The sequence below is a fragment of the Indicator indicator genome, chromosome 5 (assembly GCF_027791375.1).
Source record: "Indicator indicator isolate 239-I01 chromosome 5, UM_Iind_1.1, whole genome shotgun sequence".
NCBI classification, from domain to species: Eukaryota; Metazoa; Chordata; class Aves; order Piciformes; family Indicatoridae; genus Indicator; species Indicator indicator.
This window is the reverse complement of record NC_072014.1, coordinates 21112999-21244937: the sequence shown is the minus strand read 5'-3', so window position 1 is coordinate 21244937 and position 131939 is coordinate 21112999. Positions and strand designations below refer to the sequence as shown.

Here is a 131939-nt window from a genome sequence, read left to right as displayed (position 1 = left end):
AGAAAGTAAACTGGAACTTTGGAATGGGTAAAAAGAGTAAGATCAAGCTCTTGTGGTAAAAAGCTTTGCTATTTAACCTGTGGATATAAAACTTATAAACTTTATAAAACTTATTTCTTGTAATGCAGGTCTTCTAGGGATGCTTAACTTTGCACACTTTACAAGGTTCATCTCAGTGCTTGTTAAGCACATTTAAATCTGCACATAATCAGGACTAGGATATTTTTGATGAATCAAGATTCTACTTGACTGAAAAAAACGTTTTCCTGTTAAAAAAAGAAAAGAGTGTAATGAGACCAGGGCTAAAGGTGTTTTGAATAGCATTATGTATGTTTCAGCACTTTGGTGCTTGTCAGGAAAGAAATGGTGGAGAGACGGTGAGAGAAGCCCTTGTAGTCATGCGACAATACACTGTGGAATCAGTACCATGGAATATCAGGTGCCTGACCGCAAAGCATTTGAAGTTGGCATAGCAAAAAGTCTGTGAATATTCTTATCAGAGTCAGTTAGAACTGGGTTTCCTTGTTCAGCCACTTTTGTATTAAGCACAGTCTTTTACATTAAAAATGTTTCCTTGAAACAGAAATAAATGAGAGATTGGAGGCTTTATTTTGTGAGTAAAGTAAACGTATTTCGTAAGAATTATTTTGTAAAGGTGTACAAGAGGAGCTCAATCCTTGCTGTTGATTGCATGAATCAACCCCTCCCATTCTTGGAAATGAAAGACCATCTCCTAATGAAATGATAGAATGAGATTCTAAGTCTGAGGTAGGAAAAAACACTGAAATTCTTGTATTCTCTAAAACGAGCTTGTGTATAATGCAGCAACATCAAACAAATTCAATGTATCTAATATAGAATCACCTTGAACATTAAATAGTTGAAATCTAAAATCTATATGAATGCCATATCTTCAAGGAAATGTAGAAAATGTTTGTTTGTGGTTTTTTTCCTAACTGGACTCGAGTGAAACAATTTTTTGAAACAATAATTACAAAATGCAAGTCTTTGCCAGTGTAAATACAGTAAAGCTTTTAGCACATGTGTCTTTATATATCTATGCATGATACATACTTGATAGATATCATGTACAACGTGGAGAAGGTGATTAAAAATTAGCCTGCCATTCTATTATGGGAGTTACAATTTTTTTTAAATAACTTTTTATGCTTTATCCATAGAACTTTATAGAATTTTAACAGTATGTAACAAAATTGAGTTTGATTGCTTTAGGGTAGCATGAGCACCCTTTGAGTAGGATGAGTTCTCTTAAGAACATTTTTCTTTCCAAGCTAAAGAATTTTATGTAGCAAACTAAGCATTCTTAAATTAACAGGATACTAATTTAGTTCATATGAGAACAGTTGGTTTGAGGCAGAAATTACTGTGTGAAAATTTTTGGCCTTTTTTTTTTTTATATGGCAAGGTGTGTGCCATGACAATGTGAGCAAAACCGCCTAAGATCATGCAGGTGGTAAGAAACAGAGAAAACCTAAGTGTAATGTTTCAAGAAAGTGTAGAAAACGTTACTACGAGCAAACCCAACAAATGTAAGTACAATTACTTTAAGTTAGATTTACAGAAGCCTTCTGTCTGTGACCACAATGTAAGCTGATTTGAAGCTGTATCTGCTTGGTGTGGCATCAACAAGAGTCTGGATAATGCAGGTGTATAAACCAAGCATATTTGCCTTCAGAAAAATAAAAGCTTGAGTGCTAACTTAAACTAGGAATGTTAAAGTGTCTCTAAAAATCAAAGTGAGAAAGGCATAAGATATTTCTCATTCAAGTCTTACATTGATCAGCACTTTTTGTCTTCTAAAGATCACATGTATTATAAATTATATTCACCATTCAAAGTCTTGTCTCACCAACCAGGGCTTTCCACAGGCCCCAGCAAAAAAGGCCATTAATCTCAATTAAGATGCTTCCTTTACTTTCAGGAAGGCTTCCTGTGGGGTGAGACTGACATTTGTGCTTGTGGGCATAGGGCCAGATTGTACATGAAGTACTATTTCCCTTACTGACTGCCTCTTTTGGCTGGTTCACTCTTCTGCCAGGCACAGCACAGGCAATCATTAAACACACTGGCATAGACCCTGATTATCTGAAGGAGTATGGTTATGTGGCACAGTGGGGTGAAATCTCCATGTCCTGGTTTTGACATTGGTGAACCAAAGAATCATAGTTGTTTTGATTACAGCAAGATTTCCTATTTGTGGAAAAAATGTAATTTACTAATATATCGTAACTATGTCTTAATAACTCACCACTTGAATTTGCCAGTAGTGCAGCTGCAATTCACTTCTCTTGGTCACACTTTTAAGAAGTGTATTACTTGTACCTGATTACGTTATGTTTCAGTGCTATTATATTTCTTTATACTGATTGCATCATCATGGCTCCTCAATTATTTTACATATTTTTCAAGACAAGGGTTGGGTTTTTTCCCTACAGAGGAACCAGGTTCAGTTTCCCTGCTTCAAAATACTCCTTACTGGTGAGTAGTTTTTGTTGGTGAAATATAATTGTTCTGTAAGTAAAAATTAATTACTAGCATTATCTTACAGTATAATGTAATGCATATCCTCTTGTCTTGCTAAGTATATAAGACCTATCTTTTTGCAAGGTATAAGTCACAGATTGCTAACTTGTGACCTGGCTCCTGAGAAGTGAGAATTGTAATTGCTGTCAGACAGCTCCCTCTGCTTTCTTAAGTGAGTACACACAGACTGGTTGCAGCATTAGAGCTAGTGTTGCAGTTGAAAGAAACCCCAATAAAACTTCTTCCTTTTGAATGCATCAGTTAAAAAAAGCTACTAGACCAGTAACTGCTACAATTTTCCTTTCCTAAAAGTTTAATTTTAGGTTGGTGGTTTTTTCTTTTGTTTTTCCCTTCTCCCAGAAATTCTGTGTCTGTAATGTAAATAATTATGCTCAGCTGTTGTTGAATGACTTCGAAACCCATGTTGATTTTCTCTATATAATTCTGCTAAGTGTACAATTGCTGGTGTACTGGAAGTGGTCCAGAGGTGAAATGGAGGTTCTCAGGGGAATTTGAAGACTTTTTCCTTTACTCTGTAGCTCAGTCCAGGACTGTTTCCATTAAGCAAAGTGGTCAAAAGAAGGAACTGAAATCACTAGATTACACCACAGAGACTTGTTTAGATACTCAGAAAAATATACATGACTTGAATTTACAACACAAATGCCTCTTCTCATCTTTTAGCAAAACAAATTAATTAAAAGAGCTTCAACAAATAGCCCTTACTTGGGACTATGTCCTCAGTTTGGGGTTTAGGTAGTGAACTACTAATTGATCTATCTTTCCACCTAGATAATGTCTACGTGAGTATAATGTATATACAAGTCTACACCTCTAGGCTTGCAACAAGAAGTTATTCTTCACTTACAAGAAAAGCTTTTCTGCTAGGCTACCTAACCAGTCTTTTACACCTCTCTTTGAATGGAAGAGTAGATTGAGAGCTTGTCCTAACACAAGAACACGAAACCAATTTGAACGCCTTGACTTTGGTGTGATTCTCAGGTACAAACGAAAGGGACAAGAGAGACAAAATGATTGGTGATGCTATACAAAAGAAGAGTCACACAGGGCCAATTTCAAAACAGTAAAATTGCCCAGCAGGCAAAAAAGTGAATATGAAGGCAATTCTGGCTGAATAATTTACAAAGTGGTAAAACATCAGAAGAAGCCAAGGTATAAGTTAACAGAATCAACACTGTGCCATTCACTGCATATAGTTTGAAATAGGTATCATCTTGCAGTATGTTGTTTTGTAGGAACACATTTGACATTGAAATGTATGTGACTGCCTACCCTCCCCTCAGTGCTTATTTATGTAACTTTCAATGCATGGGATTTTTCTATCATTAATATTTTTTCATGCACAGGCACCTGAAGAATCACATTGTGTGATTTTGTGAAGTACTCTTTATCATCTACATCACTCAACAAAGGGGGCAGAGACGTTGTGTAGAAAGGTAAAATATTCTTCTATCCACTTTGTTTACTTATATTTAGCTATCTTTAATCTGATTAATTTTCCAATAGCGTGAATGTCTGTTAAATTATGTGCTGATTTCCTAGGCTAAATAATGCATTTCATTACTAAAATAATTTGAAATGGCAAAGGGCTGAGCAAAATGGTGGAAAATATACTGTATAGAAAACTGTTGCAATGACTTGCAGAAGCAAGTAATATGAGCCAGCAGATTATTCTAACTCTACATGCTTTGAGTCTGCTCTCTGAAATGCAGATTCAACAGTCTGGGCAGCTGTTCAGTGGTTGCAACAAGGAATACCAAGGATATAGAAAAATGGAAACTTGTTTCCCTATTACACTATGAAATCAGGCTTTTATGGGCAGCTGTGATTGGATGATGGAGGTCTGGTATGTTCTTGTCCACTAAAATGAAATCACACTCACATTTCCACTTTTTTTTTTTAACCAATTACTGTTTGAAAACCTTTTATGTAGCAAGTTATGCAGAATCTTCTCATGGAAGACTCTGTGTGTGCATAGGTCTCTGTGTCAGACTCAATATCTTGATCGCTTATTCTCTAAGAAGCAAAGAAAACAATGTAAAATAATAGACCTAAATCGTATACATATAAAAATACATAAAATGTTAGAAACGTTTTAGTCATTGTTTGGTTTTGCTGTGGATTTTTTCTGTGCACTACACAGTACAAGTAAGTTTTAAACTACTTTAAAATCTAAGATGTTTCTCACATAATTCATAGTTATCCATGCTCTATAAGCCACATCATTGTAACTAACAGTACGAGTTGCTATTATTTGTAGGTATCTGGACTCAGTAGCACTTTAGAAGATACAGATATTGAATTGCTTTTAGCTGTTTCAGTAATGGTTACAACTGTTTTACAATTGACTGTAATTCCTGGGATTTAGTGGGATTGCTATCTAAAAAAACCACCACCAGCAGCAGCAGAACAGGAAACCATCATTAAATTACATTCCTAATTTATGCAGTTAGGTTGTTGGCTCTCTAACATATTAAGACCTAACAGAATAAATAAGGAGTTAGTTTAGAACTTAACATAAAAGCAAACAAACAAAAACCAACAAACAGTGACTTCATCCTTGGGGAATTCTATTGAGATTTAACGAAAATTCTGAGAAAAGGAGAGTAGTCAGTTATACCAGGAAGGGTGCAAGGATAAAGATAACGTAAAACTGAAATGAGTTAGGAAAACTGTAGAAATGTTACATTGTATATTTTAACAGGCAAAAATGACTTACAGAAAGTGGGATTTGTAATAGAAATAGATCCACTGCCTTTGGTATTTTAATATGAAAAAAATTACATCTCTAAAGTTTGTGTAAAGCCCCCAGTCAGCAGATTCTGTGTTTCCCACTGGGCTTTCAGTAGTCATTGAAGAGAAGCAGTAGGTGGAGAAAAGGCAATTGGAGGGAAGGGTAGGGGAAGAAAATAGTGCACATAGGTGTCCCATTGAGGACAGAGCTTACACTGAGACCTGGATCTGAGAATTGCTCCTAGGTAGGTCTGTGGCTGTGAGCATGTGACTCCTTCAGCTCCTGCTGGACTTGGACCTTAGCCTGCAATTTCTGACTCTTGCAGTACTCTTTGTTGTTTTTTTTCTAAGCCGTTCTGTGGCTTCCATTGAAACCAGTGGGTAAACTGCCTTTCCCCTGATCATTTCCTGGACACAGCAATTTCCTCTGTGCTTGTGTTTATTAGATTTTTTTTTTTTTATGGCAACTGCATCTTTTCTTCTTTGTGCTGACTTAAGCTGGAAAAAATCCCAAATGATCGTCTGTGCTCAATTTTCTTCAGCCATTTAACTCTTTCTATACTTGATGTTGCTTTGCCGCATCTTTCTTAGCAACTTCTCAGCCCAAATCCCTGTTCCAGCAGTGCCTGGGCTTAGGACAACATCCAAACTTGTGATGGAATTTAAAACCCATATGCATCATTCCATAGCTCACTGGGTCTGACACCATATCAAGAGAAGACACTCGAAGAAATATGGTATTTGTCTTCATGAAAACAGATAAAACAGCTTCCAGAAACATCTTTGGAAGTCTTTTGTTCATCAGTTCTCCCTAACACATAGCAAAACACTACACCTACAAGCAGGAAAAAAGGAGCCCTCTAATGGTTAAGATTCAATCAGTGTTAAGAACACCACACTCTTCGCAGTGTGCTAGACCACAAAAGTTAGTCCCTGCTGTCAAAGAGGTACTCTGGTCCTTGCAGCACTTGAACTCCTCAGCTCCAACACTGATCTGTCCAGAACAGTAAGAGGAGAGTTGGTGACCACAGGAATGAGGATGACTCCAGAAGCTGGTTGGGTCTTTCCAGCTAGTATATTACAGTAAATCACCAGTCCTGCTGATTGCAGTGATGTTTGATATATCAATCTCAAAATAAACCAAACATATTCCAGCACATCCCATGGGGATCCAGGTGGGCCCACCAGTTCTAAACGTCGCACTTTCTGGGAAAAGCATTCAAGCAGGTGGCATTAGGGAGGACCATTCTTGTCAACAGCATGGAAAAGTGTCAATGTTCTGTGTCATTTGGCTTTTGGTATGGTGATTTCAAAGGACAAACTGCTCATTTGGTTTTAAGCTCAACACACGAGTGACATTCTCTGCTGCTGCCTCTGGGACACTGCAGAAAGTAGAGCTCTGTCTGCCTGCACTAAAATGGGAAACCAAGTGAAATGGATATAGATGCCTAACTAAGGACAGGGCATTTTGGCTTGAGCTATTCCTTAGTTTGGTTTAACACACCTAGGTAGCTCTGGAGGTAACTTCTGATAAGTTTTCTTTTTCTACAGATGAATTTTGCTAACTGACCCAGGAAGTCCTGTAACATTTCCTCTTTAGAAATGCTGCAAAAAGCACTCAGATAGCAAGTAAAGGAGGGATCAACCTCAGCTTTAGCCTTGATACTTGTGAGAGGACACAAATTCAAATTTTGGGGGAGAAAGGTAGTGTACTGCATCAGGATGATACTTCTTTGAGGCTAGGCTCATAAGATCTCATTATGTTCCAAGCTTTCTCTTTCTTCTTAACCATTTTTTATTGTTTTTCGGGGGGGGGAGGTTGTTGGTGGTGGTGTTTTGTTTTGTTTTGTTTGTTTGTTATTGTTGTTGGTTCCCTCCAGTGATAACTCATTAGAGGAAAAGTCCTCTGGCTTTAACAAACTCTACCTACAGCACAATGTTGTCAAGTAGCATTCTTACCAGGATTTTAAGGTGATTATTTGAGGACTGCCATAATAGAGGATTGCCAGTCCCAACACACACATGTTGTGTTATGTTATGTTTGTTTGATTGTATTAAAACTTCCAAATCTAATCTCAGAATAAATAAAGTATATTCACAAGGTCCCAGCAGAGACATCCTGCTGTCTCAGTGATCTCATAAATAACAGCAAAAGCCTAGATACTATTTTTGCTCAAAAATTATATTTCTTTGTGGAAGATAAAACAATCGTTCTTGAGGCTTGAAGGAAAAGAAGTTATCAGCTATTGAAGCAGAAGAAAATAAATCATGGAAGACTTCTCAGGGCAAGAAGAGATAAAGGAGAGGGAGTTGAATGGCGTTTTGGGTTTTTTTTGTTTGTTTGTTTTGTTTTGTTTTGTTTTCCTGAAGAAGTAGGGATTAAAAATATCTTAAGAAATACACAGTTGTGGACTATTTCATAGAACATGTCAGGGATGCAAACAACTCAAAATCTAACAAAGACTAAAAAGATCCATTCCTGAGGCTAAAGCAGACTGCTTTCTCTGAACTAGCAATGTATGGTTTCAAGCATGGCTGGAAAGAGGCTAATGGTGTTTAGTTTGTAGCTGTCCAGAAGATGGAGAAATATGCCCTTCTGTGACTAATGAATGCATGTAGGAGAGCTGTCAGAGAGCTGGAGCTCTGTGAGCAGAGAAGAGGAATATTGTGAACAGCAAATGTAGCCTGTGGGGTCAGATCATCCTTGCCTCAGAGTCTGAGTGCAGTATTTGTCCTGTTTATCTCAAGTTCTCCATGATAACATTTGTTTTATTCCTTCTAGACCTTTGTATTTCATCTTCTTTGAAAAAAACACTAGGTAAAGCAAAATGTAGTAAAAAATCTTAATTTATGATAAAAAAAATATTGAAGTTCTCTATAGAACTAGAGCTGAAATAGGTACATAACACTCTACAAAGTACAGGACATCCAAGACACTGCAGAAGTGATTCTATAAACAAAAACTTTTCTCTTGTTTGATTTCTTATGCTGAATAAAACAGGTTTTAGCATGCCCTTAGTAAATAAAAAGAATTGCAGCAGCAAATCCCTGACTATAATCCAAGTCTCTTACTGTAAGCAATTTCTAAAACTCTGGATTTTAGGCTAACCACTTTGGCCAAAAATAATGGACAATGCATGTAAATATCATGTCATGAAGTGGTTAGAAATTACTTAATTCATCCTCCATTATGAACCCTTCTTCTGCAGCATCCCTAGCTACAGTACTCCCAAAGCCAGCTGCTATCTACAGCTGAACAGTAGCAGACCTATTAAGCCCCTTAAATACTTGCATTCTAATTCCTAAATTGGGTTGGCCAGAACCTCAGCCTTCTATAATTAAGATCCTATCAATTTTTCTATTATGAACCCTGTTTTCAGCCCAACAGAATTTAAAGAGGCTTCTTTTCTTTTTTAATGGTGAAGCAAACCAATTGTCTGTGATTTCATGTACATTGTGTTATTTTCTAGTTAATAGTCAAGTGAATCTCTGAAACATTCTGACATTTGTCATTAATTCTGTGCCCTCTCTTAACCATTCACTAATGCATCTTCTATTGTGAATACATGTACTTAAAGGTTACTCTCCTCTATTATGCCTGCTTTTAAGTCTTATGCTCTGTAAAAATGCTTAAGACTATCCTTTAGGCCAGAAAACAGGGTCTGATGGCTACACAAAATGGGAAAACAAGCCAGAGTAAAGATTGCAAGTTTAAAGTAATAACTTCTGGAAGCAGAGGAGCGAGGACGTTTACTTCACTAAACCTATTCCTGTGTTAATTTTCAAAGCTTTATAGGAGCAGTTGTCTGTTTGGGAGCTTCATCTACAGTCCTAGAGTCTCAAGTGAAAGCACTATGGCTATAGGGAGCAAGTAACTATTTTACAAAAAGCCACTCTGCCAGAAACGTGGCTCCAATGCCTTTAAGTGTCACACTTGTGCTGCTTACAGATTCATGTGAAAACCAGTTACCAGTGTCTAAGTCCAACAGAGCTACTGGGTCTTCAGCTTTGGGAAGACAGGCACAGTTATCCCATGTTATAGCCATGTTAATCACTTGTGTATGTTAAAGTAATGAAAACTTTGGTTAATTTCCTGTGTTCTCTAACAGCACCTCTGCAAATTAGCTTTGCTGAGTTTCTGGTTTCTGAAACAAAAGCCTTGATTCTGGTCTCAACTTACTCGGGGAAGAGGACTGTACATTACCTTCACATTCCCTTTCTCTGATCTGTTGATGGCATCTGCAGTTCTCCTGCCAATTACAGCAGCCAGAGGAACCGCTTTTGATAATAACCAGAGCATGACAATATTGACTGCATCTCTAATACGTGCCCATGCTGGGAGCTCTAAGGGAAAAGCAGAGAGCAATTCTGTCAGCTAGCTGAGTGTTCCCTTTACAGAGATGCAGCATGCTAGGTCTGATTCTGCTAGTGTTGTGGTCTTTCTCTCCAACTGACACAAGGAAGTTGCTTCATTTTGCCATATTCCGAAGTAAGAATTTTCTGCTGAAGGCTTATTAGCTCCAGCTCTGTCTCTGCTAGATACAAGCCACTACTAATGATCTCTGAAACTGCTTTCCCTCGCTTGTACATTAACGTAAATCAGTGATAATGCAATGAAAATGGATGGATTTTTATAGCAGTAAAAGATGTCAAGCAGTCACAACTAGGCTTTCTGAGTTTGGCATGGTCTTTTTTGCCTTGTGGATCATAAGGGGAGAACCAGCCCTGCAACATTCTCACTGGGCAGACTGTGCCTGAGAGCAACACGTCCAGCTAGTTCCTTCCTCCCATGCATTTCATTCCCTTTTCAGCTGCGCTGCAACTAATGGCCATAAAAGTGTTGCAAAAGCCCCACATAATTCTTGTATTTAATTAACTTTTAGAGCATCAGACCATATTACTGAGGATCACTAACGCTTGGCTTCCATTCAAAGTGCTTCACTGCTAACTTCTCTTTACATTTCAGACATGGTCTGGTCTTTTCACAGCTGTTCACAGCAGCAGGTAAAGAACATGTCCATTCTCATACCTCCCACATTTGTACACACACTGACTATCACTACCTTATTTTTTTATCTTTTTTTTTTTTAGATAATTTTGGTTCCAAAACACCTACTGCCTTAAACTGGGACTGTGGAGAGGTCGAGTACTGCAGCCTAATGGATGAGTGTGAGGCTTCTGTGTGTTAGCTGATGTTTACCAGCTATTTGTGCAAGCTAGAGCTATTTTTTTTTTTTTTGTAGAGCTGAAGGATCTTTTTTTTTTAAGATAATTTTGGTTCCAGAACACCTACTGCCTTAAACTGGGACTGTGGAGAAGTCGAGTACTGCAGCCTAATGGATGGATGGGAGGCTTCTGTGTGTTAGCTGATGTTTACTAGCTATTTGTGCAATCTAGAGCTACTTTTTTTTTTTTTTTTTTTTTTTGTAGAGGTGAAGGATCTGTGCTTTATGCCTTCTATTAATGTGAAGTTCTAAGGGTTGAGGGTGCATAGCTAGGTGGAGGCCTTCCAAACAGCTGTAGTTTGTTCCCTGCATGCTTGCAAAGGAGTTAAAATATTGCTAACAGAGGACTTGTTCTTAGACATACATCAGACTCTCTATGTCTCCTTCCAACCCCAGTCCTGGTCTCCTGGGACTGGACTCAACAAGCAGATGTTCTGACCTGCAGTTCCTCATCTTAGGCAATACATTAAAAGCAGGAATGACTGAGGTCATACATTGATTAGGGTATGAAAGATGTTACAATCAAGAACTATCTTATGACCCACCCTCTTCTCAATTGCTGGACACTGCTCTCTATTTCTGCCTATCTCCTTCAGTGTTTGCTTACTGGGACAATCTCTTATATTACTCTATCCATGGGAGATGTAGGCCTTCCCATAACTCTGGCAGTATTCTCTTAATTTAATTGTAAAGGCACCCATTAATTACAATTATTATATTTACCGATTCTTAATAATGCCTCAGAAGCTCTTGTTCTGGTGTATTTTTCTGTATTTGAGCTTAAGGCCATATCTGCAATAAATCATCATTTTCTGCCTGTCTTAGCCTCTAAATGACTTGGGTCAAACAGGCTGATTTGCACACTGTATTCCATTAGCTCCCTTCCTGCTTACATGTGCTTGGGTTGTTCTGTCCATCTTTGTTCCTGTTTGCCCAGCACCAACCATACAGAAGGGTTTAAGCAGGAGGGAAAAAGCAGCTGCTTTTCTTCAGCCATTGCATATCCTGCTCTGTGGAGGGATGCTGGTCCCTGCTGAAAGTGTTTGCAGCACGCTTTCTGCAAAGGGCTGCATGGCTGTTTCATCTGTTGCAAACTGAATTTTAGCCAAGAGCCACAGCTGACATTTTCAAGAAGGCCACTTCCCCATCCATCTCACTCAGACAATTGTATGCAGTCACCAAACCAATAATTTTCCATTTGCACCTGTGCCTTGTGCTTCATTATTTTATTAAAATACTAGAAGGACCCTGGTTTATTTATTAAATTCATTATTATTCTTATCAAATGATGGTGTGTTGTTATCCAGGAAGACACTCTTGCTATCTCACAACTAATTATGCCAATTAAGTTTTCATGATTTACCACAAAGCACAGCTCGTTAACTTTAATTACTTTTGTGATACAGCTGCTGAGACACATAGAGAAAGGAATAGGTAAGTTATGTTTGATACTTAATTTCTGCAAATGGACTTCATTGTCGTTAGGTCCTAAGTGATGCTTTCAGGCAATCTTGTTCCCTGTTTCCAGGTAAGTCGTGTGTCTTTTTCACTTAAGAAGGTTCTAAATGTTTCTTTTCCTTTACAGTCTAGTCTTTTGCCATAGAACATTGGACCAAGTTCAAATATATTTCTTCAGATATATCTGGTGGTTTAGTTCTGCCCTGAATAGGAATCAATGGACATTTGTAGAGAACATCTTTCTTCACTGAGGTGAAAACAGCCCAGAATGGCTGGTGGCATCTTGATGAAAAGCTGAGATGCAAGGTAAGGCAAGTGTTCCTAAGAAAAAGCATCTCAAAGTCTTTCAGCAAATGCATGTAGTTTCTGTCTCCAGCGAGAAGGTGTTGCTCTCAGCAAAGGAGGGGGTGGCATCACTGAGTCAGTCATTCAGGAGAACAGCTGGCTAGCATCTGCATCGTGGACATGGAAAACCTACAAACAATCCACAAAACTGACAGCACTTATCTAGTAGCATAGAGAGAGGTGTCATACACAAGCCACTCTTCTAGAAGAGAGAAAACACAAACCCTGTAGGAGAATTTGGATAAAAGAGTGGTGAACCACAGCTGCTGTCCCTGAATCACACTGTCATACTTCTGTCTGTCATGGACCTCTAATAGCAAGAAAGAAATTAATATGGCTGGGATTTTCCTCCTGAATCTAAATGGCATGTGAATGGAAGCATAAGATTTGCTTAAGTTAGTATAATTTTTAGCCTTGCTCATGTGACTTTTACTTTGTCCACTTACTGGATACTGTATTAAGAGTACAGAAATTTTTCCAAGATATAGGTTATTATTCACTTTGCCTTCTTACTTTGTATTATTATCTGTGGTTATTCTACAGTTGACTTTTTCTTGCAATGGTGAACAGAGACCCTGCATAGGGATGTAAGCATGCCTGAACTGGCCATGCCTGACTGGCCTCCCTGAAGAAACACTGGCTGGCTGCTCCCGTGGAAACATTTGGGCAGGCTGAGGTGGCCAAGGATGGGAGGGGTGTTGGTCCATCTCTACATGCTACACTGGGGTAAATCTGAAGCACAGTGCAGAGAGGCTTTTACTACTAACCAGTAAAAAGCTATGATGATACAGAGGCTAATTAATCCAAAAGAAGTGAGGTGTACTAACCTGAGGTTCCTTTCTGTTCTAAATTGAAAATCTTTAAAATTGTGTTCCGGTTACTTTTTAAATGCTCTTTCTGCATTACTGAAAATGACCAGTGGAGGCAGGTCTCTTTAAAGAGGTCACTTCTCTCTAGAGAGCTGTAGTACCAGACCAGGAGGCACTAGTTTGAATGGGCAAGCCGTGCAAAAATCTTCATCTAGGGACTTCCAAACCCAAGAGTCACCCCCAGCGAGGCAGAGATTATTCAGACCTTGGGTTCATCCCACGTCTTCCCGCTACGCTGCGGCAATCAAATTAGCTCAAACTGGATTTTAAGGCCAGACACGTGGTGCTTCTTCCCAGGTCGGCGCTCGTCCGCACAGAGTAGCCGCAGAGCAGATCTCTGTCACAACACCGCGCATCTGCAATGGGAATCTGTCCAAGGGGATGCTGGCCCTGATTCAGGCTGATTCAAAACCATGCTCTGGGGCAGCGTGGCTCTCCCGGGCTGCTCTGTACCAACGCTTCCACGGGGATCCAGGGTGCCATGTGCTCCCGGCCCATCCCGAGGCTTCTCTCCCTGTGCTCCAAGCGCGAGCTCGGCGCTGTCCCGCAGACCCACCAGCATCCAGAGCTCGCTGGGGCCGCAGGTTCGCCTGTAATTCCACAGAGAGCTGCACACTAGAGAGGGCAGCAGAAGGTATGACGTGCCCCAGCTTGCCTTGTCTGTGTTCTGTGCACCCATTTACTATACGTTAATTACGTAGCATTAAGATACATTAATTAACTGTGCCTGCCTGGCATAGCCTCTATTCCCGTCTCCTCAGGCAGAGGCGCTCTTGGCAGTGCCACTCTCAGCCGCCAGGGGGGGGTACTGCCCAGCAAGATGAACGGGAGAATCATGGTCTGTATCAGCCACCGTATACTGCTTTCGCCTCCCTGGGGTTGAACGGGCGAGGTTTGTCCTAGACGGCCACCATACGGCTTCTTCCGCCTCCTCGTGGCTTCTGGGGTCCCCGGCAGGGGGCGCTGCGGCGTGCCTCCCAGCATGCCCCGTGTGCGTCGTGGCCCGGCCCTCCGGAGCCGGGGCGGGCGGGGGGAGGAGGGAGAGAGTGCCACGTCCCTGGTGAGTGGGGCTTTGTGCGGGGAGTAGCGCCGCCGCCCCCAGCCATGGGCACCTCGCAGAGCATCGAGATCCCCGGTGGGGGTACCGAGGGCTACCACGTCCTGCGGGTAAGGGCGGCGGGGAGGCGGGCGTGCTCCTCGGTGGCCATTAGGTTGGCAGCGGCCCTTGGGCCCGGCGGCCTCCCTCTCGGTGGGTCCGCTTTCGAGGAGCTCCCTGAGCCGGGTGGCGTCGCGGTGTTTCCCGCTAAGCGGGGACGCGCTTGGGCAGCTGCCGGGACTCCCGCCGTGCGTGGCTGGGGCTCCGCCGCGGCTCGTGCGCCGGTGGAATCTGCGGCGGGGCCCGCGCTGCCGGCTCCCTGTGCCGGCGGCGCTGGGAAGCTGCCGCCCCGCTCTCCGCGCGGGGCTCGCTCTGTGCTGCCTTCGCCCGGGACTTACCCTCCCAGCGCGGAGCTGCCCACGGCCTGCGCTGTGACCCGGCCCGCGGCGGCAGCCCGGACGGCTCTGAGACGCCTTGTCGCCAGAAGAGGTCTGGGTGGCCCGGACTGCGCTGTCAAGTTACGCCGTCTGCGCTTCAGGTTGTGAGCGGGACAGGAGAGCGATGCTGCTTTTTGTGAAGCCTTCGAGGGCAAGGCAGCTTCTGGTCTAGGAACTGCTGTTAGCACGCTGGCTTGCACACATTCAAACTGTGGTTTAAGAACTGCAGCCCCCTAGGTGCCTGTCTTGGATAACACGTCAGGCGGTATCTTGATCTGAACTGTAGCTGCTTGACACAAAACTGGGAGGGGTGGCTGACACCAGAGGAGGCTGTGCTGCTCCAGCATGACCTGACAGGCAAGAGAGTTGGGCAGAGAGTAACCTTGCGAATCTCAACAAGGGCAGGTGTAGGGTGCTGCAGCTAGGGAGGAGTAACACCAGGTGTCAATACAAGTTGGGGGCTGCTCTGCTGGAAGACAGCTCTGTGGAAAAAGGCTTGGGAGTCCTGGTGGGTAAGAATTTCACTATGAGCCAGCAATGTGCTGTTGTGGCTAAGAAGGGTAATGGTATCCTGGAATGCATCAAGAAGGGGAAGGTTTTCCTCCTTCTCTACTGTGTCCTGGTGAGATCCGTCTATAGTACTGTGTCCAGTTCTGGGCTCCTCAGTTCAGGGAACTGCTTGAGAGGGTACAGCAAAGGGCTACAAAGATGGTTAGGGGACCGGAACATGCATCTTAGAAGAAAGGCTGAAGAATTTGTGGCTTTGTAGTCTGAAGAGAAGATTGAGGTGGGATGTTACAAATACTTAGAAATATTTAAGAGTGGGTGTCAAGAGAATGGGGCCAGTCTTTTTTTCAGTGGTGCCTAGTGACAGGACAAGAGATAATGCGCACAGGCTTGAGCAGTGGAAGTTCTGTCTAAACATAAGGAGACAATTCTTTATGTTGAGGGATGGTTGATCACTGCCCAAATAGGTAGTGAAGTCTCCATTTCTCAAGTCATTCAAAGCCTGCCTGGATGCTCTGCTGTGCAACCTGCCTGAGGTGAACCTGCTCTATTGGAGGGGTTGGACTAGATGATCTCCAGAGGTCCCTTCCAAGCCCTGTGTTCAGTGATTCTGTGTGACCCTTTGACAGTAGTTCCAGGGATCAAGGTATTCAAATAACAGACGTTACAGCTGCTAGAGATATATTAATAGTGAAGGCAATGCTGCTGTTTTTCTTATTTACATAGTTTTTGTTATCTGATGCACTGGGTGGTAGCAGTAACTTGGGAGTTACTAATAGCCTTGCCTGCACCACAGCACTTTTGCTACTATAGATGAGAGTATGAGTACCCTTACCATAGGCAATGTGCTGGGCTAGCTTTGTGTTGACATTGGACTTTCTTGGATCAACGCTGTCTAGAGCTACCCCACATTTTAAATATGTAAAAGAGCACAACACCTTGATTCATATGAATACTATTAGTTAGTACTTCCTTACTTGTTTTAGCTTGCTAGCATTGAGCTACAACTGTATGTTGAATACCATGGTGAAGAAAGAAGAAAAATCATCTTTCAAGTGTTATAAAATGCAGCTGTAGTGCTTTTAAGAAGCAAATATGTAAGTTCTGATCAAACCCAATGTTAACATTTACATACAGGCTAAAGTTGTAATGGTCTTTTTTGTTTCTCTTTTCATATTGCTAATATAGATCAGTCCGATGTTACTAATACATGACAATTCATTGGTCTTTTCCCCACCAAAAAAAAAGAATTTTTGAAGTTTGGGAAAAGTGGCAGACTTTTTAGTTCACTATAATGTGAATATCATGTGCTTTTTGCTTTTGAGGGTGTAAAATGAGTAACTACTCTCTAATTAGAATATCAGTTATGTTTAATTCATCATCATACTGTTTATTTAAAGCATATTAGTAAACTAACATGCATTTCTTTTATGAAGTATAATTCACTAATTTTTTTCTTGTAATCCTGCTTGAATCTGTCACCTTTTATTATTCATTTAGGCACTTTTTGGTTGCAGTGTTGTTGCCTTGACTTGAAGTGATGGTGTTTGATTGCCAGTCTTTGTAAATGTAGTTGGTAGGTGCACATTAAGGAAGCTGGTTTCTCAGAAGACAGCCATATTTACATTAAATGCAGAAATGGACCCACCTGTTGTCTCAGTTTCTGTTTTTGTTTCTGTTTTTCACTGCCTTGTCTTCTTGGTGATATCTTCAGATGCCATAAGAAGGAGAGATTAATTTTTTTTCTGTGGACAGGCATCTTAAATAGCATCATGATCCTAGTCTAACAGGAATCAGGCTTTTGCTTATATGTAGTGGCAGTATAGCTTTAGAGTAGAGAAAAATTCTGAAATTTCGCAGCCATAATTTGAATAATATTGAAATACATGTGGCATACAAGTGACTAGATTTTTTTTTTAGAGATTTTCCTAGCTTAATTTTCCAGTTGGAATTCTGTAGTAAGTTCATTACACTCTCTTGTTGTGTGAATGCTCTGTCTGCATGGCTTTTGGTAAAGCCGGGGCTTGAGCAATGCTACTATTTTGATTTGAGATTAGACTTTCTTTCCAAGATCAGTATTTTAATCAGAGAAATGGAAATGGTGAAAGGAAAAGAGCTGTCTTTTAGATCTAATTCAGGTAAGGTTCTATTTCTTGGATAACACCAAATTTCTGTAAATAGTATATCACAGTTGTTTTTGAGATTCCATTAGCTGATGGAAGAAATGTGAGAAAAATTTTCTAGTAAGAAATTGTGTGGGGCAGATAATGAAAAGGGTGTTAAAAGGGCATGAAACAAGGGCATGTACATGCTGCTTCCCAGCAAAACTGGTAGCAAGTTTCTTGCACTGCTTGCTTCAGATAGGATGAGGACAAAACCATTATTCATTTCTGGTGTAATTTTTGCAGTTTACTTTAATATTTTTGGCTGCTCCTGCAGGATTTTTCATTGTGAGCTTTATTGTCAGTGCACTTGTAAGAGGAAATAGGAACACTCAGGACTGAAGCATTGTTGAGGGAAAGCAATTTCAGCATATGCATACTTGACAGGAAAGGTTGCTGTGGGGTCACAGTGTTGGAGTTGAAATGTAGCTTTTTTTTTTTTTTTTAAGGAAAAGTTACAAAATCTTTTGTTGAACTAGTCTCTTCATAGGTAGACCTAATAATCAGTCATCTGTTGGAAACGATTCTGTGGAATACATTTTTATTCATTGTATATGCTTTTACTGTTAAACTTAATTTACTGGTTCATGTAGTCATAAGTCTTGGGGAAGAGTGGCTGGAAAGCTGCCGGGTAGAAAAGGACCTCAGGATGTTGTTTGACAGCTGGCTGAATATGAGGCAGCAGTGTGCTGAAGTGACCAAGAAGGCCAGCAGCATCCTGGGTGGTATCAGAAATGGTATGGCCAGCAGGACCAGACAAGTGATTGTCTGCTGTACGTGGCTCTCATGAGGCCACACCATGAGTAGCGTGTTCAATTTTAGGCCCCTCATTACAGTCCAAAGAAACTGGGGTTGTTTGGAGAAAGGGAGGCTCAGAGGAGACCTTACAGCTCTCCACAACTACCTGGAAGCTGTAGTGAGGTGGGCATCATTCTCTTCTCCTAAGAGAAGTAACAAGTGATAAGACAAGAGGAAATGGCCTTGAGTTGTGCACAGGTAGGTTTAGGTAGGTTTAGGTTGAGTATTAGGGAAAATTTCTTCCCCAAAGTGTTGTCAAGCATTGAAATGGGCTGCCCAGGGAAGTTGTTGAGTCACCATCCCTGGAGGTGTTTAAAAGACAAGGACGTAGTTTATTGTGGTGGACTTTGCAATTCTGGGTTTACAGTTAGACCTGATGATCTGAAGGTCTCTTTCAACCTAAACAATTCTTTGATTCTATGTAAGAATTTTTGTCTGTGAGAGATTTGCATGCTACTGTGTTATGGTCTGTTATCCCTAAATGATGCTAAACAGTGGTACACAAAGTTTAAATTTCTGACTTTTTACCTGAGTGCTTCAGTTCGTTGTAGTAGAGATACAAACATGTTGTCATAAAGAGGTGACTTAAAATGTGAGCCTCCCTTTAAAATTAAAAGCTGAAGTTAAATTCTCTGTGTTAAAATAAAATTTGATGTTATGTATAGGGAATTTATTACAAAAAGCTTATAAAGCTTTTTCTCTTGAAAACTGGGTGTTTCATAAAGAAATTCAATACTGTTACACTGTGTGATGTGTGAATATGTTATTAGCTGACAGAAATTAAGTAAAATAGATTCTCTTAGACCTAAGAAGAACTGCTTATACAAAATACATAATGAAATTTTACTACCAGCTACAGAGTGAGTGGAAGAACTACCAAAAAAACTTTTTACAACATTTTGTTGGTAATAAATGTTAGAAAACATTTCTTACATGGGAAAACAAAGGCTTCAGAGCTTCTGCTCTTTGAACATTGTTTATTTAGTGCTTGAAGCTAAGCATCTGAAAATTTAAGCAGACAAGTTATCTGACTTTTCAATCTGCTTCTGAATATTGGGGTTTCCATGCCTAATTCCATTTACAGTAGCAGTGCTCGCTTGAGGCTTAGATTCGTGAACATTGTGTTGCTGAGCAACCTTATAACAATATGTATAGGCATAGAATGATAGTGTTGGGAAGGGTGTTAAACAGAGAGAAACTTCATATATTTACCAAGAAAGTAAGTTTTTCTAGTAATCTAGTAATGTGGATTAAAAGTGGTGTCTTGACCCCGGAACTTTCTCCCTGTTTAATTCTTGACAGTGAATTAAAAGTGAAATAATTAGTGTGTAATCTATGGTCAGCAGCCCTACTCTCATCTCGATGAGAAACTGAAGTCCTGCAGTGTTGTATGAAGCTGAAAGTGTCATACAGCTCTTCTTGGCTTTCTGACATCCAGCATTCTTGATAGAGGCCTTATCACTCTCTCTTAACAAGCTCTGGTGGTGGCAGTCTCACAGTTTTCCCAGGTAGTCCATTCCACTGTGTTTCCTCTGCTCTTAGAAACTCACAGCATTTACTCATGGGTGTCTGTAACTTACCTGTCTGAAATAACAGCTGGCTTTGAGAAAATTAGGCTTCCCAAACTGTCATGAATGGTATCTTGCCTGCAGTGGCATCTGTTGTAAATGATACTACTTGATTGTTTCTCAGTCCTTATTTAATTACAAGGGCAAATCGCTGAATATCTGTTTGGGGCATACAGTAAAGCTGCACAAAGCCAGGTTCTCAGGATGCCTAGAGTTCATGTATGTATCCATGGAATTTTGATTTTTATCATCTTTGTGCCCTGTATTTCCTAATGTCTCTGGTTATTCTTTGTTACGGTGGTTCTTGGAAGAGAACCACACCCATAGATCTTTGAGCAGAGAGCTATGCTGTGCATTTGGTTGTATGACGGTGATGAACTGGCTTGAAAATAAGGTGGTATGACATCAAAAACTCTCTGTGACTGTTACGCAGAGCTGGGCATGTCACCTCTTTAAGGGGGAGGATTTTCATGTGAAACAAACTTGGAAATAACGTTTTGCATTTCTGAGACTGCCAGGCATAAAAATGCTTTTCCACCAGTGATGTTGGCCCCAAACAATCTAGGGAAATCGGAGACTTTTTTTGACTGAACCTGTGCGTTCCAGCATGAGGAAATGTGATGACAGAGGGATGCAGCTACAGGTTTCTGAGGTGCATGTATGATTGATGGAACTAAGAGCTTAGATACATCTTCCTGGTAGTTTTTACATGGCCACTTAAACATCTCTGCATGGTTTGTTTCTAAGATTGTGATGAATTCGAGGGAAGGTGTTTGACATCTGAATATACTTTTTGCAAACTAATCATTCAGAACTTGGAAAGTCTTGCAGGCCCTTCACTGGCTTGGGCCAGACTATAAATAATCTAATTAGAATAACCTATACATCCCAGGTGTCAGTGAGCTTGACATTGATGAGTGCTGAATGCATGTAATAGTGAAACAAAAACACCACACTGGCAAAATGTTTCTCAGTTACTCTGCTTGGAATTTATAAGCATACTTTAAGCTGCTGGGAGCAATGTGTATCCACATTGTAGCCTTGGTTGCTTTATTTGAGCTGCCATGGTTGCCAAATTGCATATATCCCTTTCTTACAGCTTGTTGGTATATTAATAAATCACTGGTTGTAAAGATGCCCTTTATGTCTCAAGAATGTCAACAGGTGATGATCATGAGATAAAAACCCATGCTCACATAGATGTGATACTTTTTCCTCTAGTAAGCGTAAGATAAAACGCAAGGTCCAACATTGGTACTTCAGTAGCAAGATACTGCTTTTCAGACGTTTTTTTCAGAATTCATTAAGCTTGTCCTTTGGCTATAATCTTCATTGGAATAAATATCTACAGTTTATCTGGAACTACACTTTGCACAAATAGAAATGTAATTCTAATCTGTGCATCAGCTTTGGCGTGTACTTGCTGAATTCTTGTTTAATTTTGTTAGGTACAAGAAAACTCACCTGGACATAGAGCTGGACTGGAGCCGTTCTTCGATTTTATCGTGTCCATCAACGGTTCAAGATTGGTAAGCGTTGCTATTTTATAACTCTGAATGTAGTCCATGTGTTGAGAATCTTACAAGGTAAACCAATGCATTTGTGTTTTTTAAATCTGTGTAACATATTTCTCATTAGTTTAAAATGAAAAAGCCTAACTGCATCAGAAATTAATTTCCTTCACCTGCAGTTAAAATTCTATCAAAACTTTATCTGGAGAATGAAGATGCAGACAGACATGCTCTTTGCAGATGTTTGCACCCACAGAAGGTGGCACTATCTACTGATCCACCAGTAGCTGCTTGTGTTAGTGTCCCCTTGGTTCTGTCTGTAATGCTGCTTGTGTGAGAACTTGCAAACTCATTTCGGTCAAAATAGGTTGTCAAAGCTGTTAGCTGGGCAGAAATCAAGAACATTTTCAAGCAGATTTGTAATGAGACAACAAGCTGTTACTTTGAAAGCCCAGATTTTTGCCAAAGTCATATTCTAGAATTGTGGAGGGACTGGAAACTCATTATGAAGTAGCTGTGGACACATATTCTGCTAATGCAAAGTATTTATAGGAACTTTGACTTTTTCTGAACTTTTGAGTTGAGTGGTGCTATAGAACTGGATGCTTGCTCTGTTAAACACTAAACCAAACTCTCTGAACGTTTGCAGAATAAAGATAATGACACTCTTAAGGATCTGTTGAAAGCAAATGTTGAAAAACCTGTAAAAATGCTGGTGTACAGCAGTAAAACACTGGAACTGAGAGAAACATCAGTGACCCCTAGCAACATGTGGGGTGGACAAGGCCTGCTGGGCGTGAGCATTCGTTTCTGCAGCTTTGATGGGGCCAATGAAAATGTATGGCATGTTTTGGTACGTGTGGACTTCAAGTATTTTTCTTACTGTTGCTTACTGTTAAACTATTAATCTTTTTACTGAAAAGTGTCTTACAAGGGGGTATACAAGCTGTGAGATCAAATTGGTATGTTTTCTCTTGGTTGATTTTTTTGTTGTTGTTTGTTTTGTTTGGAAAGGCTTTTCCATTAGAACTGTGTGTCTCTGAGTATATTATCAAATCTTGTAGTTAAATCAGTGGATTTGTACAATACTCAGGGATCCTTGTAGTGATATCAAGCAAGACTGTCAGCTAGTCAGTTTGACTAACACAGTGACTGTTTTAGTGTGCTGAAAACTTGACCATTTTGTCTGACTCAGAACTTGTGTGAAGTGTGCATCTAACTGTTCTGCTACGCAGACAGTTAAGTAGAGTTTTGTAACTTTCCGTCTTTAAACTAGGAAGTGGAACCAAATTCTCCTGCTGCATTAGCTGGACTTAGACCTCATAGTGACTATATCATTGGAGCAGATACTGTCATGAATGAGGTAAGTATATAAAAATAAGATTTTTTGATGGAAAAAAATTGTACCAGAGCAGTTTGAAACATCCCCAGTTCTATCTCCATTCAGTGGTAATGGAAATAAGCCAATGCTGAGGAAGGAGTCTTGGCATACTGCTTCTTCTTTGTGCTTAAATGTAATTTTGGAAATAAAAACTGCTCTTGAGTATCTTCATTAAGCCAGATAGAAACCTTTTTTTTATACTTCAATATTAATATTTCAATTAGCAGATTTTAAATCTGTATTGGACCTTGTTTTCTGTGTTGTGCTGGCGAAGCACATTTTAAAGTTGTCATTGCGATAAAATGGCAGCGCTGCAACAACTGCAACATGTTGCAGTTACTGGATTCCATTAGACTAAATTAAGGACTTGGAAGATGATTTTTCTAATGTCAAATGATAAAATAAGGACAATGAAGTCTTTATTCATCTTTATCCTTTTTCAGTCTGAAGATCTCTTTTCCCTTATTGAAACGCACGAAGCAAAGCCATTAAAACTTTACGTGTACAACACAGACACAGATAATTGTCGGGAAGTGGTGATCACTCCAAATTCTGCTTGGGGTGGAGAAGGCAGGTAAGGAGACAATATGCTATAGGGGGAGATGAGGCAACTTTCTCGGAGCCTAAAAGCTGCTTGCCTAGGTTTTTTACAAAGACAGGAAAAGAGTGGTTTTATATCAAGGGCATTTCAGCTATAATAAATAATGAATTTACTTGGAATTCAGATGTAGTTACTAATGGGGGTGTGTATCTAAACAGGAAATGAATTAGTGTTGAAATGCACCAAGTGCAATGGTTTCTATTTGCATGAGGCTTCAATGAGTCGTTGAGCTGTGGGATATTCTTAAAATACTGCATTGTAACCAGAACAGAGGACTTCAAATAACAACTGTGATTTGAATTCTAAGCTATATACCTGATACAGCTGCTTGGTTTAAATAACAATGAAATTTATTTTGTGCTAAATATTTATTGCTGAAAGCTACATAATTTCCTTTCAGTTGTCTCATGTTGATTATTTCTCCATAGAAAGTGAGACATTCGGAGGGGGATTGAAAAGTTGTACAGAACTTACCTTGAAACCTGCTGGCATATTGAGTCATTCATGCCTTGCTTCCTATGGAGACTGTAGTTGTAAAGTCCCTTTGCTGACTTTTAAATGTTTGTATTTTAAAAGCCTAGGGTGCGGCATTGGTTATGGATATTTGCATAGGATACCTACACGGCCCTTTGAAGAGGGAAAGAAAATTTCTCTCCCAGGACAGTTGCCTAGGGCATCTCTCAGTCCCCTCAAAGATGGCTTCACAGAGGTAAGTTGTAGTCATTTCTTTGGTTTGGCAAAAATAGATTGTGATGTTATAATGCTTTTCTACTTCTGTTGGTTCTTGTAGAAACAAACCCTAATGATGTAACTTTCTTTTTTTCCTTTCAATAAGGTTCAGCTGTCATCAATTAATCCCTCAGCCACATTACCCCCTGGCCCAGCAGGCCTTGAACAGAGTCTTTCAGGACTTTCTATTAGTTCACCCTCAACTACTGTCAGTAATGTTCCCAGTACAGGTCAGTATGGAAGCAACTGACTTCTGAAATGCATGGGGGTTTGATTTTTTTTGCATTCATAGAGGTTTCTGTCAGTTTAATAGAAGGCAGAAGCAAATAAAATTTTCTTTCTCAAACTTTGTTTAACAACTTGCCCTACTTGCTCACAAAATAATTGCAAACAGCTTCTGTCAGAAGTACAATGTGTATTATTTAGAATACTGGTTTTCTTCAGCAACGCTTTTTGCGGTTAAGTCAAATAGTAATTCTTTTGTAAGTAATTAGTTGTACTCCTTGAGGAAGGGAGCTGAAGCGTGGTATGCTTAAAATTAATGTTATTTTCCTGTATGCTTCACCAGGTGTTCCAACAGTTCCATTATTACCACCACAAGTCAGTCCGTCCCTTACCTCTTTGCCAGCAGTTAACCCAGCAACTACATTACCAGGTGAGTCGGTAAAATTTCTTAAAACATTTCTGAAACAAAAATCTTAATAAGGAGCAAGGGAAGGTAGCTGTCTTTTCCATTCCTTTTGGGGGACAGCAGGGTATTTCCTCATACAACTTACACATTTCCTATTATACAAGCATTACCATGTTAAGAACTTATTTATTCATGTAGAGTATATGCACAGCGTGTCTGTAGCACAGAGGACTGAGTTGACAGTAAAGTTTACAATCATTTGCATTTTTGGCTCCCTGCACAATAGTTGTAAGACATAGATTTCTCAGAAGGTATTAGCTTTGCTATTTGCATCACTTCTTTATTTGATACATTGTTACTTTCCATAGTTCATAAATTGTACGTTGCAAAATACTTCTCAAATAGCTTCAGTTTCCAGTTTGTCCCAGACATTCTCATTAGAGAAGAAATTCTCATTAGAGAAGAAATAGGCATGTCTTGCCTATTTCTGCGTTTCTTTCACCTATAAAACTTCCAGTTTAGGAAACTTCTAATAGTCATCCTGATTATTCTTCCTAGTATAAATAGAGGGCTAGCAATATAGAACTGTGTGTTGCGGTTATTGGGTTTTTAAAAATTATTTAGTATTTTTTAAACTGATACAACAAAAATAAGGGTCTGTCTATGAACTGACATATGTTTATTTCCTGCTAATAATATCAATTTCAGAATTGTTCACAGTGGGTAGGATGAGGATTGCCCTGTAGTTGGTGTGCTGGCACAGGACTCAACCTGTTCCAAAGCACTGAAAGAGTTGTATCTTGTTTTGTATGCTGTGAGACAAGTAGATGAAGATTTGTCTAAACATTTTAAGTAATGCAGGGAAATGTGCTCTAACACAGAAAAAAATATGTAGTAGAGCTAAGCGCATGCAGACAAGAGCAGAGAATTTTGATCTTGTACTACATAAAGAAAATGGCAAACTACTATGAAGTTCAGCTCCTGTCAATGTACTTTTCTTCCCCAGTCCCTGTCTACACCTTCCCCCCAAATCTGCAAATAGAAATTTTCTTTTCATCTTGTTCTCTAAATATATCGTTGTTTCCTTGAAAGCTACATTTCTTGCAGTTTGCATATATAAGAAGTTTAAAATTTGAGTGGATTTATGTGAAGTTCAGCATTTTTCAGACTTGGAAAAAAAGTTCAAACCAAAGTTGCTTGTAGCTGAGCTGAAAACCCTTCAAATCATATTATGTCAGCCTTTTTGGCTAATGAATTGACAGGTAAAGATGACTGGTTTTTAGTCAAAATCTGTGTACAGTGGCCTTGCTTTAAGATTTTTTTCCCCTCTATCTTATTACTTATCTATTAGTATCAACAGCTTATTTCAGAATTGGCCTTCTCTGAGCTAAACGCAAAGTAGGAGTAGAGCCCTGAGGCCAGAAACGCAGCTCTTCTAAGACAGGAAATTCAGGAGCAGAAAGATGCTCCGTAGCAAACACAATGATGGAACAGCAGGTGTTCTGTTCATCATATGCTTCTCTTCTATTTTCAGTCTTTCCCAATTTTGAAAGTTACTCTGTCTTGCCTTTTCTATATATTTTTATGTGCAACTCTAGTAAGGAACTAAGTAGAAAAGACTAATCATCGACCTTCTGATCTCTGAGATTGCTTACTCTATGTATTTCATCCTTTTCCTATGTCCTACCTTTCAAATTAGGACTGGAGGGTTTCTGATACAGCGCTGCTGTGAAATACCTACCTTTGTTAAAAGCTGAACTTGGAATGCAAACCTATTAATTCCTTGAAATAAGATTCTGCTTTCCTTAGAAAAATCTGAAAGATTTGGATTATGTATTTGCTAGTCTGATCTTCCTGTAATAGGTAGCTGTTTTCCCTCTGCAACTTAAAACCTGAAACTCAGGTGAATTTGCATTCTTATATGTAAAATTCACAATCAAGTTACAAAGCAATACAAAATAACTTCAAATAGTAATAAGATCTCAGATAAAATTAGGGGAAGAAAAAAAAAAAAGCTTTCAGCTCTAACTTTTCCACTTTTCTTTTAGGTCTGATGCCATTACCAACAGGGCTTCCCAACCTGACTGATCTGTCCAAACTTAATTTACCTGCACCTCACATTGTTCCAGAAATCATACAGCCTGGTATGTGCTTCTGTGAAGTGAAACATTGTAAAATAGTGTGTCTCTTCTTTATAATCCTTGACACTCTCATTTAGAGTCATCTGGTGGAATCCTGAAGAGGATAAATTGAGTGTTTGCTTGAGATAGGAGTTGACAGTAGTGCCCAGATGAGGTAAACAAGGAATATGTCTTTAGATGAGATAATTTTAAACCTGTGCCTGTATTTAGTCATTACATCTTATATTACCTTATTTATCACCTCAAAATAGGTTGTGCCAAGAATGAAAGTATGCAGTTTTATGTGTAGGAGAAAATATGAGGTGTTTCCTTGCATGCTAGATGAGGAGATTGAAGCATTAAAATGGAATGCCAAAGTACAAAGTAATACTAGATTTATGGCTTTGAATAAACCAAGACTGCTGAAGGTGGACATGGAGTGAACAAAAAGAAACTGGAAGCTTATATGGAATAAGGTTTTTGTTAACTTCTTGTTTCTGGCAGTTTCAGTGAATGCCAAAAAATCTAATCATCAGTATTAATTTTATTAAATAATCAGCCCTCTGGGGAGATAAAAGCGAACTTGAGTTTATTCTGAATTCATCAATTCTGAAATTGAAGTCCAAGAAGGACTTGAGGGTGCTGTTTGATGAAGTGCTTGATATGGCTGGCAATGTGTGCTGGCAGACCAAAAAGCCAGTGGTATCCTGGCCTGCATCAGAAGGGGCAGGTCAAGGGAGGTGATTCTGTTCTCCTAAGATCCAGCCTGGAGTACTGTGTCCAGTTCTGGGGTCCTCAACACAAGAAGGACATGGATCTGTTGGAGAGGGTCCAGAAGAGGGTTACAAACATGATCAGAGGTCTGGAACACCTCTCCTAGGACAGGCTGAGGGAGCTGGGTCTGTTCAGCATGGAGAAGACTCTGGGGGACCTTATAGAGGCCTTCCAGTACCTGAAGGGGGCCCATGGAAAAGCTGGAGAGGGGCTCGTTATGAGGGCATGTGGTGATAAGACAAGAGGCAATGATTTTAAACTAGAGCAGGATCTAGAGCAGGTTAGATTTAAATTGGACATTGGGAAGAAGTTCTTTTTTATGAGGGTGGTGAGGCATTGGAACAGGTTCCCAGAGAAGTTGTGGATTCCTCATTCCTGGAAGTGTATAAAACGAGGCTGGATGAGGCTTTGAGCAACTTGGTCTAAGTGGGAGGTGTCCCTGGCTGTAGCAGGGGGGTTGGAACTAGATGATCTTTAAGGTCCCTTCCATTCTATGATTCTATGCAATCTGAAAAGCATCAGGCTTGGAGCTAGCCTGCTGAGTCAGTGTTCCACATGTCATGCTTGTGCTAAGTTCCGAAAGCTTCCTCCTCTTCAAGAGCAATAGGAGATTAGAGATGGTAACAATTCCAAGCAAACAGAGCTTCTATCCAGATCTGCCTCTGGTATGCAGCACCTCACTTTCTTTCTCTTTTTTTTCTTTTTTTTTTTTTTCTCTCCTTAGGTTTGCCACCCCTTCCCTCCTTGCCACCTCTGAATCTAGTGGGAATAACACCTCTGTCAATGTCACCCAAATGTGTTCCTCTGGTTCCTTTGGCCACAGAGCCATCTACAGTGCCTGCAGATTTGCTTCCCTCCATTACTCAAGCTGGAGGTTTTTCCATCGACCCTGGCACTACTGTAAATGTAGAACAGACCTCTACACTTACCTTGGATAGCGCTACCCCAACTTCTAAGGCAACTATTGTTGACAGATCAAGTGAATCTTCTACAGTTAATGAGAAAACATCTGGAGTCACAGATATACAAGCTTCTGAATCATAACTTCAGATCACTCTTGGATTGGCTTGGTATTTATTTAGCCATGGGATACATATTCAAAGAGCAAGTTATCGTTAATTTCATACTAGTTTGTACTTAATCTTTAGGAGTCCTGTAAATAATATGGAGGTATAATAAAAATAAAAAGGGGTTTATAAAGTGTGTATGATGGGAGGAGAGGAAGAGTACTTGTATGTAACCAAAACCAAAAAAAAGTCAAGGTGGTAGATAGAATTCCACTGCCAAACTTGGAGGTGTGTGTTTTTAATATAGGCTGACAGCCTTAGCCTGCTAGGTCTGTCCTTGCTTATAATTAGCAATTTTTGCTTCTGATGGAAATGAAGCAGTTCTTGCGTGTGGCATTTACATACCATAGTTCTTGTTCTTTGCAAGTATCTTGTTACTACAGTGGGGATGAGAATGCTTATTCTGAATTGTAAATTTTAACACTGCAAAACTTCCACCTAAAGATATTTCTATTAAAGTTGCTGAGTGACCTATTAACTGACATCTTGTTATTCAGCTTGTACACAAATCTTTATTTTCAATCTCTTGAGAGATGCTCGAGCCATGTTTTGTGAGTGTTGCTGCGTCGTTTCATACTCCCACTGTAAAATGGCATTTGGAAGGGAATTACAGGAAATGTTAAATGTAGCACACAATTTGGCACTTCCTGACTACTGTAAGACAAAGTAATGGATTAACCATAGATACAGCAATAAATTCCTGGAATTTTATCCTTTGTGTGGCAAAATAGCACATTTATTTGTTTAATGCTTAAATTCTCATTTAACTGGTTTTAGCTCATCCTTCTAGCACAGACTTATGAAAGGGATCCAAGAGGGAATGCCAGACTTCATAATGGCAGGTAGGATCAGCACTACAGTTAGATCCAATGCAGCAATGAGTCATGAAGTCTGCCTCCATGTGATTCATACTTGGCTTTTTAAATTGATGTTCAGGATGAAAATTGTAGATTAACTATATATTATACACTCCTCTGAACGACTTTGTGTGCTGTACTTCAGCCGATAGTCTTTGCTCTGGGTATCAGGTACAGTTGGTGTGGAAAAGTATTCTGTACTCCTTCACTACTGGGATTTTTATGTGTTTGCTACAAGCATATGCAAACTTTGGCCATATCATCAGAAGGCTGGAGCTCAAGTCTGTCTCAACAGCTACATAATCCCTTTTGGAATTGTAGTGTGACTGATCACTGTCTGGAATAGTAGTTGCTTCTAACTGCTGATCATAATGTCTTCAGGAATTAGTTTGAGTGGAAGCCTTATCTCTAATACCTGTTCATCCTGTCTTGTCCTTATCACTTAAGTATTTATCTTTGCCTCATGACTGCACATTTCCTAGCATCTGTTATGTCAAAAGCCTGTATCAAAGAGATCCCAAATACTGCTTTTTTCCCTTTTTTTTTCACATTGAGCAGTTTCTTTTCTCAGCTACTTGTAGTGTGATATCTCTGCCTTGTTAAGTAGGAGGCTCACTGTTTTTGGAATGTATTTTTTTATTCACCTTTGTAAATCTGGTGTCACATACCTCAGAATTAAACATTGGCATGGGCTGAAGGATGTCCCCTTTTCTTTGCTCTGTACAGAGTCTATGTTAATACTGAGCCTTATAACGCCTCATAGATCTGACAGTCTTTCCTATAACTTCCTTGTACCCTTCCACAGCTAGAGTTCTTATCATTACTGTTTTCCTTTTCTAACTTAAGAACAGCAGAACTAGAATTTTTGTCACATACAGTCAACAATTGCTCTAAATCCGGTAATCAGATGCCTTGAACTGGAAGCCTGGGTAGGTTTTTTTTGTTACTACTGTATGGCACAGTGTCCTTTGGAGTAATGTCTTGAAACGAGCTGGCATGGCTCTGTGTTTTCCAAAAGCAAGCTGAAAACTTGTAGGCTTTGAGTAGTTGTCTCTAGAAGCAGACAAAATAATATGCTTTAGTCTGAAGTCATGCACTGGTGTTAGCTATTTTAGGGTGCCTTGTTGCTTTATATATAGATAGAGCAAGCAGTGGAAGTAAGGACCTCAGCAATTCTGCTAAAGATAACCAGACTTCAAATTAGGAGATGATTCAATGGTGCGGATTTTAAGCTGCAATCTCCCAGCCAAAAACTCATATAGAGTGAGAAGGCAAAAATTTACTGCTTGATCTAGAAACAAGGACCTTGAAGCTGTACTGTTGCACTCTGTCCCTGCTTTATAATTTGCTCTACTAGATTTGATGAAACAGTATCTTAATCACTTATGACAAGGAGGCATAGGACTTAAGATACACCAAGGGACTACTGTAGCCTTGCTTCCAAGAGTTCATGTATTCAGATGTTAATGATCAGTTACGAATAGGCTTACTAGCTTTATTGAAAACACTGACACATGGAGTTCTTTGACACAGCAGACATACCATGAACATCCCTAGCCTTGCATATACTTAAGAATGATTAACATGCATGTGACATGCAGTAAATTGAATAGGGTAATAGCCAGCAAAGGCTGCACCAGGGCAGTGGTGTTCATGTGTGTGTTGTGAGTGCAGGGCTGCCTACAGCTCTGCCAGAGAAACCATGAGCACACTGAGGTGCATTCTACAGCTTGAAGCTTTGCTGCTGCTCCAGGAAAGGGCTTCTTGGACTACACGGTCAGGACAGGAGTGCGGACAAAACGTTAGTGGTGAATGTTTCATAGCTTTGGTGGTGTCATACAGTGGGCTCTTTGTGGGCTCTTTGTGAGCCCTTGACAATCATTAAACGGGACTGGAGCTCCGTTCGTTGTCCGGAACTAACTGCAGCTGGCCACGAGAGGGCGTGCCATGGTTTCTTTCTGCCGAATGACAGGCTCGGGCTCAGCAGTGAGAGTGGTTGGTCCCTTCCTGCCTCGCCCCCCCCAGCAGCAGCAACTGTAGTCAAATGGATGCCAGCTGGATGTTGAACGATTTTACTTTAAGGAAACACAGATAACAGTAAAAACAACTGATCTGAAGGCAGAAATGGGCTGATCTTAAGCTGTTTCTAAATTACGGAATTTTGCTGGCAGTTAAGCCAAGCCAAGCTAACCACAGGGCAGGGTGAAAGTTTATTTTGAAGAAAGCAAATCCTTACATGCAAGGACTAGTCTGAGATACTGTAATACTGCAGGAGAGCCCTGGGTAATAGTTGCAACTTCTTGGTGATGCAAGTGCTGATTATGAAATTAAATTGAAAGGGGCAGGATAAGGATCAACGGTGTCTGATCATGGCACCCTGTCTTCCTCAATTATACACAGGCTTTGTCTGTACTGGTCAAATGTGTTCACAATCACTCCCTGCCACCAAGCTCAAATTCTTCGGTTCATCACTTGGACTTAGACACCTAGAATCTGTCTCATTTTAGATTTGAATCCTGAAACGGTAGGTAAGAATCAGACTGTATAAGTGTTTCTTCCTTTTTAAGTGTCTGTAGTTCATAACTAACTCACACTTTATAGTCCTGCTCTGTACATTCTTTATGGTAGTGCCAAAGGCTTAGGACATATCTGCACAGCCCAGCACACAGTGTCTTGCACTGTACTGCACCTTCTAGTAGTAACTTTAGCTCAGAAAGAAAAAAAAAAAAAAAAACAAAAACCAAACCAAAGCCAAGCAAGCCACAGCCCCAGTGAAAGAGAATTTAGCTCAGGTGAATCTCTGACAGTTCTTTCCTGTAGCCTTGATGAAAGAGTTGAAGCATAGCAATCTGCCGTTTTACAGAATATCAGAGATACTTGCAGATGGTGGCCAGAGAGCCAGTAAGCTGAGGAAGGAACAAATACGTCCTTTTCCAGAAGCCTCAATTCATGTTTATCCTTAGGCCTTGTGAATACATTACGTTGCCAGGCTGCAGCTAACAAATCAGAATTTCACTTGGGTGGATGACTGGTGCTTCTTAGGAACAGCCTTTGTATGTTATTTCAGTTGCAAGGTCGTAACAAAGTGTTGGTCTTCTGCTGTGACATACTTGGCATGCAAAGCTTCATCAAGACTTTAGCGTTCAAAGGGAAGAGAACTGGCGTGTGAAGACCTGCTCTATCTGAGAAGGGTTAGGTGGGGGTGCATGTTTTCTTACCTTACTGACTCGCAGGGGAAAGTGAAGTCTCATCTGTCCACTCACCTGTCTCTCCTCTGCCCTTCCTTGCAGCTAGAAAGGCAGCATTTTGTCCTAAGAGGAGGCTACAAATATCCCTATCCTTCACTGACAAGCTGCCTAGGGCCCTATCAACTAATCATGGTCTCAGCCTTGGAACTTTCATCCTATGAGATCAAAAGATATTTTTCATCCTTAGTTGTGCAACATAGTATTTTTATTTTCTCTGGACAGTTTCCTGTGTTAGGTTCACACTTAATCTGTCTTAAAAGCTACATTCCAGCATTGCTTAGCTCACCCACAAGAGAGAGCTTCAGAGACCAGAGTCCTCAGGCTCACCTTGGGCAATGCACGGCAACAGTGAAAGCCACATCTGCCAACAAAACAATCCATTTTTTAATAACAGTCCTCTTGGCTGAGAGCTGTTTGCTCTGACAGCAAGTGGTCGCATGTTCACATACTTTGTTCATAGCCCTTGCAGCTTAGGTGAGCTATGGAATCCCAAGAGAAAAAAGAAAAAGGAAATGTGGTGAACTTGAGCTGCAAAGCCTATAGTTGACATAAGACTAGTTATGTATGAAAATCCTGCAGTGGAAGATTCTAAATATTAGCAAAAGCAATGCAGAGCTATGAGCTGTGCATTTGTCAAGAGGCACAGGATGTAATGAGTTGATCTCTCTGAACCTTCTGTTGTGCAGAATAGACAGTATAGTACTGCCTAGATCCTGCTTCCTGAAGATCTCTCTTCCCAGCCCTCACAATTTATCAGCAACATCCCCTGCTGGCAGCTTTGATGAACAAAAGGCTCCTTTCAGTGTTTGGGGAGAAAAAGTTGAAAACTTTATGAACAGACGCTCAATATTAATGGTTTCTAGGTATCAGTCAAGTTTTGTCAGCTATGATGCTAAAATCTAGAACTGTAAGAAAAGACACAAGAAGCTATTTCACAATACTATTTACGCCCTCAGGTGAGTTTGTTTTCACATGAAATACAACAGAAAAGCTTGGTCCTGTTATTTTACTAAGGCTCAGAAGTCTGACAATAGATTTTTTGTACGTATAAACAACACTAGGGTTAAGTCCTTTTCCAGAGCAACTACAACTGCTAAGCAAATAGAAACCAACTGGAAGTCTGTGTATTGCCAAATAACATGCTGGGAACTGGAAATGGCTGAATTTGTAAAACAATTACCTTTTGTTTCAAGGTTACATTTTAACCCTTAACAGATTTCTTACCCATCTTACCAAGTATGCCTTACCAAGTTCAGAGAGAAGACAGAAAAACACCAAACAACTACATTTGCTCTCTGGGCACAAACTATTTAATAATGAAAAAGAACTTGCTGTTTCTAACCCCTTCTCGACCATTTTAAATTCTAACTAAAAACAAAGCAAAACAAAACATTCTTCCAAATTGCATTGTGCTTCTGGGTGTTTTTTGCCTAAAAGTACACACCATAAAGGAGTAGAAATACTTTGAGGAATTTGATGTGAAATATTAAGAACTTTGAGGAACTGAAACAAATACTTTTCAAATGTTCCTTGCCATACATCATTCAGATGGAAACATGCTCATTCATCCTTACCTGGCAGATTCACATTGCCAGAGTTCAGTATAAAGCATAGTCTAGTCCACAGTCTCTCTCCTGCTTGCAGAAGTACTTGCTTCAGCCTTGAATCCTGTCCTCATATAGCCTACCTGTCAGCCTACAAACTTTTACTTCCAACCATTTTTTAATAGGTACATTATTTGCCTCATCCTCTGACTTGCTGCCTCTGTGGCTCCAGTGCTAGAGGGGTAATATTTCAGGATGAGGCCTGAAGCCATCTCAGTTTCTTGTGATCTTCCTCCCCTTTTCTCTCCATTTAATTTCTAGACAGGGCCTCGTAGAAAGGCTAGATCATTAAGAAAGGCTAGACAGAGTTGCTAAAAACACAGAGATTTCTTGTGCTGTGTTGTAAAAGGCATGCTGTAAGAGAGCTCTTAAAGGACAGAAGCCAGATGGTTTTCTCTGTACTAATCACTGCATTTGGCACTCTGCTTGGCTACTCCACAGAGCAGAGGGGTCCAATCTTTACCTTTTGCCTAGGACTCCTCATTTGCCATCCTCCCACAGGGAGTGCCTATGCTTTTTGAACTACTTCTTGGATCACCCAAGAAAGGAGAAGTCAACACCCATGTCCACCACCTGCTGTGCACTGCACACCCTGCTCACCACCTTTCAGCCATAGTCTGTGCTCCACCTCAGAGCTCTGCAGCTTCACTGGAAGATGTGGGCTGGCCTGTGGGTGGATAACGAGTCAGCTGGTGGAAGAGAATGCCTGCAGACATTGCCCTGTGCCTACCACCTGAGATACCACATCCCATCAGGCTGATGGCACAGCAGCAGTTTTCAAGAGGCAGGTTAGCAAAAAGCAGCTCACTTGCACTCACACCTGTTGCCTGCTGGAGGTAAGGTACCACACTCTCTTCAAGAAGAACTCTTCAAAGGGATTAACAGTAATAGAAAACTGTTGTTATTGTGCACAGGGCTGAATCTGAACAGCATCTGTGACTGAGTGTCACACTGAGAACAGCTCATGGGCACAGTGCGGTTTCAAGTGCAAGGTCTTTGCTCCTAGTCCCATGAGCCATGCAAGGAGGATATTGACTGTTGAAACAGCAGGTGCACCTCAATAGAGGAGAGTGGCCGATGAGTCCTGTACATATCTCCTTATAGAAATATGCTTCCTGGAAGAAAGAAGTATTTAAATTGATTAGGCAAATAACAAATTATGCCCTCAGCCTTCCATCTGCAGCAGCCTCTGAGCACTGGGCATATGGCACCTTTCCAGACCACATGGCAGCCAATGAAGCAGAGCTGGTGATTATTATTTCACCCACCTTTGGCAGGAAATGGAACATCTGTTTAATGCCGACAGTGAGACTCCCCAGCAGTTAAGATTAGCTGGTTAAAAAGGAATATAATTGAAAATTATGTTTAAAGCAGCAGAAGGCAGTGATAGACTTTTCAAATTTGGGAAGACTTCAGTCACTGATACTTTGAGAGCTGTGGGATTTTAAACTGCCATAGCCAGTCAGGACTTCTGTTTCACAGCCCAGTCAAGGAGAAATCTTGATTTTGAAAAAAAGCACCTTTTCAGCTGAACTCAAGTGGTTGTGGATCTGGTCAGCTCACAAGTGGAGCTGCTCTCGGTTCTTATGGTCACCAATCGTATATCTCTTCGATGGTCAACCACAAGGCAGCTTTAAATGCTTGAACACTTGGACTATCAGTATGAAAAAAGCAGCATGAACATACATGCCGTTCTGTGAAACATATGAGCAAATTAAGATATTTTTGGGGGTGCAGAACAACTCCTGAAATTTGAAACCAGCATTTTTGATGATGAATGAGTAGCCAGTGGACTGACTGAATAGCTCAGCTAGCCTGTGATGGAGGGAAAGTACAGCTACAGGTCTCACCTTCCAGAACAGCAACAGAGCCCTAAGTGGTCAAAAGAGGCAGCTTCCAAAAGAGGGAGGCATATTTGCTACATGTGATATAACCAGAATGGTCCAGTGAAACTGAGCAACAGGAACTTTAGACCAAATGCTTATAATAATTCTGATGTCTCAGATTAATAGTCTTAGCAGAGAAGCATTTCAAATCTCCTTCCAGAAAAGGACAAAATAAAGTCTTGGGTTCAGCAATGCAAAGAATAAGCCAGTGCTGAATTACTGGAGCAAGATGAAAAACATTTGCTGTTTTGTGATTTTGGGATTCATCTTACACTACCCTCTGTATCCAGCAGAGCCTGCTCACAGACACTGTAGTGCTCCTCTTTGAACTGGTTTGGCTCAGTGGGTGGAAGGACATTTAGTTAGCAGTGGTCATTTTGGAGGGAGGATGGGCTGGAGAATCTTTGTTCTACAGACAGTCACTGAGAACAAATTCCAGCTGGCTGCAAATGCTGCCACTAGGATGTGAAGCACAGCAAAGTCTTGAGTGAATGATGCTTCTGAGCACCCTTGTCAGTCAGCAAGCACAAGCACCCTGGCACACATGGCAGCATTGAAATGTACACAGTCACAGTCATTACTGGGCCACCTCTAAGGAAGCAGCTGATTTTGCAGCATTTTGCAGCAACAGATGTGGACTATACCCTCCAAAAATTTGTATCTGTTTAAGGCAGAAATACATTACATAAAAGAGTCTGAGTCCATCCAAACATACAACTGAAAATCAAAATGTGATTTTGGTAAACTTGACTTTGCCTATTGCACCCAATTCTCTACTAGGGACTAGGTAAAACCACCTCTACCACCACAAACAGACCCACAAACCACCAAAACAAACAAACAAGCAAACTTATAAACAAACAAAAAAACACCAAAAACCCCAAACCAAAACAAACCACCCAACAAAAACATCCAGCCCCTGCTGCTGCAGGCAGCTCTTGTTCTTTTAGCTCAGTAATAAAATCAGCTATTGGAGCAGAGCTGTAACAGAGGCTCCTGCTCTGGTCATGGCCTTAGAGCTGCTATGGCTGGGCAAGATCATTACAATCTTCCACCCTAGCCTGCCACAAAGTGCTCACCACAACTGCCAACAAGAATTCCTCTGTGAGCTTCACATTCCCAGGTGAGTTGGAGCATATTTTGAGAATCACGGTGGATACCTACAACTGTGAAAACTCTCACTGTGTTTTGTTTCCATCACTGGAAATAAGAAGAGGTGAGCTTTTCTTCCTCAATATGGCTTTTGTAATACTGTGTGAAATGGCATTTTTTCAAGGGTTCACCACAAAAGGAGTGCCTTGCTTGACTGTTGGCTACACATCCACATGTATCTTAGCTGTCAGTTAATGATGCTATCATGAAAACTGCATCCCTCAAAAGGCTTCCAGCTGAATTGAAGCTCCAGGCCAGATACTTTCTCTCTGCAGGGTAACTTTTTACCATCAAATCTCACTGGAACAAAAAGGCTTTAAAACCAGGGAAAAATGAATGAGGAAATCAGTGACACCAATTATACACCAAATGAAGATAAGTCCTTCTGTCTCATTAGCACTGTTTAATTATTCTTGGATTTATATTCTAAATATAGTTCATAAGAATTCACAAGGGCCAGTGTTGTAATCCTCTCTGTATCTAGTACTTCCCATTCCTATAAGAGCAACAAGTTTTAAGGACCTGTCTGCTCGAGCCATAAATAGATGCTAACACTTCATCCACTAGAAGTGAAAAATGTCGGGTAAGCAATGGCTTATGTTTGATACTTGCATTGCTGTGGGAGTCCAGAGGTCTGAGATAACTTCTCAGCTTCCTGTGCTGGGTCTGTGTGAACATGTGGAGAGAGTCCCTGCTATAAGGTCCTATACTCTTAACAAGGCAGGGGCAGTATATTTTCAGTATGTGTGTGTATATGCATATTAATGTATGCATCTCTCTATCTCATGTAAAACCTCAAAGTTTGCAGGAATTTGAGTCTTATCTCCCCAGCCTCAGTCAAGCACTTATCCCAATTCTTTGAGGTTCACTTTAACCTCTTTACCAATTTATCACTACAAGCCAGGTGGCAAATATTATGTCTAACTATTTGAGTCAGCCCACTTACCAGTAGATTTCAGCAGCATTATAAAAACCAGCCCCTAAATCTGGGTTTTCTACCAAGGAATTCAGCTGGGAAAGACAGGAGACTGACTTCTCACTCCCTGGAAAAATTGCCCCAGAGGCAATTCTCACCAACAGAAACCTGCTCTCAGACTGTGTACATTGTACCTGTCCAAAACATCAATGAAACTCTGCACTAGCCAGTGCTAAAAGTAGGGAATGGGGCAGTTCAGCAGGGAGAAGAGAAGCAAACACCCTTTTTCCCTTCCAAACCTGGTTAGAAAAATCATAGTGCTAAGAAGCTTCATCTAAGACAAAGATTTCCAAAACGTCATCAGCATTTCTAAAACCACAGCGAGTGCAAACATGCTGCTTAGCATGGTACCAGTCTTTGCTAATCCTTTATCAGTGGTTTTGTTTGACTCACAAATACTATTAATTAAGCTAACCACATACAAATATTATTGACTGAGAATTTTACTGCCCCAAAACAACAAGTTTATTGCACTTAGGAATAAATTTCATATTTGCATCCTGGATTAGCACACACCTTGCCAAGAACAGAAGTAATTGCTTAGTCACAGTGCACAAAGGCATCTGATGCTCAGTGTAGGCTCAGCTTTGGGTGTCCAAAGGATAATGAACATAGGTGAAGTATTATATGTAAGCTTCAGGTGCCTGAATTCATGCAGAACCTACAGGAATAACCACTTTTGTGTTGATGGGATATGGGATAATTACAGCACCAAGTTCTTTCTACTTTAGTTTAGTTGGGGACACTTCAAAAAAGACGTAGGGTTTTTGTAACTCCTCTAGAGATGATTACGCACAAATGGCATCGAGTGTTTAAATGCTGATAGCACCCAGATCACTGTGGTGGCATTGTTGTTTCTTGGAAATTTTAGGTCTGGGTCTCAGCAGACAGCCCAGCCCAGCATGGTGTCTCACAGATGCACTTACCTTGGTCAAGTATTTGTGTGATGGCACAAAACCAACTCTAAACTAACCAGCTGCTTGAGGGTGCTGTAGGAAGTGATGCTGACTTGCAGTGGGATGTTTCTTGCATCTCCTGCTGGTGGCTTTGCCTTCTGCTGCAGAACATGCAGAATCTGAACCCTTTACCCTCCTCTTAACACAACTGAATTTGGTCAGTGAATGAAGATAGTATGCCACCCACAAGGGCAGGATTAATAGCTGTCGCGTGGAGGAATGCTCATTGTTCCAAGCCCTGGCTGAAAAGTTTGCTATCAAACTGAGCAGAGACTGACAGGCAACTCTGAAAGCAGGCTCTAATCTTTGGCAGTTTAGGGGAGTGTAAGGCAGACATGAAAGAACATAACTGCTGGATACCACTTGCTGCTTTAATGAGAACATGCCCTTGGGGTTTATGACAAATAAATTCCAGTTGCTGTATTGCATTGTGTCTGAATTTCCTGGTGTCATTTCAGCTGGATACAGTACACAGTTGGATCATAGCTGGAGAAGGAAGTTATTTGTGCAGCTGTGGAGAGAAGGAGAAAATCTCTGGCAAGATGTCCACACAATGAAAACTGGAGACTATTGGAAGGGTAGTCAGCCAATTGTTCTCACTAAGAAGGGTGCTCCTCCTGGGGGAAAGCCAGAACACTGAGGCCCAGCTATGAAAGTAAGCATGCCTCAGGGGAAGGCCCTTTTCTTCCAGTCCAGAGGGAGCAAAGCTAGGCAGAAGGCTAGCTTGAGTAAAAAGTGAAGACCTGTCCTACGCCAAGATGCAGACATTTCCAGAAGTGTCTCTTCCCCTTTCCCCATGCCCACTGGTGCCCACACCCATTTCCCAGCTCTGGTGCCTGCACCCATGTGGCTGCTTGGAGCCTTGGGTCAACTCTTGGTCCTGGCTGAGAAGTAATCCAGCCAAAAAGAGTGCTGCATTTTCATCCAGGCCTGCTAGCTGGTGAGACCGAGCACATAGCTGCAGGGTTGTTGGTCTGGAGACAAGGGAAGCTGAGCCCTGCCTTAGCTTACATTTGACAGAAAAAAACACATCTACACTTAGGAATGTAAAACTGAGTGTTGTTAAATCCTGGAGCAAGACCAAGAGCTTCACAGCTCTCATATCTTTTGCAACTTTAGTTCAGTAGCTACAAACCAGCATTTTTTCCCTCCAAACACACGAATGGATGCAAACCAATATTTTCAATTATTAAGATAGGAATTTGTAACATACAACCACACCCTAATGGAATCAACTTATGTGAAACACTCAGATAATTTTCATGTTAAATATTTCTCCTGAGTAAGAAATACAACAAAATCCTTCATGCCAGAAGGATATTTAGTTGTCCTAAAACACAAAAGCCATGCTATTAAGGATTAGTAACTACTGCATTATATTTAAGTGAAAACTCTCTTGCAGATTGTATATTGTAGTAGCTATCAATATTTCGTTCACCATGTTAGAAATTAGCTTAGAACTGTCTCCTATCATTAATTCACCTTTATCAGCACAATGTCCTGCAAATAAAGTGTTAGAAATCATAAGCAGTGACTATGACAAGGAAATATGTGGCTTGAAAACAATAAAATAGCACTTTAGAAGGCTTCTAAGTTATGATCGTGTCATTTCAAATGAGAAAATGGCAGCAATAAGAATAAAGTCTGGATCAGAGAGAAGATGACCTGCATCACAATATTTCCAACAATTTTCAATTATATTCTGTTAATTTTGCCTCAAATTATTAAGTTTTAATCCATGCAGTTAATAGATTAATCAGTCTAGTATCTAGAATTTCACAGTTTCTTAATGGCAGGCGAGGGCTTAACACAAAAACTGAGGGGACAAAATTCAGAATTGTTAAAGTTCTTTTACAGATCCTTTTCTCAGACACTACAGCTCAATACAGCTATGAACTCCAAACAGAACTCAAGCCTCACACTTGAAACTTTGATTCTTATTACAAGGCTCTTGCTTCAACTCAAAGGGATTGTATAAACTGGTAAGTTTCCCCCTGTCCTTTATTACAAGCTATTCCTCCCTGTTTACATAAGCTATAATAGAAGCAATTATCTCATAGCATTTGGTGACTGGATAGGTAGCCATGTACAGCCAAATGCTAGTAAATACTGATACCTCATGCCTGTTGCTAGGAAAGTCAGGGTAATTACTATTTAAATCCTCCGTCTGCAGGAAACAGAGAAGCCCTGGTCCAATAGCCCGAAGGGATGAGCAGTTCTGACTGCTCAGTCACAGCATCCCTTGCTCTGATGCTGCCATGCCCAAGCTCTGTGTCACACCAGTGTGAGGTGCAGGCTGGTAAAGTCGACGTTTTGCTGTCTGAATACAGCACCTTGCTTTGCCATCTAGTGGGTGCCAGAAAGCCATGTGCTTCCTTCTGGGCTGCTGGCAAGTATGTCTGATACCTCTCTCCACTGGCAAGTTGAGTTTTGATATACCTCCATGATTTTGGGCCAAGGCCGATTTATAAGCAGCAAAGTGCAGGTTGTAAGGTTGTGTTGATTCAGGCACCGCTACTTTTCCCCTTGTGCCCTGGGCTTGCTTTCAATATATATGAATATGAAACACAATGTGAAACTTCGCCTTATATCCACCCAGTGCATAGTGCTAGAGTCTGAAAGTGTTCTGGATGTACAGCAAGTTCACAGAATCACAGAATTGTCAGGGTTGGAAGGGACTTCAAGGATCATATAGTTCCATCCCCTCTGCCATGGGCAGGGATACTTTCCACTAGATCAGTTTGCCCAGAGCCACATCCAGCCTGGCCTTAAAAACATTCAGGGATAGGGCTTCCACCACCTCTTTGGGCAACCTGTTCTAGTGTCTCACCACCCTTATGGTGAAGAACTTCTTCCTAACATCTAATCTAAATCTACTTTCCTCTAGCTTGGATCCATTCTCCCTAGTCCTATCATTATTTGACACCTTAAATAGTCTCTCACCAGATTTCTTGTACGCTCTTGCAGGCCCCCTCAGTGAGCACAGCTGGAGTGTCATTTTAGTCACACCACCTTTTTGCAGCCTTACCTAGTTGACTCCTGCTTGCTTTTCTCCAATTTCCAATAGTAATGGCTCATATTGGCTTTTCTCTATGATCCCAATGTCCTGCCTGTGTTGCTCCTCAGCACAAAATGAGCAAAATCCTTTGCAAACCAAGTCGTACTTTACAAAACCTGAAAGCAGAAAACATGACCTGACCCACTGAATCAAAAAGGGAGAAGCCTTCACATTGCTGCCTGATGTTAACAAGAGCACGTCAAAGCATGCCCCAAACCAGAAGAGTTATCTCAATGTAATTCAGCTGAATTCCTCTCTGAGATGAGGAGAAAAACAATCCAGCTTTACATTTTTCACCATTATGATCACATTTTGTTTAATGTGGTACCAATATATGAAAGTTTTCATTTTACCAATATATTAATGTATTAATACAAGTTGAAAAAGATGAAGTTCATTAAAAACACAGAATTCCTGATTCTGACAGATAATAAAGCAAAAGAGAGAAGTAATTCTTCTATTTTACCTGTAAGAGTTTTGTTAATTGGGTGACAGGAAAATAACTTTTATGATATGCTAATTTGTTCAGTTGGAATGTGTTTAGGTTCAGTAATAAAAGTGTCCTGGCATCTGACATCTCTAAGAAGACAATTTATGAGATCAGGCTCAGAATTTAACTGTACAAGTAACATGAGGATTTTGTGGCATTATATAAGTGTGCATGAATTGACATTTAACCAATGAAATAACGTGCTCCACATTCACTATGGGCAAATGCTTACATGTAGTTTGCCAACTAATATGTTTCTTACCTGGCTTTGTGATAGAAAGGCAAGCAAGGAAGGTATTCTGGTGCTGGAATCAGTGATGAGAACTCTGCCAGCTGCCAATGAGCCACAGCTGCAAGCCTGAAAAGAACCATTTGTGCACTAGTTAGCGTGATTATTTCTGTCACAAACAAAGTTTTCTATTATGCAAATGTACAAAACTGTGAAATAACTCCTTGTGTGGCTGTTTGGAGGGACAAACCTAGGAGAATGAAAGAAGCTGCAACTTCTCGCTAAGTCAGCTCCATTTATGAAACCATTTGGCAGGTCTGGTTCCACTGTCAAGCTCAGCTCAAGGGCAGATGAGGTAGAAATCTGGGAGTAGGGGGAACATGTTTTATTTCTTCAAATTTGCAGGTTTTTTTTAGTCCCGTTGGTTTTAGTGGTAACTGCAGTTCTGTCACATAAGGCAAGGAAAGATCTGCTGCACAAAGCAGCACAGTTCTTGGTGCTCTGTCCTGCAAAGTTCTCGCCAATGCTAACGGGGACTCAGTTCCCTTTTCTAGTTTTTCTTCCAGGCCCGCTAAAGTAATAAGCATGTCCCAGCAGGTTAAGACACAAGGAATCGTCTCTCCTATGTTTGTCTTTTTCACAAACCCTATTTGCATGGCAAAATACATCTTTCTGTATTCAAATAGTATTTCAAGTCCCTACAAACATCATCCAATTCTTACTCCGATTCTTACAGGAGTGTTTTGCTATCCATCCAATTGCTGAGCATTTCTCATTTTGGGAATGCATCCTCCCCACACCACGGACTATAGTTGCATGGTGACATACTGGAGTACTTCTGGACACAGCTGTACAGGACCACCTGTCGTAGAAGTTGCAAGATCAATGCTTGAGGGCTCAGAGATGCATATTTAAGCATTACAAGGGCTCCTTCTCTACAAGTCCCAGTTCCAGTTATTCCACTGCAGTGAAAGGTGTGCAGACAAGGCATTTGGGCAATAGGAGACATATATTGCCAGATGCTACCCAGGAGCACTACAAAATGAAATATCATCTTTGCATATATTGTGTACAGGCCATGGACTTCTGTGCATGGCACTTTTATCCCTTGAACCAGAATAATTAAAAAATAAACTTCATGCTTGTAAATTCAGCCACTGTATTTAAGATCATGCACTGCCTTTCATGAAACCACATACTACTGATCTTTTAAAAATTATCATAGCTCTCTGTTAGTGAACAACATTTAGAAAAAGCTGGTTTATGAGTGCATAAAGAATCCTTTCCTTCTGACTTAAATTTGACTCAACATGAGGAGAAACTTCTTTACAGTGAGGGTGACGGAGCACTGGAACAGGCTGCCCAGGGGGGCTGTGGAGTCTCTCTCTGGAGACTTTCAAAACCCACCTGGATGTGTTCCTGTGTGGACTACCCTAAGTGATCCTGCGCTGGCAGGGCAGTTGGACCTGATGATCTCTTGAGGTCCCTTCCAACCTCTGATATACTCTGCTACTGTGTGAATTATAAATATTTCAGAATTTCAACATAAAAAATAACCTAGGTTATTGATTCAGCAAGGTACTGACAGGCACCTCTGAGCACTGAAGCACTGGATTGTGCTTATGCCTCTTTGAGCTACAGCTGCTCCCAGACCTTACTGAAGTCAATGACTGCTAAGGACAGTCCTTCCAGTTGCAGTGAAGAGAGCAATACACAACCCCCTTGTGCATCAATACTAAAAATAACAGGAAGTTAGAACCTCAGGCCACCTGCCAAACTGATTTGAACTCTCTGTATGGGTAAACAGGTTTCCCAAGAGTAACAGCAAACACAAGGGTGATGTCCAGGGACTGCTTATGTTTTTCACACTGAAAGCATCACTGCTAAACTACAGAAACACACCAGGCTCAGGGCAAAGGCCATGTCATTCTCTTCCTGGGAAACACTTGTTTCACTGGGCTGCAGGGTTGTGCTTTGCTGAATCTTATGGTACAGCTTCCACCCAAGAACAAGAGAACACTTTATTTTGCTAGTTGACCTGCTGTTCTGGTGATAGCACATCCTCTGAGCACATAGCAAATGTGGTTCTGATCTCTATAATTTTTTAAAACAGAAACTTCCTCTGTGTGTTTTAATGACATGCAGAAGAAGATACCCACAGATTTGCACAAGAGGATTCTGAAATTCAAGCATCACATAACTCCTTAATGATACATGATTAGCTCTAGAGACACTAGATATAAAAGGATATTTCTAGGGAGAGCATTTTCCATTGATTTATGCAAGGAATTTGACTGGCTTGGGAAACACAGCACAATGAAAAGATCGTAAGGTGACTCAATTACTTAAAGAGAGAAAATAATTTCTTCAACACTACTAGTTTCCCTAACATTCTGTTAGGAACTGAATAGCTAAAATAAATAATGCAAGAACCTCATTCATTCAGAGGGTGATCTTAACTCCAAAGGGTACTCAAGAAGCATGCATGAAATTAAAAATGAACTACACAGAGGCTGCACAGAAAGCAAGGCTCACGTACTACATGTTGCAGGCAATTACTCTTCATGCCACAGTGCAGAGAACTAGAAATAAGAAAGATGGGGTGCTAGGGAAAACTGTAGTAGATTGCTTGGATAAATAATGTAGCCTCCACTGATGAGTATTTTCAGAATAAAGTGGACAGATTTGTCAGGATATAAGTAATCTGGAACCAAACTTGGGCACTGGAAGTAACTAAAGAGTTTTTCAGGGACCCTTGTCTAGCAAGCATTGAGGACCAAGTAAAGCCTGTTTCATTTGTGGAAAGGGCACCTGGAAGCACATCAACCTTAGGTCACAGGTATGTAATGCTAGGACCCCAGGTTGGTGGCTCAGGCAGAGCTCTGTTTTTCTAGACTCCTTAAATCAATCTATGGTCACAGAGACATGAAATTACTGGATTATTAATTTTATCTCTGAAAACATTTCCAATCTTACTTTACCTAAAAAACCAAGATAATCTTCAACTCTAGAATTCATGGCTGCCTGGAACCAGGTATGCTCCAGGCCTCAGGAGAGGTATTTACACCCCAAAGCCCATGGCAGGGTCAATGATGTGGCAGCAAACAGACCTAGAGGGCTGAGAGCAGGCAGTGTCAGACCACAATGGCGGAAATATTGTGAGTCCATGCTGCCAGGCACCCGTGAACCTGTGAAACCATCACTGGAGCAGGCTGCCCATAGAGGTTGTGGAGTCTCCTTCTCTGGAGACTTTCAAGACCCACCTGGATGCATTCCTGTGCAGACTACCCTAAGTCATCCTGCTTTGGCAGGGGGAGTTGGACTCAATGATCTCTGGAGGTCCCTTCCAACCTCTAATGTACTCTGACACTGTGACCCTCCAACAGCAGTTGATACATAGAAAAAAATACTAAAAAACCCTACAACAGAAGGGAGACTGAAGAAGTGTTCCAGACACCTAAATTGAGAGACTCCCTTACCCTTCTGCCTCCAAATTTTGAGGCCATTCCTAACCCTGATGCTCTGACCAGACCTCTTCCCCAGGTGAGGCTCCCTGATCCCCCTTCCCAGTGCAATGTCCCATTTCTGGAGAACACCAGCAAGTCCTCAGAGCTCTTTTAAGAGAAAGACATGTCTTGGAGACATCTCTCACCCTTCCTGCAGCACCTTCCAGCCAGCAGTATCCCTCAGTGATCCGATCCTCTGTAGAAAACACGGCAGCAGGTGAAGAGAGGGTGGCTGCTGCCATTTGCACAGTTGGGGGCCCTCAGCTGCAGGAGCTCCTCTGGGCTGTGACAGGCATAGCTGCAGCCCCAGCAGAGCCAAAGCCCAAAACAAGACTGGAGCAACAGTGCTGTTGGGAACTTGTATCTGCTCCCCAGACCGGGTATGCCATATCCTGGCTGGGACAGCTGTGTATGGAGTAGACAGGCCTGGCTGGGCTGATAGCCCTGCCTCAGATCCATGGTTTCCCTCAAGATTCAGGAAGACTTCAAAAGCTGGAACAGAAGAACGCAGGAGACTTCAAATCCCAGGCCATATTTTCCTTTCCAGAGCGTACTTATTTTAAACCACATCTTTACCAGTGACCTGCTTAGGCCAGCAGCAGCAGCTATCCACTCCACTCAGGGTCCCTGGAGGGCAGAGCACCCCTCAGCAGCAGCTTAGCACCTCAGGCACCTGTGACTCGCATACTGAGAGCTTGTGGCTTTGTGGGCTTTTGAAAGCCTCTCTAATTATGCAGCAGTTTGCTCATAGCCACAGTGTGTGTGGTCAATAGCACTTGGGCAGCCTGCCAGCAATACGATGCCCTTCCAGTCTTCTTGTGAGTGCTAAAAAGCACTTTTTAGAAAATTAAAATACTAACTAGCCTCCATGAAAATGGTTATCTATCAATGACAGTAGAGCAAGTTAAGGGTGAATAGTGTTCCACACTGAAATCTAAACAACTTCAGTGCAAATAAATGAAACAGAACTGTGCCAAAACATAGTTGTTTTCCAGAAATAAGCCAACCATTGTTAACTCTGGCTGCAGTGACCTGTAGCACTACAATCATCATTGAAAGTGCAGAACTTCTTTTACAGTCACCTCTGTTTCATATATAGCTTTTTTAAATTATGAAGTAATGTAGTATTTTACCATCTTCCAGTAAATGGCAAAATTTTAAAGTATTTATAAATTTAAAGGAAGCCTTTTATTTCCAAGGTTCATTAAATACACACCGATGAACTTAAAATTCAATCCTTTTGTCTACCTGCTGCTAAATCAGAAGAGAGATTAGGAAATCTAGTGACGGATGACACATGACGAAATTAGTAAAACAAGCATGAAACACAGAATGAACAACCACAGCATGAATTACCTAGGGGTGAACCAACATTCCTACACACGCAGCAGCAATTCAAGCTTCTAGATTTATCCCCAAGGATACACTTCTATCCCAAGCACAAACTGCTGAATACCAGACACCAAATGCGCTAACTCGGATGTCTCCTTGTGACTGTGCAGTACCTTCACATGGGGTTACAAAATTTTTAGCATCTTACAGTACTAACAGAAACACAGCTATCTGTATTGAAGGTATAAGCTTGCACTTTTGATTAAAAAAGAGATGGTGACTCTCCTTTTCTTTCTTGCATTTCTATATGAAACTTTGAAGTGAGTGTTTAAATTCCAAAATGTGTATTTGGTAAAGCTGGATGGAGTAAGTGCTGTGTCCTCACCTACAGCAGCCTATTACCAGCTGCTAACAGGAAAAACGAGTCTGCATGCAATCAGTGCAACGCATAACCCCCTTATTTTCAGGTAGCTGTAAAATTTCCAGTTACTTAAGTAGTTCTTTAGTACACTGCCAAACTTTCCTTTTCTAGGTGTAACCATAATACATTCCAGATAAATAAAAAACAGTTAACACAATCCTACATCCTTTCCTTAGGCAAAAACATTCTTTGATTTAATTTCTGATATTGACACATGCAGGATAAATCTAGTGTGAGCCTACAGCTATGGCATGTTCTCCTTCAATCTTGCACTCAGTCTCATGCTGTACAGGGTGAACAGGATGCTGTCCCAGTACTCTGGCGTAATATGAGGCAGGAAGAGTCACTGAGTCTAACTTTATTCTATGAACTAATTTTATTCCATGGTTAAAGAATTCTAGAAGGACCCACTGAAATACTTAAAAGTTGCTTTTGTGAGGTCTATTCAGTGAAATGATGTTTTGGTTACTTTGTTATGACAGATGTTTAAGTTTCATGGAATCCTCCTCTTGTACTGCCACTGTTACATAAATTAATTAATCCACTATTGGCCTTCTGTTTGTAATTAAAGAGAATATGTTTCAAATAGCCAACTGTAGTTCAGCGATACGATTATCTGATTTGCCCTTCCTTGAAATGCAAAAACACACAATGAAACCCTTGAAATTTCAACTGTCGTTGTTTATTACTGTTTTGGCTACATTCTCTACAATTTCAGCAGCATCTTAAAGAGACAGTTAATGTTTCTTTATATACAATGAAAACAAAATGGCTTGCAACATCAGAAACAAGAGCAACAGTTTAACTGTACAATACTAAATGAAAACCTGTGGTAATACAGCCTCCTTTTTCTGCAACATGGACAAAATTACATATAGGTATTCAGCATCAAGAATGGGACAATAAAAAGAATGGTGAATGGGAGAGAGATACACTGTTCTGTAAAGTAAGTTTCTACCATACAAGGCAGTTAGAAAATGTTTCACATTTTAAAATATCTGTACAAGCCACAAGAAACATTTCCTTGTTGATAGAAACTTTCAGAAACAGAATAACCATGAGCAACTTCTACATCTAGTATCAATGCGCTCTGCCGGTTGAGAACGCAATAGACTGACTTCAAGAACTGTACTGTATATTGCCAACACAGATCTGTTTTACATGCCTGGTTAATGAATTACCTACTCTTAGTCTCTCTATCACGAACAGTTGACTTGCACCTTAAGGAGGTCTTTTGATTCTTTTGCAAACGTAAAAGCAACATCATTTAGCAGCAATTAAAAGCGCCTTGAGGGAGACTTAAAAAAAATACAATATCCAATTAGAAAAAGCCATACTTTAAACATTTGTACAGGAGTAAGTTGCTGAAATTTAACTGAAAATGTGACAGCTGTACAACAATTTACAATAGAGCTAGAAGGGAATTTATCATTATTCCTGCATAGAACATTATACATAACCTGTTTGCATTTGGTTTCATACTGTTGCTTGCTTTTATCAGAAGCCTGGAAAGTTTCACAAGTTTCAATACCACAGCAAGTATAGTATTTTTAGCAAATTGAGCAGATTCCAAAATTAGCAATCTATTTGAGAAATAAGTACCAGGAATTCCATATCACCCTTCCATCTAAATTCAGTGAAACATCACCACATTTTTGGAGGTACAAGCCTGAGTTGCCAAAGAAAATATTACAATTTTATCTGATTAATCTGATACAGAAGATATCTTTGACTGTCTCACACTCCTTACTTTGGTTTCAAAACATCAATGTCTTGGAAAGATGGCAGTTTATTTAGTTTATAACCAGGCACAAAAATTTTCCTGTGTTTTCAAATTTGCTCACTACCTTTTAAAATTTAAATAATGAAAAACTACCCTTCATGTTAGAACCTTCCAGTATCAACCAAATGTACTTTAAGTATTAAAAAGACTATTTACAGTGTTCCCCAGAAAAAAACTAAAAACCTTTTCTTCAGTCTTAAACACAGTATACCTGTTAGTGTGTAACAGGCAGTGTCGTCCTTCAATGTTTAAAGGTATTTCTCAGAAGGGTACATTTATTCACAGTCCATGATCCATTCCAATCATACAAATGACACTACGTAGGAGGACTTGGGTCTGAAAACACAGTTATCAAACTTGTCCTGTTAAAAACACTCAAATGCTTTCAAGCTCAGATCTGCATCTGGAAACTACACAAAGGTATCATGCCATTCCTCAGTTGGAGAAATTTCAGTATGAAATAATGCTTGATGTAGGTGGTGTAGGGGATGCTGCTAGCCCAGTCATATGCAAGTTTCCTGAAGAATTTGATCTCCTCATATGAGGGAGAAGATAAGGATCATTAGCCAGCTGGTGGACATCAAATCTATCCTCTTTTCGGTATGCTAAACAGCGTCTGATAAAGGCCTGGAGAAGAAATGTAAGAAGTTACAATACTATTCTGCCTACAAGCAAATAAGCAAGTCCTCCTGGATAAACTAGTTTCTAAACAAATTCTTGTTCTTCTATGATTCAATTCAAATACCAGTGTAACATTTTACTGCTGAGTCCAATGTAAAAATGTAATGTCACAGCACAAAAAAAGTAATTCAATAAATTAATTGGCTTCAAATAATCACACTTCAAAAACCATGTATTTCCATGTTTAGGAATTTTATGTACAAGCAAAACATTAGCACCTCACACACTCAATTAGAATTCTGCCTGTGTTATCTACAAACAGCTTTGTGAAAACTAGAAGGAAATGTCAGAGAATTAAAAAAGTAGAAAGGAGCTCTATGGAACTTTTAAAACCATTCAGCTGTGTGGTAGATGGGAGATGTAGGGGTAGAATTTCAAGGCTATAGCTGACCTTTGAAAGCAGGCACTACCTGCATGTGCCATGACAGAATAGAGCAAAATGTGAAATTTGGCAATGGTTGTTGCCACATTCAGTAGGCATTAAATAACTAATAGACTACTTCAGAAACCACTACCTAGCTGGACCTCCTTTCCCAGAAAAAAACCCTCAATGTCATCCACATAAAAATGTATCATCAACATCAGGACTGTTTCTGAGACACTTACGTTATTCCACATTTATGCCCATAGGTTGTATGCCAATCATTTTGTATTGAAAGTTTCTGTCAAGTCTTATGTCTAGCATAGACAGAACATTTGGTCTCCTGAGAGTTTGGGCTCCAACATTTAATGATAGAAAATCCTTATTGCTACAGAACTGATTAGCACATCATTACTTAATTTAGAACTTAATTTAAAAGAATTACATGTCTTTTCTTTGACAAATCTGGTCAGCTGTTTGTTCTTTGCTCCAATTAAAAACTGGAGATTAAAGGAAAAAAAGATCTGTGATACAAGTTCAAAAGAATCATGCTAGAATTTAATTCTGCCAATTGTGTATCCAGCAGGAATAAGTACAAAATAAAAATCATGCATATCTGTTAATATATATTTATGTATTCTTGGACATTATGGATTTCAATCAAATTCTTCAAAATAAAGCCTTCTTAACGAATGAATTGTTAAGAGTTATTTGCAAGATTCTCAGAGTAACAGTTTGCGCTTCTGTGACACTGCAGACAAACAACTGCAAAGCAAAGGAGAACACTGCAGAGAACAGGAAAAAATTAAGGAGGATCAAAGGATAGCTAGGGTCTGAAAACTAACAATGTCATTCCATGTTCCATGTTCCATATTCATTTCATCTCCATGTTTCCCTGATAAGAATTTCAGTTTATGAGTTGTTCTTTTACAACTGCCAGGTCAATAAATCTGAAATATAATTTGGATTCTACACAGTCATCATAAATGGCCTGAATTTACAAGTTAGTCTGAAATTGTATTATAGCAAATAATTTCTTGCTCTTTCTTACAGCTATCATGACAATATTAGTAAGAGTGGAGAACACTGAAAAGTTTTAGCCTTTCAAAAAAAACCCCAACAAATAGAACATGGAATACACAGAGAATGTAAAATAAGTTCCTGACTCTCCATGCTGAACTATGCACTCTTTCCTGACATCATCTATAACTACTAATGACAAAGAAATACAAAGTTAAAAGACAGGGATACAAATTGTTAACATGTAATATTATCAGTTATATGAGGCATATTTGTCAGCTGCATTCAAGGGACAGATCTTTTCCAAGTGAGTGGGAAAAAATTAAAATAAACAAGAACTCAAAAAAATCCATGACGAACTACAGTTCTTCAGCCAAATTTTTACAACCTTAACTGCAACCCATTCGCTAATATTGTTTTTAGAAAGCAGAACCAACAGAAATATAACACAAATTCAAACAGCAGGTTTATGTACCCTAAAGGCGTACTTTCTTGGGTAGTTAACACCTCTAGAAAAAGGGTTTATTCCTTACAATCTTTAGAAGAGAAATCTTAACATTTCTATTTTTTTTCCAGCTTGTGTCCCAAATTAAAGTATGTTTAATTAGTTGTTGGAACTTTAATAGGCCTTCTATTATCTTGGCATTTTTTTCAGTGAGCACGTATCTACTGCATCTGGTCATGAATAAACTTGTCAAAAACTGGGGCAGTTTTACCAACAATAACACACAGGTTATGTTTTCTTCCACATTTACAGAATTGATTTAGTGTTACAGATGCCCTCAGAGGCAACTATTTCAGAAAACACCTCCGTGTATTTCTGAATAGCTAGTCTGTGGAGACAAGTTTGATACTACAGACATTTCAACACAGTACTTTTAAAAACAGGAAACACTGCCATCCATACCTTTGTGGGAGGATGAACTGTTCTGGCAGTCTTATTGCCTGAATCAGCATCAACATATCTTACAAATTCTTAAGAACTTATTTTTCTAGACTCAGCTTTGAATTAATACAAATGTACTATGTATGACCTTTCAAGGGGAAGAGTGTTAGCAGGCTCCAAAGAGCTTGTTACTGTTAGCAGAGGTATTTCACAAGAACTTCTAGAAAGACAGTCTGAGGAATACCCCTAAGGTCCTCTGGAGAATAGCACAGTAGACCATTTTTGAGACACTATGTTAAAACCCACTTACAAATTTCTGGAATGTGTGTGTGTGTATGTATCTCTATCTATCTCTATCTCAATCATGTACTTCAAAGTGAGACTACATATAGACATGTACACACACACATATATATAATCTCACCTTGAAGCACGTGATTTTGTGAAGTTCCAGAGTAAGTTTGCTTGCATAAAAACATCAAAATACTAGTTTTCCCTTATGTTTTCCTACACATTCAGTTACTATGTCCTGCAGCATTCTTAAATTAACAGCAATTGTACAGCTCAATCCTTTATGATGTATTATGATGTGTGTTTTAAAAGTTATTCAAGAGATCATACGAAAAGTTACCTTGGCTTCATTGCTTACAACAGGTTTGACAGGGAACTGAACTTCTGTGGCTTTTAATATTGTGTTTTCTTGTAAAATATCTTGCTGTGATTGATTGTGGCCAAATGGCTGAAAAATAAGCACATGGTATTCTAAATGAGAGCTATCCAACTACTTTGATTTCATAAATGTTTATGTTATAGTGTGTTGTTGCAGTGTTAATACAAACTGATAACCATTCTGTAAATAAAAAAGTTTAAGTTAAGATTTTGTGCATTTCTTGCAATATCAATGCACACTACCAAAAAGTAAGACAAGTAATTGTCCACATATATCCATGTCTTTATGACTATAATTCACAGTCTACTGGAAACAAATATTCGCACTAAACCCCCGAGACTTTCACGCAACATTTTCCTTACCTTTCTACCATAAAGGCATTGGAAAAAGATTACTCCAACTGACCATACATCAACCTTATTAGAAATCTTTGGTGGCTCTTTGCCAACTACAAAACACTCTGGAGGCAAGTACCTGGAGAACAAAACACGCATCTCAGGGTTTGCAAATAGATGTATGGCATCACTAAAACTTGAGTATCAAATTACACAAATGTAAACATAATTAATGTAAATATCTATCATCTTTTGCCAACTCTATGGTTTCTTTATGATTCATATTCCAACAGCCTGCACACCCATCAAAACTGACATTACAATTTTTTATTGTTGGTCACTCAAATAGAAGTCTATTTCATACAAGCATAAATACTCATATTCTTGACTTAAATTACTAATTTTTTTTTCTAAATTCGGATCCTAGGTTAAATATGAACCTTCACCATCTATCAGAGCAAAAAGATGTGAAAGGCATACACAGCATTTTAAGAGCAGGCCTGGTTAGAAACCAAAGATAGTGTAAATTAAAGACCCTTTACTGCAGTTTTTAATAAGAATGATGACATTTACAAGAGGGATAAATGGTGGATAAAGGTTATTGCTAGCTCCATTCCTGTGATCAGGAGGAAGCCATACATAAAGAGGTGAAAGCTGAGGAAGTTCCTGTGCCATTCCTGAATTATGTAAGCACTGGTGAAATGAAATCACTTTTAAAAGCAGTATCAGTATGGTGGCAGTTAAGCATTACTGACTGCAACATCTAAAACTGGAAAAGGCATAGAAACTATTAGAGCAACTACAGATAAGATGTTCTCTTATCAACAGCATATATGGCTTTAAATAAAATTTCAGTAAGAATTTGTGGAGTATTTAGTAAGTATTTTCTTTGCAGAAAAAAAAGAGATAAGAACGTAATACAAATATGAATTTCATATCGCATCACAAAATCTCTTCTGGAATACTTGTGTACAATTCTGATAACAACAACAAAGAAAAATTACCTTAAAGTGATGCAAAGAAAGATACTAAAATGATCTGAAAATTTGAGATCCTATAGAGTTCAGCGAAAAAAATCTGAAAGCCATAAAAACATCAAGGAGAAAGTGCCAGAAAGGGAACCTACTTCAGGGAAGACAGTGTTGGCACAGGAACAAACAAGTACAAACTGGCCACAAACAAACACAGTCTGTAAATTAGAGGATTAGGTTTCTAATGATCAGAGAACTGAGGTTATGGAACACACTCCAAATCAGATTACTGGGGACAAAACACCAACCAAATTGAATACAAACTTCTTTAAGTTTACAAAAAAGATTATGTGACGCAGCTGCACGGAAAGGCAGGTAACCAGAATCAGTGACTGAGGAAATCCCTTCTATGACTATTCTACTGACAGTTTGTGAAATCTGCTCTAAACAGTCTCATTTCCCACCTCAAACTCATTCAAAGTATTTCCCTACTTAATAAAGATTTTGGGGTCAAAGAATTGGAAACACAGAAATTCACCATGACCTTGTAAGGGCTACAAACCTTTCTGCATCTTAGTTTACAGTACCACTAGTGCTTGTGATTAGATGAAATCCAAAGGCCAAAACTTTTTGAGATACGTTCCTACAACACTTAAACTGCTGTTTAATTAGAAGCATTAAAGAGAGTAGAAAAACCCTAAGTCTTCTAAAATTTTTCAACTTGAATAATCATCTTTTCACAGCATGTGAGCATTGGAATGCTGAGAAAGGAAAAGGCAAAAACTTTATTACATGCAACTTTAAACATGGGAAAATCTTCAGAACAAATGGGAATTATACTAGCATCTGTTTAGAGTTAGGTTTCAGCTCCTGACTCTCATCTTTCTTCTGGCAGAATAAGCAGAGAAAGAGCAAATGAATTCGTAAGTAATAACCTGACCAATACAGGCTTTCTATTCCACCGACCCTAACACAGCTGCCATGCTCTCAGGCTCAAATAGCTACTGTGCCATGAAGAAGCTGCATATTTAGAGAACAAACTCTAAAAACAGCTTTTCTATAAGCCATGAAACACTTAGTGTCATTCCTCTTCTGTAGGCAGCTCTAAAACTTCAGGTTTTTGGATAAGCATGCAAGTGCACACAGAAACCAACTGCTGATCTTTAGTGTGGAAGAGTAAATACTCTTTTGTCCTAAGGACATTACCTGCTGGTAATCCCTGCTCTAAGATTTCCAAGGACTAAGCACTCACACTTCATCATCATAGCTCTGTCAAGTGTCTTTGACCATCTGCAGCCAAAGGTTAAATACCTGCTTCTCCAGGGAAACTGTTTCTCTAACTAATTGCTATCATCTCCACATTTTTAATATATATAATTAAACAATACACACTCAGAGTTTCACATCTTACTTTCAGGTTACCATTCAAATATTTGGGAATATCAACATTCACAGTATTGCACAAAAACCTTTGTTTATCATCAATGCTAATATTCTAAATCCTAGCTCTCCATCCAAACTGACTTTATAAGAGAGCATTTATGAAATCTGAACAATAACCCAAGTCTACACAGCAAAATCAAACCACGCATTACCAGTAAGTTCCTGCTCCCTGTGAGGTTAAATCCATTCCATCTACACCATAGCTGTCATCATCCATTATTTTGGACAGGCCAAAATCAGTAATTTTTATTTCTCCACATGCTGTTCCATCTACAAGAAGGATATTACCTATCCAAAGGAAAAAAAACCCAACATTACGTCAAAAAAACCCTAACAGAATGTTTTATTTTCAAAACTTCTAATTTCATGAGGGGTAAGTGACAACTTTACATGGTTTTTATATCGTGAAATCTTATGTAACTTGATTACAACATATTTCAGTGCAGCCTCAGGAACTCTCTAGGTTATCATTACATCATCTGAAATGGCTCCCTCAGCTGGGAGCTGAGTGAACAGCAAGGAAATACCAAAACGTAGTGAGGAATCATCAAAATGCAGCAGCATACTTAGGCACAATGAAGTTTTCACATTTTTCTGCCTGGAATAAATCCCACACTATGGGTTTCAGGGCCCACATATGCGGCAAAATTGTGCCAAGAAACAGCTTCAATACTATGAACCTTACTCCATGTGAGAAGGTTGTACAATATTTTTTTGATATAGAAGTTACTTAATGAAGGTCCTCTAAGAACAAAACTTAATGAGACTACGAGTAAATTCTGTACAGTTCTGTAAGTTGAGAGAAACCTGTATGAACAATTTATTAAACACCAGCAAGCAAACAGGTTGGCACTAAGAGTTACATTACAAAACCTCATAGTATATGAAGAATACCAGCATCATTTGTGTAAGGTAATAAAACAAAGGCCATGGAATCAAGACAGCAACAGTCCTTATTATTAATTGTAAAGAAAACTTCTGTCAAGTCCTGTTTTGACATGCTTATACTGGGGTGCTGAAACTGACTGCTTACCCATTTCGATCCTTTACTGGCTATGAAATACATAACAGAAAAATAATTTACACATCAAAACTCCACAGTGACCAGACAGGACTAAGTCAACTAATTACATTATTTGGTTATATTGCTATTTACTGATGTAGGTGCCTATGTGTTATATGCTCTTTTTTCCCTACAAATTCAAATCAAAACAATACAAAATATAAAAGTTACAAAAAACGTTTTTCTGAAGATAGTAATAAAACTAGAAAGAAAAGTACATATTCTTTTTAGTTATTTACAGTAAGCCTGACGTACAGGAGATAATTCTGAATTACAAACAAAATAAAGGATAGATAAAAAACCCCATGATATTTTCAATCATAACATTACTCATGTACCTGGTTTAAGATCATAGTGTATAATAGGGGGCTTGATCTCATTGAGATATCGTAGTGCATTTACAATTTGCATTACAATGGACCTAGCTTCCTTCTCTGACATCAATTTGTGTTGCTTGAGATAGAAATCCAAGTCATTGCCTTCACAGTATTCTAACACCGTGCAAAACCTAGGGCAGAATTTCAGAGAGACAAAATTAAGTAACATATGAAACTGCACAATCAGAAATAGAGACATGACAACACGGTTTGATACTGCCAAGTTTAAGAATGGCTGCCTGAATATTAAATATTTGAAGGAAATTATTAATAGAACACATGACATAAGTATTAGCTTATTAAAACTGACATCAGTCAGAACACTTATACTCACCAAAAGATAAAATGCATCCATGCAGATGAGAGGTTAAGTTAAAAAAACCAAAATACTTATGTAGGCACATTTATCAATAGAAAAAAATATATTCACTGTCCCTTAAGATGTGACACAAGTGGTGCAGCCCTGTGACAATGGGCTACACTTAGGCTGATAACACTCCTGATGTTACTCTTGGAAACTGGTTTAAGTTACAACAGACTTTCTGAGCTGTCCTACAGCAGTCCTTGTTCTGCCCAAAGCCATCACAGCACTGCATGTCCCTCACATCCCTCAGGACATCCTATAGGGCCTGCTAGTCAGATGTTGCAAAACACCGTTTTTATCATTTTGTAGGAGGTCAGCACCATTTAGCTGAGACCAAATTCTACAACTAGACTATTTTTTTTAGTCCCCCCAAGGACACTCTGAATGCCTTGGCTGAAAGCAAGAACATATTTTTGCTCAAATACTCTTAATTTCTATTTATCTAATACATAACACTAAAATTCTTGTCAAGTTCTAGAAAATATATCATTGTGTGTACTTACGTATCTGTATCCAGGGAGAAGTAGTCATACAGTTTAACTATCCGGGGGTGATCCAGTTCTTTGTGTATTCTATACTCTCTGCAGGCATGTCTAAAAGAAGATGGATACATTAACCTTCTAGAATCAATAAAATGCTATTCAATTTAACATATGAAGTGTAAGTCATTAATATTTACTTGTGGTAGTTTTCTTTCTTTTCATCCCTCCAGCTTTTGTTAAGCTGGTGAATCTTCACAGCAGCATATCTTTGTTCATAAAGATCAAAAGCCTAAAAAAGAAACCCACAAACACAGGAAAGTTATAACCAAAGATGATAAAAATAACCCCCAGTAGAGGAAAAAAAAATTACATGTGATTTTCAATTCTATTGTAATGCTACCTCCCTCCACAGGTTAATCAATGTTTGCTCAACCAATGTTTAATGAGTATAGCACATTACAATCCTACTTATTTAGATCCCCTCCCTCCCCCATGAAAATGTAATGCACAAATGTACATGACTCAAACACCAGATTAAGTACACGCAATGCTCTACCTTGTATACTTCACTGAAGCCACCTCTGCCAAGTAAATGGAGTAACAAATATCGCTCATTCAATGTAGGGTGATCTTTGAACCTCGAAAGGAAAACAAAACAAAACAAAGAGTAATTGCATTTAAAATATATAAATAAGAGACTAAAACGTGAGCCTCTTACTACTCTTAATATTACTTCTCAAATTTATAGAATGGGAGGGGTTGGAAGGGACCTCTGGAGATCATCTACTCCAACCCTGTTGCTAATGCAGGTGAGTCTAGATCAGGTTGCACCAGGAAAGAGTCCAGGCAGGATTTGAAAGTCTCCAGAAAAGGAGACTCCACAACTTCTCTGAGAAGCCTGTTCCAGTGCTCTGTCAGCTTCAAAATAAAGAAATCTTTCCTTAAGTTGAAATGAAATCTCCTCTGTGTTCTAGTTTGTACCCCTTACCCCTTCTCCTAGTACTGGCCACCACTGAAAAGAACCCAGCCCATAATTTGCTGAATAGTGTTACACCATGTTCAACTTTATGGCACAACTACATATATGCCGATATTTAAGTTTACCCATCTAAATTGGGCAAATATTTCCTACTCTTTGTTGTCAAAGCTGGAACCCTGAACAGGTGAATCAGCCTCCTGCTTTATATGTGGGAGGCTTGGGGAAGAGATACATGGGTAGAGAGACACAGAGGGGAACATTGCTAGAACAAGATGGCTCAGCTTTGCATCATAGCTAGAAGCTGAAAACCCAACAAGATTTGAGTCTGGACCAAACAGCGGCTTTGTGTCAGAACCCTCTTCCTTTCCAGATGGCCAGCTGCCAAGATGTGTTAGGAAAGACAATAGGGGCTATAGACCTAAATTACTTCTCCATTGCTTCTGTCTTCTATGTTATGAGCGTAAGCTGCAGCTTGGACACTTGGTAAATATTCAAGCCTAAACTCCCACAAAAACATGAACGCATAGTTTAAAGCTTTTCACTCTGTACCATAAAATGTGTCAACGCTGACTGCAGAAAATGAGTAGTGAAGCTGCAGTATTCTGCTCATCTACATCCTGTAACTGTTTTCAACTGGGACTGTAATTTTGATATTGTTTGCCGCACATATGCAGTATTTACACAGTCAAAGCCTGTCATTTTTCTGTGGCATTTATTCCTTTCTGTTGAAAGATCTTTTTCTTAAAAAAATCCCACCCTTCTAATGCAAGCACTGAAGAGTAAAAATTATAATTTGATCTGTGAAGAACTGTTTGTATGCATTTTTAAAATAAAATATTCTGCCATCGAATTGTAAGCCTCAACACTGACTATTTTTCGTATCTAAACCACAGCACCAATTTAGCTACCCATAAACAGAATAGCCACATGGTAAACAAAGAATTTTCTGTATTCCTTCAGGGTAGGTATGGGGACCATTAAAAGACTTAAGCATAACTTTACATCTTGTTGCTTTTGTTGCTTTAATTTTTAAAAGTCTTAGTACAAAAAGGAAGAAGCCAAGTTCCATCATTTTCTCCATGGCTGCTCATTCTACCCTTGCACTGCTTTCTCTCCTTATGGCAGCAAAAGCCTTTTTTCAAACGGGGCAAAGAACCAGACCAGGAAATTCATCTGGAGTTAAAATTAATCCAAAAAGAGAAATCACAGGAGCTGGTTTTAACTTGGATCAATTTCCAGTCTGTTGACTAAAGAAATGCCATTGCAAGGACAAGGGTAATGGATACAAACTACAGCACAGGAGGTTCCACCTCAACATGAAGAGTAACTTCTTCACTGTGAGGGTCACAGAGCACTGCAACAGGCTCCCCAGAGAGGCTGTGGAGTCTCCTTCTCTGGAGACTGTCAAGATCCATCTGGATGCATTCCTGTGCAACCAGTGCTAGATTCTATGGTCCTGCTCTGGCAGAACAGTTGGACTCGATCTCCTGGGGTCCCTTCCAACCCCAACATCCTGTGATCCTGTTTTTCCCTGTTGTTTTTTTTTTTTCCCACATGAAAGGAAATGAGGCAAGGATACAAATAGTCAGAGATAGCCAGAACCAGTTCCTTTCAAGCAACAGTAACAGCCTAAAGAGCTAATAAAACTGTAGTGTTAGTGTTTGTATTTGTCATCACTAACTTAGTTAGCTAATTATAACTTTCAAACCTATGTAATAGTAGTCAATATTAAATATCAATTTAATATTGTGATATACTGCTATGCAAGCTGAAGTGGAGAGTAACATCTAACATAACACAAAAGACTGAATTTATCTTTTGCTACTAGGCACCTGTACCTAGCATGAACACAAAACAGTGCAGTAAAACCAAAGCTAATTTTAACTGCATCACAAAATCGCTTCTGTTGTATCAAACCTACCCACCATTTTCTTGCAATTTACCATCTAACTGAATTCCATTAGGTTCCCTTATAGGTATTGTTTAGTCTAGTAAATACAGTCTACAAGTTATAGGTCCCATGCACTATAAACTATGTATTTATGTTACTTCCTGAGTAGGCAAAAACACTTTTTAACAGCTTACCAAATTTTAAGTAACTGATTTTTTTTCAAGTAAGTTGGTGTTAAAAATATACACATAAACAAAGAAAATCAAAGTTTATGAATGAGCCTCTTCCTCTGCAAGTAAAATATGTTTCTACAGTGTAATTTTAAAAGACATGCAAAATTAAGACAGTAAGTTTCTTACTGTGAATTATCTTCATTATTTATTCTTTTCAGTTCTCTTATGTGAAGATTCCTAACTCTTTCCAAACGTTCAAGTTCTGCTTGTATTTCAGCTTCCTCCTGCAAATGAAAAGAACAAAATATAAAAGCTCATTTACTCCCCGTTTGAAAGGGATATTTTTACCCCTGCATCAATACTAGTGGTGATGGGGGAACATTACATTAAAAAACCCTGCTGAACTAGAAGAAAGCACTGCTTTTCTCTTAAAGCCAGAAAAATTCAGAAAGATAAGGCAAAAAGCCTGTTTCAAGGAACCTTTCTGTCCATGAACCCACAGGTAACGGGATGGCACAGTTTTGTTCTGCATTGTAGGGATGCTATTTGAAATAAGAGGCAGCTGGGTTTTGTACCTCAGCCAAGGGGAGAAATTATCTGGGAAGCAGTCTGAAATTGATACACAAAGAAGAAAAAACATGAGCTATGTGCAGCTATAGATTTTGTACAAGCTGTCAAATTAAGAAAAAATGTTTAAACTATTTTGAGGCTGAAGTGCATATAAAAAGAAATGTGTTGACATAAGGCACCAATATCAAGCTAATTTAAAAAGATTTTTTCATTTTTAACTTATTAAGATTACAAATGTAGAATGTGTATTATCTAAGGTTTTGAGTGGAACTTCAAAAGAAGCATGTCAAGTAAGAGCATATTCCCTAATCAATTTCAGCACTTAAAATTATCTTATCTTTATGCTACACATTAGAGAACATGGAGCCAGTTGTTTATTCAGAGTATGTATCTATTCTCAAAGTGAAAAACCTATGCTCATTGAAAGGCACTTTAGAAAGGGTTAGAGCAACTAGAATTTGAAAGTTTAAATAAAGATTCAAAATCAGTTCATTTCAGAAAGCTTGTAATTATGGATTTATTCTAGCTGATACAAAAAAAGAAGGCCTGGCATCTGATATGTGTATTTTTCAGTATCAGTGCCCATGAAAGCAGCACCCCACATCATTCTTTGTTTTTTTGGCACAGATTCTTGTACAGCCACATGGTGAACCAAAATGGAAAACTAATCAATATATTTTTTCTTTCTTTTAAACCAAAACAAACAAAAAAACCCAAGCCTTACAAAAAGATACATATTTGGGTTTTGAAAGAAGCTAGATCTGTTCTCCAATCCAGATTATACTGTGATTGTACAACCTGGTGGTGCTGATAAAGGTAAAGGGCAACAAGTCAAGGCAGAAGCCAGTGGAAGAGAGAGAAAACGCTGTAAAGCTGGTATTTCCAAATATGGTAGATCATAAACCCATGCCCTAACCCAAGAAATTTATTTATACAATCTAAAGCATACATTAAACAATCACATCTCCAATGAGTTGAAGAGCCCAGACTAGATGATTTCAGTAGATATCCAAATTCCCCCTCAATAAGCTAAATAAAAAAAACCTCTGAGCCCTAACCAAGACACCAGAAGAACCTCCATCCAGAAAACAAGAATCAAATTCCTCACAATTTAAAAGCTGGACTAAGTATTACTAATTTGCTACGAGATCTGCATGGACCATTTATTTTTCCTCATACAGTGTCAAGGAAGATTTTTTTCCCCTGTTTATGCAATATTAAACTCTTTTTAATGTATCTAGACTCATCTACAGTTCTCTGTTAAATACCCTAAAATGATATGCAGTTCCTCATAACCCAATAGTCCTTCATAAAGAAACCTAGCCCTTCTCTCCCCACAAAAGGCCACACACTTATGCACACACAATTGTCGATGTTCTTCCCAAACGCTGAAAAAAAAAAAAAAAAAAAGAAATCCATCAGTTTCTCTTTTGGGCTTTTTTGTTCATATATTATGCAATTCAGTGGTTCTCAAAATGTGGTTCATAGGCCAGTGTTAGTCCAAAGAGAACTGGCTGGTTGCATTGTTTCCAGCTGTTATTTAGGACACTCAGGCTGTGAATACCTTTAAGCAAGAATGAACCAGCTTAGCTGCCTCAGGTCACTGCTATATAAAAGGAAGTGAGAAAACAAGAGCCCCTCTCCAGGACCAAAGCCGCTAGCTGGAAAAGAATTTCCTGGGGAGCAGAAGGAAAAGAAAACTGGTTGTGGCAGCATGGACAGGACATCAAAAATAATAGCACCGGGAAAGCATCTGGAGATTGAATTGGAAGAGGAGCAGATAGCAGAACAGTATATGCGGAAGGCAAGTTTAAAAAAACAACAACGGAACCAGTAAAGAAATACTAAGGAAGAAATAAAGCCACATAGAAAGAAGATAGTGAAATTGGTTTTCCTAGTTAATGACAAATTCTGTATCACACATAAGAATTAAAATGCAAGTATGTATTTTTATTATTATTTTCAGATATATTCAAACATGATTTGCTAAGAAATAACATTTGTTTCCCCTCTGGAATTTAGTCAAGGAAGTTCCTTTTTATACAAAGTACCCCAGCATTAATACTCAAGATGAAGGAAAAAAATCAGGTATTAAACAACTTTAACAGTTTTCTTCGTTGCATTTCAAATTTCCACTTGAAACTTCAAAAAAAAAATTAAAGCATGGAAAAAGCCAAACAGAATTTCCTAAGAGAATTCTGTGAAATTGGTACTACTTCTAAAGCACTAACAATGAAGAATTATGTGGGCAGCCTACTTCACTAGTGCCAACAAGTTTACATGCAGATTCTTTACCACAGGTTCAAGTACTTTCTTAGCATATTCTTTAAAAACAGCATCTGTGTTCTCAAGGGGTCCGATTCAATTTATTATAGTAGGATCTATAGCTAGCGAGTCATACATTTGAAGAGAACAGACCTGAAACTCCTGCAGCAACTCAAGGGGAAGAAATACTATGACCTGTTTTGACTGAACACCTCAAGAACTACTGCTCAGTAGATAAAGGTAGTTTCCTTTCACACTTGCGGGGATATTTCTACCTGCTTCAACTGTCATTCCTTTTCAAAGGTTATTCCTCAAAAATTTTTCTTGAATAAGCAAGAGGTTATTAATATCATAATTATCTCTATTATTCATGGTAAGTTGCACAAAACCCCCCAACAACCCAAAACCACCACACCTGCCTTCAAAAAAGTAAAAGCCATTAGTAGGCATAAAATTTAACAGCACTTTTACTATTATGCTTTCTAATCAGATAGCTCTCAACAAGCCTTCTCTGTCATTTTGATAGTACTAGTTTCTATGTTTTTAATCAAGGTAGAAAATAAACTAGAAAAAAAAAAGTAACAGACCAAATACATACCTTTTTGAGATGTCCCAGTCGAAGTTTGAAAATTTCTTCTTGCTCATGATACTCTGCTAGAGTCAAACTGAAATAAACAAACAAATTATAGCTTTTGTATGACAGTAAATAAAACAACAGCATTCTTATTTAAATACTACAAGTAAATGCAGAATAGTACGTTAATTATTTACTAACATAATACTAGGATGACACTTTTGAGCCATCTGAACATCTTTCTTTGCAATTCCAGGGTCAAAACTCTTACACAATGCCTGGTATTCTGGAATATTAACTGCCCCTCCCACTGGACCATTTCTGTTTGCACAGATAGCCTGTTAAGATTATCTGAGTGCATCCTAAATCATATCACCATCCCAGTATTTTAGCTGATGCTACTCCACTGCTTAGTTCTCAACTCTAACACGTCATGAACCACAGGATGGAAATCCAAAAATCAACTAGACAAGACTGGTAACACTGGATTTTTGAGCTGTAATCACAAAAATGTAGTGCATAACATAGAATGGCATCGTTTTGTTTGGAAGAGATCTGTGAGTTCAACCATTAACCCAACACTGTGAGGTCAAACCATACATTCCAAGTTCATTAACACTACATTTTGCATGAGAATACAAATACAGTTTTGAATTTACATGCAACTCTTTTGCTTTTTCTCTTGTCATGTTCTTTTACAAAAAATTATTGCCTACAATTAATGCAGTGGTCCCTCACCTGTCTGTAGACTTGCTGGGAAACAGCCACTTACTATCTAGATTGTTTGTACAGACTAGCAACTGAGAAAACCATGCAGCATCTATCTGACAAATGATCAGAAAGGACACATAAAACAAACCACCAAAGAAAAGAAACCAGAGACTTCAAATTCCAGAAAAGAAACCAAACATGTATGATGAAGGGGAACAGGAGATAGGGAAGAGAAACAAGTACAGCCTCCTTGAAAGGATTCACACAAATCCCTACAAACTAACTAAAATTAAGCATTTTATTGTTTTGTCTAGATTCTTGCACGATACAAAGGTAAAACTAATAGCACAACACAAAGTCCGTATTTTAGCAGGCTTAATTGTCAACTGTCTTGGAAAGACAAGTTACACAAAGTGTTTAGATGCTGTTCATATGCAAGTCTAAGGAACCAGTGTCCAAAGAATCACCAGCAGTTTCCCAAGAGACACAAATAAAGGTTTCTCTCACAGAATATTATAACTTTGATAAAATTTGCAGAAATCTTACAAAAAAAAAAAAATCTCGAACAAACAACCAACCCAAACCCAACCAACCCACCCCAAAAACTTCTTCGCTTTTAAATTTGGATAAATTTCACCATAGTTTTCAAAATTCTAAATCCTATCTCAATAGTTGTTAATAAATGAGCGCATCTTTTCAGGATAAAAACTGGTGGTTCCGAGGCTTTCACAGAATGGTAGGGCTTGGAAGGAGCTTGTGGAGATCACCTAGTTCAACGTCTCTGATTTGATCAGTAACAAATTTTGCTGCCCCTTTTCTGACTTGGCCAGGACAGAAAATTGAATTGACCACTTACTCTCCATGAATATTAGTGAAACATCTTTTTTTTTTTTTTTTTTTATTAGTGAAACATTTTTTTTTCGACCACTACACCTAAATTTCCAGGAATCCGGAAATAGCTTTACGAGACTGCCATTATTTCGTCAACCTTCTGGTCTATAATGTATAGAAAACAATCAGGTGACAAAAACACCCATGACCACATCCTATCGGAATTTGAGAAAGAAGCCATCCTTTCTTTTAAGAAGCATCACATGAAATTACCCTACATCTTTTTCCCACTGGAATGAAAAGCAGCTTTGTATTTCAGTTAACAGACATCCCCAAACACTCTGAAGGCAATAGTGAGGACATTTGCCTCTCCAAGAAAGGGAAAAGGTCCCTTAGTACCAGGTTTTCAGACCAAATATTTATATTTTTTCCTGTCAGAATCTCCTCTGGTTTTACACAATTTATGCTACACCTTAAAAAAAGAGGCATTAAAGTGAATGCAAAATGGGATGTCTCAATAGCCAGGAAAGCTGGCAATGCATTATCTGCACAGTCCAAAAACACCAGCAAGAAACCTAAGAAAGCATTGCCCTGATTTCTGCTCTAATACACTTGCTAGATTTATCAAAAGCGAACATCAAAGTCACACTAGAAAACTCACAGCAGCATCCTTGACATTTTTTCAATACTTCTGTTCAAACAGCAAACCAACATAGTTCTCAAAGGCAACGTTTCAATGCCTAGTGTGTATTAGATTGAATATTATTCTTTCCAGATTTTTATCTGCTGTAGAAATTACAGGTTCTTGCATTTCCAGAAACACAGATAGTAAAGTTTATGTTTCTCAGGAAGAAGAGTATTTAGTTCACTTAGCAAAGCTTAAGCACAACTAAAATACACTGAAAATACAGATTTTATGACATGACCTGACAGTATTTTCATTTAACACTGAGATCCCTAAAACCACAGATCCCCCGGAAAACTAACATAATACAAGAAACCTGGTCCTTTTTATAAAACCTCAGCTATCTGTGAAAAGTTACGACAAGGTGCCTATATAGCTCTAGCAAGTACTGCCTTTCAGAAAGTCACTCTTTCTATGTTTCCATGTTATATCCCAATAAATGACTGTTTTCCATTTTCTATTTCCTTACAAATCTAACTCTACTAGAGGCACAGTATGATTCACAGCAATTTGAAATAGTTGTTACTGACCACTACATTCTGGAGGAAGGCATTTAAAATGCTGAAGCGTATATATGGTCACTTTGTATTTTGTTTATTTACTTATGAAAAACAAAATTTTATTCCCTCACATTCAGAAACATCTATTTTTTTAGTTTTGGACGTAGGGCTGTATTACTTTTTATCTATAAATACACTGTACTTCATATGAAAACAGCACATAACAAATAGCAGACAAATAGTGAGAGTTACATGCTGTTTTTTAGCTAGAGGCTACCACCTCACTTAAATCATTTAACTTAGACAGCATGTCCCATTGGCCCATGGCTTCCCCTGCTTTTGCAGGGCAGTGGTGCACTAGAGGCACCTTCTGGAAATAGAATTTAACTATGGCACATCTTCAGAAGGGGATGCTCCTCCTTTACCTGATACACACAGGTCTCATCAGACACAGAGAGAAGAAATACTAAGAAGCACAGGAGAGGGACATCAGACAGAAACAGGTTACTGCCATCCACTAAATGAGTTTAAGTTGGATAGTCAGCCTTGAGGCTGATCTGAGGAGAACTGAGGAAAAAGAGCAGCTGGGAGTAGCTTGCATAAATTAATCTGGTAACAGTCCTGACCATGATCTTTTCTGCTCAAAATCACTGTCCAAGAAACACTGCTCTTTAAGTGCCTACAACCTAATGAACCACCATAGAGATGCAATGAATTCCTGAAACTCCCCCAGAAGCACTGGATGCTCTGTGCATGTAATGTCATTTTACTCTGATGATGCACCTCTAAAAAAGTGGGAGAGCTTACCCAGTCTGAACTGGTTCATTATCACCAATGTAAACACTTTTTTAATTAGCAAAAGTAAGTTTCACAGACATTTAACTGTATTTTCATAGCCAGTTTTCAAAGGCTTTGACACCATATGCATAAGTAGAGACCATAATCAATCTTCTTGACTGAAGGAAACAGCTGAAATACTCAATATCTTCTTTACCTCAGTCTTTAGCAGCAGGACCAGTTCTTCCTGGGATACCGAGCCCTCTCATCTGGAAGACTGGGATGAGGAACAGAATGAAAGCCCCATAATCCAAGAGGAGATGATTAGTGACCTGCTGCACTGCTTAGACATACACATTTCTACGGGGCCAGATGGCATACACCCAAGGGTACTGAGAAGCGCTCACCAAGCCATTTAAATCATTTATCATCAGTTGTGGCTAAGCAGGGAGGTCCCAGTTTACTGGAGACTGGCACATGTGATGCCTATCTACAAGAACGGCTGGAAGGAGGATCCGAGAAACTACAGACCTATCAGTGTGACCTCAGTACTGGGGAAGATCGGGGAGCAGATCATCTTCTTGAATCCCATCATGCAGCGTGTACAGGACAACATGTCAGCATAGGTTCACGAAAGGCAGGTCCTGCATGACAAACCCAATCTCCTTCTATGACAAGGTACCTGCTTAGTGGATAGGGGAATGGCTGTGGATGTTGTTTATCTGGACTTCAGTAAGGCGTTGGACACTGCCTCACTCAGCATCTTTCTGGAGAAACTGATTGCTCATGGCTTGGGTGAGTGGACACTTCACTGGGTAAAAAAGTGGCTGGATGGCCAGGCTCAAAGAGCTCATGGAGTTAAATCCAGTTGGTGGCTGATCACAAGTGAAGTTTCCCAGAACTCAGTTTTGGGGCCAGTTCTCTTTAATACCTTCATCAATGATATGGACAAGGGATTGAGTGCACCCTCAGGAAGTTTGCAGATGACACTAAGCGGGAGGGAGTGCTGATCTGCTTGAGGATAGGAAGGCTCTAGATAGGGATCCATACAGTCTGGATCATGGGCTGAAGCCAGTTGTATGATGTTCAAAGGCCCAGTGCCAGGTCCTGCATTTGCACAACAACCCCATGCAACACTATGGGCTTGGGGAAGAGTGGCTGGAAAGCTGCCCAGTGAAGAAAGACTTGGGGGTGTTGAATATTCAGACAGCTGAATATGACCCGGCAGTGTGCCCAGGTAGCCAAGGAAGCCAACAGCATTCTGGTCTGTATCAGGAATGATGTGGCCAACAGGACCAGGGAAGTGATTGTCCCACTGTATTCAGCACTGCTGAGGCCACGCTTCAAATATTGTTTTCAGTTTTGGACCCCTCACTCAAAGAAAGACATTGAGGACCTGGAGTGGGTCCAGAGAAATGGAATGAAGATGGTGAAGGGCCTGGAGAATGAGTCTTCTGAAGAGCAGCTGAGGGAACTGGGCTTGTTTAGTTAGGAGAACAGGAGGCTGGGTGAAGACCTTATTGCTCTCTACCTGAAAGGAGGTTGGAGTGAGGTGGGTGTGAGTCCCTTCTTCTCACTAGTGACAAGCGAGATGACCTCAAGTTGGACCAGGGGAGGTTTAGAATGGGTATCAGAAGAGATTTCTTCACTGAAAGGATTATCAAACACTGGAATACATTCTGCAAGGAGGTATTTAAAAGATGCAGAGATGTGGTGCTAAGGGACATGGTTCAGCACCAGACTTGGTAGTTACATAATGGTTGTACTCAAATCCAATTGAAACAATTCCATGATTCTTTACCCTTTTTCCTTACAAGGTCAGACAAAATCTTATTCTATGATCAAAACACTCTTACTAGTGGGTACAGACACGATAAAACCACAAAACAGCCACCCTCCTTGGATTTCAGAACAATCGAGCCTGGCATATTTACAATCATCTCTCCCCCCACTTTCTCCCAGTTGAAAAATCATCCTGGATACACAGGCACAGCAGAATACAGTCATGCCCTCAAACAGCCATACACAAATCCAAAATGAGGTTTCAGCTACAATTTCTGAAGTGTTTGTTTTTTGGTCCAACCTTATTCTCACTCTAGTTCCTCAGGTTTCTATAAGGATGAGCAGATGCTGACCAAGTCAAAGCCTTCTGTGGGGTCTTTTCACCCATTGTTTCCATGTTTGCCTTAGAAAGAGACTGCCTCAGGAAAGGAGCTGTTTGCACTTGTCCTGTAAAGCCCAGACACATTGTTGGCACTTCAGCCTGAAAAAGACTCTGAAAATGTTTTTGGGTTTTTTTTGTTTGTTTCTTTTTTTTGTTTGTTTTTTTGTTCCATACAGAATAGAATGCTCCCCCTAAATGATGCATTTGTTCAGCTATATTAGCAAACTCTGCCAGCTTCCTCTGCTCCCCTATTCCAAATAGCATGCAGGGACAAGACGCACGCAGACTCCCATGGAGGAACTGGGAAGCAAAGGAAGAGGTAACGGGAAATGGAATACAACTGAAGCTGCCCAGGAAGGACTGTGCCATCTAAACTAAATAAAATGTTGTTCCTAGAAATAATTGCCTACTGAAGTAAGAGCTACTTCCAAGGAGTGGGGACTAGCATTATAACCTCTCAAGACTCTAAAGATTTTGGAACAGATCTTTTAAACAGATCTTTCCAAGGGTAAGAAGGCAACTTCAAATTAATGTTTTCTCTTCAAATGAAAATACAAATTAAAAAAAAAAAACAACTTTAAATGTATTTCAATGTATTCCTTTCATGTAAGAGTAATAAATTTTTGCTCAATAGAAGAGAGATCTTTCAAAACTGTGGTTTGGGCCACAGAAAGAAAAAGAATGACGGAAAATCAGGACAGTGTTTAGACTCATCTGTTACATGGTATTTAACTACGAAATCCGCAGTTCATTCACAGGCCACTGGCAGATGGCAACTTTTATACTAATAATTTCAGTGCAAAAATTTTCTTTTACCTTTGAATCAGAGACCATAGTACATTCAGCTAAACTACAACCATGTCCTTATTAACACCTTCAACCCAACTGTTAACACCTGTTTTCATAAAGGTCTTCAATAATACTGCTTGTTGCAACACTATAGATCGGTTTGTCTGCACTACCTACGGCTGGAGACATTTTCTACAGCAAATAATGCAGCAGTAGAGACACTTGCAACCCCTAGCAAGTTGTTTGTTTAAAATTAAAGATCTGACTAATCACTTGCATATATGTTGTACTGATTTACTAATGGTTTATTTCATTAATCTCAAGTGGCTCTGCATTTCCCCATGCCTCATAAACAGAACCTCTTCCACTTGGCTGTACTAATTAAGATCATTACTTTTGAAGCAACATAAGAACTGCAATAAGCACAATGTCATAGGAAGGAATCACATAAAGCAGATGACAAGCTTACTTGAAAATGGAAGCGTACAATTAATAATAGTTTTATCAAGATACACAAAACATAGTTAATCCCATACTGAGAAGCAGAGAGATGTCAACACATAATAGCACCATACAAAATTATAACTAATCCTAAACACAAACATTAAAAAAACCCACACCTCTGAAAGCAAGATGTGTCTTAATGATTTTGTGATCGAAGGACACATTATAGACCTTCTCAAAGGTCTGAAACAAAATTTATAAGATTATCATATAGACAAGCAATCTCATATCTAGATCAAATTAGGATACTTAAAAGTAAACTAGTTCTGATTTAATATCAGTTTACGTTCATGCTAGCTTCAGCTATAGGAGGGCAGTTCTGATTGTTCTCTTGGCAATTCCATAATCAGCAAGCATTCTCATGTGCCATTTAACATGTGACTAGTTAAGCCAAATGAAATGAATATTTGGGAAGCTTTCAGTCATTCGGAAATTACTTAAAACTGCCTAACAACAGAAAATATTCAGAACTCCGTTATCAGGAATTCATCTTGTCCTACTTAAGAGCTAGAATGTGTCTTCTGTATTTTTTCCCAAATGTGTATTTTATCACCTCCTAAAGCAGCAATAAGATAGGGAAATTTAACATGAACAAAGACATGGACAAAAGTTGGCAAATTAGAAGTTCTGTAATTTTTCAGGTCTTTTCCATTATTTAAATGTTATTTGTGATAACAAGAGGTACTAATGTTAAAATAAAAAGGTATTTGTAGCACAACAATAATCTTTACTGTACTATTCTGAAGTATTATATTCTAAAGAAGAAATGTACACACCAAGTAATACTAAAGAATCAATCTGAGTGATGACTCTTCAGTTCTCTACCAAAATACACAACTAACCCTAACCAAGATTTGCTTACATGCCTAGGCTTACTACTGTATTTTCATGGCATTTTTATCATAGCCAACCAGTTTCACAAAGTGAACTTTAAGAATTATACATTATACAAAACACGTAGTTGTCTCCAAACTGATGGTCCAAACATTTGTGCTTTGCAGGTCTAACCACAATAAATTATATACCACCAGAAGTATAAATCACTACTTCTGCAAGTGACAGGTGACCATGTTCAACACAGGAAGCCTACTTGTACAAGGTAACGGATTAATTTTTTTGTCTTTTTAACTTTAGCTATTTACTTTTAATTTAAGCTGACTAGTAACAGATACACTATCATCTACAGCCTCTTCACATCAAGGGCAATAACTAGAATCTCCAGGCAACAACTTCTTAAAATGCTCAAATTAAACATCTGTGCCTTGAATTATACCGTTTCTGTCTGTAGGAAAAAATGTCACTTGAAAAGTGGAGAATTCATTGATAGCTCTTGACTTTTATGTCTAAATGACAAAAAAAAATAAAATCAACTTGTAAATATGTGAAATGGGATCAGTAACTTCTGACAGTTGCTCTCGGGAACTATCATTCAGAAGACAAAAAAAAACCCACTGTATTTTTCCCATTGATTTTTAAATTTGCCTTACAATACTAAAGATGGAAAAAAGTTCTTGTAACATGAAAAATTAAATTATTTTAAACTGAAGGAGAGGCTCCCAAACCAATGTAGATGAAGAAAAGTCCCATATCAGAAGTATCAGTGACATTACAAGAGTAGGAAACCAGAATGAGGACTCCTTTAGATCAGGAAAACAGAAAGAACATTGCACAAATACAGAATGGGCCTTTCTCTGGTGACTTTACCAAAAAATAAATTGGGCAATTGTACATCTTCAGAGGCAGTGGTGCGAATTTCCCTAACATCAGCAAGTCATCAGTGAGAATATAGCTGTTGAATACATTGTGTCTTTTTATGCTGTTATTTGAATAGAACTCACACAGACAATATCTGAGAATTTATGTAAAAGACTGATTGAAATGTTAAACTTACAGCTGCGGTAAATTGGGTCTAACAAAGGGATCGTTTTCTGCCCCATTCACAGCTTTATTTTTCCTCTGCTTGGGTTCAGAATTGGCAGATGGTGCCTGAGAATTATTTGTAGTTGGAGGCTTTCGCTTGGCCAGGAGCTTTCTTTGCCTTTCAATGTCTTCCCTTTGTTGATTCACCCATTCTTGCTGCCTGTAGGCCCCAAAAAAAACTTTATTAAAGTTTCGTCATTTTGTGTTTTTTAAAAAACTTTTTTAACTGATAAAGCATTGAGGAATTTTTAGAAAACATACTGTACATGTGAAAATGTTTCCTAGGAAAAAGAACACCAATATGCTTCATGAGATGGAGACATTTTGCTAGTTTTGCAACAATCTGCTTTTGAAATACGTGGTGTTTCTTTTGGGGGTTGTGTGTTGTTTTGTTTTTGAAAATATAACACATGATTTCCACACTAGAAAAAAAACCAAACAAACAACAAACCACAACAGTATCTGAGCTGGTGGATACCTTCTTTTACATCATCAATCAAACTGTAACAGTGTCAATGGAAAGTACTTTATTCTTACAGGCCAAATACTGAATTTGAACTGACAATTCCCAAATAAATCACCAGTTTGGTTGTATTGCAGCTTTTATCCAAAATACACATACTGTTTTTAAGATTGCTGTAACAAAAACAATGCCCTAGGCAATCACATAATGCTGAGACTTCGTATTTCCCTTAAAAAAATGAAATCTTGGTAAATTACTCTTTCATATGTAGAGATCAAATCAGACTTGTTATCAAAGAGTATCTTTTGAGGCGTCGCATAATTATTTTACTATGGTATCTGATGATCTCCCGCAGCAGTTTTCCTTGACTCATCTCTACTGAAATACCTGTTGTAGCAGCTCTTTTTCAGGTGACTACTTTCTCCCATCTACCTGCACTAGACCCTACCTGAGGCTGCCAGATTTGTCACTCCTTCTTCAAAGCGCTGAGGAGCTGGATGCCTGAAAAAGCTGCTACAGAGATGGATGTGCAGGCAACACCTATGTGGCCAATTGAAACTTCACAAACCTCACCTGCCCCAATGATCACCAGGTTAGCTGCTTGAAAAAACATCATCGTACATCCACGCTTTTCTAAGATAGTTAAAATAAAGTAAAACCTAGCTGTTTTTCAAAGACACCCAACCTTAGGTATTCTCTCAGCTGATTAAGCAAGTTCCATACTGTATTCTGTCTTCAAAAGGAAAAGAAAAATACAACATACGAAAAGCACTCTAAATCTAGAACCTTAGTAATAAAAAAAAAAACCACACTAGAGGGAACTGACAATTAGTGACAATTTTAAGAACATAGCATTGACTAACTTCACAAGATTTTGAAATGCAAAGCCATCTGTCCACTGTTCAGTAAATGAAGCACCATGACGGACTGTTGTAAAATGCCCCAGGCGTAATCTGTCTTGCATGCTCTTCTCTCTGCTTGCCAACTTTTCCTGTGTGCTCTAAGAAAACAACAAAAATTTTCATATTTATTAATACTAAAGTGTTAAAAATTTCAATAAAACATTCAGGATTTCTTCTTCCCACAACTTTCTAAGGGCAGAATAAAAGGAAAGTAGATGAAAATATCTTTCATTACTTTATTCCATTTATTCTAATTTCCACAGATGCAGTTGTCAGAGTTGATACTAACAATTTGTGCACACGGTTGGACTCAGTTTTCTTATGAAGTTTGCAGTTCTTCATAATTAACAAACATTTTACTCATAAATATAGCAACACTGATAAAAGTATCAAGCATATGATTATGTCTATACATGTCTATTACACTAAATGAGTCTGTTTAGATACCAGAAAGTGCAACTACTATACTTAGCCTGGAAACTCCCTTGACAGAGTATCTATGTTACTACTTGCACCAAACTCAAGAGTCTCTGTATGGGAATGCACTGCAGGTACACTTAACTGCAAGGAGGTATTACTTGCAGTAATAGAAGTAGATGCCCTTCTTATAACCAGTCACTACTACTGCAAGCATTCTTGGGAAGTCATTAATGAGCCTGCCTAGTTTGGTTCAGCACAAGAAAAAAAAGGTACTGTAAACATTGCTGATGGACAGAAACATCTTTAATTGTTACAAATGCTTTCTTAAGAAATGCCTATGGTCCAAAATTGCACATGCACACAAAAAAGAAGTGAGAATTTGACAGAATTAAACACCTTTGTGCAAATATACTTCTAGACCGAAAATGATGCCTGCACAGCCTTTCAGGAAAAATGGTCTGAAGGTGTCCACCCAGAATCATGCTCAATAGATCTGATACATCTTTACCCTGCATTCCCCTCATGCTGGAACTTAAAAAACAAAGAGACTGCAGTAATTCATTCATGGCTTGGTAGCGAGGGAAATCCCTAATCCCCTGATGGATCAGTTAGTGCCCTTGTATCTGAGAGCAGCATCTAGCAGCTAGTGCTAAGGAAGAGACTTAGTTGTTTACCTTGAACTTTTTTTGTGTCCCAAGCTGATTATCTATTGACTTTTTGTTAGAATTTAAAAAAAAGGCTATTTTAAGGAATGAGAGAAACAAGATATCCTTGTCTTAAGAAACTGCTGTTAGCTTAAATATAGTTGGCATTACATCTAAGTATTTCTTTTATAGTAGTATTAATGTAGATGGGTACCTCAGTTACCTTGTTTCCATTAATTCTGAGCTAACATAGTGGTTTATCATTCTACATCAAAAATCTTAGCCACTTAAGTGTTCTCTCAATAACAGGTTTTATTCATCTCCTCTCCACAAGAGAATTTTTTTTCATTCACTGTATCTTATTCTAAAGTTCGTCCAGAAAATTTGCCACACACCACACTGTTACCTTTTATGATTTACTCATAAAGGAAAAACTCCCCTTAAATTACAAAAGTCACATTTTCCATCATCTGAGAAAGACCTATCATGTTTTTTTGCCTATTCAGGCTTACAATAAAACACTTACGCCAGACAGAAACCATGCATATGAACTTTCAGTCTCAGAGACTAATGTGAAAAAGTAAAAGTGAAAATGGAGGAATCATAATGGAGTTCTATAGCACCCTCACAGCATTCATCACAAAGATTTTTAAAAACTTACCTTTTCAATTAGAAGTTTCTTGCTCATTGAAATACATTTGTTTAACCTTTCTTTATATTTTTCAAGTAGCTTTTGTTGTTCATCTATTTGTCTTCTAAGATCACAGTTAGCCTAATAAATACATACAAAATATGAAAAAATATAATCAAAACAGTATTTTCATCAGCTGTCACAGAAAATACAGGTATCTACTGTAACATGGTCTGTAAATTTAAAAATATTTAAGCGTCTATAAACTTAATTATCATAGCAATAGCATAGAAGCGGGAAACCACCTTATGCATTTCATTTTACAGACTTCTCAGATGCTCAGAAAAATAAATGCACAAAAATTAAAAACTTGTTTGACCCTTTAGTCTAGGTTATCTCCAAGAGAATTTGTAAAAGAAGGATTATTCAGACATTTAAAATATTTGCCTCAGATTCACTATCTGTTGTTCTGAATAAGTATCTTTAATCTTGTTCTTAATAAGTATCTTTACCTTCGGTGTAACACTTACCCTGAGTAAGTCATCTATACGACCTTCTTTCTTTTCCAAGTCTTGATTTTTATTACTTTCTAGTGCAGCTAATTTCAGCATTGTGAGATCAGTCTGAAAAGAACAATTACAGCATTATTTTTTTCATGTTTGCTACACAGAGAAATAAACTCTTTAAAACATTCAGCAAGACCATCGTGTCGTATTGTCATGTGTTTTGTGGGACATGGAAGGTTTTAACTCAAAATTCCTTTCCCTCTTCATTAGAACAACTATGAACAGTTGGGAGAAACCACTAACAGTGTTAAAAGATTTCATCACTGACTGAAAAGTTATTTTTCACAAGAAAGTATATAATGGAGCAAGAATGTCAGCTAACTACTTTAAATTTTCTCTGCTCAGCAGGTGAAGTTGCCTTGTTCTAAGATGTGAAAGAACAGATCATGTTGGAAATGGCAGACAGGATGAAACAGCTGCTTTCAGCTTTTCGAAGTTATAACTTGATCTCTCTGATTAACCATACCTCATTTTTCTTTTTCAATATTGTATTTTAAATGGAATATGACAACAGCAGCTGTCACTTCAAATACTGCTTGAAAGAGCACCTTCCACTTTTAAGATCACACAACAGCTACAATCTTGAGCAAATGCCTACAAACGACATGGTTGTCTAACTACTCATGAAGCGCAACGTTGGAAACAGAGCAAGTGCAGAGTACTAAACTAATCAGAGATCTAAATTATGAACTTATGAACTTAACAGAAAAAACACTTTAGCAGATTGTAAAAAGCAGAGCTTTTGAAAGCCCTTAAGAGTTCAGAAAAGTTGAAAGACAAAAGAATAAACATCTCTATCCGTTTATTCTACAGGCTGATGCGATATTAGATAGCTTTACTCAAAAATAGTTACCTGAGTAATTTTAAAAGATAACTGCTTTGGTTGTGTGATAGGGTGGTCCCCAAAAGCTAATGAAGTAGGAGAAGGACTGTTCTGTCTCACCTGGAATGCACGAAAACAAAGGACTTCAGATAAAACTGTAATAGTCAATTATAAACATAAAGAAATATGGTATTTAGTACAGAAGATACTACTAGTTTGTGTGAATGAGATGCTTATCAAGCCAAATCCCACAATCTGTATTGCACTTTATACTGTTAGCAAGAATAAGAGGATGCCTGAAAGCTGAGGTTTATCAGCAGAGAAAAAAAATCTTTTCTGTAACAGGCAGAATATGCTTGGCCATTTAGAATTTGATGTGGGTATAATTAACACTGAAATTGAGCATATGAGAAGGAAAAAGTCCAAACATTAATTATCATGACCAACAAAGAGAACTGTAAAAGGATACGGGCTAATTAAGTTCCAGTTATTAAAAAAATTATCATTTATCAAGAACTGAGCTTTTAAAGTCTTGAGTTTGGGGTTCACTTTCCTTCTGAGTAACAAAAATCCTCTACCTGTTTATGTGAGTCTTGTGAATAGATATCATTAAAACATTTTAATACTAGCCAATACTACAATGTATTTTAAAATTGTGCTTTAGGGGAAAAAGTCCCAGCATAAACAGAAAATTTTAGCTTTACTACTTTAATTGAATTATTTTTTTTCTCTGCTGAAAGAATGAACTCCTTCCTAGGATTTCTTCCTTGGAAAACTATTCCCTTGAATACAGATTCTTTTCAATTATGCTACTTTTAGACTATGAAAGCATCTCCAACAGTTACAAAGTTCACAAACTTACAGAAGAAGGAGCGGAATGTGAATTCTGAGGAGATCGAATTGCAGGAGGTACACCTCGCACTGGACTAGAGCCGTTTCCACCTTGGTACTGTAGAGAAGATAAGGCCCTCTAATTAGTCAATCTTCTTACAAACATATACTATACTGAATGATACAGCTCATCTCTACACAGAATTTGTAAATCAGGTTGTATTACTTTTCTAAGTGCAACCTTTGGCCACTTAAAGAAAAGTGTAAAAGAAAACAGGTTTTGTATTTTAGCTTAGTAGAGACTGCATCTCTGCTTCAAGGTTTAATAATCATATCCTCTCAAGAGGTCTGTCCATTTCAAGCAAAAACCTTGTAACATCCAAAAAAGCTAAAAGTAAATTTTAAAGCTTAAGTAAATTTTACAACCACACAAAAACCTTACCTCAAAATAGTCACTAATTTTGTGACCACGTCCCCCGATATTCTTTCCTGAAAACAAATATGAGAATTGATTCAATAAATTACTTAAAGATGTGCCTTTACTTTTTTACCTATACGGTAATTATAGAAAAGTTTTATCAATTGTTAATTGGCTTTCTTACATGTACTAATATGTGATCTCCCTACACAATAATCAAGGAACTGGCAGCAGCAAAGATTTACATATTCCATTCACTGATAAATCAGAAATTAACTCACACTTCAATTCCAAAACCACTGAACAGTAAGCCTAGACGTCTTCTAGGAAACAGTAAACGCATGTTTCATCCTACAGATGAAGTTTTTAGCTCTAAGTCCCTCCTCTTTTCAAGCACTAATCTCACAGTTCAGCCACTTTCAAAACATCCAATTAACATTATATGCTCCAGGTGAGTTATTGTGCCCAAATGTTCAGCCCAAGGATTTCCCTAAAAGCCAGTAACAGGATAAACATGGAGGAAAAGTATTTCCATTCTTCCCAACCTGATGACGGCTAACTCAGACAGCTAATGAGATGAGAATGAGAGAGAGTAGAATTTCTGTTATCTTAATCAGTATTGAGACTTCAGCAGCACAGATGTGAATTAATCTTTCTTGAGCATGAGGACTTGATCTATACCTAGCATTTGAAAGATGTCTAACCAAATGGTATAAATGTTTCACCACAGAATCGTTTGGGCTGGAAAAGATCCTGAAGATCAAATCCAATCATTATATTCAGCTCTGAAACAACTGATAAATCTTAAAACTGTATTTGTCTCTTGTATAGGTCAGACTATATGTTATCTTGAAAACAGACCACTGTTCAAAGCCTTTTTCTTTATAGGATTTTTTGTGATAAATTAGGTCACTGCCCATAGGTCTGAAAGCATAATTCCAGACTTTTTAGCAAAGACTTTCAAGCTTTGATATTTCTATTCCAAGATGTCTCTATATTGGCACTGCTGCATAACTTTATGTCACTAAGAAGAAGAAAAAGAAACTTTTAACAACCCTTTTTGTGTCAAGATTTTTAATAGAAATATATAAAATAACTCAAAGACCTAGACAGCACACAGAGCTAACTCCACTAATAGTTACCCAGTTAATGTACAAAGCTATTGACCTCTAGCCAATTCTTTACTTCAATGCCTAATTCTCATACATCGTTTTATTAAATTAAATTTTGTTTTCATCCAAATAAACAAGACTGAGTGCATTCACTTCAGTATAGAAAAATCTGGTTTATGCCATGTCACAGAACCATGCACTCAAGAAATATATCAAATTATTTTGGCACAGCCATTTATGAATACATTTACACTGATTTTATCTCACTTTCCAATTACCTCCATGTTCTGAACACTTTGACTCAACATTTATACATTAAAATCCCAGGCATGCAATATACAAGACATGGACTACTTCTTAATTTTTTTCAATACAATACTAGTAGCAATATTTGCTTTGCTTCAACTGTACTGCACCACTCCAACACACTGCGGTTTCCTAGGCCAGTTCCTTGAGAGTATAGCAGTGCAGACTTTACTGTCAGCAGTAGTGAAACTGGAAGAATAATAGCACATACTGATCATACTGTCTATGCCAAGAAGTTCCTAAAATTTCTTTCTATTATCTCCAGCTTCAGGTCTCACTGGTAGTAGGAAGGATAGGCTACTAGACTAATAGAAATAGGAAATTTCATTCAAATTCTTTGAGCAAAATAGGTCTATATTTAGTAAAAAAGAAATTAATTTTAGTCAAACTACACAATTTTTCTACTACAAGCATGTTGTATCATGAAGACTTCCAGATATGGAGACCATTTATGTATGTGAAGTGGCATTTCCCAGCTTGGTTAGAAACCAAAGAAAGCTAATACATGTTATCAAAACTATTTTTGCTCCCCTTTTGATGATTTCTTCTCTTAGGTTAAATTTCCATCATTACTCCCCAAAAATCACAGAAAGGGAAGAATGAAATTAAATTTTAAATATAACTGAAAACCAAACAACCAGGCATTATAATTGGGAATCACTTTCTCTTCTTATCTACTGAAAAAACAAAACTCAACAAACCACAAAGGTATGTTGGTTGAGAAGAGCTGCTATAATTCTTCAATTCTTAAAAAGTATACAGAATTTTATCATAGCTGCAAGTGCTACACACAGTGCACAATCCTTACAGGTAATTACCAGGTCAATTCACATTTTACTCGTCCACCCCTTCTAGTGACGTATGTGGGGGCAGAAAATACGTAATTTATCATCCAAGCCAAACACATAAAAAACCAAAATTTTTAAGGCTAACAGTCAAAACTTTGTGTGTTTTAAGTTGATTGAATACATGCAGTAATTATCAAATTAATTTACATTTTAGTTTACCTTGGCTGCTTTCACTCTGAGTGTCAGCTTTTCTTTTTCTTCCTCTGGAAGGTTCTGACTGTTTCTTCTCTGGAGTCTAAAAATAACAAAAAGACTATGACCCAACAGCAGTTCTATTTATTTATATTACTGTTATATTATTGTGAAAAAAAAAAATTTAAATCCTCATTCATAAAACATGATTCCACAGTCGAGCAGGGATGTAATTTCAGATCGTGGTTAAAGCAGATAACAGGATCCTTGGTCAATCAGATAAATACAAGCTAGAAAAGATATTTAAGAAAGTGAGAAATAATTCTGACAATTTCCCAAAAGGTGATTCTACATATTAACTGTAAAGCAATTATGCATTTACATCTATTCTGGGTTTATGAACACCCAGTTTTATTTCACTTACAGCTACATTTTACCAAGATCTTCACACTATCGTGGGTGGTTTAAAGCTTAATAGTTGGTGATATAAGTTAATTCTTGAGAATTGTTTTTAACACATTGCCACAGTATGAACACAAATGTCTAGTCCTTCAGTAAGAAATCAATAGTATTATGTGTTTTTGGAAGTACAGAAGTCATCTCCAAACAAATACAGCTTTCTAGAATCTGCTTAGGATCTAAAAAAGAAAAAAAAAAGTGAGAGCAATTGCTCAAAATGCAGACATCTATACACTTGGAAAGTGTAGCTGCCCCCTTCCCCCCTTATAGTTGTATCTCAGGAAAGTAAAACATCAATGGCAAGTGAAAAAATATGCAGATCTGCAAAAATTTTTTTCAGAAGTATTATATATAGTTGCCTAGAAACTACAATCAGCATGTATAACACAGATAATAAGAAAGGGCTGTGATCAGAAGCATCTCTAAACTATATTTGCTCTTCTTTGATCTGAGGATTCAAACTAGTTAAGTTTCCCCAGTGTAAGTTAAATTCTACAAGCTGCTTTGGTTCAAGAAAAAAATCCTGCAGCTCTGTCTGTGCGTATTCAGCCTCTAAGCAGCCTCATACCAAGAAGTGGGCAAAGCATAGAAGCCAATACATAAAAAATATTTTACCATCAAGAAATCAAAGTTTCCTAATATCCTGAACTAAATTTGAGATCAGTGATAAAATGTTGGTTTTTGTTTTTTTTTTTTTAAATGATGCTATCATTTTTTCATTTCATTGTATTTGTTACTTGCGGTCCAAGCATTCCTTCGCAACAACAGAAAACGATACCAACATTCAAACTTGACTCATCATGAAAAGCATTTCAAGCATGTTTAAGTTTCGAAATCTTCACATGGATCTTAAAAAAAGATAGAAGTTTCCTACAAATATACAAATATCCTAAAATATTTATTTGGCAAAGAACTACTTTATATTACCTGTGATACGCAGAAAATGATCAGTCTATAAAGAACAGTCAGGGTGAGAGAGGTCTTCATTACCTATACCATGTATTTTTTAAAGCTTTAGCTCTGTGGATAGCTTCATAAAACACCTTTGGAAGTCTTGCAGTTGTAACTGTTGTGTTACCAGGCCACAAAGGAAGTTGAAATTACACACATTTTATTTTAAATTACCAATTTCCTACCAAAATCTGCATTTTTATGGTACTATTAACAAAACACAACACTGATTCCTGGAAACAAAGATATCTTAAGACTGTAATTTTCTCAATGCGGAAAGCATAGCTTAGAAATATTACTTTAATAATTCGCAATTACTGCCAGATAAATAGGTAGCATTAAGCTATCTTCCCACAAAACTAAACTGAAACTATTTAACCAAGCATTTTCATGTTATTCTTATTTTCTGGCTTTCAATTCTGTAGTTATTCTAAAGCAGTTAGTTTTACCTACCATATGACATGAAGCAAAAAAATTGTTTAGAACTTAATTATCAGTTCAGATTTCCTCCATCAAAATTAGTTTCCAGCTGCAGTGACTGATGCCTTGTATTTAAACACCAGACATTTAAAGAGGTTTATAGTTTTAAAGCTGAAACTCTACTAATTAATAAATGCCTTTTTCTGTAAGTTCTTCAGATTTCTTTCAGTGTTTAATTTAACTTTCCAAACTAAAAAGTACTAGCACACTAATGAGGTTATTAATGAGGTTACCCAACAAGGTCATGTTCACCCTTTCTAAGTACAAAATTCACACATTAATGTACAGTGTACATCAATCACCAAAAAAGGTTCTCCAAAATCTTTTCTAATGAATGGAATCACATGAATTGCCAGAAAAAAAAAAAAAAGGGTGGGGGGGTGAGGGGGTGCTAGGGTTTATCCTCCTGATAAATTAAGACTGATTCCAGTCACTTCAGAGGGGTTTACATTACAGCCGAGATTCACAATAAAATCCCACTTACTTCATAAGCAAGACAAAATAGTTTTGAAGTTATCCAAAGTGAAAACTGTAAAGCTATAAAGTTACCCACAGTTTGGAATATTAGCAGAGCCTTATGGTCTTGATCCTGGTTTACCCCTCATGCTTCTCCTGGGTCTCCTCTTCACACTCACGAGTTTTAAATCTTGGGTTTTCACATCCTCTTTTATAAAATAAACATTTCTAAGTACTCGAGTAGTCAATCTCCTTTGAAAAATTACTTATCTGGGTGTTTTAATGTCTTTTACGTACAGTTAAATGCTTTCTACCCATTACTAAGAGCATTACTCAGGACGTTATTTTTGTAGAGGGGAAAAAAAAGTGTAATAAACCCAAAGTCTTCATTTTCTGTCTCCAAGTGCAAAAATTTCCAGTATGCTTAGAAGTTATGATTAAGTTGTTAATAATTTTCCTATGCATGTGTTAACAGTTTTCTACCATTGTCTTCTTCTAAATCCTACTCTCAACCCAAAGCTTTACAACTACAGCAAACAAACACAGCCGTGCTGTTTTCCTCTGCCACACACTATAAATTCCAATTAGCTCAAACCTTTAGTTACTTCTGAAATTACATTTATAATGAGAGCTCTGTATTATTTGGAACTGCAGCAACTAAACAGTTACAAGCAAGCAGAACAAAACACTGAAACAGCTAATCGAAACGGACAAATCAAGCCACAGTCAAAGCTGTTATCTTTTAAATAATTCATTATCTACAGAGAACAGAAAATTCTAGTTATAATTTAAACAATATATTTGTAACCAAAATAAGGGGGAGCAATTTACTTTAATGAGAGTAGTGGGGAAGGCCAAAATACTAGAAGATTAATAGAAGCACTTGTTCACAACCTCAGGTAGCCAGTTTAGGGCTTTTTTTAACTACAAGTAGCTAATACACACTCAAATTAAGACCTATGCACAACTGCAATGAAACATTTATTAAAAGTAATGTGTACATTTACAAAGAAACTGGAATACAGGTCTAGATATCAAGACCAAACATCCAGCAAATGGTTTTCACTCATAATGCTGAACTGTATCCACAATAAAGCCTGGTTTCGAGTTATTTTGCTGATCCAAATTTACCTCTTTGAAGTGTCTCTATTAACACTATTATTCAGGTAAGCATCCTCTCTTCATACATCCATCAGAGGTGAAAAAAAAAAAAAAAAAAAAAAGACAGACTACAGTTCTACTAGCTGTACTTTCTCCAATCCCTCACGGGGAAAAAAGACAAAACAAAACAAAACAAAAACACACCACAAACTAAAAAAAAAACACAACCCAAACCACCATCAACAACACCACAACTCACACCATTAAGTGCAAAAGACTTTCTATTAATGTGCCACATAGTGATGAAAGTGCAGAATGACATTAATGTATCATATCAATTTGATCAGAAACTGACATTCCTGATAGAAATTAATTTCAATTATTCTGAGATTTGAATTTCTGCTTTTTTTTCCCCGTCACAAAAACTACTGTTATACAACAGTTCTCTCTCAACATGAAATGATGGCTCTGCTTCCCATACAAGTCTTTGTATTTCTATGCTACTATGCACAAGAGGAATTCCCTATTATTGTGAAACCTCCATTGTCACACCATTAAAGAAAAAAACAAACACAACAAAAAACCACCATACAAGTCCCACAATCTGTTTGCAATATGAAGAACTTAAGCATACTTATAGAATGTAAGTAACCAGATGCTATTTAAAGAACAAAGTTCTAAAGAAATTATTAACTTATTTGGTATTACAATTTAAGTGAATACAAGTGACAACTTCTGAAAATGGGTTAAGAAATCATATTTCATTATTCACTGTCATTAATACTCATTTTTTTAGAAAATAGAAAAAACCTGGAGCACTGCAGGGATGTTTTGGGAAAAAAAGTGTATTTCTATTCTAGATTCTAAATTTTGGAATACTCAAATATATAAATAATGCCTACCCAGAAGAATGGATCGAAGTTAAAACACTGCAGAAACTGGAAATATGGGCCAAACTTTCAAACTTACATGCCTTGAAAAAACCTTGCCTCCATATCTCATGTATACAAATAGAAAATAACATTTTTCGTAAGCAGAGTTCTTACACCTATAGACAAGAGTTCTGCGATCACTCAACTACTCACAGATTGCAATAACTCACTGTAACCTTAAGGCTACTACCACTCACTTCCATTCCCATACCTACATCCAAACTGTCTCTGCAACAGTGCCCAGAGTATTTCTAGGAAAAGCCATAAAGAAAAAGAATAGGCAGACAGATATTCTGGTAAGTAAATAGTACAATTGTAATGAAAATTCAGCTGAGAAAGGCAAGGGGACAGAAGAAAGCACAGCAATGTTTTTCAAAGAGCAAAACATGAAATCACACAGAGAGAACATTTATTTATAAAGTATCAGCCTTGAGAACCAACTGAATTCACTCACTAGTCAACCCAGTATAAAAGCAAACATCAGACAGTAGGGATACCGTAGTGACCAAGTGAACAAACAATTAGGTCCCAAAATAAAGCTTTAATGTGAAAATAACATCAAAAGCACATTCCAAATAATTCTCCCTCTGACATGACACAAACTCAGGTCTAGACTGGGCTAGAAATCACTCTTGCTTACAATTGGTGTAACCTTTTCAATGCAGTCTTTGCTGCACACAGCCAAAACCATCCAAGGAACTCACGGAGCCCAAACCAAATTATAAGAGCTGCAATAGTGTTAACTATATCGATGCTGGTTACAAAGAGGAAAATCTTCTACCCTGGGGAAGTTTGCACTCTGCACGTTAAAGCCTAGTAAGAGTATGAATCCTTTTGATGAGGATGATGATGATGAAGTGGTATTAGATAAGAAAATACACAATGACAACTCTTATCTTCTACAAATGCAGATGACAGCTACTCTCTGACCCTGGAGCAAATTCCTATTTTAAAGAAAATATAGAATCATAGAATCAGTCAGGGTTGGAAGGGACCACAAGGATCATCTAGTTCCAAGCCCCCCTGCCACAGGCAGGGACATCTCACACTAGATCAGGCTGGCCAGAGCCTCATCCAGCCTGACCTTAAACACCTCCAGGGATGGGGCCTCAACCACCTCCCTGGACAACCCATTCCAGGCTCTCACCACTCTCATGGGGAAGAACTTCTTCCTCACGTCCAGTCTGAATCTCCCCACTTGCAGCTTTATGCCATTCCCCCTAGTCCTGTCACAACCTGCTATCCTAAAAAGTCCCTCCCCAGCTCTCTTGTAGGCCCCCTTCAGATACTGGAAGGCCACAAGAAGGTCATCTCAGAGCCTTCTTTTCTCCAGACTGAACAGCCCCAACTGTTGCTCCAGCCCTCTGATCATCCTGGTGGCCCTTCTCTGGACACATTCCAGCATGTCCATATCCCTCTTGTAATAGGGGCTCCAGAACAACTACGTTCTATTTTCAGAGGTGCAGCTGAAGACTAGTCAAAGTTTATCTGTGCTGATGAAAACCTTATTGCTTATAAGAAAAAAAAAAGATAGCAAACTACATTTTTTGCAAGTTAAAAAAAATAATTTTCAGCTCCAAAAATGTATGTATCCTCCCAGCACGACTACACAGATAAAAGATGCAGAAGCAGCTAGTTTCATGAGCAAAAATTCAAAGAAACTTTCATGATGTCTCCTCCTCCAAGAGATGGTATCTTTTAGTAACATATATTTTTCTCATCTACCTGTGTATTTTGTATTTTACTTTACAAGTCTTTACATAAAATAAGGCAAAGTGGAATACCAAATTTTAACTTGTTAGCATTAAAGTTTTGAGGCAATAATCAATCTGCCCAATATACTTACCTCTGATTCTTTATCACTTAAAGATCCCAAGCTTCCGAAACTGTGATTTGAACTTTCGTTATTTGTTGAGGCCTACCAAGACAAATAAAATACCAAACATTACATACACATTTAAAGAACAGCTAATCCACTATTATCATTCACAGTTATAACAAGTAATAGTAATAAAACTTCATGCTTGCAAGGAAAAACTGATTAACTACAGAACACATGTGACTTTCAAGGGGGACAAGGTTGAAGATGGATGTTTTGACAGGGCAGAGTAAATTCTTTATTTCACCTGCTTTTAAGACAAGTAAAACCCTAGAATATTCAAAACCATTTCAGTCTTACTTGGGAATAGCAAAGCATCCAATATTTTGAACCCAAATGATTTCACGGAATTAATTATTTTTTTAAATTAAAATTACAAAGCAAATATTGCTCAATGTGATGGAGACTACTAAAAATTTTCTTATTTTCAAAGGAAAAGAGGGTTTTGTTTTCCCCACAACAGACACCAGGCTATTGCAGAGATTATTTTTCTAATCCATTCAATGACAGAAGATGACAACTTATTGACAATATTATTTTACATTCTTGAACAAACTACTTCAACCAAAGTAACAAATTTTGACTAGAAAGGAGAAAAAGGAGGGGGGGAAAGAAGATAAACTGTGAAATAGTACCAAGTTACAATGTTTATTTAGAATTTTTCTAAGGTTGATTTATTCAGAGATCTTTTGAACACAGAAAGGCAACAAGAGCATTTTATTGAAAAAGTCTGTTCCATGTTCATGTAACAAAAAATGTCAACATTAGTTGAGCTTCTTTTTACTAAAAGCAAAAAAAAAAAAAATCTTATGCTGTTGGACTATTCACTTCCATATATGAAAGCAGAACAAATACATTTAAGTGAAACAACAACCAATTCCAAGACAAACATTCTGCTTTCTTCAAAGCATTAAATTCCAGCACTGCATCATTTTGTAGGACAATACTGACCTGTGACATCATCTGAGTAAGTAGATAGTCTTTGAATTACATTTCTAGAGAAATGTTAAATAAACCCACAGAACTTCCATGTGTGTTCCCTTGCAATGTGTCAGTGCCCGGTCATCTGAGTCAGTTAAAAAATTATCTCAGTAACCTATATTCAAATTTACACCCTTTCTTCTCCCCAGCAATTACCAAACTCGTCAGCAAAAGTGCAGTAAGGGTAGACTTTCAAAAATAGTCCAAACAAGTAAGCGTCCACTTCATTCTGATTACTGGAAGACTAATGACCTAGAATGTTTTGGAAAAGTAACACTAAATGCAGCTGCAATGTTTGTATTCTTTTGTTAGTTTAGGAAAATGAGAACTTCGTACACATGGATTTGGGTAAGTACACAAAGAAGAATTATTTTTTGGTTTTGCTTTCAAAGTGAAAGCAGAGCAACCAGGAACATGTTTATGTATCACATTTTCCCAGGTACCTTCGTACATCAGATCAAAAAGTGTTTACCAGTTTTTAAAAATAAAAACCAGACAACCTTCTTTCCGTATCTCCCACCAAAACTAAAGGCTACATTAATTGAAAAAAACAACCCAACCCAAACAACACAACACCAAAAGAACCCTCCAACAACCAGCATATTCCAAACTCAGCCCAGATCATGTCATGTAATCTGCTTGGATACACTGAATGGTCAAAAAGAAAAGAAATACCAACTGAACTGATAAACTCCCATTTTACTGACGGTGGGATAAATCACAGGACTAGGTATTGGTATTTCACTCTACCTTCCTACCCAAACAAAAAGTAGGCAGGAAAAAGAAGAGATACTACACTGTATACTGGAGATCATTTATGGAATATTACGAGTGAAAGGCAAAAAGAACAGTGTCTTGGGTAAAGACCTGCACAGTAGTAATATATTCTGCAAACAGTTATCAAAGCATTTGACAGTATAAAAAAAAAAACCAACAAAAAAACAAACAAAACAAAACAAAACACCACTTTATCCAGCTATCCGTTTGGAAAGCAACAAATACAATTATCTGTTCAAAAAGATCTTGGAATGTGTCAGAGACAAGAAATTTATGTTTTACATGGTAGACTGAAAAAGGAAATTAATTGTGGGATTTTTTGGTGGGGTTCAGGATGATTTTTTTTTGGTGTTTTTGTTTGCTTGCTTTTTCCCCTGGCTAATTTGGATGAACAAACAAAGAACCTGAAAGTGGAACATAATTTAGATAAAACTGAAATGAGACAACAAAACACACTTGAACAGATTTATGGACATGGTAAGCAGCAACTCATAAGGGATCAAAGTTTAAAGAAAAGGAACCCCTAGAAACTTGATAATTACTTTTAAAGATAATGTATTACACACAGAGCAGTAGACAGATTAAGGAGGAAAGACTGACAAGAAGGCAAGGGACCAACACAGCTGTATCAAAAACTAATAAAATCGTTTATAAATACACTAGAAGTTAAATCAAGATAAAAGGTGGTACAGATATGATCATGAAAAAGGACAAATAGTCATGTGAATTACAAGCTATTACCTTAACAATTATAATGAGCTAGTAAATTAGATGAGGAAGTAGTACTCAAAGAGGATACCCAAGAAAGAAACAAACAAAGACAGGCCTGAATTACTGGGTTTGTCTCTAATTTTAATTGTAAGATATGGCAAGCATACATTTTTGCAGTGATAATTAGAAGTAATTAAAGAAAAAGAGAAACCTACAGTGCATCAACCACACTGTGTCAGTCCAACCTGATTCCTCCCCCTGAGCATTTAAGTCACTTCTTGATTAAGATGGTAGTAACAGAAGTGATATGTCAGCTTTCTTTGTGACAATTACCTTCTTGTCACTCTCTAAAACAAATTAAGAAGATATGATTCAAGATTACTATGCACTGAAGTCTTTACAACTTGTGAATAGTGATCAATGTATCACACACCTCCAGAAATTTCATCGACATCTGCTATCAAATATTATTTTGTTCTGTAATCTAGACAGGTAATTAAAATGTGTAATAGGAAGTGAAAAAAATACTAACTAAGCTTGTGTGAAATACTTAAAATACGAGAACACTGCAAACACTTCAGAAGTAAAATTCAAACGTACTTTTGTCATGAGGGAAATATGCCCAAAAATTAGTATTATCTCTTTTTAACATCAGATTATTAAATACTGCACTTGGTAAAGAACATTGAAATGCACAAATACAAAATGGATACCTCTGGCTAAGCAATAGTATAGCAGAAATCTGTCTTGAAGTTGAAGCCAGTAACTTGAAAGGAATTTGTAATAAAGACAAATTTATATGTAGCATATAAAAGGTAATTAAGCCTTGCTACTTAATGTTCCTAACCTTTTTCCTCAAGCTGTTGCATCATGATTCAGATACAAATGGACAGACTGCAGAAAATCCACACTGGAAAATTGAAAGAATTTGGCTTTGTTAATCTAGATATATTACTCTTCAAACAAGTTGATCGTAAAGACAGAATCACACCAGACTGCATCTTTTCCAAGCCAAACTAAGTAGTTGGCTGCCTGCAGAAGAAAACACGCCACTTAAATACTGAGAAAAACTTCCCTCTGATCACATGTATACTAAACTACAGAGTCTGTATAAACCAATTCTTTGGTGTTTTTAAGAGTAATTCAATGTCCATGCCATAGATAGGTTCAGGATAAACAATCCTATCTCAAAGCAAAATAACAGAATAACAAGGATTTTCCTGAAAGCCTCTTCCATTCCAGTACTTAATTAATCACGTGATTAATACACAAGTGAGACAGTGTGAAGTAAATTAGTATTTCAGAGATGGTAGGTAGTGTATATGGATGACTGCTCTTAGAACTCACTTTAGCTCCAACACTGCAACTTCCAGTACTCCCAGTGCTGCCACTTACTACTCCCGTAAATCTTGCTTCTAACAATTCTTGTCTTCTTGGGTCCAGGCTATGAAGTTCATCCATTGCTCCTAAAAAAAAGATTAATAAATTCATTACATTTGAAGTGGAATATTTTAAAAACAAGCCAAACATACCACTGGTCTATGCAAAGGAAGGATTTATATCCTTAGCTTCACAATGATTCACTGTTACCTAATAACAACTGCACTCAGTGAATTCCAGAAAAAAAGTTCTGTGTATTGGAATAGCGTTGTCAATTTTGGTGAAAACTAGAACCTGCTAAAGGCATGTAAGAGACATGAAGTCTTTAGTGTGTGATACACCAACTAGGCAACTATTTTTAGATTAAAAGCTGACAGGAGCAAAATACTTTCTAGCATAAAACCTCCCAATTCTGCAATGCCCTTGTTTTCCATATTTTTTAAATTGTAGAGGCTATCGACATATCGACGTCCAAGACAAACAAGTAAGAATCATAGGAAGAAAAGGAAAATCAGAAGGAAGACCACGATCCTAAACACATGCAAAGGAATGAAGGCTTATATGGAGCTTAGAAGGCCGGAGAAGCAAGGAGTGGGACCAGCACTATGAAAGAAAAGGATGCCACACAGAGGAACTTGGACAGTCTTGAGAATGGGCCCAAGGCAACCTCATGAAGTTCAACAAGGCCAAGGACAAGGTCCTATACCTGGGTCAGGGCAATCACAAGCACAAATACAGGCTATGTAAGGAGTGGCTTGAGAGTAGTCTCAAGGAGCTGACAGAAAACTCAACATGAACTGGCAACCTGAACTCGTAGCTCAGAAGGCAAACCATATCCTGGGCTGCATCAAAAGAATTGCAACCAGCATGACGAGGGATGTGATTCTCCTCCTCTGCTTAGACTCCACCTGAACTACTGCATCCAGTTTTGGTGCCGACAGCATAAGATGGACGTTGAACTGCTGGAGTGGGTCTAGAGAAGGACCAAGAAAATGATCAGAGGGGGCTGGAGAACCTCCCCTACAGGGACAGACTGAGAGAGTTGGGGTTGTTCAGCCTGGAGAAGAGAAGGCTCCAGGGAGACCTTATAGCAGCCTTCCAGTACCCTGAAAGGGGCCTACAAGAAGGCTGGGAAGGGACTTTTCACAAGGGCTTACTGTGATAGGAGGGAGGTTAGATTTAGACGTAGAAGCCTGAGGAGGGTAGATTTAGACTGGATATTAGGAAGACATTCTTTACAGTAAGAGTGCCTCACAGATACTGGAACCGGTTACCCAGGGAGGTGGTAGATTCCCCGTCTGGAGGTGTTCAAGGCCAGGTTTCATAAGGCTTTGAGCAATCTGGTCTAGTGAAGGGCACCTTTGCCAATGCCGGGCTGTTTGGAACTAGATGATCTTCAAGCTCCCTTGCAGCACAAACCATTCTATGCATCTACAAGCAAGAGTAACAGAGACTCTTACACAGGTGGTGCCTCCAACACCGCCCTGAAAAACAGGGTAAAGCAGTGCTGCTGGCATTGGCGGGGAAAGCAGGGTGAAAGGAACTGGAGTAACAAAAGGAGGCTCTGATGAGCTCAACCTACATGAGTAGGCTGCAACATGATGTGCAGCTTTCTAATTTATATTTAAATCATGCTGTTTAATGAGTCTGAAAGATGATCAAGACAGCCTTCGATATTTACACAAACTGCATTCTTTGCTTTTATCTTTTTGACTGCTTGAACATTCAGTTTATCTTCAATTTGAAACAGTTCAGTTGCTTTACTTTAAACAAGATATTTAATGCCAAAATCTTCATGCACTATTTTAATAGCATATCCCTCAAGTACCATATAAAGTGATACAGATTCATTCTTTTCAACTAAGACATCACTTAACAAGTTTGTACTTTTCAGTCCCAAAGGACAACACAGCAGTTGAGAAAGGACTGCAAGTAATAACTATACGTATTCAAACAGAGCTATGAAAAAAAGCTTTTCAAATTCCCACTTCATGAAAGCTAGTGCTTGCCCAGTTTAAGTGCTCCTGTGAACTTCTATCCATCAGTGAAGCATCTTGACAGTGAAGGCATCAGCATAACTTCCCTCACCATTAATAGACATGAGACACTTTCTTATACAACTCTGGTCTGTCTCAAACACTTTCAGAATCTAGTCAGACCTTTCTGTACCACAAATCTTGGGTGCTCCTGGCCATGCAGCTAGTCCTCCTGGTAGGGAATGCACCGACTACTATTTTGCTAGTTCAAAAAAAAGTTGCCCTCATACCCACGGAAAGGCAGATGATGGTGAATGTGGTGCCAGTGCTCATTTACTGCATACCCCAGTACCCAGACCTCCTCTGATGGAAGAAAACCACAACAAAATGGTTGAAATGGAGACATTTGAGAATTGTGGTGTTGGCAGAGGAGGCTTCTTTTGAAAAAGTCATCCATGAGTGGCAGGTTGCAGATACCATACTGCATTTTGTTTCTGGAGGCTGGGGAGTTTATCCAAACAGCCACATACATAGTTGGAGGTCTCTTCTTCAGCAATGCAGGCTGGCTTGTTACCAGCAGTTGTAACACCACTTTTGAACTTGTCTAGTAAAAATTCCTCAAATTTCTACATATTTCAGATTGTAAGCTCTCTGGGGTAAAGACTATTTTGCTACATGTATGTGCAGAATAATCAGGAATCCTCTTTAAACTGTTTCTTACTAAAAATGTGCTTGTGTACTGCATCCAAGAGTTGGAAAAACAAATCGTACACTTCTCATATGCACCAAAAAAACTCTTACATTTACACATTGTACAATTGTGCAATAAAGTTTCTTTTATATTTTTTTTAAGTGGATGTGTACTGTCACACCTTTCCTAGCATGCATGTAATCTATACCTTAATGGGAAGGTATGGCTCTGAAAAACCATAAGAAACTAATCATCCCAGGTTTGTCAGGCAAGTTTAAATGATTGTTTTGCTTCACAAAAGTATTTAAGTGCATGTTATTCTGAGGTAATCAATATTAGATTACCAGAGCAACCCATTTAAGGAAGCACAACTAGGAATATTTTTATTTACTAGCCTACTTGGTAGTCACTGCCCACAAAAGTTCAGAGCTTACTTGAAATTACTGATGTAATTCTAGCAATTTCAAATCATGCATGTATTACAGAAACAGATACTACCATACTTTGTATTGTTTATTTGATGAAATATGGCAAAACAATAATCACTGTTGATGGCTAAGGCTCAAAGTGCTGCAGGGTAAAATTGCTACTGCAGGTCTCATCTAATGGATCTAGATGCTAATGCACAAATAGATCAGCAGCCCTGGGTTACCTTACTATTCAGAATGGCAGTTTAGCAGGTAGAGTGGTAGTCCACAGCACAGATGAAACGCAATCCATTTTTTTTCTGCTCAGATTTTAGAGCCTATACACACTAATGAAGGCAGTGTAGTATCTTCAGTATTTCTGCTGGAGTGTTCTTTCATTGCTATGTTTGGAGATTTTTTTTGGGGGGGTGTGGTGGGTTTTTTTGTTTGTCTGGGTTTGTTTGTTGGGTTTTTGTTTAGTTGGTTTTTGTTTTGTTTTGTTGCTATTGTTTGGGGGATTTTGGTTGGTTGGTTGTTGTCTGTCCTGTCCTGTTCCCCCCCAATTCCTTGTTAAATATCCAGAACCAAAAAGCAACACACACTGCCACCCTTGTGATGTGAAGGACAAGACAAAAAAAAGCTGGATTCAAAGCTTCTTTCAACACAGAGCAAATTCTAGTAATATCTATTAAAGTGTCTTCCTCATTCATGCTGTAATTTAAAATACACCATTCACTCCTAGACACAACTGTTTTTTCAAGAACATGCAGTTCTGTACAATCCTTCAAGCTTTCAGCACAAGCTACCTTCTTTTAAAGGTACCGTAAGGTACCTTTTAAGGTACTTCATGTAAGGGACAAATACATTAAGATTTTATAAATTCTCCTTCTGACAGAATGCTTTGCTGCCCACAAGGCCGACAAATGAGGTTTGAAAATATACTCAGACTTCTTGCTTAAACTAATTTTACTCCTATCCCTGAAAGTTAACTCACTAATTCAAAGCATAAGCAATTATGTTACACAAGTAATTACAGCATACTTACAAAGGACACTAAATGAAAGACTAACATTGCTACCACCCACTGCCATTCAAACTTCTACAATCTTCTGAAAAGAATACCTGGAAGATTATCCAAAATTCACAGAAGATATCTAAACCCCTACTTTTGCTTCTTGTAACCACTACAGACTTCAGAATGCTTCTTCCAGTAATTTTTTTTAAAGGTTACCATCATTAGCTGTTTTATTTTCAGGGAGTGGTGCTATCTTCCATATTAATTTGTCTTTCAGAACCACATACAACCTCTCCTCTAAAAACTAATGTAAAACACAGATTTTTTTTTTTTTTTTTTTGTCCTTAAAAGGACTCCAAACTCCTCTGAGAATGCATGCAGTGAGTTATGACACAAGTCAAACCTATGAATTCAGAGAAGCAATTTATAAGCTTTTTCATGGCATTTGGTATAATCAATTATACTGTATTCTAACATACCAAGAGATGTAAGGAATCACAACGATTTTCCATGGTAGTTTAAATCTGTCATAACCAGTGATCAGAAAATAAGTGCAACTACACCTGTACCCAGAGAACCCACATGCCTAACTGCCTAACTATACAAATACTTGCAAAACATCCAGGTATTTAACCGAATACTAGCTCATACCTCGGTAAAACTGCCATTTTAGGGAAAAGTTCAGTAGAGTTGCAACCGCAGGTCTTCACTCCCTAAAACTGCATCTTTTGGGGTACACACTTACTACGATACCAGTCCCAAATACTGACAGACTACAGAGCAGCGTTGCACCTAACACGATTTGATAAATCAGACGTATTTTTCTTTCCCACTAAATATGGAATCAAGCTCCAAGACTCAATCTTTATCTTTGACTCTCTTATTACCCTGAATGGATCTTGTTATCTGGCAATCAATTACAGCTTGGAGATGAAGAAAGATCAACAGTTTCACACATTGTCAGCTTTCTACAATGAAGATCAAGTTCATTATGCAGAAACCAGATTCTTAGAACGGCCCTCCAGATTAGATTGAGGCCCCCTTCTCCTGAATTCAAGGCCAGCACAAACCACCTTTCACTTAAGTGAAAGGCATACTGGTTTGGTCTGGTTTCTTTAACAGACTTATATGCATATAGCTTCTAATGCCAAAGCTACTTCAACACAGAGACCTATCTATTGAAGATGAGAAGACAGTTCAACAATAGCCCAAATGTAAATTGAATTTCCTGATGTGGTCCTTCCTAGTAGGCACTCAGATTTTATGGTAACACACATGGTTTGAGAATTATGTCCAAGAAAATCACATTTTTAGGAAGACTTCACATTAACATTGGTAATATTTACCACCACATACTCTCTTTGCTGACATAGCATCCTTTAAATCACTATATGTAAATGATATCCAACTAAAAGGGCACAGGATGGAAAAGGAAAACTTTTAAAAAGTATACATTTCAAATGTCAAGAAAAGCAGCTCTTTTCTTTTTTTCCCTCCTTTTTTTTTAATAATTTGAAATTCCTTTAAAGGTATCAATCTCTGAAGTTATGAATACCAGACTTTAAACATAGTAACCATCCCAAATATAGAAGCCACTGTTTAACAGCATTGCAATGGACTCCAACTCCTTAAGTAACTATTTATTTTAATTTGGAATATCCTAAATATGCATTTATGACATTATGTTGATGTTCTAATAATATAACTTCATAACAATTGAGTATGACAGCTCTCGTCATTCTAGAATTCACATGTACCTGCAGATAAAAGCTTTAAAATATCAAATGCTAAACAGACTATAGAAAATTACTAAAAATACGTATTTTAAAACCCTCAAGAAGCTGCCTAAAAAGATCCCACACAACTACTTTTCTTCTTTCACCAACATGAAGATGTGACTTGTCTCTGCATCCATCTGTATTTCCTTATCAAGCGATAATCTTGTCTAATGTGGGGAAAATAAATAAATATTTTTTTAAAAAAGCCAACAAAACCAAACCAACCATACCATGCACTCAATTTCATTCTTCTTTCTTATCTTTCTGAAAAGCTAGACTTTCCCTATTGCAGAATTAACCAGAGTGGACTTCTTTGTTCTTCAGGAAAACAAGGTAACAAAGCTATTATTTTTGCCTCCAAGAAAACAAACTATTTGGTAACAAACTATTTTGTAGTTAGGTAAATGCTATCAAATCATCATCTTATGATAAAGGTCTCTTCCTATTTACTATAGTTTATGCTTCTGTAATGGAGAATAAATCAACCCAGAACAAGTTGTCAGTGAAGGAAAGTACACAGCTGTAAAATACAAGTCTAATCAAGTGAAAAGGCATGGCAAATCAAAATACACTAAGAGATCAAACTGTATGAACCAAACTTCTTTGGTTTTAATTGGAAAAAAATTACTTATGTTCTATGTAAAATAGAATATTTGGGCTGTGCGATTGAGAAATTAATCCAAAACCCCCTCAAAGTTGACCTGTGTTGCTAAACCATGTCTTGAACAGTCTTCCTCCCACAGCATGTTATGGGGAATCAGAGAAAACAGAATTGGAAACAGCCTTGAAAACTACTAATGTGCTACGAAAACAAATTGAGATGCTAGTATGATGGCATAATGCCAAGCAGCAGTAATTTGAGAAGAGTTCATTTCAGCAAAAACAGTCTGCCCCTAGCAGAAGCCTTTGAAGTGCATCACCCATCCACCGTGAATCACAGTCCTGAGGCCACAGTCATTCAGTACTGCAGGCTCACAAGTCCAGAAGGTTCCACTCAACTTAAATCAGCAGTCAATAGGGCAGACAGTAAGATACAATCTCTGAGATTTAAAGTAAAAGGAACAATTTCCAAAACCGTATTTAGCTCCTAACAATAGCTACAGAAACAAAGCCTAGAGGATTCTGTTTACCAAGGCCTCACAATTCTGGCTCTTCCAAAACAGCAACAACAAAGAACAGCTACAGATTACAAAAAGGTTTAAAGTGGAAATTTAGAAGTGCTTAAAATGTCTAGCTGTCTGATGAGGAGGATTCACTTGTTTTACAGAGGACTATATAGATATTATAACTTCCAAACAACACGTAACATGAAAAAATTCAGGGTACTACATTTGGATTGAAAACCCTCATTGGAGCTGACGCCAAATGCAGCAGCAGATGCAATAGAAAATACATCCCAATGTTGACAGTGAAACTAGCTGTTTGAAGAGATCTTAAGGGATAAGAAATTCCTAATGAGACAGACATATCTAAGACCAGGATCAGGAAAGAACATAATCTATTTAATTAATCAAGATTCATTTTAAATGCACAGTGAAAAGGCAACATTTCTTAGCACCTGAGTAACACTAAAGTAGGCAACACAGAAAAAGACATATAAAACCAATGCTTCTCACTGAAGTTATCTTCTGTTTCCTAACACACTCCCTGCCAGAACTATGGTGTCTGGGTGCTTTTCTTAATAATCCAAATAGAGTTTTAATTCTACAAATGGATCCTCTTAAAACGAGAAAGCCCATGTTCAAAAGAACAGGCAGAGGAATTCAGGCAAACAAAAGGTGACTACTGCTTATGGGAGGCTAGGGGTGAAAGAAAAGAGGGAAAAAGCTGGATAATTAGCAGTCAGATCAGGCCTTAGTCTATATAAAACCTGTTAGAGGGTAATAATATAACTGGCAAATTCTGGCATAAAGAAAGCACAATTATGGTAAACCCAACAAATTATACAGAAAAGAATCTTCCCTATAAAAAACAGAAGCCAGTAGTTTTGGACAAACATTATAAAAATTGTGTCTGTTTATTGCTGTTGTATGATTGTAGGACACAAACTTGTTAAAATATGAAACAGAGAACTTGTGACTGTTCTCCCATTAACTACAGAAATGATGAGGAAGTGCATTTTGGCTAGCTTGTGGGATTGCCTGTACTCTACCATTCAACATTATTTCTACTAGTGCTGAAAGAACAGGAAAACATTCCCTATGTCCCTTCTCTCCCCAAGATGTAGTCTACTCCTTTATGGAAGTCTTTTTCAAAGTTGTAGGGTTTTTTTTCTTTTTTTTTTTTTAATAACTGATGTTCACTTTTTTTTAAATGCTGTTTGAACACTGCTTATTTCATTTTTCCCTACAGTTCAACAGTCCAAAAATTTGATCTAAAGCAAGGAAAACTGGCTGCTGGAAAGGTAAGTAACTTTCTGCAAATCACTCTACAACAGAAATCAATTCTTTAACACTAAAAAGCTGTAGTAATCTTCAGATTTCATCTCTGTGCTGCCAGCTTTTGGATTTCAATTGTCTGGTCAACAACCTGGAAAGGAAAAGTGAATTACAGAGAAATATGTTCCTGAGGGAACCTCTGCTGACGCCTTGAAGAAATACTTATGGACAAACCACTTGGGCCAGGTCCAGATCAGCTAGGAGGCATTTGTGGGTATCAATTTAAGAATATTTAATTCTCCCTGCCCTTCAGCTAGGTGCCCTATTCTAAGGATCTCTTGGTCATCAGATGGCTGTAGGCAGCACAGGCAGAGATGAACTACAAGTTGCTTACCAATACCTTTATTTGGCCACAAACCAAGAACATAAGCTCATATGGATATATGCCACAAGGATTGCAACTCAGAACGGCTCATTCAGACCTCAGGGAGTGATTCATACAACAGAGGACAATAGCTCCCCAAGGGTCTGTTCTATTGTAAGTGGGGCTGAAGCAGGCATGCCACTATGTCCGAGACAAGCTGATGATGCCTCATTTCTCATGAGTCCCTCTACCAATTCTACACCCCGGAAGTACAATGGAATTGCATGAAAAGTCACACATAGCTCAAGATGCAATGCATGTTCCTCCTGAAGCAACAAGGCTCTCATTTCTGAATGACAGTTATTTTCTCTACATATTGCATGTAAGTAATTGAACTTTCCTTCAACATCACAGTCAATGCACAAAATATTTGAGGTACAGCACAGTAGTGCTTATTTTTCTTAGCTAAGATAGGTTATAGAAAGACTTTAAAAGACCACAAAAAAACCCGACTGAGCACCTTTAAAAATTACATCTCAAAACTGAAAAATGACAATGTGCATGCCTATGACAGCTTTCAAGACTTAAGTCTAAGAATTTATAGTGCCAATGGGTCTGAAAGCTACAGAAACTGGTTTACAACATTCACTGAAACAATGGCATGATGTGTCTCATTCCAACCCTGTTCATTATGGAGAAGTCATAGGAGTCAATGTTTACTGTTATTTGGCATAAATCCAAAAATCCTTAAAAACAAGTTGTTTTTAAGCAAGACTTTTCTTTATGCTAGGTTTTCCTTAAGGAATTCTTCACCTATCAAATTTTTCTCTTTTTGCCACAGAAATTATCATGCCATTATTTTGGCAACATTTTTCTCTGTATTAATGATGGGATTTACTAAGTATAAAATAATTAATAAACAGAAGGTACAGTATAGCACAGAACATTCAATACAGCATCTACATATCCAATTCCCAAACTTATAATATAACTCCATGTGCACCACGGACAGGAAGCGTTAGCATAGCAAATACTGCCATGAACAACAGAACCAGGACAATGTCCTTCCTGAGTCTGCTGAATGATGTTTAGCGTGACAAATGAAGGGGAAAAAAAGACAACCGGAAGAAATGAAATATGTTACTAGTATCTTGACAGCAGTTTATCTTGGAATTGCCACTCCTCAACAGCATTAAGAAGACTACACTTTGAAAACTGACATCACTATACTTTCTCTTCTGCTTCATGTATCTCAACTAGACCAACCTGAATTCAACAGATCAGTTCACAGGCATAGTAAAAGCAACATCTGTTGTGCCCACGGGCAGAATAGTACGTTTGGAAGAATTCCCCACTTCAAAAACTCCTCTCCATGTCCAGTAATCTTTCTAAGTGGTTAAAAACAATATTGAGTTAGTTAAGATCAGAGTGTACTTGTAAATCTCAAACTGCAGAATCTTTCCCCATGATGAGAACCCTCCTGTATCAATCAAACAGAAAAGCCACTATAAAAAAAAACACTCCACAGTAAAGTACCATCAGTGAGTAATATTCCTTCTGGAAATGTCCTACTTAAAAAGACTTACTCTGAACTCACACAACTAAAAGCTTAAATAGTAACATATTTACTAAAAGTAAATTTCCGCAATTGTTGACTATAATGCTGTATCCAGAATGAGCCTAACACAAGCAGTCAACACTCCGAACACCTACAAAATAGATGGATGATAATCTGGCACATTTGTTACAAGGAATGGTACTCATTCCTTTCAAACCTGTCACTATGTAAACCCAAGCATCATATTTTCATACTTTTTGAAAACCTGGATTACTCACGTACAATTGTTCTCTAGATAATTCTGAACTGCCAAGAGAGATCAAAGAGGAAGCTCTGATATGGCAGAAGGATTTTGGTGGCTTTCAATACTAGCATTTAATAGAGAACTGGCAGTCAAAGTGCTTCAAAGAAACAAGCAGGTTTGTTAACAGTCTTTTCACTGACCATTTTGCACTCTTTATAGCTAAAGACAGTGATACTTGAGAGACGGTTTATTGACTAGTTGACTCTCACTGTGTAAAGTGCTGCAATTATTCAATTTAGAACAAATGTATAGATACTCAAAAAACAAATTAATCTTCAGTAAAACTCTCTAGTGACAGCATCAGATTTGAACATCTGCTAGTGACGGAATAATCAGATACAAAGCACTCATTTAAAGTCCTTTTAATAAAGTTTTGTTCAAGACAACTGTCAGCTTTGGCAGCAACTGAGTAGCCAACCAATACATCCTTCTGATGTTTCTTGTCATGTCTGACCACTATAGTCTATGTCTGCATAAATGTGATAGTAACCTCTCTAAATTCTCCCCAAAAGCCTCAAAAAAATCGTATCTAGGTACCATGCAGCTTTATCCTGGAAGGGGAAGATTCATTACATAGTTGTGAGGTCAAAAATCAGTAACATTTCCTTCTTCAAGGCCAAGAATATCGTTCTGGTTAAGGGAAAAAATACACTAAATGCATTGCTTTATGATTGTATGCTACCATGTTAGAAGAAAGATTAGAAGAAAATATGGTGGCATCCCTTTGGGTTGCCTTAGTCTACTGGAGATCCGCAGTCAATCATTGTTGCTGTATACCACTAGTACAACTGATAAACAAATATACACAGACAAGAAGTGTATGCTAGACTTTTCTTACCTTATAAGGGAATTCTATCTATATTTTATGGAAAGCATGTACCATCTTGGCCAAAGTTACACAACATCTGTGGCAGGAATGCTAAAAGACTGTTTTCCTAGTCAGCAAACATCTGCCTTGAACACATTATGTCAAGAGAGAGAAAAACTAATACAGCAGGCTGTACACATGCAGGTGACGTGCTGCCTGCCTATCTCTACCACCTCGCTTTTCATCTCTATGTAGCGGAATCTGCAGCAATTACTGTAAATGGTAACCAAACAGAAAGAGTGAAGTAGAATTTGTCCATTTCAACTTCATTTGCTGCAACCCAGACACTCCATGTCCCCCTTCAGGGAAGAGAGAACGAGCAGGGAGAAAAACACTGCAAGTTCATAGGGTAACTTGTTTGCAATGTCGCAACACCAGTTTTGTGATACTCTCTAAAAGTGCATCACACCCTGAACAAAAGCTCACTACTTCCCACTCCTCTAGCTTTTACTGTGTTTGTTGAAAAGGACTAAAAGCTTGGAGCAGTCCTGAAGAAGAAAATCCTGCTTAGAGAAATACCAGAAAGTACAGTCAATTTCACCTGCTGCATTCAGTTACAAGGAAACAAATCAGAAGCTCTAAACACTTGACTCCATGAAATGGCTGTTCTGCAAGAATTTAAAATGGCACAGATCTTTTGCACATATAAAAAATAAACAGTAGTTTCTGCTAAGAAAGGAGTGAAGAGGAAGTTAAAAGCAGAGATCACCTACCAAACAGGAAGAGAGCAAGCAATGTCCCTTCACAGGTTTTTGGCTCTCAATCTCACTCCTCAGAAAAAGTGAACCATGAAGGAACAAATATGAACTGTGCACCTTTTCCCTAGATAAATTTGTCTGGAAGTTACCTACAGGGTAGAAAGGCAGTCCAAAAGCCCTCAATAATTTAACGGAATAAATTTGTTTTTTTCTGAGTTTAGCATGAGTCATTTGGTATCTGAAAGCTGTGTTTGTGTCCATAGGAGTGTGTTTCAGTTGTTAATTCCCTGAACTTCCTAATCTCCTTACTTCTGTAGCTCCTATTGCCATTTCTGCCCTCATGATCTTCAAAATCTCACCAGTGCATGCAGCCCACTGATCCTTACAGCTGAGGGAAGTGCTCTGCTCCCTGGAGCACACAAACTGCCTATCGCAGTATGTAACTGCAACATCATTCTCATCATTCCATGGCCTCAAGTGAGAAATTAAATGAATACAAATGAATGAAACACATGAATATATTTCACTCATAACACGGTGATTGACTAGAACTTTAGCCTACATACACTTATAGAAGAGCCCACAGTTTATTATCAAACATACAAAAAAACTTATTTCACCCCCAAGATTAAACTGGGACAGTAAATTCATCTCTAACTGTAAGCACAGCACTCATTAACTACTTTGACTTTTGAGTTACTGCATGTTAAAAAAAAAAAAGTAAAATTAAATTCAAATAGCACTCAAATAGCTTTCACCTTTCAAAATACCTGTATGATACACACAGCATAGAAAATACTAAAAATAGAAACAAAAACATTTACATTAAGAGATTTAGACTATAAAATCACAAGCATTTTGAGAAACCACCACAACACCTGTGCTGAGAAAGGCCATGCTACCTGTGAGATGGCTACTTTTCTCTTGTAAGCACCCTGCCCAGAGGCTAAGTGGTGCTTGAAGAATCAGACAACTAGATACTGTTCCTTAGGTTTTTGTGGGTTTTCTTTTTTAAAATTTTACTTTAAATTTACAACTCAACTGGCAGCCTCTGAACTAATGAAAAAATACAAGCTTTGCTAAACAGGGCAAGAGGAGCCTCTCAATGCAGCTCTAAATAGATATATTAGATACAAACAAAGCCGACATTTTAATGACTACACCTACATCTTCCTCAGACCTTCCAGCACTGCTCCTATTCTACAGATAGACAAAAAATTAGACTTGTATGAAATCACACCTGAATCGGTGGAAAAAGTTTAAGGCTAATATGAAAAAATATGAAAAATATGAAAAATTCATCCTTCTTACAGCACAGCTACAAAGTCTGTTGATACCAGTATACATATATTCAGTTGCAACTTGATGTAGTGAACATTTTTAAAAATTCAGCACCCACCCAGTTTACAAAGAAACATCCTATGCAATCATCCGTCAGATACTCGGTTTTAGTGTTGCTCAGCATTATCGTTAGAAATCTGCATTATAGCTGTTTCTCCTCTCCATCTTTCATCGCCTAATTTTAAACCAGCTTTCTTTTTTGCTATACTATCACTTTCATTCAAGTTTCAGAAGAAAGAAGCAATTCTCATCGCTTTCAACACAGTCCCTTCCTGAAAACTGTCCATCTTGCAGGCTGAGTGAAGAACAGACTTCATGGAACAAAGGCTGTGATCACATGAACAAAATTTCACAATATAGATGCAATTAAAGCCCTGAGGGCAACTTGAAATTAGGAAAGGGCAGAGTTCTAAGTCTGTAATACTGTAAATTGAAAAAAAAAAAACAGAATGAATTCAAAACATATTTGAAGACATCAGTAAAAATACTTATGTGCAATTAACATGATCCTTGACATAGAAGCATCTGAACACTCAGCTGCATAGTAACTGTTGCCCTACAAAACTAACCACTTTTCTTCTTAGATAAAGATATTACTCTGTCTCCTGTGGACCACTATAACTTAAACAAAACCAAGTGCAATTCAAGTGCAGTTCCCCAAAGTGACAAGAAAATAAAGCAGAACTTCTCCTTAAAACATCTCATAGCACGAAATTACTTGGATGGCTCAAGTGGGTTTTCTGGACCTACTTCCTTCAGCTGATTTGACAAGAGACAGAACAACCATTGATACCGGGAAGCAGCTGCATACCTTACAAATGGTTGACAAATTGGGATGTGTTTTACCTGGCATACTTTTAACCAAACTGCCTCCACACTCCTGACTTTGAGGGTAACTAAACACAAAGCTAACCATGTAGGATTTTAAAACTGAACAGATCAATGCAGAAATCTGTAATGGAAGATCCAAAACCAAGCCAGGTTTACCTCTATCTATTAGAAAAGGCACACAGTCCAGTGCCTGTACAGTCAGAAAAGATTAAAGACCTGACAAGTCTCCTGATCAACAGGGGTACCTGCCACGTGCACCACACTTCCTTCCATGGCCCACTGCTTTAGTATGCCTTCTCAGTGATAAAAAGAAAACTGAAATTTAAGAACTAGTAAAAGCAACTGGAAAAAGCACATCAGGAAGGAGGAAGTTTCACTAACAGCAGTCCCCAGGGAGAAAAAAAAAGTCAAGTTGGAGGCCACCCTCGTCACCCTGATTGTGCCCAGCAGGAGCCACTGCTGTCAGCAGAATTCTGCCACCTGAAATAAACCAATATTCTTCTACATTCTTTCCAGAGACAGGTGGCTGCAAAGCCCTAACTGCCCAAAGTACTTGCCATTGCTGCTGGCACTACAGCAGTAGAGCTCCTGCACAGTGATACACCATGGAACACAAGAGGAGAGATTCCCAGTTACATCCTTTCATAATGATGTCACTGAGTGTACCTCCGAGCATGGGCAGTTGATGTATGAACATACAGAAGTTTCCCATTTCTACTGCATCAAACTGCTCTTTTTAATCAAAGACTACCCTCCCTCCAGCAAAATCAACAGCATGCACAAATGAAAACTGAGCAGGAGGGCTGTGATATGAGGAAGAAAAGATAAAGAGGCACAGGGAAAGGAGAAGAGCAGGACAAGACTGCAGGTCACCCTCGTGGCTCTGCACCAGTCAGGAATGCAAACTGGCAGATGGTGGAGGGCAGGTTGATGGACCTGGTCTAGGAGAGAGCACATACCCATACACACACCTGGAGAGCAATTGGGGACAGTGGCCGAATTGTGTAACTTCTGACAATCACTGTACTGATGCTTCATTGCCCTTAGAAAGCAGGGATTTCAAAGTCATAAGAACAACAACAAAAAGTAAAAATAGCAGGTTTTCTCTCTCCTTTTTTTTGTTTGTTCAGGTTTTTTGTTGGTTTTTGTTTTTGTTGTTTTTTTTTTTTTTTTACAAACAAACTTGAAGAAAGAGATGTAAGAAAAACAGCAGGAAGGTGGTGTCAGATGTTGGCAGAGATCGGTGTCTGTTATTTGCACTTCTCTAGAAGACAAAAACAAGTGAAAGGCTTGGAGAGAACAGCACGTTGCAATTTAGCCAGGAGAACAAATCAGGTCAACTTTCAATCACAGGACACGGGGCAGGGGGGGAATGTCAAAAGAAAAAAAAAAGAAGTCAGTATTAAGGTCATTTACTGGAAATTATTTTGTTGCCACAGCTTCAATGTTTCATTCTCAAATTACAGTATATTTTGAAAGTATAACAAGAGGAAAAATACAAGAGATAGTAACATATAGTCCAATACATGGCCAAACTGTTTTTTCCCAAACTCTACATGTTTTAACTGTTCCATTGAAAAGTGAAGAGCAGTAAAAATAAGCTAACGTTCAAGATACGGCAAAACTAGAAGGTTTCATCTAGCAGCCAAATTTTGCATTGTCTGCAATGCTCATCAAGTTTAACAAAATTACGTATCTGGGAAAAAGAAACAAATTTTTAGAAGTATGTAATAAGAGACAAAAGGAATTCAGAACATTTTTGCAAAAAGCAGCTGAAGTTTTTGTGTAAGCTTAGCTTGCTTACGAGACTGCTGTGGGGGATGGGAGGTCCTAAGCACAACATTAGTATTCCTAGTGACTAAACACACAACTCATTAAGACTTTATGCACATCTTTTGTGGATATATGTGTGCAAATGTATGATATATAAAATTGCCTCTTCCTTAATATTAAACACTTGTGTGTATTAGAAGTGACTATATATATCAGAAAGTGACCAAAAAAGAAAAATTCTATGGACCATCCAACAAGGGAACAACGACCACGATATTTGCCTTTCATAGTTTGAATACTGGTGTTACCCCTCTTAGGCATTATTAGCATCACAATCATTTAATAAGAGAATTTCATTAGAAAGAGGTAATATGTAATTTAATTGTAGCAGTAAATTCAATAGGCAGTGAACTTCAAAAAAAGCATTCACACACTGAGGCAATAACATCCAAAGCAAAGTGCTTTGGGTATCTCTAATGACCTTAAACTTGTATCTTCAGGAATTACTTCTATTTACACTCTACAATAACTTCAAAATATAAAAATCCCACTCCTCGTAATGGCTACAGAGGCACTAACAAGAACCTAGCAACTACTAGCAATAAACCTACTCTTAACAATCTCTAATCACAACTAAAATAAAAAGTATTACATCACGAAGATAATCACACCACCTAGACCACCACTTTTCTCACCACAGTTGAAGTTCTCACCTGGCTGGTGAAGGGAACCCACCATGGGGAAAAGAGATGAGAAACGGAAGCAGGACAGTTTCCTGGATATACCTTAGCAATAACAAAGGACTTGTAAAAGTTCTAAAACTTTGGATACATCTTTTAATGCAACTTTCAACACAGCTGTTAAAAACTGATTATTACCCTCTTGAGACTAAAAAAATTTGTCGATAAACGAACCCCAGCATAATGCCTGCAGATTTTTTTCCTAACTATTTGCAAAATTAAAGCAAGCAAACAAACAAACAGGAACAAAAAAAACCCCAAAGGTATTCCAAAGTTTTTGACCAAGCATATTTATTAGAGACCTGGTTTAATTACAAACTAGTAAAAGCAAATACAGTTGGTCTTTATAATTATATCACTTAGAACAATGTAAGACTTGCCGTAAGTCATCAGTGTAAAAAAAAAATTGTCCTGTCTAAACAAGTAAGCACAGTTTAAATTATAATTCTGTATATATTAATTTTAAAATGCGTATTTCTACTGATCTTAAAGAGGATATTAGCAATAATGTGGATTTTATTTTCTATTTCCTTAAAATGAAAATATCAATTTAAAGGACACTATGTCTCTCATCATTCTTACTATGAAGAAGCTAGGAAACAGCAAAGCCTGCAAGCTCCCAGAGGACTAAAATAGCTAGAAAGAGGGTATTAGGGCACTTAAAAAAAAAAAAAAAAAAAAGGCATTGGCTGAAATACAGCTGCGAAATAGAGGACAAAACTGTACAACTTATGAGAACTCAGCATTAACTTGAAAAAAACATACTTAAATAGAACTATGCAGTGTACGGGCCTGGTCAGCCTAAGCCACAAGACTGAAAGAAGTATTAGAAATACTACTGGTAGCATCATGCAAGTTTGTTCCCATAGAATCAAGAAGTACAGGAATTCAGTGGTGGTGAAAGGAGAAAGAAACACCTCTGCTGTTAAACTGTGTGATCCCAAAGGCATCAAATATCCGGTGAAAACCAGGATATATATAATATTCTTTCTGATTTACAGGAGTTTTAGAAACCAACTTAACTAACTTGAGTATTTATTTATATGTTTACCATTACTTTCCAGTTTGTTGCTCTTATGCATATAGTTGAGAGGTTCTATTACTTACCTAAATAAATAAATAATTTTTGCAATTCACCAGAATTGCTTTGAGCTCAAGGTACAGTCATAAAATTAAGTATCTAGAAGGCTGGATGTATGTGACATCATACAATGGATTTTTCTAAACCCATCAATATTTCCTGTTATTTCTTTTAAGTATAGGTGTATTAGAAGTCCAAAGAAAGGGAATCAGTACTTGATAGCCTTCAAGTAACTATGGCAAGGCTTCATTTCCTGCAAAAGGCACTCTGGATTTTCTTACCACCATTCTCATCTCTTAAAATCTGAAGTGCAAAGTGCTTTGTTCTTAAGGACATTATAAAGAAAGCACTGCAGCCTTTAAGCTTCCACCCACTTAAAACTGTGCAGATATGATGAGGCAAGATGCATTGGCTTAATGCTCCTGCTGCCACTTCTTAGCAAGCGGAGGTGGTCCCAGGGAGTATTGTCTTTCTCCATGATGTTCAGTTTTACGTAAAGGCTCCAGTAAATTGCTTTCCATTCCAAAGTGATCAGGTTCCCGTCACAGTTGTATAATCATCCAACAACCCCTATCTTTCCCTCTAAATCCTTGGAGAACATTTGTTGGCCTCAGAGCCTCTCCAGCTAAAGCTAAAACGGCCTTCTGAGCACAGGGAAAATCAATTTTCTTATTTGTGTATTTTAAAAATATGCTTCAATGTTAAACATTTAAGCTAAACTTAGAGTGGTAAGAATCTATGGCGAGGTTTAAAGTTTATGATCTAGTAAATTCATACAAGGGAAAATTACATTCAAACAATATAAACTTTACGCTCTACTGGCAGCCAAACCATCACATCACTGGAAGCCATCGGCAAGCTGCCCAAATCAGAGCTCTGAAGCACTGAGGCAGCTTTCGCCAACAACCCTTCTGCCATTTTCATTTGTTCAACCACTTCAACAGTTGGGTCACTCAGAACTATTTAAGAGCGACTGACAACTCAGAAAGAAGGAAAGCATGGCTTTCTTTTCCAAGTGGTAAACAAGAAGGAACAGTGACTGGACTTGATCTATTAACTCTGAATCTCACAAGGCACAGTCACCAGAAATAACTAACTCATTTCACAAACTACAGACAATTCTACTTCATCTAAGTTTACATGCAAAACACTTTTGGGTAGATTTATTTATTCTTATGTATCTAGCACAACTAGAATTCGTGTTATTTAGCTAATAAAGATACCTAAAAGCTGTCTGTAGCATGGAGAATTGTTTCTTAAACATTAAGAATCTAAGCTGCGTAACTACTTAAATAAATGCATATAGATGCATACCCTCCTCCTGCCTAGCAAGAGGAATGATCAAATTAGACCAATTAGAATCAACTTTTCTTTAGGAAAAATAATTAAGCACAAATGCAAAATAAAATTAAAAACAATTATTTAATCAGGATTTCCTGCTCATTGATTTAAGTCATGATTAAAATTAGTAATATAATCACTCTGATTTCAGTCAGTCCCTCCAGCACAACCCACCCCTAAAGGCTCTGCCAGCCCTGTCCATCTTCAGCATGCCCAACCTCCCTTAAATCCTTCTACTCCCCTCTTCTGGGACTAAGTTTGATGAGGTCAATTAAAGCTTACAAGCATTCGTGTTCCTGCCACCTACAACACCCTCCCCAGGGAAAGGCTGGTTGCCAGGATTTTTCTGCTGGCATATGCTGGTGCTCTGCTCAGGAACAAAAGGAAGGAGAAAGACCTCCAGAGAGAAGGTGCCTGAGAAGGAAGCAGACCCTTAGCTCCTATCACAAATAGAGCATCTCAATAAAGATGGAGTCAAGATGAAGGGGAACATAGGATCCAAAATACATTCTGATGCTCATTAACCCTTTTCTACTATTACCAAAACTGATTCTTAAGTACTGAACAAAGTCCAGTACTTGTCCCTTCAGCAACCATTAGAAGTTTCCCACTTGCGAGTCCATTTGGCAAACTGGGTTATGCTACCATGGCCAGCTTGTTTAACAGCTCTCCAGCAACCACAACTGAAGCACTGCCCCTCTCAGCAGAAACCCTGACCATTCTTTCTCTTCCACCCACCTTCACCTCCACTCAGAGCAGTCTGGCAAAGTGAATTTCACTTTTCCCTTTTCACAGTTCAAACACACCATGCCAAACAGAAAGAAGTTCATAAAGTTCACAAAGATAAAGCTTTTCTTCTCCTGCCAGCCCTTGCATGCTTTTATGCTTTAAAGGAGCTACAGTTCAGGAAATACTCTACTAACTTCACTAACTTCAACATTTTCTGGTGTAAAACCAAAAAAATAGTATGGGGGCAAGAAATTTTATATGGGAGTGACATGGATTGGAAGCAAGTACTACTTTAAAATACAACCTTATATCAAGAAATAAATTATTATTTGAGTCTGTCATATTTCCATAATCTCTAGCCTTTCAGGTAGCGAAATTCTACAGACTTAACTGTGACCATGATACACATACACAGTAGCCTTTCCCTGGAGTCCCAATGGTATTTTGTGATCGTTTAGGATTACCAGGCTCTAAGAAAATCCAAACAAATGTCAAGACTAATTGCAGACCACAGTTATTAATAATAACCAAGTTTACTTCAGCTTGCTGAAGAAAAAACCTTACCTGCTGAAAGAAAAAGCAAACAGAAAAAAAAACAGAAAAAACCCACAAGCTTTTTATTTGAATTGAGATAATAAATAAATACAGCCTGTCCTTAAAGATATGATTCTCTCAATGTTTAAAATGGAATAGGTTAATGGAAAATTCCATTCCAGGCACGTTAAAACAGAATTAAATCAAAATCACCCAAGTACTAATTTGCTCTATTCTATTATTGTCTCCAACACTTGCATTTTAGAAAGCCAGATTCAGGGGCCCATATTAAAAAAAGGCCATCTTTTCCCATTTCTTATCTGGGCATGCTATAAAATCTTGAAAGAATTGGCATAAGCATCAGCTCACTATGAGAAACACAACTGTCACAAAACCAGCAGTAATATCAGAAGCTAGAATCTGTACGTATCAGTAGAACAGCAAAGTCTTACACAACATCTGATCATGCTACAGCCAGCCTAAATAATCTGTCATTGCTGTGCTCATCCTAAGTAAAAATGTACCACCATCTTTCAACGCAAAGTGTTCCCATTCTTATCTGCTGCTACATAAACTGGCTAAATCAATAAAATTATCAATCTACACTTGAATGATAAAACCCAAACTTACTGAGAACTTACTGATTAAGCAAATAAGCTGAGTTTTTATACTACCAGCAAACAACAGAAAAACACAACCTTGGAACTTTTAATAAGATCGGGTAACACAACCTGGCATCTAGAAGCATTTTCTAGACTGCAAACTTAAGGAGGAATAAATTGTACCTTTATTCTCAGAGTGACAACTACCATCACATTTTAGGCAGCACTAAATACAAGTAACATACATTAAGTTGTGAGGTTTTTTTTTAAATCAACAACAAAATCCGCTACACCTACAGTTTAGTTTTTCAAAGTGTGTCAAATATAAGTCATGAGTTTATTAACTGTTTTGTCATCATAGATCAATTTGGGTTCAAATTTGAAAACTGCAGTGTACATTCCTGTTCTGGTAATACAAAGTTTTATTTGGCATTCTGTTGTGTGTTTAGCAAAGTGTTCAAAGCCAATAGCACACACAAATAACAGCCAACTTGCAAAGCATCATGCTTGACTAGCAGACTCTGTGGAACTGCCCTCAACATCAGAAAAGAAACTATTTCCAGACACTCACGTGTACCTCCCAAAATCTCTCCTATCTCTCTGCCTTGTCAGCAATGGACCAAACATTTCCCATTCACAAAACAGCACTTTCCAACTACAGGCTTTGGTCTTTTCAATTGCATGCATAAAGCAGTTGAAAGTCAAGAAACTTCAAACGTGAAGTCGTGTGATTGCAATATGCGAGTGCAAGATTTAGCCACATAATCACACAGCATATGTTAAAATAATACTGCAGAGCAGTCCTCCTAAACTCATGATACCATCCACTGCAGGGCTCTTGGATAAGTGACCACATATCCCACATATAAGTTATTGGCATATAAGATAACTGACAGAACTACAGACATTGACACAAGATAAGAAATTGCAAATGAGACGTTTCTTGTACAATAAAAGCTTACAGATGCAATTGTATTCAAGTCCACCTCAGTCATTTCACTTTAAAACATTAATTCAAACCTGTACAGCTAAGCCACAGTGACTTTGTAAGATACAGAACATCCAATGAAAAATCTTGCAGTAATGCTGCAGTGCATTTGAAGACATTATTTTCTTCAATTTTGCCTTTATTTCCTAAGTAGTCCCCTTTTGGTACTAAGAAGGCATTTATTTTTAAAAATATAACATTGTGAGATAGTTATATATGTCAGAGCTTTCCTGCTTTCTCCATATTACAGTTTCAGAGAATATTTTTAGGACTTCCTCAATCAGGGTGCTGGAGGTTTCTGTTCTTAATAAATCGGAACCTTTAAATGCCCCTACCAGAGGACATGTGGTGCACTCAGTGTGCATTTGAAGGCATCACAGGCATAACTGTCACAGAAGCCAACCAAAGGCATTTGAATCCACAAACAAGAAGGCTAAGCCAGTCCACAGGACCAGCCCAAGTGCCTTATGCACATTATCTGGAAATACTACCCCCCTCACAATAGGAACAGGCATCAGCAGTGATGCAGCTCTGATCCAGTATGGGCCAGTACGCTCGTGTACAGCTCCAAAGCTCATAAACTCTGTTAACATCACGAAGTATCACAAGCTCAGAATCAATGAGTGCACAAACTCCTAAAATACACCACACTGCACACTTATTAGTTTGATCTGATATCATTCTTTCACGTATATAAGCTAATGTCTAAGAACATATGGACATTTTTATATTTCGGGTCCTACTGCTTTCACGTAAGACATTCTATTGTAAAACGCACACACATAAAGTAAGGTGTACTGTTAACATCTCATGAGCATGAACACAAAATACAAACCCAAGCATGGCTGTCAGCTTCTCTGGATTTTCAGACAGAAGTATCTAGTAAGGATGGATAATTATCATGACCCAGGAGCACCATGCAAATACAGTACATTATCGTACCAAGCAAACACCAGGGTTTTGATTACTCTGTCACCTCCGAAACTGTATTAGAAGATGCAAATTACAATACCCAGAAAAATCCAACAGCATGAGTTGCAAGAAAGAAGAAAGAAAAGAAGTAAAAAACATCATCATATTAAAGATTGATTCCACTAAAATGTTCTTCCTTGTCTAAGGAACACTATTTTCCTCAAAATAAATAGATATGTAAGTTGTGCTGCAAGCTTTTATGTCAGGTATCTGAAATACATCTAAAACCACCTCACGTATACACTCTATGTGACTATTTTATGCATGCATATTCGTAACAAGTGCTTCAGCATTGAAGAAACCTACTCTTGACAAACTCAAACTACATATTTGGCCAGTAGTTGTTGTTTTTCTAAGAGCTTCAGTTTCCCAGAAAAGACAAGTGCAAAATGCCTGCCACTGTACTCAGCATCTTTAACATACACCATTAATTCATTTCCAGGTATTTTCTAGAGCATTTCATGTCAATTTACCTGCAGGAGCGTGTGCAAAAGTGACACAGAGTGATGCAAGTCTGACAACTACTGGCACGGAAAATGGAGAAACACAGACGGCATTATACATTTTCCGGACGTTGAATCCCTGTTACCGAGTCCTTACATCGCTTATCGAGAGAGAAAGAGGAAAAAAAAAAAGAAAAAGAAAAAAAAAAGAGAAAAGCCAAGACAGCTACTAGAGGAAGACCTGAAAAACAAAGACTCCCCATTTTCACTGTTTTTTCTATTTTAAGTTAAAAAGTTTCCTGCTTGAAAGATGACATTTTATAGATGGTACAAGAAACACTACATGCTATTCATTAAACTGGGGCAAATCGAGTAAAATTAAACAACTGCCAAGTATGCAAGTATCTCTGTATAAAAGTTCTCCTCCGCCACTAACCAGCGTTCAGGAAGTAGTTATTTTCGCTAAAAGCACAGAGCAATTCACTAGCTGTATAACTGCTACATCTTGTGGCAACACATTTCAACGCAAGAAGGAAAACCAGACAATACCCGAAAGGGAATAGTGAAGGGACTTGTTTGCTCATAACCTTCACACGGATATTCCCTGCAAACACCCACAACACCCTGCTGTCGGTGTAACAGAAGAGGGGAGGAGCAGGGGAGGGAGGAGAAAAATATTATCATCTAAGGCGTGATGGAGGACAGGAGAAAGTTGCAGTCATTCCGTGGTGGCCGTAAGGCGCTCTGTCACTTCTTCTGGCCGTAAAACCGGCCTCCCCCGAGGGCACCTTCCCCGCGGGGACGAACCCTCCAATGTCGATCCCTCTTTCCTCCCCACCTCCATGATGCTAAAAGTGCCCGACTCCCTCCATCCAGCAACAACGGCCGCATCCTCCGGCACAGCACTTTTACTTTGCCGCTAGCGGAGGGGAACCGATTTCGGGGAGGACGCGGCGAGTAAGGCGCCCGAGGAGAGCCGCCGCGGGAGGAGACACGAGTGGCGGCGGAGGGCGTACGGCCCGGCAGCGGAGGAAGCGCGGCCGATTCCTCCTCCGCGGCCCGGCAGCAAGGGGGAACAACGAGGCGCCACCGCACTAACAAGCGGCGGCGGAAGACACGGGCGGGGACAGGGGGGCCCCACTCGCCCAACGCCCGAGGCTCTCCTCGCCGCCACCGGGCCCAGCGCTGACCCCGCACCGCCGTCGGCGAGGGCACCAGCCTCTCCCGCCGCCTGCCCCCGCCAGCCCGGGACCGGCCTCCGTCGGTGGCTGCCGGGCCCCTCCCCGAGGGCCGGGCCCCCCGCGCAGCCCCGCGGCGCGCTGGTTACCTTCCTTGGGTGGCTTGCCGGGCGGCGTGCCGTGGAGCTGGGAGGCCGCCGCCGCCGAGGAGCAGCCCTGCAGGCTCGGTGGGGACGTGGAGAGCCGGGACCAAGATGGCGGCCCCTCCAAACTTCCACTGCTACTTTGGACACTCATCAAGCTACTTTCCTGGAGCCCGGCAGCCGCCGGGGGCGGCGGGGGAGGCGGCGCGGCGGGGGGACACCCAGCGCCGCGCTCATGGCCGGGGGGCCGGCCCGACACCGGCGCGAGGAGGCCGCCGGCAGGGAGCGGGCTCCGGAGGCAGGCGGGGCGCGAGAGAGACGGAGCGCGGAGCCAGCGCAACCTGCCCGCACCTCTGCACTGCGTCGCCGCCGCCGAGCAGCCGCCTGTGTCTGAGGCTAACCTTCCCCGTCGCCGCCGCTGCCGCCGGGGAGGGGAGGGCGCAGGCGGGGAGGGGTCATGCGCAAACAGGATCGCGAGCCGAACGAGCGCCGCGCTCCGCCGGCGCCCAGTGGATCCTAACCGTGCTGTAGCCGCCCAGGGGTGGCGGGCGGGGAGCGGCGTCCCCCGCGTACACACCTGCCCTGCGGCCCTGCGCGCCGCGGCCTGAGCACGCCGACCGGTTTCTTCTTCTGTGGCCGCTCCTGGTCCATGCCCTGGGCCGGTCTGCAGCTGCCCGCGGACTGACCCCCACCTTCCCCCGTACGCTCGTCCCGCGGCGGGGATTTTCCTCCCCACCCCAGCGCGCACCTTCCGCAGCGTAGGCAACGTTCCGCCGGCCACCGCTGCGGGGCCGGAGGTGGCTCCTCCGAGGCCCTGCCGCTTCTCTCCGTCCAGGTCTCCTGAGTGGCCCGGTCCGCCCGCGCCGGAGCCCACTCGCTCCGCCGCCACGGCCATGATCGCTGGAGCGGAGCCCGTGCGCGCCGGGGCCGCGCCACCCGGCACCACCCCAGTGTGGGACCGCGCAGGGCGAGCCCAGCCCGCTGCTGCAGTAAGTACGGGCAGTAACAGCGGGGCTGAACGAAGGACTTCCTAGCACGGTCAGGTGAAGTTTTTGAAGCTTTTCCTCCGGGGGTTGTCGGGGATCGAACGGACTGGAAGTGTTTTTCTTTTCTCAAACAGGACCATGTGGCAGCAGAGTCCTAGGGGGACCAAAAAGAAGCTGGTGTCCTGAGGGAGAAGGTGTTGCTCGCCAGCTGTCACCTGCCTTGCTGCAAAGCTGCAGATGCCACCAGCTGAACCGAAACTGGGGCAGGAGCCATGTGCCAGGCCTCACGACCTCTCACTTGTCTCACCCCACAGGCTGAAGCTCCCAGCTGGAGAACTCCCCAGCTTTTAAAATGTACCTTGCTCCCTGAAGTTAGGATAAAGTGCAGACATAGCAGAATTTAAACCAAATTTTCAGGGTTTTCTTCCTTAAAAGTAGCAGAGTCTTCACTAAGAACATGACATAAATGGCAAAAGCAGTTCATGAAGAATTTATGAGTGCAACTTAAGTATGACAATGACTTTGATTCCTTAAAAAAATACGTTTGCAGATATATTGCATTCTGTATGTCCAAAGAGGTATATTCATCAGCAAGGTATGGCGCTCATTTTGTGGTTGCTGTCGCAGTGACATGCTAGCTATCTATTCTACTTTCTCCTCTATTTGAGAATGGCCGGAATAGATCACCAATGTCGGGTTGCAGATCTGTGCACAACACAGATATAACCAATTCTGTCTCTTCCTTTTAAAGTGACATCTGTCAGATTATCTAAGATCTTCACTTCCTACAAGTATACAGCATAGCTGTAAGTTTCTTTGCAATTCACTATTATCTCGAAGTAAAAATCAGTATCTTTAGTTGCTAAATAAGGTGTTCCAGGACACAGTAACAATGATACATTTTATTTTGCAGAGAAAAGCGATCTGATACTTCAACCAAGGCTTACTTGTTTGTAAGGACTCAATCCTAAAGATGACTTCTCAGGCTTTACCTAAGCAAATTAAACCAGGGAATTGCTAGTACTTAGGCATGAAGTAAAACAGTGATAGTTGTCTCTGACTGCAATATTAATATTTAGTATAGAAACTTCTTGCAGTGTTAAAACATGATCTCACAATCCATACAATAGCATAAATGAACATGCACCTCATTTCCTGGTGAGTATATCCTGCTGTGGCAGGCTGCTTTTAAAATCTGTCAAATAAGAATCAGTAAGTTAAAGAAATTCAGTCTCATTGTTTATACGCATTTGCATCCACTTAATACCCTTACAAAACCAAAGAAACAAGCATTCTTTCTGCCACTTACACACTGTTGTCTGTAAGTTATTCCACTGATATGTCTGGGACTCCTTGTTTAAATAAAGCACCAGTTGCTTTGACAAGGGGAACAGGATATGAAAAGGAAGATCCCATTCATTACTTCTATCAGACATGCAGTTTAAATAACTATAAAAACACCAAAAAAAATCTTTTAAACTGCTACAAATTAACACCAGTAGTATCTTGTCATGTGTTAGAAGGCACCTCAGTGAGGGACCAGGAGTGAGTGGGCACATATTGCAGGATTCCCCATCACAGCACTCATTAAATACAGCACCTGCTGCTTGTCAGAAATGGGTATACCTGCTGCAAAATACAGGTTGGAGTCGTAATACAGCAGAGCTATAGTTCTTGTTTTTGTAAGCCGTTACGCAGACTGAAAGCAGAATGTGAATTGATCTCTAGATGGAGGCTATCTATGTAACTTCAAAAATACATGGAGGTGGTATGTTTCTTCTCTGTATTTCATAGAAAACCTGCTTTCTCAATGTGTTAGAGCTGACACAGTATCCCATTATTGTAAAGCTGTATTGCTTCAGTGTTACCAGTTTAATAGTATCACAGCTGGAGCAAAGAACATCTTGGAGAAATTTCCAAATAAATTCTAAAAGACTGCCCTTATTTACATAGAATCATAAATGTACATAATGATTTTCCTTGAATGTCTTGCCTTTGTTTTGCAATAAAACTTCATGGTCCAGTGGCCAGATGGTTAACCTCTGTCAGCGGTGAGCAGTCAGATCAGTGTTAATAACTAAATTCAGCTTAAATAATACTAAGTATTACTCATTCTTTTATTCTATTAAAAAATAAATAAATCTTAGATCTTTGTCCTCTAGTTTCCATGAGCAGAGTAGTCTGCCAGTAAGGTTTCCTATGTAAACACTGCATATCAACACCAAGCATAACTTGATGTAGTAGATACGGAGAAATCCCCTTTCTGTGGGATTGCACTGGATAAGAATGAAGAAGGTACCACGCACCTATCTACAAGAGAAAGCTTGACTCTGGGTTAAGCCCAAGAAAGCTCATTTAGCTTTACTAACTGCTAAGGAAGCAGACCTCAAAATTCAGATCAGAACAGAGGAATGAAATGTCTATGTGCTATTTTTCTTGTGAGAATGTGTCAAATGGAAGTTAGCAAAGTTTATCACAGCAGTAACCCTCAAATCAAAGACGACTGGAGAACAGAAAAGTAAAAAGAAATTTCATTATTCCAAAGATAAGGGTATTACATCTCTTCTTTTTACCTCTTCATATATTTCATCAGAAATATTTAATATTTTTTCTTGAAATTGAAACAAGTTACCTTCTTCCAAAGATGACAGAACAACCCAGCCTTGTTTCTATTCTTTTCTCAAATGAGCAGTTCTCTTCTATAAAGAATATTCAAGTCCTTTGATTCATCCCATCCATTACGTGCAGTACCAGTGAAATTGAAGTTTTGCTGTTAAGAAGGTTTCAAATTCTGTTAGTTCCCTGTCATCCTAGCGCTTTGGAAAATAGACCTGTAGTGGTGTTTTCTTAAAGCATAAGCTATTACAGTATACGGTGTATATGCTGTATATGTCATTATATTTGCCAATACATATAATGAATTATATACATAAATTATACGTGTATACATATGTACACACGTACTCACCTACCCCATATGTAGGACATACACACATCTACAGCTATGCCAACACCAGCAGCCAATCTGATTTAACTATCATAGAAAAATATTCTTCTAACTAAACAGACATACTGGTAGAGGAGCTCAAGTAGAAAATGCTTGTATTATTTCTTCATCAAAATGATGTATTTATGACATTTCTAGGTTAGACAGAATATAGTACGCTGGGAAAATGTAACTTGGGAGAAGAAAATACTGCTTTCTGTTTTGGTGAATGCTGTAAGCTGTAGCTCAAACACTGTCTTTTCTTCTTCTGCCTGACAAAACTGAGCATGTGTATGGACCCTTCCTATATCAAAGCAATTTGCTCCTGACCAGTCTGGCCTGGAATGATGACTAGAATCTTCTAGTCTGTGTCCTGTAGCACAGAAGATTCAAAATGCAGTTTTGGCACAAATACAAGGTAAAATGCCAAGTGACTGTGACAGCAAGTGCATTGCTGTGATAAAACACTGCTTCAGATTGGAACAGCTTCTGCACCTGATTCTCACACAGCATTTCTATTTATAAGTACTATAAGCAAAAGTACTAATATTAATTTTCAAATTAAGTATTCTGAAACTGATTTAGAGCACCAATATTTTTATTGGAAAAAGTTATTTAGATTTTGATTAAATCAGTTTTGAGGCTCACTGAATTAAGAGCTGTGTCCCTGAGCCATATACTGCACTACATGCTTCATAATTTTTTTAATACAGCACTTGCTAGCAACTCTGAGTTGCAAGGTAACAAAAACATACATAAATAATATACTAGCAAAAATATCTTTGCTAAATATACCAGCATATCAAGATGCAGAGAGAAGCTAAAATGAAAAAAATGGTATCATATTAAGCCTACATTCCAGAAAAAGATACAAACACCATGTAACCACAGATCTATTTTTACCATCCATGTAACTGTCATAAACTGCATTTATCATACCTTTGATACCATCCACCATCAGTCAGATCCAGTGATTATTTGTACTCCAAATCTCTAAGAAGCCAGGAAACAGCTTCCCTCTGATTTAAACACAAAAATTAAACAGTGAGTGTTTTTCCACTATATAAATGTTCCTCTGGACTTCAGTCTCTCTGCTCTAGCTACTAAGGTTGTTAGCTACATCCCAGTCAGAATCAAAGACAGTTTTACAATCTCTTCTTGTACATGTCATTTTAATAGAATATAATTTGGTTTTAAATATTCCCTGGTGAAAAAAAATAAAAATCCTACCATGATGGATGCTACATTCACTTTCTTTTTCCCCACCTGTCTGTTTTCATTTTATTTTATTGCTTTTCTTCCCATGTCCCTTGCAATTTCCTTGTATACTATTCCCTGCAATTTTTTCCTACACTCAGACTATTCCTTTTATAACACTGCTCTCAGATAAACAGGCTCCTCTTATCTGTCAGGCTTCTTCTCCATCTTTTTTGAAGCTCATGCTTTTCCACACATCTTTCATACTTGTGTCTCACCCTTTACACCTTATATCTTGTTTCCTGAAGTATCTGTCTTGCCTGGAGCTTATTTTGTTGCCTTTGATTTAAGCCATTAGAGAGGGACAGTGTTTGCAGAGCCATGTCTGCAGGTGGTTTCTAAAAGCAATGGGGCATGTCTTGATGCTTTTTTTCTGGCAAAAGCCGTACCAGTTTCAGGTTGTTGGTTTTTCTTCTTGTTGAGTAAGACCTTCAAATTTTGGCCAAATAACATCAACAATAAGCTTGATATATAATGAAATATTATATATTAAAATGATGGTAGAATTTAAACATTCTCCAGCACTGTTCACTTCCAGCTTCAGGTGAGCAGGGCTGCTGCCTCACTCTATAATGCCTATTGTGTTGGGAACAGGGAAGCTGGCTTTACTTCATCTGATCTGAAACCCACTTAGTCCAGGGTCCTGTCCCTGGTTCTCTGACATCCAAATACGTCATATTCCTCCCTCCAAGAAAAAAGATAATACCCAGCAGATTTGGGACAACCTTCTCTTTTTACCCACCACACATACACACAAGTTCCTGGAAAATATTTGTACAAGAGACAAGCTGTGCAGCACATTCCTGAAAGGTACTGAGAACAACTACTTGTGATTTCAGACAGTTGAGGAGATAAGAGAGGAAAGGCTGTTTTGCATATTATTTATCAGTTAATATTTCCTGATTAAGACAAAGGTGGAAGGTATACATATAAAACATCACGAAACAATAAAATTAATGATGCCAAAGAAAGCATGGACTGGCAGAAAGAGAATGCACATTTTAATTAGCTGAAGGAATTAATAGTTCGGTATATCTTTTCGAAGAAATTCATAAGGAAACAAAACTGTAGGAGAGCTGACAGTGAATAAAGCATACTAAAGGCACAACAGTAGATTACCCTGATGCAAAGAAAGCAACAGGGCTTTACCAGGAGCTATTTGATTAACTTAAAAACATGAATAAATCATACAGAAAAAGTGGAAACAACAATAGATGACTAAAAATGAGTTTAAAATAATAGCATGCTCACATGGGGAACAAATTGGGAAGGCTAAAAGGCAAAATGAGTTAAACTAGGAAAGGACCTAAAAGCCAGTAAAATGTTATACACATAAACATGAAGTAAGTACAGGAGAAAAGGAAGGTTCAAATCCAGTATCTAACAAGAAAGATAGCAAATAATGTGACACAGAGATGACTAAAATATTTCATGCTCTTTTTTACCTAATGTGTCTACATAAACCTTATCATCAGATATGCAAAACAATTAATGTTAACAAAGGTGCAAGAAGCATAGACAGAAAAGGGAGGGAATGGGTTGAGTGATATTAAGACACAGCAGCTTCTGGTGCTGATGATTTAGAAGTGTAGTTCAGAAAGCAGTGGATAAAGCCTGTCTTCTTGTACTTCTTATGGCTCCTGTTTAGATTAGCCCAGAGTGAAAACTCTGACTGAAATTTATGTCTGGAATATTCATAATGGTTTTCTGTGAGATTTCCAACGCCTGACATCATGGTTTCATTTACACTAAATTCCTTGTTGTCATAGAGGACTCTCTATTGACGCTCTATTTACCTGTACACATTCACAAAACTGTAGAAATGTACCTTTGAGACCACAACTACTCAGTCCAGTTTGGCTGGAGCAACAAGTTCAAAAAGCATGGTGTGGTCTGACTGATCATACAGTGAGATCATATAAACTGTGTTCCCATGTGTAAAATGTGCTAAAACATTACCCTGGAGCGCTTAAAAAGGTACAACAATCTCTGCATGACAATTCTGGGGTGGTTTTGATTGTGATGAGAATTCATAGAATATAAGCAAGATTCTGGAAAACTAGAAAAGATGAAAATGCTGCTGCCTGTTTTAAGAATTAGAGTTCAATTGATATAACTTTCATAAATACTTCCTTCATCTCTGAGGGACACTACCATAAGTTTTTAGGCAGTTTGTGTATAGGCATGAAGGTAATAATATGATAGAAAAATATTAAGCAATAAGATGTTAAAATGTAATCTTAGGATCATTATTCTGCCAAACCTTTCTAATTTCTTTCTTTGAAGGGCAGCAGGCCTATTGAGTAAGAAGGAAGCAGTAAATGTGATATTTGCATTTTAACAAAGTTTTTATAGTTGGGCCCTTTTTAATTTTGCCTGCAATACAAAAAAACGTGTAGAGGAAATCAAGATACAGTTGACACTTAGGTAGTTAAATATTTCTCCCAAACAGTATTTATCAACAGTTTCCTGACAAAGCAGGATGGCACTGCAGCAACATCCTTCAGGGGTTTCTCATCCATCCTATTCTATTCAGTTTTTCATTGAACAGCTTTGATAACTGAACAGGGAGTAAACTAGAAAAATTTGCACAAAATTTGGAAGGTGGTTACAAATGCATAGAAAAACAGATCAAAATACCTAGGTAATGTGAGATACAGTATAATTGCAACAAGCTCATATTATATAGAGAGAAACAAAGTACTACACACAACAAAATAGAGACAGAGGATATCAATAGGAAGAAATTTTTCACCATGAGGGTGGTGAGACACTGGAACAGGTTGCCCAGGGAGGTGTTAGAAGCCTCATCCCTGGAGATATTTAAGGCCAGGCTGGATGTGGCTCTGAGCAACCTGATCTAGTGTAAGGTGTCCCTGCCCATGGCAGGGGGGTTGGAACTAGATGATTCTTGAGCTCCCTTCCAAGCCTAACAATTCTATGATTCTATGATAATATAATACAGTGAAGCTTTAACAAGGTAACAGGATTGCAGAAAACGATAGGAAGGTTTGAGTGAATTTAAAACTACGTATGAGTCAACAATAACATGATGATGTTGCAGAAAGGCATTTCACATTCCAGAATATATTAGGAAGTGTGCAGTATGCGAGATGCAGGACCTATTATTTTGCAGTCTTCAGTGCCACTGAGGGCCTCAGTTGGAGCATTCTGAGTAATTTTGGGCAATGCACACCAAGAACTATTGTAACAATTTGGACAGAGTTGAAATGAAATCAAGAAAAATGATAAGTTATTTTGAAAATATGACTTACAAGGAAAGGTTGAAGGAATGGGGCTTGGCTTCCACAGAAAAAGAAGACTGGGGAGGGGAAATGCATATCTTAAAAGGCAACATTCAAATAGCCACGATCAAGAGTTCTTTGTACCCACTTGAATTCTATCAAACAATTGTTTAATTTGCAGCAACAAAGTATAGACTAGATTAAAAAAAAAAACAACAAAAAACAGCAACAAAAAAATCCTTTCAATTTATAGTCTAGATTAGATGGAATAGGTTTATGGAGGTTATGGAATCCCCTTCATTTGTGGTTTTTAACAACAGCCTACACAAACATCTGTCAGGGATGACCTAGTTACCCATTTCCTGCCTCAGAACAGGGATGGACTGGATGACCTTTTAAGGTCTTTTTCTGTTCCTCTCCTTTTTTTTTTTTCTCTGTAATAATTTCAGCACTCAAGAACCTGTTTCCTTTAACTTAACTGCTACAGGTTAGGCAGTACAACTGTTGTGGGCAGCCAAAGCCTTAGTAAAACTAAACAAACCTCCATGTAAAACAAGAAATAATTCAGAAAATTAAAAAATAGGGAACACTAACTTTAGCCATTTGTAAACAAAGAAACAAACAGAAACCAATAAATAAACCACAGATTGTTATAATGGCAATGGCTATTAATACTTTTTTATCCAGCTTGCACATATATATCTTTGCAAAGGCTTCACATAATACTTACTATATTCTGTTAATGATGATGTTCACTGTCATAGTGCTATGATCAACCACATGGCAAAAATCATAGTGCTGTGTTAAATATAAGGTAAAAAATACTGCTTTTGTTTAATTACATAATTTCTTAAAATACAGTTCTCTTGTCCAAAACATGCATTTTATAACCATTAAGATGTCATACTGAGATTCTGAGTTCTTTTAAAATAACCAGGGTAATTATTTTTATTTTCACTATTAGCTTTAATCTTGAGTTTATTTAAGGAGAAAAATGTCTATGATTTTCAACAAGAAAGAAAAGTGATACATAAAATAGAGAAGAATAACTCACAGAAAAACTGTGAATGAAGCTCTTTCAGCACCTCAGGGTTATGATGGTATCATAAACCACATGAGAGTTTTTTCCTGTGTTTAAGATGCTGTCATCAGAAACCTTCTGTGTTTATCCATGGCAGCCTTAGGTATCACTGTTACCGGTATTCAGATAATATCAAGCTATGCACATGTACACAGGTACAAAGCGTTAAGCTATAGTTACAGTTGATCTGATGGCACTTTCATCCTGAAAATTAATGTAATCCCTTTTGAAGAAACAAAAACATCATTTGTGTTGAAGCCTTCAGGACTACTCTTGAAGTTTCAAATGATTTCTAACAGTTAATTTAAAAATTTTATATAATATAATATTGGTTATAATATAATATTATATTACATATGACAATATTATAACTTCTATTCTATTCTATTAATTTATTTTTCCATTTTTGTAACTACCAAGAAAGCCTCTTCCAGTTATTTAAGCATGCAAAAAATATCTTCCAGAATAACATTTTAAAATATTTATTTAAAATTACTTTCCTAAGAATTCTAAAATGGTTATATTTTCAGACCAAAGCTGTAGTTCACAGAATATACACACCGTAAGAGTTTTCATGTGTTCCAATCAACCAATCAAGAAAAGAATCCAATTCCTGCCACTGGCCTGCAGTGGGATAAAAGGAACAAGCTGGTAACCACAGATATCTGGTCCAAAATATGGGATGTGTGGGCAAAGGTCATAACATGTTCTATTGTTACCAAGACCCCCATGAAAAAAATCTGATCACCCTTACCAATATAGCGTGAAGTATCAGAACTACACTAGACAGTAATTTATCCAGGATCAATGTAATTCTTATGCTTGGCTCTCCCATTTTGGTAGACAGGGATGTTTCATTCTGAGTGTGTTTCCCATATGCTGCTAGGTGAAAAAGAACTGAGAAAGAATTAACTGAAGTAGCAAGACAAGAAAGCAAAATGCACATTGCTTCGGTTGGTGTAAAGACATTCTTATGGCAACTGAGAGGATTAGCTTTAAGTTCCCATCTTAACACACAACTGCATGCCACATTTTTACAATGCAGATATGTGAGCAGAAGGATATTGCAGGAACGCTGACACATACCAATGACTCCATTTTCTGTATTGGAGTTTGGATTGTCCTACATGCCAAAATTTAAGCCTTTCTCCCAACCAAAAAGATATGAGCACACTGAAAAGATATGAACTATATAATGTAAGAATTGGCTTAAATGTTCGGGAAACACTAAGAAAGTACAATGCTTGTGCCTGTAAAAGTAAGTTCTTATGCATAAAAAAAATAAGTGTACACAACCAGCTGCACAGTTTCTACCTAACGCTTTTGTGGGTGCGATGTAAGTAGAATTGCTTCTTTTTAAACCAGCTCAAATTGAAATTGAATTTTAGGGCTTCCCATTTTTTCACCCCTCTGGTATAATATTGCATATAGAATGAATGGCATCATAAGGGAATTGGTTTGTATCTCATCTCTTTTTTCCACCAAATTGTATTCCCAGACTGTTTCCAGCAGCTGTTCATCTAATTCAGCAGCAAAACCCAGAATATATTCAACAAGATTATACTGCTTTCATTTGGCCTCTTCAGCGAAGCAAAGAAAAAGTAGAGAAGTAGGAGAGGTAAGAATGCAGTATGCAAGCATATAGGAAAACACAAAATTCCCACAGTTAGACCTTTGATGTGTTAATTGAAATCTAGCTTTCCACATGGTCCCATTTTCTCCTCAACACAATGGACACTAGCTTTTGCTGAGAAAGAAAAAAATTCAATGCCTGTCATATAGTTTTTCCTTGCTTACTTCAAGAACAAAGAGTTAAGACAGGCATAGAAAAAGCAGCCAAGAGATTAGATAAACAAATAATAAAGCTTATGTATCTGTTTATGTGTATGACGGTAAGACAATTCCTAGACAACTTTCTCTCTCCCCTTGTGCAACACAGACAAAAGATGCTGTCAAGACTATTAGCTCTCTTCCCTTTCTCTTCTGCTGCAGCTTTCAGCAGGCACAATGCTTATTAGTACCACAACAAACAGGGATTTTGTAGTTCAAGTGAATCTCATCTCCTGGGGTATAATCAATGGCTAAATCATAAAAAAGGTCACAAGTTAAAGACTCAAACTGCAGATATTAAAACATGCCACAGTATGCAGAGATGACATTGACTCTTACCAGAACCTAATCAAAGAGGCTCGAAGATCAAATCAGGCACATTCCCCTCTTGCTTGTAATTTGCTCTATGGCAGTCCAGCAATGTTACACAAGAACTATTAACAAGCACAAGAAAACTCTACAGATGGAAAAGAATTCTGCATGTCCCTCTGTCAAAGCAGGATTTTTCATTTTGTGTTTTCCCCTCCTTGGTTCAGTATCAAGCAGTGGTGGTTTTTAGTGGTGGATGTGCAGCCCAGTAGCTCTCAGTACACTGGAGTACACTTCATTATGGCCTGGCAATGTCAGCTTTGCTGATTTTTCTAGAAGGCAGAAGAGGGTTTTTTTTAATGCACTCTCTCATTAGCTTCCCAATTCTCCAATAAATATTAAGGGGGTTGGATTCATCATTCCTGCCAATTTTAGTAGGAAGCAGTTACTGTCCACTAGTAATAAATATTTATATTTGCGAAGTTCTTTTCTCTGTTATGTTACATTCTGACCAATGGCTGTTCTTTTCACAAACAATCTGTATTTGCTGCATATTTGTAAAAGTCACTATCGGTAAGCAGATACTGTAGCATATTTTGAGGATGTCCTGTTGCTGTCTAAATAGATTGTGTAATTTATATCCTCTGTTATGATCTTACTTTGAGATACCCTCTATTTCCCATCTATGTTATATTTCAACCCCCTGTTTTCAGACTGTCTCAAATTTGTTGCCCTGCTTCCCCCCACTCTGGTAATGAAGTGTCTCTAACCGAATGCTTTCAGTCTCATCTGACAGATGTATGCCAGGATGAGTCTAGTATCATAGTTCATATATTAGAGAAAAAGATCAAAACTGCACCCTCTGCAACACTGATTAAGGGACAGCTTGAATTCATAAGGCATTTCAGGGAATACTGCTGAAGATATTGCCTGCAAGAATAGGAAAATTGAATCTATTGCATATAGTATAAAAAGCCAAATACTGGAGATACACAGCGTGTAGTCTGAAACACTAGCATGAAATGAGGTAATGAAGTGGTCTCACTGTGCCAAGCTGAATATCTCAAGATGGTGACATCCAATCCCACAATGCAGAAATTTATCCAGTCTTGAGTAAAACTTCCAGTACTTTCAGATCCTAAAAAGGCACCTCACAGTACTGTTCTGCTTCCTTCTAGTTTGATGCACTTTTTGTGTGTGTGTGTGTGTTTGGTTGGTTGGTTGGTGATTTTGTTTTGGTTTTAATTATTCAATAAAATCTTTTTCTTCCCTTAAGTTCTCTGTACAACGTGCACACACTCCTTCAAGAGTTTTCCTATTTGCAATCAAGAAAGCTCAGGTTTCTTGCGGAGGATCACTGAAAAGAAATTCCAGGGCCAGCTTTAGTATGAGTCTTGTTTTACCACGTATAGTGACAGAAGAATTCCCTAACATAGACAACAGCCACTGGTGAGGTTAAAGCTACAAGACACCACTTGAGCTGAGAGTCAGCTGATTTTAAGTGTGCAATCAAATACAGGCAGAGAAAAACTGACTGATGTGTCAGAGCCTCCTTAATTTGGAAGGAGATATTACACAGTGCACTGAAGCACCCATTATGGCTTCTATTGCTGCATTTATACATATATATCAGCAGAAGGTGATCTCCATAGCTTTGGCAGGAGGCACCCAGACACTATTGAGAGAAAGAACAAGTGCTGCCATGTCATTAATCAAGCTGAGAAGCAATCAGAAGTACAAAGTAGAGATCCAGTTTCATAGGGAGAGGCTGAATTAAATTTCAGACTACTCTAACAACTATCTGGGGAGTTGCAGGAAACTATTATGCAATATAATTTTATCTACAAGATTCATTCTCATGCAAACATATTAAGTAGTTACTTTCTTAGCTGCTATCTAAACAGCCCTATTAAAAAGAGCATGTTAGTCTTACCTGGAAGATACGGAACAACAGTCTTCAACCCTCGACTTGTAGGCGACATACTGGCCAAAGACCCTCTGTAATGTTGCTAATGTCCATAACACACTACCTACTGAGCAGCAGGCCAGTGAAGACTGGGATCCCAATCAAGAGTCTTTTTCCTTCTTTCATGAGGTGAAGAATACCTCTCAGAAATGCATGCACAAAAATCCTACTTTCCAAAAGGCAAGACATAAGGATAGGAAGCTAATACAGAAATAGATAGAACCAAAAAAGATAACTGAAAAATTAAACAGTGCCTTGAAGGGCTTTAATAACTTACTTAGTTGTAAGTGGTGTGCTTTATTAATAAAAAACAAATAAACTTTACCACATCTGACATCCTTTGATACATTTCCAAAAAATTACAAAAAACAAATGCTAACCACAGTTCCACAAAGAACCCTAACTCATCCTGAGTCTACCTCGTTGAGGTACAAAGAAATAATTTTATACAAACATGGAAAGCTAGTGACTAACATTAATACACTGCTCAACAGGATGCTCACAGCAGCTATTACTGGCAATGGATGTCACTGAATGTTATCCTCTTTCTATGGTTTTGCAGTGACGATGTGCTGGCTGAGGCTCTATTTTGTACATCAGCTTTCCTAGGAAAGCACAACTGCACCTTAGGGGTAAAATTGTAATCCTACTGAAGTCAGTAGCAAAGCTCTCATTGTTATAAATAGGACTAGAATTTCATATTAAGAGTTATTGTATGGAGAGATGTACCAATCCCTTATTCCTTATCTGTCTCTCTAGGGAAAACTTATTCTCACTTTTGCAAAATCTTACATAAGTCTCAATGCTGACACATAAAAAGAGCATATCTATCAGACCTGACCACTAAAAGACAATGCAACTCATTTTCTGCTTTCCAAAGAGAGATTCACCATTCATATTCAAGTGTCATAGGAACGGTGAAAGCAATGCCTGTCTCAGATGAGGGGATTCAGGCAAGGTTTAAGGACCCTAAGGAAGCAAAGAGAACACAATTTGTGATTAGATGTATCAAGTGTATTTGTTATTCATGTACTTAATAAGGCTCATATACCTCAGGAACAGACAAAATATTTGTTTCATTGCCAACAAAACCTAAAGCAGCCGTAAGATTCATACAGATAACTTTGTATACAATTCACATTCTTTTTCACAGAAAGTCCTACCCAATTTTCCTATCAGACAATTTCACCTCAGGTAATAATGGTAAGTGCCTAATAACATGGAGGACTCCTTTAGCTGCTTACACGCTAACAAGTAATACAATTGTGCCTAGCTTTTTATT

At 38.6% G+C, this 131939-nt stretch overlaps 2 protein-coding genes across 2 annotated transcripts; one reads left to right on the top strand and one right to left on the bottom strand.

Moving 5' to 3' along the window:
* The first annotated feature begins 14299 nt into the window (after positions 1–14299).
* GORASP2 (golgi reassembly stacking protein 2) lies at positions 14300–29289 on the top strand. The gene is made up of 10 exons (XM_054380969.1): positions 14300–14362; positions 21212–21292; positions 21924–22127; positions 22551–22637; positions 23099–23229; positions 23833–23965; positions 24092–24215; positions 24554–24640; positions 26665–26760; positions 28235–29289. Exons 1-10 carry the CDS (start codon positions 14300–14302, stop codon positions 28552–28554), a joined length of 1326 nt encoding a protein of 441 aa, XP_054236944.1. The 3' UTR covers positions 28555–29289.
* A 20933-nt stretch (positions 29290–50222) lies between these two features.
* Positions 50223–117151, bottom strand: TLK1 (tousled like kinase 1). Its single transcript, XM_054381457.1, has 21 exons — positions 117004–117151; positions 92232–92350; positions 88383–88454; positions 82185–82260; positions 79784–79830; positions 79373–79459; positions 78541–78630; positions 77652–77744; positions 77152–77262; positions 75388–75524; positions 74033–74221; positions 65205–65271; positions 61958–62055; positions 59285–59366; positions 58926–59017; positions 58750–58839; positions 57844–58013; positions 56595–56730; positions 54056–54167; positions 53655–53762; positions 50223–50702 (listed from the first exon to the last, which is right to left on the bottom strand). The coding sequence occupies exons 1-21, from the start codon at positions 117149–117151 to the stop codon at positions 50526–50528; spliced, it is 2301 nt and encodes a 766-aa protein (XP_054237432.1). The 3' UTR covers positions 50223–50525.
* Positions 117152–131939: the final 14788 nt, after the last annotated feature.

Excerpts from the sequence above, each read along its gene's own strand:
- GORASP2 (XM_054380969.1), top strand. The coding sequence starts at position 14,300 with ATGGGCACCTCGCAGAGCATCGAGATCCCCGGTGGGGGTACCGAGGGC. Across the intron at positions 21,293-21,923 it reads CCATCAACGGTTCAAGATTG|AATAAAGATAATGACACTCT; the intron begins GTAAGCGTTGCT and ends GAACGTTTGCAG. Across the intron at positions 22,638-23,098 it reads CAGATACTGTCATGAATGAG|TCTGAAGATCTCTTTTCCCT; the intron begins GTAAGTATATAA and ends ATCCTTTTTCAG.
- TLK1 (XM_054381457.1), bottom strand. The coding sequence starts at position 117,151 with ATGAGTGTCCAAAGTAGCAGTGGAAGTTTGGAGGGGCCGCCATCTTGG. Across the intron at positions 88,455-92,231 it reads GTTGCAGTGTTGGAGCTAAA|GCCTCAACAAATAACGAAAG; the intron begins GTGAGTTCTAAG and ends TTGTCTTGGTAG. Across the intron at positions 54,168-56,594 it reads CAGGGAGCAGGAACTTACTG|GTACTTGCCTCCAGAGTGTT; the intron begins GTAATGCGTGGT and ends TTTGTTCTCCAG.